At 48.5% G+C, this 124,214-nt stretch overlaps 26 protein-coding genes across 26 annotated transcripts; 12 read left to right on the top strand and 14 right to left on the bottom strand.

Moving 5' to 3' along the window:
- Positions 1-4,476: 4,476 nt before the first annotated feature.
- Positions 4,477-5,912, bottom strand: FPOAC1_013155 (uncharacterized protein; the record flags this gene model as incomplete). Its single annotated transcript, XM_044857497.1, has 2 exons — positions 4,477-4,719; positions 4,770-5,912. 2 exons carry the CDS (start codon positions 5,910-5,912, stop codon positions 4,477-4,479), a joined length of 1,386 nt encoding a protein of 461 aa, XP_044701680.1.
- Positions 5,913-13,926: 8,014 nt separating this feature from the next.
- FPOAC1_013154 (uncharacterized protein) lies at positions 13,927-15,386 on the bottom strand (the record flags this gene model as incomplete). Its single annotated transcript, XM_044857496.1, has 3 exons — positions 13,927-14,117; positions 14,183-15,231; positions 15,283-15,386. 3 exons carry the CDS (start codon positions 15,384-15,386, stop codon positions 13,927-13,929), a joined length of 1,344 nt encoding a protein of 447 aa, XP_044701679.1.
- Positions 15,387-17,489: 2,103 nt separating this feature from the next.
- On the top strand, positions 17,490-19,877 carry FPOAC1_013153 (uncharacterized protein; the record flags this gene model as incomplete). Its single annotated transcript, XM_044857495.1, has 1 exon — positions 17,490-19,877. One exon carries the CDS (start codon positions 17,490-17,492, stop codon positions 19,875-19,877), a length of 2,388 nt encoding a protein of 795 aa, XP_044701678.1.
- Positions 19,878-22,273: 2,396 nt separating this feature from the next.
- FPOAC1_013152 (uncharacterized protein) lies at positions 22,274-24,598 on the bottom strand (the record flags this gene model as incomplete). The annotated part of the gene is made up of 5 exons (XM_044857494.1): positions 22,274-22,861; positions 22,924-23,629; positions 23,699-24,062; positions 24,123-24,283; positions 24,339-24,598. 5 exons carry the CDS (start codon positions 24,596-24,598, stop codon positions 22,274-22,276), a joined length of 2,079 nt encoding a protein of 692 aa, XP_044701677.1.
- A 111-nt stretch (positions 24,599-24,709) lies between these two features.
- On the top strand, positions 24,710-25,030 carry FPOAC1_013151 (uncharacterized protein; the record flags this gene model as incomplete). The annotated part of the gene is made up of 1 exon (XM_044857493.1): positions 24,710-25,030. One exon carries the CDS (start codon positions 24,710-24,712, stop codon positions 25,028-25,030), a length of 321 nt encoding a protein of 106 aa, XP_044701676.1.
- Positions 25,031-26,127: 1,097 nt separating this feature from the next.
- Positions 26,128-26,526, top strand: FPOAC1_013150 (uncharacterized protein; the record flags this gene model as incomplete). The annotated part of the gene is made up of 1 exon (XM_044857492.1): positions 26,128-26,526. The coding sequence occupies one exon, from the start codon at positions 26,128-26,130 to the stop codon at positions 26,524-26,526; it is 399 nt and encodes a 132-aa protein (XP_044701675.1).
- A 306-nt stretch (positions 26,527-26,832) lies between these two features.
- On the bottom strand, positions 26,833-27,851 carry FPOAC1_013149 (uncharacterized protein; the record flags this gene model as incomplete). The annotated part of the gene is made up of 4 exons (XM_044857491.1): positions 26,833-27,523; positions 27,575-27,654; positions 27,709-27,761; positions 27,809-27,851. 4 exons carry the CDS (start codon positions 27,849-27,851, stop codon positions 26,833-26,835), a joined length of 867 nt encoding a protein of 288 aa, XP_044701674.1.
- A 5,605-nt stretch (positions 27,852-33,456) lies between these two features.
- On the top strand, positions 33,457-33,972 carry FPOAC1_013148 (uncharacterized protein; the record flags this gene model as incomplete). The annotated part of the gene is made up of 1 exon (XM_044857490.1): positions 33,457-33,972. One exon carries the CDS (start codon positions 33,457-33,459, stop codon positions 33,970-33,972), a length of 516 nt encoding a protein of 171 aa, XP_044701673.1.
- A 512-nt stretch (positions 33,973-34,484) lies between these two features.
- FPOAC1_013147 (uncharacterized protein) lies at positions 34,485-34,891 on the bottom strand (the record flags this gene model as incomplete). The annotated part of the gene is made up of 2 exons (XM_044857489.1): positions 34,485-34,632; positions 34,686-34,891. The coding sequence occupies 2 exons, from the start codon at positions 34,889-34,891 to the stop codon at positions 34,485-34,487; spliced, it is 354 nt and encodes a 117-aa protein (XP_044701672.1).
- Positions 34,892-40,021: 5,130 nt separating this feature from the next.
- Positions 40,022-40,463, top strand: FPOAC1_013146 (uncharacterized protein; the record flags this gene model as incomplete). The annotated part of the gene is made up of 3 exons (XM_044857488.1): positions 40,022-40,202; positions 40,266-40,351; positions 40,422-40,463. The coding sequence occupies 3 exons, from the start codon at positions 40,022-40,024 to the stop codon at positions 40,461-40,463; spliced, it is 309 nt and encodes a 102-aa protein (XP_044701671.1).
- Positions 40,464-43,684: 3,221 nt separating this feature from the next.
- On the bottom strand, positions 43,685-45,188 carry FPOAC1_013145 (uncharacterized protein; the record flags this gene model as incomplete). The annotated part of the gene is made up of 3 exons (XM_044857487.1): positions 43,685-44,426; positions 44,588-45,030; positions 45,078-45,188. 3 exons carry the CDS (start codon positions 45,186-45,188, stop codon positions 43,685-43,687), a joined length of 1,296 nt encoding a protein of 431 aa, XP_044701670.1.
- Positions 45,189-53,545: 8,357 nt separating this feature from the next.
- FPOAC1_013144 (uncharacterized protein) lies at positions 53,546-54,992 on the bottom strand (the record flags this gene model as incomplete). Its single annotated transcript, XM_044857486.1, has 4 exons — positions 53,546-54,127; positions 54,180-54,310; positions 54,374-54,661; positions 54,713-54,992. The coding sequence occupies 4 exons, from the start codon at positions 54,990-54,992 to the stop codon at positions 53,546-53,548; spliced, it is 1,281 nt and encodes a 426-aa protein (XP_044701669.1).
- Positions 54,993-61,542: 6,550 nt separating this feature from the next.
- On the top strand, positions 61,543-62,742 carry FPOAC1_013143 (uncharacterized protein; the record flags this gene model as incomplete). Its single annotated transcript, XM_044857485.1, has 3 exons — positions 61,543-61,560; positions 61,726-62,029; positions 62,090-62,742. The coding sequence occupies 3 exons, from the start codon at positions 61,543-61,545 to the stop codon at positions 62,740-62,742; spliced, it is 975 nt and encodes a 324-aa protein (XP_044701668.1).
- Positions 62,743-66,844: 4,102 nt separating this feature from the next.
- FPOAC1_013142 (uncharacterized protein) lies at positions 66,845-68,178 on the bottom strand (the record flags this gene model as incomplete). The annotated part of the gene is made up of 2 exons (XM_044857484.1): positions 66,845-67,155; positions 67,791-68,178. 2 exons carry the CDS (start codon positions 68,176-68,178, stop codon positions 66,845-66,847), a joined length of 699 nt encoding a protein of 232 aa, XP_044701667.1.
- An 88-nt stretch (positions 68,179-68,266) lies between these two features.
- On the bottom strand, positions 68,267-68,879 carry FPOAC1_013141 (uncharacterized protein; the record flags this gene model as incomplete). Its single annotated transcript, XM_044857483.1, has 2 exons — positions 68,267-68,598; positions 68,654-68,879. 2 exons carry the CDS (start codon positions 68,877-68,879, stop codon positions 68,267-68,269), a joined length of 558 nt encoding a protein of 185 aa, XP_044701666.1.
- A 3,759-nt stretch (positions 68,880-72,638) lies between these two features.
- Positions 72,639-73,649, top strand: FPOAC1_013140 (uncharacterized protein; the record flags this gene model as incomplete). Its single annotated transcript, XM_044857482.1, has 1 exon — positions 72,639-73,649. The coding sequence occupies one exon, from the start codon at positions 72,639-72,641 to the stop codon at positions 73,647-73,649; it is 1,011 nt and encodes a 336-aa protein (XP_044701665.1).
- Positions 73,650-81,946: 8,297 nt separating this feature from the next.
- Positions 81,947-83,456, top strand: FPOAC1_013139 (uncharacterized protein; the record flags this gene model as incomplete). The annotated part of the gene is made up of 3 exons (XM_044857481.1): positions 81,947-82,664; positions 82,700-83,253; positions 83,301-83,456. 3 exons carry the CDS (start codon positions 81,947-81,949, stop codon positions 83,454-83,456), a joined length of 1,428 nt encoding a protein of 475 aa, XP_044701664.1.
- A 602-nt stretch (positions 83,457-84,058) lies between these two features.
- Positions 84,059-84,620, bottom strand: FPOAC1_013138 (uncharacterized protein; the record flags this gene model as incomplete). The annotated part of the gene is made up of 2 exons (XM_044857480.1): positions 84,059-84,488; positions 84,541-84,620. 2 exons carry the CDS (start codon positions 84,618-84,620, stop codon positions 84,059-84,061), a joined length of 510 nt encoding a protein of 169 aa, XP_044701663.1.
- A 5,321-nt stretch (positions 84,621-89,941) lies between these two features.
- On the bottom strand, positions 89,942-90,667 carry FPOAC1_013137 (uncharacterized protein; the record flags this gene model as incomplete). The annotated part of the gene is made up of 1 exon (XM_044857479.1): positions 89,942-90,667. The coding sequence occupies one exon, from the start codon at positions 90,665-90,667 to the stop codon at positions 89,942-89,944; it is 726 nt and encodes a 241-aa protein (XP_044701662.1).
- Positions 90,668-95,736: 5,069 nt separating this feature from the next.
- On the top strand, positions 95,737-96,819 carry FPOAC1_013136 (uncharacterized protein; the record flags this gene model as incomplete). Its single annotated transcript, XM_044857478.1, has 1 exon — positions 95,737-96,819. The coding sequence occupies one exon, from the start codon at positions 95,737-95,739 to the stop codon at positions 96,817-96,819; it is 1,083 nt and encodes a 360-aa protein (XP_044701661.1).
- A 234-nt stretch (positions 96,820-97,053) lies between these two features.
- FPOAC1_013135 (uncharacterized protein) lies at positions 97,054-98,404 on the top strand (the record flags this gene model as incomplete). Its single annotated transcript, XM_044857477.1, has 5 exons — positions 97,054-97,059; positions 97,272-97,582; positions 97,646-97,673; positions 97,724-98,144; positions 98,199-98,404. The coding sequence occupies 5 exons, from the start codon at positions 97,054-97,056 to the stop codon at positions 98,402-98,404; spliced, it is 972 nt and encodes a 323-aa protein (XP_044701660.1).
- A 655-nt stretch (positions 98,405-99,059) lies between these two features.
- On the bottom strand, positions 99,060-99,728 carry FPOAC1_013134 (uncharacterized protein; the record flags this gene model as incomplete). The annotated part of the gene is made up of 1 exon (XM_044857476.1): positions 99,060-99,728. One exon carries the CDS (start codon positions 99,726-99,728, stop codon positions 99,060-99,062), a length of 669 nt encoding a protein of 222 aa, XP_044701659.1.
- Positions 99,729-102,620: 2,892 nt separating this feature from the next.
- FPOAC1_013133 (uncharacterized protein) lies at positions 102,621-103,085 on the top strand (the record flags this gene model as incomplete). The annotated part of the gene is made up of 1 exon (XM_044857475.1): positions 102,621-103,085. One exon carries the CDS (start codon positions 102,621-102,623, stop codon positions 103,083-103,085), a length of 465 nt encoding a protein of 154 aa, XP_044701658.1.
- An 803-nt stretch (positions 103,086-103,888) lies between these two features.
- Positions 103,889-106,299, top strand: FPOAC1_013132 (uncharacterized protein; the record flags this gene model as incomplete). The annotated part of the gene is made up of 5 exons (XM_044857474.1): positions 103,889-103,923; positions 103,981-104,014; positions 104,068-104,219; positions 104,268-105,191; positions 105,252-106,299. 5 exons carry the CDS (start codon positions 103,889-103,891, stop codon positions 106,297-106,299), a joined length of 2,193 nt encoding a protein of 730 aa, XP_044701657.1.
- Positions 106,300-111,842: 5,543 nt separating this feature from the next.
- Positions 111,843-115,975, bottom strand: FPOAC1_013131 (uncharacterized protein; the record flags this gene model as incomplete). The annotated part of the gene is made up of 6 exons (XM_044857473.1): positions 111,843-112,167; positions 113,038-113,334; positions 113,386-114,117; positions 114,262-115,569; positions 115,625-115,734; positions 115,784-115,975. The coding sequence occupies 6 exons, from the start codon at positions 115,973-115,975 to the stop codon at positions 111,843-111,845; spliced, it is 2,964 nt and encodes a 987-aa protein (XP_044701656.1).
- Positions 115,976-122,453: 6,478 nt separating this feature from the next.
- Positions 122,454-123,206, bottom strand: FPOAC1_013130 (uncharacterized protein; the record flags this gene model as incomplete). The annotated part of the gene is made up of 4 exons (XM_044857472.1): positions 122,454-122,560; positions 122,724-122,936; positions 122,988-123,120; positions 123,174-123,206. The coding sequence occupies 4 exons, from the start codon at positions 123,204-123,206 to the stop codon at positions 122,454-122,456; spliced, it is 486 nt and encodes a 161-aa protein (XP_044701655.1).
- Between the last annotated feature and the right edge of the window lie 1,008 nt (positions 123,207-124,214).

Below are 124,214 nucleotides of genomic sequence, written 5' to 3'. Positions count from 1 at the left end.
TGTTGATCTTGTATGTACCAATGCCCTTGGGCATGACTTTTGTGTCTGCGATGCCATTGATTGGATTGCCATAATAAGGTTTAAGCTGGCTGAACTTTGTAGGCTGGCAGAAGGTGTGTGATGAAGCGCCACTATCGAGGATGTGGATCTTTTGTAGTGTCTGTGCAGTCTCAGACAATCCGGCTGATGGTGTCATGTCGTTGAATGCCATGAACCCCATTCCTTGCTCAAAGATCTTATCGGTTGCAACCATGGTTGTGTGGTTTCTTTCGGAGTGATCTTGATCTTCAGTCCTTCGGCGTTTGGCCCTTTTAGAGTAGAATTCTCTCTTCAAGTGTGGGTGTGTCTTCCAACATCCGTCTGCGTCGTGTCCTGTCCTGTTGCATGTTGTACAAGGTGGTCTCTCCTTGGAATTAGTCTTGAATCTGTCTCTTGAATTTGTATTATTCCTTGCGACCAGGGCAGTCTGTTGATTCTCTCGTTGTTTCATGGCTTGTTCCTCTTGTTCAGCCCTCATAACTGTCTCAGTAAAGGACACAGGTTGTCTGATAATTTTTTTCACTGGCGTCTCTTTCTGGTAGAATATTGTAATTTTGACAGAATGAGGTTAGGAAGACTGAGTAGGTTGGGCCTAGTCCAGTGAGGAACTTATTAATAAACTGTGGGTGTCCAATGGCGCAGCTTTCATCCAGTTCAAGTAGTGCTGTCCTAGCCTTTTGAAGTTCATCTGCGAAGTGCATGATGCTTGTACAATTCTCAAGACACAGGTCGTGGTATTTCTGATCAAGCTGTTGAAAATGTGCGCTTCCTTTTGGTCGAAAATGATTCCAAGCGGACGTGATGACATTGTCAACAGTCTCATCGTCTTTGACGCTTTTCTCGACCATGTTTCTGCAATTGTAACCCAGTCGGTTTTTGATGGCTGCGACTGCTTTCTCTTGTCTGCTCTTCCATATCTCGTCTTGAACGCTTAAGGTTTCCTGGTCCAGGTTTGTGACCCCAACCCTCAATGATGGCTGAACCTTGTTGCGAGTCAGGAGGTCTCCGTACCCCGCCATGGCCAGATGGTCCTTGATTTCCCTCACCCACTCGATGGCATATTCTGGTGATTCCAGCTTGTTGATTGAGGTGAGATGAATCATTATCTGCCTTGACCATCAAGCCTTTGAGAGTGTCGTCGACAAACCATACTCCCAATTCGGCCATGATTGATTGGTCGACCTTGCCACTCGTGATGGATAGGAAAAGCTCCCTACGCTGAGGATTTCTTCTGATCCAGTAGACCAGATTATGGAGTTTTCCAATAGGGCCTCTTTTTCTCCATTCACGGAGTAATTCGCGTTCTTTCTTCTGGTCTTTCTCCGCAATGTGACTGTCGAATATGTCACTAGAATCGCCCTCTAAGAAGGCCTTTGCCGATAGGTTGAGGATATGGCCAACACAGCGGATTCGCCGCTCGCCTTCCAAGCCCTCAAGCCCAGTAGGGCTTGCCCGGGGATTGAACATCTTAAGCAAAGCCCGGACACAAGTATCGCAAGGGTCAGCGTTATCTGCTGTGAAGAACCCGATCTTCTTTTCCAAGCCGTATTTCCGGATGACCTTAGCCATCAAGATGGCCTGATTTTCGCCACCGTGACTGCCAGAGAGCTTCTCTAGGCTGATAAGGCGGACTTGTGGTGTCCCGGCTATGTCAACATAGTACGCTATCACCGAAAGGATAGCAATACCATTAGGCGAAGTCCACATGTCAAAGGAAGTATGAACCTTTGATAAGGCTTTATTCATCTCATCCTTTAACATCCTCGTGTGTTCTTCGAATTCTTGTAAGATCCACCTTCTTACGGTGTTTCCCGACGTCGGCAGAACTTCGATAACAAACTCGTCATCTAGGAAGGCAAGAAGCTGTCGAAATAACTTGTGTTCAACACCGTGAAGAGGGATATTGGCATCCGTAATCCAGCCGAGAAGAAGTCGCTTGAAGATGTCTGCTCTACTCTCAACGATCAGCGGCCTTCTTTTGGCGGCCCGCTTTTGCATATCAAGGACCGATACAGAGGATGACGGAGCCGGAGATGTTCTATTCGACGGTTCGGGCTCTGAATCAGGACCGTTGTCGTGTGCAGTAGATGGCTTATATATATGGTCGTTGTTCAAGTGGTAGATCGGGGAGGTAGTTGCCTTAGCCTCCAATATCTTAACCTGGTTCCGTGCGTCACATAGACCACAAACCCAGTATCGGCCACCTGCTGTACCGTCGTCGCTAAGCCTGATGACGTATTTGCCGTACCGAAGGATCCATGAAAGGCTTCTCCTTCGCTTTTTGTGTATCCAGTCCTCTAGGACATATCGGAGACCGTCGATATATAGCGAAGGGAGTGAAGAAGGTTGAGCGACGTCGAGATGCTCAGGCCGAACGGTCGCCAGTTGGCTTGCTACGCTTCTCGTGCGCCGAAGGTTCGAAAGGGCACTATTGCCAGCCACGGACTGGGTCGTCTCGAAGGAGGAGGAAGAGGAAGTTCCCGCAATGGATTCTTTGTCAGGCATCTCGAAAATAGAGCGAAATACGGTATCCAGGTTCGGGGATATCAGCTGCGTCAATGCACTGTCGCGTTGCTGCAGCAGATTGTTGCGCGATAAGGACCAACTGTGGGAAGGAATCCTGTCAGACAATTGGCTCTACAGGGATCAGAGATGGCACCAGTTAATTGATGAGAAATATCTTGGGAATAAAAGAAATTTGAATAGCCATGTGTTCAGGTATGGCTATTTAAGCTCATGTCGTTAGGATTGGAGCACTTGATGCGACAAACCGGATGTGAAACCGGATACATGACCCCAACGTATGGGCCGCGTTTCACATCCGGTCGCACGGTGCTTGCGGTTTTGCCCCACTTACTTAGATCTTACTTACTTACTTGCTTCTTAGAGGTTTTACTTACTTACTTCGCTGCCGGGCTTACTTACTTACTTACTTGGTTACTTACTTGCAATTACTTTACTTATGTCGAACGCTGCACGGTTCAGGATCTATCTAGTCGGTGAACTAATGTCTCAGCGATAACGTATCGCCACGTGATCTGACCCACTTGTAGCTCTAGGGTAGGCAGGTCCGGTTGTTGGAAACCGCCTGCTTGTAGCAAGCAAGTTTGTCTAAACAAGGGACAATCGTGAAGACAAACGGAAGATGCCTGGATAGGCAGAATTGAGGTGAATTGAGCCCTTTTGGCTATATAGATCGATGAAATTCCTCCTGTAGAAGCTTTCTTCTTGTTCTGTAGATCTTCTAGTTATCCTGTCAATGTCATATTTTGCCCCGATTTTGTCCGTGTTGATGACGCATGTTTTAGAACCTTGCAATACCGGTCTTGGGCTGTGACTGTCACAGTGACACCCTATGAGGCAAAAAACTTTTCACAACAGCGAGAACGAATTTTTGAAACAACAGCTACATATTGAGCACAACACTCCCGCCCGTGGCCGTAATGGCTTTGACCGGTCATTTTATCTTCCCCGAGGTGTCTTGATGGCCGCAGAGGTCGGGTTACGGTCGCGGGCGAGAAAAGAGCGCGAAACAATCAGAGCATGTCACGAAAACCACGTGTCCGCGAACGGCGACGACCTTAGCTGAGCTACGACGTATTCCATGCAGTGCGACGACGAAGCCCAAACATTTCCACCAGCAGCTTCGAAATAAAACATACAGCTACATATGGGTTTTTGTCGGTCGGCCCATCTCCTAGCCAAGGTTTGCGACGTCCCACTACGACGAGATGACGGACAGAACGGTATCACCTCCCGCGTGGTAGAGCACCAGATACCCGGCATGCTACGAATGATACCGCACAATACTACAGATTACAGACAGACTTGCCCACTGTCGCCCCCACAAAATACCGTATCGAGGGATTGGTCCCCTTTCGTTACCTGATAACGTCTGAGGAAGCCGCGCGGGAGCTCTCATACTCAGTAATCCGACATCTCGAACCGAGCGGAGCATCGCACTACATGGGATAGTCGACGCCTACTATTGTCACCATCGCCGGTAGCGATACACACACAGATAACGAATACATGGCCACATAGGAACCCAGCAGGAGGCAACAAAAGCAGAAAGACATGGAACATGGCGTACAGAAAGAGCCCCGGGGTTTAACGAGGGAGGTTATCTTACATACAAAGCCGATAGCTGGGGGCTCATCCCCGACGAATACCAATGCACACCAGACCGTGTGTGCGTATATCATTCCACTGACGCCGTTTCGTAGTCACCAAATAGTACTTGGAAGCACGTGATAAATGACGCGTCATAAACCTGGGGTTTATGACCGTCATTTACCTAGAGGTTTTGGTAATTTACCTCGATGCATCCCTATTACACAGGGGACTTTACTAGTTAAACTATTACCCACAATCTATCAATATCATCCAGCAGAAAATATGCTCCTTTAAACCATGCAACGTAGCTGCCTGTTGTACTTAGGCTGTGAAATATAGCCTACCCGGAGATGAACTTTGAACATCGTTACAGAAGGCCAAAAGACTGTTTTTGTTAAGGCAGAAGCAAAAGCTGAAACCAAGCTCGTCAAAACACTTAAGGAGGTTGATAATGCACCCGCAGGACTTGCGGCTTTCTCCAAAGATATGATTAACCTTTGATCGCTGGCCAGGGCGAATAGTACGAAGGGAAATCTGGCATTTGATATAGTAGAAAATGATAGACTAGACTGAGTCAATATCAAAGTCGGAAAGAATTGAATTAGTTAACGTACCATGAGATATGGGTGACTGCATATGATATATTTAAGAGGTTTCCCCACCACAGCCTCAAGCGATAAGTGATATGGCAGCTGGGCATACCATACGTCGAGTTTGTTTTGGAGAGGCTCCGTTTGCTGATCTCGCAATTGGGGAAGAGCAAACGTGGTACACGTCAGGTCAAGGAGTTCGCCGAGTACACGAGCTGCCTTGAACAAGGCCAGCGCCCGAGACATTCGAGTGTTTGGGTCATGAGGCCTAGGCGAAACCCCATTCTCAATGATATATTCGTCGTCAATATCGGAAGGATAGCTGGCAGTAACATCCGTAGTCTTCAGCATCGTTGGCAAGCTAAACGTAGCCGCGCAAAAGCAGTCTAGCGTGTAGAGGGTCCAGAAGACCCTCTTGTTCATCTCAAGAGTAAGAGTTGAGAGTGGTCCATTAAGGTCGTGGGCACAGTCTCGGTGAAGTTCCAAGAGGTTGGAAAGACAAATGGCCCTGTTTCTGTAGTGTATAGCTCCATCACGCTCTGCACGTATGATGCAACAAAGAGTTGCAAGAGTCAAGGATTGGAGAGCATGAATGCTCTTGTGAGGAAAACTTGAGCTGAGTGCGTCTCTCCATATTTGTGTGACCATAGGGAATTGTTCGGGGTCCGCGACATTGGATGATAGACCGGTAATGTCGATAACAAGGTAGATCTGAGCGAGCTCGTCGCAAAGATAATCTATCTCGGGGCCGGAGATAGAGTTGCCAAGAAGTTTCCGAAATGTGGGTTCGTGTAACATAGGGAAGAGGGGGGCCCATTCCTGGAAGTACACTTTGGTGCTGTGTTCAAATAAAGAGAAGAAAAGAGCGTTTTGGCAGTGCTCGAGCGGTACAGTGGGTGATCTGTCGCTGAATGGACTGTCGGAGACGTCACCAGATGGTTCGTTGCCTAACGTTGGAGCAGTCGTCTCAACGTCACAGACAACTGCGGAATGGATGTCGCCTTCCATTCCTAGAGACCCTTGATTCGCGCCCAACATCTTCCACCCGTGTGTGCTTTGACTTTCGTGAAGGAACTGCCGCTTCCCAGTCGTTTCCTCACTGCATCTGCTATGCTCTTGTCCGTGAAGAACAGTATGCGAAGGAAGGTCGCGATGTTGGTAACTCATTCTTTCTTGGCGACAACGTAGAGAAGCCCGCACCAATCGGCGATTAGGTCGCCTCCCTGGAGCTGCAATTGAAAGAAAGTCGTGGGTAGGTTATACTTTCTTCAAAATGCGAATGACTTTCCTTGGCCCCAGCTACCTAGCCAAGTCCGGTACTCTCGAAATAATGTTGGAAGTACCAAGGTTTCTCCTCACGTCATGATCAAAGTTAATACCTAATACATAGAAGATTCGAGAACTCAAGGATAACTCAAGTATACAAGACCTTGATGATTCTTGAATAGAAGAACAATAATTAGCAACTGAATTCTTACACACAAGTGCACCCGGCATGACTGCGCATCATAACAACAGGTTATGAGCCCGGAGTACAAGTATTAAACTTCTCTTCTGAATCAGAAAACCAAACTTTAAGGTTTACTCTAAGCCCTTTTTGGCAACTATGTCTCCACAGCGTACCCCGAGTTTCACCATGCCGGCTCGCAACACTATACCCGTTGGCTATTGTTTATATTGCGCAGTAGTGCTGGGTGAAAATGTATTTTATAAAACTTGATTGTTCATTATTGATATGAGAGTTCTTCTCGGGTTTATATCTCTAGATGATTTCATCTAGGACTTTGAACTCTAAATCTAGGACTTTCAGTCTGACAGTCTAAACCCTGAAAGGAAGGGGGATCCCCGGATTTTCCAACACGCCCCCATCCACCTTGTCTTCAGGGTACAGAGTCATCGTGGACTTCAGTACTCCAAATAATACGACCTGCTTCCTCGATCGGACATGCACTGACTCGAATGGCTTCTAGAAAGTGGCCATGACTGACTGCATTCAACGGTTTAGTGAGTCCGTCTGCTACCTGCTCGTGTGTGCTAACGTATTGCACATCAATGTTCCCGGCTTCAACTTCTTCTCGGATATGGTGCTCGGTTAACGGAATGTGCTTTGTCCTTTGGTGGAGCTCAGGGTTTCTGCATAGCTTTAGGGAACCCTGGTTGTCGCCGTTCAGTAGGATGGGCATATGTAGCGGAAGGAGCAGTTCAGAAAAGAGGTTCCTAACCCAGGCCAATTCTCTGGCACACTGGGAGAGTGCTGTATATTCAGCCTCAGTGGTCGATAGTGCTACTGTTTCGTGCCGTTTGGCCCTCCATGAGACTGTAGACCCTTCAAGTTGAACGAGCCACCCGAACGTCGATCTTCCCGTAACGGTGTCGCCTTTCCAATCTGAGTCGGCCCAAGCTGTGATGCTCCAAGCGGATTCAGGATCTTTCTTGACGCCCCCAAGCACTAGGCCGTGGTCTCTTGTCTGCTGTAGATAGCGAAGACTTCTTTTGATCAGTCGTGAATGTGCTGGTGATGGATTCGACATGTATCTCGAGAGTACCGAGAGAAGAAAAGCTAAATCGGGTCTGGTTTGGGTCATTCCATACATCAACGAGCCGGTTTTCGAGCTATAGTCTTCTCGTTCTTCTGGAGAAGCCGAGTCGCCATTGTCTCTTGGTTGCAGTGTCGAGAGTGAATTTCGCTCCATCGGGGTCTTGACCGGTCGGCAATCCTCTAAGCCGAATTTCTTCAGTATTATGGTAAAATATGCATCTCCAAGAAAATGGCTAGCGGGACCAAGATCAGTCATGGTAAAGATCTCTCCCAGGCGGGCTTTGTACCCTTGGATTGCTTCCTTGTTGCTGCCCATGATGAGGAAGTCATCCACATATGTGATGATGATCACTCCCGTTGTGGGATTGTGATATACGGCCGTGTCAGACGTTGCTTGTCTGAAGTCAAGGGATTCCAAGGTCTCCTTCAGCTTCTTTTGCCATTGCCGAGGCGCCTGCTTGAGCCCATAGAGGGATTTGATCAATTTGCAGATCTTCTCAGTTGAAAATCCTGGCGGACGGTCTTCTGGGTGTTGGTCAAAATACTCGACAAGTCCTTCCGGCATTTCGATGAAGACTTCTTCGTCGAGGTCCCCTTCCAAGAACGCCGTCGACACGTCCATCTGCTCAATTTCCCAGTCAAGACAGGCAGCAACGGTGAGGAGGATTCTCCAGGTCGCCGATTTGGCAACAGAGGCAAAGGTCTGGTTGTAGTCAAAGCCGAACTGTTGTTCAAAGCCTCTGACCACCAGCCGCGCCTTGAACTTGTCCAGGTTGCCGTCCTCTTTTTTTCTTGACCTTGAATACCCACTTGACTGTAAGTGGCCTATTGTGAGCTTGGTTGCGGTCCAGCATGCGCCAAGTTCCTTTCGTGAGGAGACTGCGCAGCTCACTGTGTATTGCTCTGAGCCAATGCTCCCTTTGCGGACCTTGAAGCGCTTCAGTCATTGTTTTGGGCTCAGTGATCACCTCTTTTCGGGGATCTGGCAGCTTAGCTGATGTCATGGATGTTGTCGTCTGTCCATGCTGAGGATTATGCACCTCGGCATGCTGAAGATTGTTCACTTCAGACCTTCGTGGGCTCGGAGTTTCTGTCTGCTCCGTGACTGACTGTGGCCGGCTTGAGATGGGAGCTCCGTTCTTGCGGATTTCCGGCTCAACATCATGCTCAGTTTCGGTCAGGAGTTCTTTCTCCCCGACCTTTTCGTAGAATTTCACATTTGCAGAGCGGACGATCTGATGTCCCTTTCTGCGAGAGGGCACCCAGCAGGTGTAGATCTGTGAACCTTCCATGCATAGGTAGATTCCAGCCTCTCCTCTTGGACCAAACTTGTGTGATCTCAATCTTCGTTCTTTTGGTATGTGTATCGTGACTTGTGAGCCACAAATTCGTTCTCCGGATAGATCCGGCTTGTTGTCTTGTCCGGGGAAGGCCTCGTTGAGAAAGCTTTCCATGGGAGTGAGGCCATCAATTGCCCTGGTGGCTGTCACGTTTGTCTTGCGCACCATATCTTCCAGGACCAATGGCCAGAGCTCTATCGGGATTCTTTCCGATTCCATGGTTGCTCTGACTTTGTCAAAGATGATGCGGTTAGAGCGCTCAGCAACTCCGTTAAATTCAGGAGTATATGGTGTCGTCTTGATGATTTTGACGCCGTGGGTGTACTCGAGGTTCTTGAGAGACGCACCATAGAGCTCAGAGCCGCCATCCATCTGGATTGCGTACACTCGGATGCCATACTGAGTTCGTATCTTCGAGATGAGCTGGCCTAGAAGTTCCGAAGCCATTCCCTTCCTCGTGAATGTGTAGGCCCATCTCATTCGATGTTTATCATCTGTGGCAATCATTCCCCATCGTTCGCCTCTAATACCCGGTGGATTGACTTTGAAGGTGTCAACATGGATGAAACCGGCCTTGGAGGCTCGCTTCCGTTTGTTTCGTGGAGTCCATCGTAGGGCCTTTGCGATATCGCAGGCGAGGCAGTAATTGAAAGGCTCATGATTGTGGTGGCTGTCGCAGAACATTCCTCTCGTCATTTTGGCAGTCTGCGATACCTGATATACGTTGACGTGGCCGAGTCTTCGGTGCCAAAGATCGACATCCAGGCATTGCTTTGATGAAACAATGTGGTGATTGCATGGTTCTGGCTGGAGTTCGGAGACGGCCTGGTTTGAAACGGCTGTCTCTCTGACCTCAGTGTTGACGTACAGACCGTCCCTTCCTATACGGAGGAGACCAAAGACGTCTCCTGTTGGGTCGTATATGTCGTTACCGTCAATCCAGCCGCCGTTCTTGTACAGCCTGAGCCCTGACATGACGTTTACCGGAAACTCAGGGATGAATAGCGTGTCTTTGAGGTTGACTGTGACCTGATCGCCCCATTTGTTTATGAAGCAAATTTTGACTGTCCCTCGACCGGATGGGTACACCTTCCCACCGCCCGTAACGAGGACCGTTCGGGTTGCAGGCTGCAGCACTGTGAATAGTCTTTGGTCGTTGCAAATGTGGACTGACGAACCCGTGTCGAACAGCCATTCTGCGGTTGAAGAGATGCTATCAAGGGAGACCTTACACGTTTCTGTATTGTCCATAGGCGGCTCGTCTGAGACGCTGTCTTCAAGAATCAGAAAAGATCGCTCGACTGTCATGTGATTTGATTCCTTGATATGGAGATTCTTGCTGTTGTCGCGTTGACGATCATGCTCCATGAGTTCCTTGGCGAGACGGACTGCCCAGTCGGGCCGCTTACCCTTATGGGCGAACCAACAATCATTTTCGTGATGTCCTCTCTTCTTGCAGTTTGTGCAGGTATAATCCTTGTGCTTGCCGACTCGATGATTGGTCTCCTGGTTAAACTTGTTCGCGGCTCGCTGGTTCTTTGAAGAGCCTCTCCTCCGTCCACTTGCCTCTTGCTTTCTTGTGGTTAGGCCCTTCCTCCCGGTCTTTTTACCGTGGGCCCAGTACGTAGAGGCAGTACCATGACTGTCATCGTCATCTGATGACCTGTTTTCATCAATGAGATCTTGCTGCATTGATCGTAGTGTTGGCGGATGCTCAGAGCGAAGGAGAGCCCGTTGTCTGGCAGTCCAGTCGGGGTACTCGTTCTCACAGGCAGTCAGATAGACCACCTTTTGAGGGTATCTGAGATTGGTTCCTTTTGCTCGAGGAGAAGTTTGACGAGTCGTTCGAAATCGACATTGAATTGTGGAATTGTCTCGTAAGAGCTTGATTTGATCCGGATAAACTGGTAAAGTGTTGTCTGCAGGAGAACTGGGCCTGTGCCAATACAGTAGGCCTGGAGAAGGTTGAACATCTCCTGGGGGTTTTCAATCCCGACCAGTTGACTGAGTGCTTCTCCAGTGCAGTTACCTCGGATGGAGACGGCAGCTTTCGCCGCCCTGATCTTTTGATCCATTGTCTGCTGTTCCTCGGGAGGGTAATCACCAAAGACAGCATCTTCGAGACCATTGATCCGAAGAATGGCCTTCTGAGCTGGGCAATATTGCTCCCAATTGGAGGGGCCGCCTAGCTTGAGCTCTTGCGGAAGGAAAAGAGTATTCTTTTCGGAGATGACCGTGGTACTGTCATAGGTTGAAGATGGTGTGTGGTCTTGACCTGAAGCACCAGATCGCGACGATTCGGATGCAGGCGACACTCTGATGGTGTTGCGAGTTTGCATAGTGAAAGGTGGGGCTCGACGTGAGGCCATTTTGGGATGAGGTTAAAGTTCGGTTCTTTGATTCAGAAGAGAAACCCGGTGTTTGCTAACCCGGGCTCATAACCTAATGTTTATATTGCGCAGTAGTGCTGGGTGAAAATGTATTTTATAAAACTTGATTGTTCATTATTGATATGAGAGTTCTTCTCGGGTTTATATCTCTAGATGATTTCATCTAGGACTTTGAACTCTAAATCTAGGACTTTCAGTCTGACAGTCTAAACCCTGAAAGGAAGGGGGATCCCCGGATTTTCCAACAAAAACTGCTGGAAGAGTTCAAGACGCCGAGCCCTCCTCAACTGCACTCAGATGATACGCCGAAAACGAGCCGGCAAGTGAGGGAAATGGCCAAACACCGCAGTCGTCCGACCAGGCGGAAGTATAGTAAGATCGCAAAGGGGTTAGAAGCTTTAGAGATGAAGGTGGCCGTTCAGAATGCGCGGATTACTGGCCTCGAGGAGCAGATGGCCCAGCTGCGGCGAGGGAAGAAAAGAAAGGCGGTACCGAACCCGAACCGACGATTCATGACTCTGGCGGAGACTCTAGCGGCTGGAGAGGCTCTTCCTGACTCAAAGGATGCAGAAATAGAGGTGGTTGTGGATGAGGAGGTCGAGTCGGTGATTGAGGTGGGTGTCAGGTCAGAGGACGAAAGTGAGGACTTTATGGTCGTAACAAAGCACTGCCAGCGCACACGGAGCGGTCGGGAGGTCAAAAAACCACGCAGACAGTAAAAATTGACCAATTTTCTAGATACTATCTCCAAAGTCTCATTTATTAATTGAGAATCGGGCCTGTTTTTGTGGACATAAAAATTTGGATTTTGTATGAGAGGAGCGAAATTTTGGTTATGCATTAGGTGGTCCTGGATGGTACATCCTAGACTAACTCACCGCCACCCCCCGACCCCGCACACCTCACAACATCCACTCGTCATTGAAGTCTACACTTTGATATTACTCTGTAATTATCAAATTAAATCCGTATTTTATTTTATTTTAACGGAAATGAATTCGCAAGAGTCAGATTATGAATACAGGATGTTTCTGGCGGTCAATGATGCCAAAAATATAGGTTTGCGCGCTTCGGCGCGAAAACACGGCATGAAGCTCTCGACATTGAAGGATCGTTGCGCCGGCGGCCACGACATCAACACATCACATCAGAGAGAACTGTCGTTAACGCCAGAGCGAGAGGGAGACCTTGTGACATATATTGTCGAACGAGAGAAGGCTTTTCAGCCTTTAACAAGGACTGAGATACGCCTCTTTGCAGAGCAATTGTCAGAGGTCAACGGGCAGATACGATATATCGGCAAAAACTGGGTAGACCGGTTCTTCACACGACATCCGGCCATAGAAAAGAAGCCTACGAAGGTCTTTGAGTCATCAAGGAAACGTGCCGTCACAAGAAAGTCACTTTCTGACTACTTTACCGGTCTTCAATGGGTCATTAACGAGAAAAACGTCAAACGAGAGAATACATATAACGTCGATGAGAACGGCGTTCAACTTGGAGAGACCCGGGCCGGTATAGTAGCTGGGACATCTATGACAGCAAGATCTGAAGTTATCAAGTCAGACAATTCAACTTGGGCTTCAATTATCGAGTGTATATCAGCAGGAGGTATCCGGCTTACTCCCTGTGTCGTATTTAGTGGAAAAAACCTCCAAGGACAGTGGTTTCCACGCGTTTTTCCCAGTTGGAAGTACGCCGCAAGTCCCTCGGGTTGGTCCAACTCAGATATCTTCATCCGGTGGTTCATGGATACATTTATCCCTGAGACTACGCCGTCAGATCCCTCTCAATGGAGACTATTAGTATTAGACCGGCACAAATCACATATCACACCCGAATTGATGAAGAAGGCTTGGATGCACCGTATTTGGCTATCTTGGTTACCCTCACATTTATCACACATTACTCAGCCGCTTGATGTTGCGGTATTTGGGCCGTTGAAAACGTACTATCACCAGTTGACCCGCGCTTGGGCTAGCTACGAAGCAACGTCACCACACCAACAACAACTCTTCCTAGAAGCATATGAAAGGGCTTCCGAAAAAGCTATGAGCCGTAGGAACATAATGAGTGGTTTCTCGAAGTCTGGGGTATTCCCAATCTGCTTGAGGAAGGCGATAGAGGCGTTAAAGCCCAGGGAGAGGAAACGCAAGACCTTTGAAGGTCCTACAACGCCGAGAAAGCCGCGAGTAACAGATGATCTAGCCTGGAGTACGCCTCAAGGAAGTGCCGATATTCGAAAACAACAGGAAGCTGCTCAAAGTGACGGAATTGTATCGATCCGGGACTTCAATTGTATCATGAAGAAGGCAATGAAATCAATTGACAACAAAAACAGTCAAATTCAACGCCTTGAAGAGGAAAAAGCTGATTTGAAAGCTTCAGCGGCGGCAGAAGAGCCTACTGGCCGAGTCGCAGTTGAATTCAACCCAAATTCAGCTTTCCCTTCAATTAACCAGATCATCACGGCGCGAGATCAAGCAGAGAAGAATACACTGCACAGATTAGAGCAAAAAGCCAAGGAAAAGGCCAAAGAATAAGCTGAGAAAAATCCCTTAGTGAGAATAGATGTTTTCTAAGCAGTATGTAAAATTTTAACTCAATTGAATTAATACATATAATTGTAGAATTATTTGAAACTATCTATATGTTATTGATGTGATGCTCTCACGAGTGTGCGGGGTCGGGGGGTGTACGGGGTGGCGGTGAGTTAGTCTAGTCTTTTGCCGTATAGTGCAGCGGGTAAGGCCCTGGATGCATCCAGGGACCCTGGCCGTGACATGAAGGTTATTCTAACGCTTATGACTTACGTCGGTTGCTATTAGGAATTCCATTCTACAACAGGTAAATTCTCATACCAACATCCCTAGTATTTCCCTTGAGCCCTGAGAAAAGCTGTATGAGGAGACTCATCCTATCAGATCGAAATCATCAGATGCTGAGGATGGAGAAATTCCCATACACTGCCAATCATTGTCATTCGATGAAGGGCTATTCGAGGTTGCATGCTCCGCAAAGCTCTCATTTTTGTTCTTGGTGTGGGGCTGGTCGGGAGCCGGGATGTCCTTGTCAACAGACGGCTTCACTGAGTTGTAGTCATCTGCGATGATATCCACCATTAGCTGTCCGGCTGAGTTTGATGTCGTCAAATACCATGCTACTCACCATCTAGTGTGGGAAATGTAAATGATGGCTCAGACAGATCGACCTTGTCTGCTGCGGGGGCACTTAATGCGTGGGTAGTTTTTGCTTCCGCAATGTCACGAGCAGCTCGAGCTTCAGCTCTCTTTGTTGCATTATGCTCGAGTGCGGAAAGCCTCTCTCGGTCTGATGTGAGAAGCCTGCCTCCTTTGCGTGCCTTCTTTTCTAATAAGAAAGCAATTTCCTCCTCTTCATGGGCTGCTTCAGCTTCAGTCTCCTGAGCCTCAGCAATTCTTTGCGCCACGGCAACAGCGGCAGCTGCAGCCTTTTCCGCTTCTTTAGCAGCTGTATCTGCGGCCCTCTTAGCTGCTTGCTCCTCAGCTTCCCTCATAACTCGATCCACATCCGAAGCCTTGCCTTTTACTACGGGTCCGGTATCGCTGAGACCTCGGAGAATCTCTTTGAGTTCCTCCTTCCGAAGTGAATTATTACATAAAGATACTTTTGAAGTTTGGAGTAGTAGAATAGCCTTCAAAAGTACCATGCTGAGCGTATTGGGAGTTCCAATCTCAGAGAGTACCTTTTCTGAAGTTGGATAGGTAATGTTCTCCGCAAAAGCAAGGATGCGCGACTCAACATACGCGGCTATTCCCGGCAAAGTGTGAAATGACAGACTTGACTCTTCAATGATATTAACCAAGGAAGGTAAGCTCAACCTGTCCCCTAGTGCGATTATCTCCCTTCTTGCCAGATCACGAAGAGAGGTCAATTGAAAGGATTGGGCTGCGGCGTACACGCGGAGTGCAGTTGTAAATTCGGATGCATAGCTTATCATAATGGTCTCTCCCTGTGGCTTCAGGCATTGATACCTGCCGGTGGCCATAAAGTGAATAAGGACATGGCCGGTATTGTAGTCGATATCGTTCAAGTGAAGGTCGCGTGATGACGAAGAGAAACAGCCTGCCGCGACGTTTCGGGAAGCAAGCTCGACACTCTGATGTAGGAGTGCATGAGGGATATGGAGGGGTCCATTTCCTTGGAAGTATACCGCACAGACTTGGCTGGCGTAAGGCCTGTTACATCGTCAGTTGGCGGCCTTTAAAGAGAGAACTCAAATCCCTAACGAGTGTTCTGGCCTGCTGTCCTTATTTATGTCCATGCTGTCTGATTCGCCATCCCGAAAGGGTGCTGCGGCCTCTCTTTGCTTGTTGACCGGGCCGTTAGACATGTTTCTGAGTGTTGGATAAGAACTGAACTATGTTAAATCTAGATAATAAAAGCCCATCGCGCTGTAGGTAGAATGGTGGCAGAAGGGGCACCCCGATATATAGAGGCATTGACAAAGAGACTCGGGGTAGAATGCTAAACGCGGGGTCAACGGCCCACATGAACAAAGGCGCACTTCATTCCAATGACGTAAGTGTGATATAATATAGTTTATTCCTTCTGGGAAGACTACGCTAAACCATGCACCTCGACAAAGCTCTAGTTTTCCCGATTCACACACCCTTGAGGGGTCTGCTTGGAAGCCAATTTCCTGAGGTACTTTGCCAAAAGTATCTCATCCCTAATTTCTCCCTACTCGGCCTAAAACACACAACGTATGTACTTATTTCGGACTGATCTACAGCCGGCGGAAACGCCACATAACCCGCTTGGGTAGCTGGCAGAAGATCGACAATAACAGAGCCTATTTCCAGCCTTTCAGCTCTCCACGAAATTGCCCGCATGCGGTTAAGACACGGCACAACTTCTTGATGTAAGCTGAAAGTGAACTCTCAAAATACAATCATCATTCAGCATACTACCTCTCTAATTATAGATAACTACATGTTAAAGGCATTGGTATATCGGTATGTCTTATTCTGTTTGGCAGCTAAGCCACCGGCTCTAGAAGGGATCTATGAAATCCATGAGTGTGTGTTATGGCCTCATGCGGAAAACCTTTTCCTAGGACGGGCTATGTATAGTTAAGCGTCTTAGCTGCATGACAGTAAAAGTATGACAATCTTCTGTGGCGGACCGGTCTATGCGTCCACCTCCGCGTTCTGGTGGCAGCAGGTAGTGCTAACCTTGGTAGATTGCATGAATGGAATGTTGCGTAACCTTTACAGTATTGTACATGTACACCTTCCTCTTCGCAATAACATTCTCTTTGTAAGTTTTGGAGTAGAGACTTATAGGTACATGTGTCTACTTGATAGGCGGGTAGGAATAGTCAGATTCATATGACGAAGCTTTAATTAGGTCTAAAAGAGGGGAAATGATCAGGCCAGAATAGCCATAAACCGTTACTTTGCATGTGCCCAGTAAACGGTGGGCCTCCTGCAGTATAGTCGTATGATTTTACGACATTCCCCTTCTAGTAAATGCTTACTTCAACATATGACTGGCTAAAAGAAAGGTAATTACTACACCAGCGTGACTCTTACACAGGCGTCATTTCTACGGCTTCTGATTGGTCCATCCCTTTTTGTTAGTGCATTTAGCTTCTGCCAACACTGTGTGTAGTGTTGGAGAAATGGCAGGCAGCCACCTCAAGGAAAGATGTCTCACGATGATACCAGAACTGTCTGAACAGCCTCTCCTCATCAGGTATTAAGAAAAGGAGGGACTTCCTTCGATAGTAGGTAGAGGATAGCGAGATAGATAACTACCTTCTAGGGCATACTTGAATTGGCCTGGTTCTGCAGTGAAAACTAGACCTTGTTGTGATGTTCGCTTTAGAACTGGTTGACCCGATTGGTTCTTTACCAAAAGCAAGGACTTTGTAAGGGGGAGCTGCCTTCACCGCCTTTGCGTGAATGTACCTGTGGGTCGAAGGAAAAAAGAGCGAATCAGAAGTCATAAACGAAACGCCTGTCTGTATAATAGTGACGCCGGTGTAGCCATTCTGTCACGCCGGCGTAGTAATGGCCAAAAGAACATCATTTACTCGTTGGCTAGCCGGGAGGAGTGAGACCAAAAGAACCAGTTGAAGTGGCACCAATCTCTGATGAAGTAGTATACATATCGGAGTGTCTATTCCGCGAACCAGGCCAGTGCTCAACGGGATCGGCTTCAGACAGGGTGCGAGCGGGAGGCCTCACAGGGCGGGGCCAATCGGTTAAACAGCCTTACGGATCAAATCGGGGCGACGATTGCTGACATAATTTGGGCACCTAGCCCATGTATTGGCCGCCCTCGAAATGATTTCCGGCGGGTAACCCTTCGCAACGTAGTGTAGCTCCATTTTAATTAGCTCAAAACATCAAAACACAATACACACGCTTACGACACAAATATCCACCCTTCGAAATCACTCCTCACCACGACATCAATCCTATATATCATGGATGGACCATCGAGTATAGAGGAATTGACAAGACTCCTACGAGAAGCTGAGCAGCGCGCGGAGGAGGAGCGACAACGCGCCGAGAGGGAACAGCAACGCGCCGAGAGGGAACAGCAACGCGCCGAGGAAGCAGAGAGAGAACGACAGGAGGAGCGACAACGCGCCGAGAGGGAACAGCAACGCGCCGAGGAAGCAGAGGAACACACACGACTCACGACGCTTGACGAATACATTGCAGCTTGCCATGATTCCGTCTTCTCTCGCTTCGCCATCGAAACAGATCCAAAACTGACCTCAAAGGGCCCGTTGACCAACCCGCGTAACAAGTGGTGTCCTAAAAACCTCAGGCCATGGCCCAACTTCCTTCATCAACAGAAGGTCACCTTCGGTACACTGCACCATTCATTTCCTACCGAAAGACGCCTTTTCGAGAACCGAAACTTCCTGGCCGGCATGGGGAACCGGGTCTCCCAACGACCGATAGGAGACGAGAAGACGCTCGAATATTTCCTACATAATAGCGTGGAGGATCCGGTTAGGGCCATCGTACAACATCTTAAACAGGTCGAAGAGGTCGGCAGGGATTTTCAGATCGGAGATGGTGTCGTCTTTGAGAACCATCCCCATGCCCTCAGCGATGTTGCCGAAGAAGTGGTTGAGAGGGAGACCCCATCGACGCCGCCGCGGACGCCGGACCACGGAATAGATCTCAACCAGTTGCGGCCGGATCAAATCTGCGTCTATCGATCCGACAACACGCCGTCTTCCCAGCGCACAATGGTTTACGTTTCCGAGTACAAGCCGCCCCACAAGCTGACCGCTCCGCACCTTCGCCTCGGTCTCCGCCCCATGGACATCTACAGGGAAGTTGTGAACCGAAGGACGATTCCAACTTCTATTAACCCTGACGCGCGTTTCCAGTACCACGCGGAGAAGCTGACGGCATCTGCCATCACGCAGACGTATCACTACATGATTGAAAGCGGCCTTGGGTATGGTCTTCTTACTACTGGCGAGGCTATTGTGTTTCTCAACATCGACTGGGACGACGACCCTGAGACTCTGTACTATCATCTAGCAGAGCCTGGTCCGGAGGTGTCGGCACATCCAAACAACCTCCATATATGCACGGCTGTCGGTCAATATCTAGCGTTCACCCTCATGGCTCTCGGTGCGCCTGGAGAGCGACGGGAGATTAGCCAGGAGGAACGTCAAAAAGCTATGAATGGCTTGAAGAGGTGGTCTGAGGACTTCGAATCGACATTCCGTTCTATCCCAGAAAATGAACGATCGGTGTCGTCAGCCTACTCTCCTGGCCATGAACCTACCACCTACAAGGATGTCGATCGGTCGCCGGCCTTGCCGCGCAGAAGGACGCGTCGAACTGCCAAGTGCCAGATTGGCGAGGGGTCGTTGGGGAAGGACGGCAAGCCGGAACCATCTGATGACGAGTCGGCATCCAGGCCACCGGACACGCCTACGCCAACTGGACGAAACACAAGACAAGGAACCAGGCGGAGCCGGCGACTGGCGTTGCGGCCGCCGCGCGGAGACGGCGAGCAGGGCCGGCAGTACTGTACGCAGAAATGTCTTCTCGGGATGGTCAAGGGTGGTTTTCTTGACCCAAAGTGCCCGAACGTGGCGCTTCACTGCGGGAGCTGCGCTACCGCCCGCGCACGTCATCCTGTCGACCACAAGGAGTGGCTTCGCCTACTCCGGAAGCAGCTGGAACAGTCTCTCGACGACGGGATCAGGCCATTGGGGGAAGGTGGTGCGCGGGGTGTGCTTTTCCAAGTGACCCTACTTGCTCATGGTTACACCTTTGTGAGCAAGGGCACGGTGCGGGCTTTCATCAAAGATCTCCAGCACGAGGCTGCTGTCTACGAGCGTCTCAAGCCAGTGCAAGGCGTCCACGTGCCCGTTTTCCTGGGTGCGGTTGACCTTCGATCGATGAACAAGACTTACTACTACGACCACCGGGTCTACGTGGTGCACTTGACATTTTTGTCCTGGGGAGGCTGCAGCGTCGACGGAGCGCAGAGGGCTGGCGACATGGGCAGGTCGCTCGAAGACGAGGCCATTCGGTCCTTGAGAGCCATGCATCGAGAGCGCGTGGTCCACAAAGACGTGAGGCTCGCAAACATGTTATTCAATCCCGAGACCGGCGGGATTATGGTGATCGACTTTGAACGGGCTTTGCTGCTCAACCCGCCTCGACGTCCGCTGGCGCAGCTGGTGCCGAACAAGCGAGCGTGGCAGTCGGAGACGATGGATGGCAAGAAGGTAACTGGTGATTCGAGCAAGCGAAGTCGGTCAAGTCAAAGCTTTTTAGAGGATATCCGGTTAGCAAAGACGGCGTTCTTGGGGTGGAATGCTAAGCCATAGGACACGGATCGCGAGAGCACTTTGCTAGTAAATCTACAGTCAATCACCCTAGGAACTATTAAGAGGCGATTGAACAGTAATCGGCCACCAAAATGGATAATTTCGCTCAAAATTTGGACTTGAATCGAGTGGATTAGGGCCCGGCTGTTTATTGGCTGAAATTAACCCCAACCCCACACTTGGGGTTAGCGCGAAGCAGAGGTCCAGATCTGCCTTGCGGGGTCCGTCGGAATGAGGACATTGATAAAATTGCCAACAGACTCCTAGGCTTTTTCGGAAATGCAGGTGTTTGATGTACTTCGAAGATATTGGGGACAGATAGAGCAGTGGTAAGCCGGGGAGGTCTACCTATATAGTGTGAGATTCCTTTGGGTCTAATCTCGACGGACTGCCAAAATATTGGTAGACAAACGCTCCGGATTCTTTTCGAGACTTCAGTTGCTGATTTAAGATCTCTGATCGAGGTGACCTGAGCTCTGTATCAGTGAGGCCTTACTAGATAACCTTCTGTCCCACTTGTTCCGGTGACAATGCACTAACAAAAGGAGATAAATTGGGGGAGTACCCAACATTTTCCATAATGATTCGTAGAATCTCGTTTGGCAGCTGCGAGATTATGTCTGACATCTTCTCTTTGGTTCAGATAAGGCTCCTCGCGTCTTTTGGCAGCTTAAGAAACGAACAGGAATCAGGCTCTGTGTTGGGCCAGTTTTCAAAGCCAGAATGCGCTGTGTCGATCTAGGGTGGCCGGCGGCGTCGGCATTTATCCATGGCGAGCAATTATGATAGATCTCTGATATTTAGGAAGCGAGTGCCTAATACATAATGAAGATATGTGGGAGGTTGGAGCATAAAAGAAGATGTATAATGAGATTTGAAGATCCGCTATGTAAGTAGGGACAGGGCTAGAATGGCCGTAATAAACGTCTCTGTCAAATGTCGATGCTGGCCAAAAAATGACAATCAAAATGCGTCCAAAATCGACGACAGTAGAAGATGCGGATAAATAAGGCGTAAGGGTAGGCCAAAGCGTGAGGAATCTGCTGATATGCATCAATGCCATTTTAATGCTCGTTTGCGTATTGCATCCTACTTTCTTTAGCATATTTCACAGTCAAATTCCATCCCAGGCTATCCGTTGCGTATGTAGGGATCAATGATGGGTTTAGGTTGTCGGTTTTCGGTTGTGTTTGGAAAGACTCAGCCAACAGGATTGTTAAGGGGGAACTAGTAGGATTTGGTAAGGTCAGGCAGGGGCAGAATTATAGACGTTTTAATGATTCTCTGCTTACTACCACTCAAGTACTGCCTCTCACGACTTGTTCCATACTTCCAAGCCCAAAGGGTAGGTGTCTGTCTGTGCGCCCTTCCATCTTGTTAACGTGTAGCAGTTTATGGCTAGGTTCTCGTCGATCCCTATATACAGCCAGTTCCGTTACCTATGTTGTGGTTATCACACCTACTCTCAGGTTTATATGTCCATGCGCTGCCTACTCCTCCTCTAGTGTATGTACACCTGCTAAGCTTCTAACATCTATCTGGGGTAGTACCCGAGGGGTACTAACTGGCTACCCTGTTTGCTTTCCTTCCTGCTTCTCCGTGAATCCTTTCTTTATATCAAGTTTTGCCACTTAATGTACATGCAGCCTATTATGAAGCGCTATTCATATCAAACTCGCGACATTCCATCAGAAACGCCTTTGAAAAGACGTCGGCATATTCATCATAAAACATCCACAAGCGCCTCGAATCCAGTCTTCAAGCTTTGAAATTGATCGACCAATCGATTCGATTTTAATTTCGATCCATCAACTTGACGAACTGTCAGATATTAAGGTGAAAGTCCTACGATCTAAGCTGAAGACTTCAGACTTTAATCCCGAAGTTGAGGGTGAACCCTCCAATATTCAACAGGTTGGCTTTGATGATGATGAGAACTGATTGGGTTTGGTGGATGAAGGAATAGTCATAATTGAGATATGAACGTTAGTTCAAGTTACTCAAAACTTATTAATGACGTCGAGACTCTAGTGACAGTCTGTTGACCGGAGATGGTGATCTTTATTATTTTGCTTGCAGCCTGAAGTTAGAACTGGTGGCTTGTATCTTCTTTCATAACTAGGTATTGGCTGGAGTCAGTTCGTCGAGAACCATCTCTTAAATACATGACGACCCTAACATAATCTCAGCGTAACAGCACTCAATCCCTTATCCGTTTCATGCAGTTCTTTCAGCCTCTGGGCGATGACACCAAGTCCATGTCATCTCGGTAGGTTTCTTTCAATACGATGCTTGTCCGAATAAGCTAAAGATATCTCCTCCACACCAACGTCACGCTTAGTAAAGCTGATATCCCTATATTACAACTCCAACCACCACTCACAACAATGAAACCCCTATGAAAATGCAAACTGCATAACTTCTTCTCCCAAAGCCTCCTCAACCATAGCCAGTCTAGCTTGCCAGCCGGGTTCTATAAAACGAGATATAAGCATTAATCGTTTCGCCGCCGTATTAATCCCCATCTTCTCTTTCATGACCTCGGCCTTCTCGGCTTCAAGCTGCCCAATCCTCTTGGTAGCCAACGCAATCTTGCTATCGGTTTTGAAAAGCCCAGAAGCACTCTTGTCAAGTTGGATTTTGACCGCGGTATATACCTCTTCATGTTCGCGAACCGTTCGTCTTCGTTTATCCAGGAACGTGCGAAGTTCGTTATCTCCAGGATATTTGTTGTAGAGATCTTCCAGGTCCCTGAGCAACTTGTTCTCGGTGGCCATTGATTTCTCGACATCCTTGAGCGCGTCTTGGGCTTTTTCCTGTTCCGTTGCTTGCTCGTTCTTTGTAGGTCTGAGGCTGCGCTCAAATGCGGTGAGTCGGCAGTGTTCGTCATTGATGGATGTTAAAAGTTCTTCGAAGCTCTTGATATGAGGAAATAAGGCAGCCGAAGCAGCCTTCAAGCTTGCTCTGAATTCGTCTCCGGTGGGCTGAAGGGATGTTAGTTTATGATGACCACATCGGATTGACTGGATTTGCAAATGTTACTTACAAGAAGAGCGTTCCAATCCAATGATCCAGTCACCTGTGAACTTGGACATTGAATGTCAGCAGTCTTTTGTCTTTTGGTTAAAGGGGCTGTGAGTGATTCTGAAATGCTCGCCGCTGTGCGGTTGATGAAGTTGTTGGTGGATGTAAATGTGTTTACTGGCGATGGCGGAGCAGGGCGCTTGTTAGCCCTAGCAGGGGCGATGGGACGAGGTGTCGATGGTTGACTGCCTCCTAGGTGGGAGTGTAGAGATGCTTGAGGAGTCGTATTGATAGACGCCGATGGTCGGTGGTTCGGTTGCTGCTGAAAGCTCTGGGAGGCCTGAGAAGTAGTGCCGGTACAACGAGACAGTGCTGGCTGCGAGCTGGCTTGTGCGCGAGGAGTCGAGGGGCTTTGAGAACTCGTTCCGGACATGGATGGCTGACTACTTGATTGCTGGTCAGGCTGTCGCGCGCTCTGGGGGGTGGGTAGAGATGCTGATGATTGTGCGCGAAGCTGTACAGAGTTCTGAGCCGCGGTTGCTGATCCCTGGCTGCCTTGTTGTTGCGGAGGACGCGTAGTGCCCTGTGGAGTTGTCGCAGGAAAAGACACGGGAGTCTGAGGATGGCCCGGAACAGATGACGCTGTTTGCTTGAGCGGTTGCACACCAGATCGTTGAGCACCCTGGGCGTTCTGAGAAGCAGAGGTGAGAGGCGCCGTCGTTTGGGAGCTTGGTGGTTCGCGTGGCTGCGTCGAGCTTTAAAAAGCCCGTGGAGTTGTAGCAGCAGAAGGCGCGGACGCTTGTTCATCTGGTCCCTCTGGACGGCGAATAGAGCTCCGGGAGGTATCATGAGCCAAGCGAGATGGTGGTTGAAAGTCGCGCCGAGGGCAAGCGCTTGACTCGGCTGCGTTGGAGCCGGAGCTGGAGCCGGAGCTGGAGGCGACAGGACTGCCCCTGGATTGTCCATTGATTATAGCAGGCCCAGACCTAGGATTGGCCGCTATGGTGTCCTCCATAGGCTCATCATCCTGAATATCACCGATGTCTCTGCTTCGCGACCAAAGATTTCGTTTATGAGGGGCGCTCTCTTCGTCTTCGACAGTCAAGTCGGGATCTTCTCCAGTCTCTTCTTCATTTTTGTCTCCGTATTTGCTGAGATCTTCTCAAAAGCCTAGAGCGATAATCTCATCAACCGGTTCAGAGTTTGCCTTGGTTCTGTCACTCTCCGCAGTCCGATCCTCATCATCCGCACGTCCATTCCATCGCCGTGTTTGTTTAGTATCAATACCCATCCCACGTAGCCACTTCCGCACCTTTGCTATATCTAGCTCACGAAGTCGCGGGCGATCTGAGCGCGGATGGCTAGTGGCGAAAACCTTCAATCTATGGCGCACCTGGTCGAGCTCCACGTTCTCAGCAGCCACTACCAGACACCAACGTAGAAAGGCTCTCGATAAGTCGAACACCCCAAGTCTCAGGTACAAAACCTTTGCAGAACTCAGTTGGCCACATGCCACATGCTTGATGAATGCGCTGCGCTGCGTGTAACGATCGCTGGGTTGGATAATCTGGTGATGATGAGGCGCGGTTCATTGAATTGAATTCATTCCGCCCAGGAGGATACGCCTCATAGGGCCAAGAGGCGCGGTTCAGTGACGGCCTACCGCGTTTGCGCGCAGATGGAAGCTTAGGAGTCATGATTAAGTAATAAAACATGAAATTTTACACTTCCTCGCTGTGCATCCTCCCGGGCGGAATAAGTTCATTCCATTCTAACCCGACATAGCCGCTTAAATGACTAGGTACACTATGACCGAGGATGTCCCCGTATATGCCGCGGCCCTCCTTCTCGATCCTTCTAAACGCAAGAGCTATATTGAAGAATGTTGGCCCGAGGAATGGCACGAGGGCGCGTTTGCCGCCGCCCATTGTCTCTGGAAAGAAGAATACAATCACGATGTCGAGATACATCTCTCAGAGCAGTCTTTGGCTGTGCCTGCATTATTAAAGCGAAAGAAGGATACGATGCTCTCAAAGATGCGCTTAGAGGTGCGAAATAAGACGATGGCGAGAGCAGTGTTGGATAGCCACGCTATGAAACTGAAACTGGGGGGAGTTTCAGTTTCATGACACCGGACGTCAGTATAGTTTCAGTTTCATATGAACTGGTTTCAGTTTCATACGAAGCAATATCCAGTTGCAGTCCAATTTTTTGACAAGCTCGGCATCGATATGCACCTTATCTCCAAGTACCCCAAAGATGTTTGGCATTGTCTGCCTACCTACACTACCAATTCCCTAGGCTCGCCATCACTTTCTGCCCCCTTACTCATCTCTATATCTTCTTGGAGTATCCTTACAGCCGCGTCGATATCCTCCGCTTCTCTAAACACCCCTGCAAGGAGCGGCCTGCTCTTTTCCTTTGGAACACTTATCCAACTTTTAATGCACTCACATGCCTCTACCATTTTGGCAGACATCCTACTTCTATCCCATCTAACCTGTCGTTTTGCGCCTGGGAAGATTCGCTCTGCTTCCGTAGACATGGAGGGGATGCAGAATATGTCAATAGCCATACGGTAGAGGGGGAAATTCTCTCGCTGGGTCGGTTAAAGCCACCACTGTAAGGCCGTTTGTTGTCCAATCCCAACCTGTGAGCCCTGCGAATTATTGTCAGAACCAGGCCATTAGAGGACTTCAAATTACTTATATAAATAAAGCAGTCGAATTCATCCTTCACCTCACTCGCTGTGCTGTACACCTTCTGCCTCCAGCGATCTAATATGCGCTTCGCGAGGCTGATGACATGTTGTCGGACAATTAATTCCACAGGGGTCAGTGATGGCACCAGTCAACTGATAAGAATTATCTAAAGAGCAGATGAAATTGAACAGCCGTGTTCAGGCATAGATATTTAAGCTCATGTCGTTAGGATTGGAGTCCTTGATGCGACAAGCCGGATGTGAAACCAGAGACACGACTCTAAAGTACGGGCCGCGTTTTATATCCAGGCGCACGAACCTAGTGGTGTTATGCGACACATATTTACTATTAGCACGTTTCTAACTGCGTTGAAGGCATTTGTTTGCGAAATTTTCTTGGTAAGGTACTACGATATTTGGGACTCATCGGCTGTATATGAAACATATGAAACCGACTGAAACATATGAAACTGGGGGAGTTACTGTTTCATACGAAACCGGGTCCAGGGACTGTTTCAGTTTCATATGAAACAGTATGAAACAACACGCGTGGCTATCCATCACTGGGCGAGAGCACGGGGCAAGGATGATTTCGATAGCTTTATCTCAGAGGCTCCTATCGCACTTGCAGAGGATACTACGCCCCTTCAATGGTGGTGTAGTGAGGACGTTCGTACAGCGTATCCACGGCTTAGCCGCATGGCTATCGATATCTTGTCTGTACCAGCAGAATCAGCAGAGCCAGAGCGGACCTTTTCAGGGGCTAGGCGCACAGCTAGGTGGGATAGGTTACGATTGTTGATTGAGAACATTGAGAAGATTGAGTGTATCGGCAACTGGCTGCGAGAGGGACATATTAGACCGTCAGCTGAGGGTGGGATAGGCCTCCCGTGTGATCCAGAGGCTATAGAGGGTGATATCTAATAGCGAACAGGCCAAACGGGAGCGTTTGAGAAGTTTTCGGGCTATATAACTACACCAATAGATTCCTCTCACTTCACTCAGTAATTAGCTTGGCATCACGTGAACCCTTATATGAATATGCATGAATATGTTATATGAATATGTGTTTTGATAGATAAGTTGAATATAATATGAATATAAGAAAATCGGTGTGAATATTCATATAGCCATGTATGGTGTTATACCCTACAATCCTACCAACATAAACCTAGTACGGACTAGTTTATCCCTTGGGAAACCCAACCGTCACAGAGGATCGTTATGAGACTATTGCTCTTGCTGCGGGTGCGATGATGGTGGACGGTAGTGTTCGGCCGTGGAAAGCAAATGTTGTGGCTGCGATACGAAAGGTTTCTGAGGCTGTGCGATGCGATGCTGAACGGGTTGGTGGTTCTGAACCATGGCTAGCTGAGCTTCCGCTGTTAGGTATGCTGGCTTTGTAGTCGGTTGGTGAGTATAGAAGCCATCCTGGACCATGGGGCTCGGAACTGAAGTAGCAGAGAAGGTGCTATGACTGCTCTGGATCCACGTTGGAATTCCTGAGGCGGAATAAAGCATCTCCATAGTAGGTTGTTCCACTTGTTGTGATAAGTGGTAGTGAGCACGCAAGGAGCTTGTTATTGTAGCAGCGCCAGGGTTCTCTTGCTCGGTTACATAGTATGCCTGGCGCCATATGGCGGCGGCTCGATGAACAATTTTATCGTGAGCCTGTTGACCGGGCACTGTATGTCCGTGATACTCGTAAGGGACAGTGGTGGGAATTCCATGTCTGTGAGCATAATGGGGTGGCGTATGATGACCATGAACCGGAGACTCGAAGTCGGCGTATGAGGATGCATGAGGGAGCGAGCTGTTGTGGACTAATTGGCCCATGGAAACCACGTCGTGAGGCGACGAGGTCATGGAGGAGTGCTGGGGAGTTGAGGGGGACTTGGCCATGGTGGCTTTTCTGCAAAAGCTGAGTTCCACGTTAGCAAGTGGTTCATTTAATGGAACTGACACAACCCACCTTTTGGGGCAACCATCGTGGGCACATTTGTATGGACGCTTGCCAGCGTGTATACGTCGGTGCCGTGCAAGACTCGAAGACTGCGTTAGTTAGTTAGTTAGTTTCTTACCAGTCACTCGACGAATTGCACTTACATCAGAGAACCGTTTGTCACAATCAATGTGTTGACATGAATGGGGTTTCTCCCCTGTATGTGTCCGAATGTGAACAGTCAGCGCGCTTCGCTGAATGAACCTCTTCCCGCATCCAGGAATAGAGCAAGCGTAAGGCCGTTCATTAGTATGTGTGCGATAATGTCTTTGCAAGTCAGATTTTCGATTAAAACTCTGTCAGAGGTCAGCAAGAAAGGTCGGCACGCGGACCCTTGAGCAACAAACCTTTGTGCACGACTGCCAGTCACACTGGAAAGGACGGGTAGTGGGTTCGTTCACGACCAATTCCGTGAGTGCCATGATTATTCTTGCCAAATATTAGTGTTCCTTTGAGGCGTGCGTGCAAAACAGTGCAAAGTGCGAGTAGTATGTAGAAATTAGGCAAATCGCTGTCAAGCTACAGCATAATTCTTTTCAGACATTCGCTTATTGACCGTTGCAGGGCTCAAGATTAGTTAGACGTTAAAGGCACCAGGTTTAGAAAGAAATAAAAAAAAATCATGAGATTGATGCAATGACAAGTAGTGAACTTTGGGTAAGGAAATGTTGAAGATTAATCGAGACAAAAGACAAGTAGTAGCAGTGTTCATTATGCCCGGGAGAACGGATCTCAGAGGGCCTGTGTCTATGCTAAACTGTTTACACTTCCCCGCTATGCATCCTGGCCACCCAACAGAGCCCCACTCTCAATGAATAAGATTAGCGATCTACAGAACACATGGCAGCAAGGCCTCAGCAGCGAGGGGCAGCCCGAGGTTAAGACGACTGCGGAATCGAACCGGCTTGGCAAAGTGGTAATTGAGCTAGACATACTTAGATGGTTCATGCAGAGTCATATAACGTATATGATAAGCGAGTGAGCCACTATTGTTAGATTTTACCAACTAGGGTCGTGTATCCACTTTACGCGCGCCACCCCTTTTCGCGCACCAACCGAGATAACTTCAAAGTAGCGTAAATCCCTCACCTTGCATCATCACTATCAGATGAACTACTTTTCAACCCAAAAACATGCCAGAGGCTAATCAAGAGGGTAGAATCCTTCTTGCGCTTCAGGCCCTTCAAAATGACCCAAAACTAAGTGCCCAACGCGCTGCAAAGATATATGAAGTCAATCCCCGTACATTACAACGGCGCCGACGTGGCATTCGATCACGACGCGATATTATACCAAATTCGCGGAAGCTGTCTGATTTAGAAGAGGTCTTGAGTCGATAAGTGTCAGATATTCAGGTGAATTGTTGTTGTTGCTGCTGCTACTTGAGGTGTAAAGCAAGCTCTACATGTCTTTTCTGTGCTATGTGGAATCAACTAGAAGCTGCTTGCTAAGCCTGTGGCAATAGGTGGCAACTGTCATCTTTGATGACAATAGCCTTTTCAAGCTACTTCCATGAGCTTCCTTTTGACACTATTCAACAATACGTATTATTGAAGAAATGGCCAATCGACTCCTTACTGATCACGATGCATCACCAGTCAGTGATCGGAAATAATTCAGGGATGGACATCTTACGAACGGGAATCGAATCGATAGATTCATTCGATGCCAAGTCTTACGAATATCGAATCGAATTTCTTGGCGTTCGATTCGATGCGAATCGAATGTGGTGTTTCTCATTCGACATACGAATCAAACACGGCACATTTTATTCGCTATCGAATCGAACGGGCCCAAGCGTTCGATCGAAAATCGATCGATTCGGTCGAACGAGTGACGCGGCTCGTTTTAGCGTCACTTCTTGAACCCGTCAACCGGCCCCTGGCGGTACCTGACGCGACCGAGCGTGATTTGTCGTCTTGAAGGCCCAGGGTCCGTGTAGGTGCTAAGATGTGTTAGTGTATACCGGTACATCTAAACCCCCGAGATTTACAGGTCAGAATAGGTATCGTGCAACTGCAGTAATCATGCTTGGCCGCAACCCACAAACGACTACTTTCTAAAATATCAAAAGTAATTTATTGAATGGGACCATTTCCCAATTTCCACGAGGACTATGTCAAGCGTGGGCGAGGTTGAAAAGCGAATCCTCGTGGCCATGAAATGCTGTTTAGGGGTTACTTGCGTAGCTGTGGAAGAATACGTGAGTACCCTGGTATCTTTCTAGCACATTGGTATAGGGTAGGCCCGTCTTGCAATTACTCCCCCATGAACATCCATCTAAACACATGCTGGTTTTCTGTAGATTGGAAGTAATGCAAACAAAAACTGCTCCATTTAGACATCTCCCTCAAGAGCTTTCTATCGGCGTCAGTGTTCTCACGCTCAGAAGACCATTTCGACCTTGAAGTCTCACATGTCTGTTGCACCTTCAACCTGTATTGGTCGACTAACTGTCCAGACCCAACATAGTTATTCCCCGCTTTGGTCACAGGAACTTGCGGCCAAACCCAGCCAGCCCCTAGGTGGATGTACTAGCGACTTCATAATCCTCCCGCAGCTGCGACCACTTACAGCATTAAAATTACGCCCTCACCGCTACACCTCACGTGGCAACACGACGAGCTCCGGCCAGCTCAAACGAGCTCAAGAGCCCATTCAGAGGCGACGCCAGGATGGAACGAGACGGGCCAGCGCGGAAGGAAAGTTCCAGTTGTGTGCCTCGGTGGTCTGTGCACGACGACATGAGCCAATAGGGGCACTTTGAAACCAGATGACCAGGGACCATACCAGACTGGGCTGTCAGAGTCTGCCAACTTGAGTGACAAGACCTTCGATTTCATTGGTTGCTAACGCAGGTGTATATAGCACCTGGAGAACCGTCGAGCACCAGTGATTGAGCCAAGAGGCGTCTTCGCGTGGGTAGTCGGACATGGTGCGCGAGGTCATTATTCTCTCTGTTGTCTTCAACCCGGCGAAGAAGTGGCGCCTTCTCGATCAACTGTGGTCTCGAGTGCCTTTTCGTAAGGCTAAGAGTTGGCGATTAGAGTACGAAGCCAAGCTCAGAGAGATCTGGGAGAGTTACAGGGAACGCGATGTTGACTGCGAAGTCTTCGCTACGTCTGACGAGGCCTCAATGGATTACATTGAGCGGAGACTTGCTAGGAGTGTAGCTGGGCCGCCATGCGCCCAGGGTTCGTCCTTGGCAGCGTCCAGTGGCCGCAAGAGCACCCGGAAGACGAAACACACGACAGCGGGAGCGACTGCTGATGACGAATATGCTCGGTACTGTGCTGAGGATGTTGTCAACAGTCACCACTACAGGAGTAGACCGATTGACTGGTGGAAAATCAACAGGAATCGGTACCCGCGGCTGTCTCTGATGGCGATTGATATGCTCACCATCCCATCGTCGTCTGCGGAGAGCGAGAGGACGTTTAGCAGTGCAGGGCGTATGACGGCACCATTGAGAAGCCGGCTGAGGAGGGAGATAGTAGCGATGGCTCAGTGCATTCGATCGTGGAGTAAAGCTGGAATCTACACGCCTTCACTGCCGCTGGTTAGCCTCAGTGATGATCAATGGGTTGACGCACTTGCGTCGCTGAAGGGGACGAGTGACATTTAATCTGCCTATTACCTGTCTTGCACAATTGAAAATGTTCTGCGACGCCTCATCTACAGCTGTGATGTTCTCTAAAACCCCTCTGCATCTCTTACCCTTCGTACGTCGGGGTATGAAGTCATGAATGCCTGATGATGATGACAACGATCCATTTGGCCCTAGGTCCTATTGGTGTTTCGGTCTCCGCCGGGATTAGGTCTACGTTCGATCGGGTTCGAATCGAATTCGATCGAATCTCGGCATTCGATAGATATCGAATCTGCGGAGGACACATTCGATTCGATGCGAATCTACAGGACAAGAATTTCTTGGCGTTCGATTCGATGCGAATCTACGGGAGGCACATTCGATTCGATTCGAATCAACGGGGGTCACATTCGAATCGAACGCCAAGGCTTGGCGTTCGATTCGATAGATTCGTAAGATGTCCCTGCCTGCACAAAGCTCTCGTTTGCTATCTGCGATACGATTATAAATATCTTGCTGCGTTGCAATAGTGTTCGAATTCTGGCGGATATAAGTCCTGATATCCTTTGGCGCTACTCCTGCATTCGTAAGGCGGCTGACTGTCGACTTGTCTGCATCGGAGAGCTGCCGATGGACTGGATGGGCCGATTTGTGCCAGCTTGGCTCGTGGTTGTGTAAATGAAACCGGCTGTCCGGACGATGCCTTAAAGACCAAGTCGCCTTATCTAGGGATTCCTTTGCGATAATTGAGAACCGGCAATTGGTTCCTCGCGTAGTAGTCTTACGCTGGCGATCTTTTGACACGCTAGGCGGACGACACCATCGATCGCATGCGTAGGTGATAATCTGCCTGCCGCTAGTTGATCGTGAAGATCTTCCAGTTATGAACGCGTATCCTCTCGGTGCTGCCCACTTGTTGATAGCGGCGAGCAGAGCCTCTCGTGAATCGTATGTACCCTCTGGCGGGAGCACATCATCAGGAAACGTCGCTTGGGCCATGATGAAGCCCGCACCTGGGGACTACAGTTGTGACGAGCAAAAGCAGTAATGGGTGCAGCCCGTGAAAACCGCGACAGTGGAGTTTGGGCGAAATTGAGGGCTGACATAATCCGCACGCCTACGCGTTCAGGAGTGGAGGCGCGCCTAGGCGTGTCCCTATGGGGCCCCCCCTGTCAGCAGGCTAGGGGCACAGCCCCCTGACTAAGCATTCATCATTTATGGGATGTTGGGGGAGCGATTTTCAGGGGCTAAGCATCTTTATCTTGACCTCTGTATCATTTTATTAATTAACTTAAATGGATCAATTTCCGGATGACTGCTTACCTCCTGAGCATACATATGCATCTCGAGATGATCTATTCCAAGCGATCAATCGCTGGGCAGCACCACGAGGCTATGCTTTTGTTACCGGAAGGTCCAACAAAGGCAAGTCTGGGAGACTTACAGTTTACTTCACTTGCGATCGTGCCCGTCGGCCTCCAAGCGACTCAAGAAGCCGTATTCGAGCAACCTGCACTCGAAGCACCCTCTGCCCCTTCTCTATCACCGCAAAGGAGTTACCCGATGCATCTGGCTGGGTTGTACGACATCGATCGGATAGTCAATATGCTACACATAACCACACGCCAAGCACCCATCCCACTGCTCATCCTGTTCTTCGAAGGCTCTCGAAGGACGATAAATCAACAATCAGCAATCTTACAAAGGCTGGAATCAGCTCAAAAGAGATTAGAACCTATATTCGACAACATTCAAATTCCATTGCAACTCAGAAGGATATCTCCAACAGCCAAGGTTGGAAATCGATCGACTGATCGACTTGATCGATTCGATTGATCGATTCGATTTCGATTTCGATCAATCGATCCAGCTGGTCAATCGATATCGATCGATTAATTAGAAACCCTAGTCGATCGATATCGTATCGATCAAACCTCTAGTCGATCGTTGAGGAAAACTGCTCGATCGGTGAGGAAAACTGCTCGATCGGTGTCATATCGATCAAACCTCTAATCGATCTATACGATCGCCGATTGCCAACTTATATGTAAAGTGTCCCGGGTAGCTTGCCAACCAGCCGGCGTCATACGCGACAAATCCGCCTCCCGACGCGTCCACCCCGGCAAGCCGTCAGGGGCCCGACCAGCCTTAACCTTACGCGACGCGTGCTAGTCAGGACATAACCAGCGAAAATGAGCGGTTTGAATCCTTCGTCTTCCAATCTAACCTCCTTTACACTATTTGCCAGGCTGCTCCCGCCACCATGGACTCGTTTGATGAGGGCATAGAGACGGCTTCTACTACGCCGCCACCCTCCGAGCCGTCGACTATTTCAGCCTCGATGACATATGCAACCATAAAATTTCCGGACTACGATGTTTGGACGGCTGATAAATTCAGGCGATTCCCTGGGTTTACGATAGGCCACGACCCTTCTCGAGAGCGGACATGGTGGTGGCATTTCGGATTCAGAATGAAGGGTAATAGGCCACGGACTCGCAAGATAGTATGGGTCTGCGAGAGATGCTTCCTCCGGAACAAACCGAGGACCACGGATTATGTATTCATTGCTTCGACAGGCGGAGGTATTGTCCGACATCTGAGAAAGGAGCACGACATCGTGGTTTGTATTATCCCTCCCCATCCCGTGCCCATGTCATTGGACGAAAGGGCTGCTAACATATCAGCCACCCTCACAACACGCAAGACCCGTGGCCGGAAGTGGAGGTACAGATCGGAACATACTCGATATGCTTCGCGCCGATCCAACGAATCCTAGTGATCAGACCCTTCTCGGCAATCTGCATATGATATTCAACCCGAAAATGAATCAACTACTCCTGCTCGACTGGCTCACATACCATAACCTTCCCTTCAATCTCGTGAACTCGGAGCGCTTCAGGCGGCTGCTTCTCTATAACAACCCATCTCTCCAGGAAGGGCAGATACCAACTGGCAAGACGCTTGTAACTCTACTCATGGACGAGTACAGTCGTGCTCTTGGCCCAGTTCACGAGCTGCTTCGAAGAGCGAGAAGTATGATTCATTTTACGTTTGATGGCTGGACTTCCCGACAAAACACATCGTTTCTTGGTATCAACGCCCACTTTATCGACCAGGATTGGAAACAGTGGAAGATTCTTTTGGCTTTGCCAGCCCTCAAAAAGCGTCATACGGGAACAGCGCTTGCAGATGAAGTTGCGGACACAATCTATTCGTTCGATATGCAAGACAAGCAAGTCTTTCGAGTAGTGCTTATTGCTTGAGGTGATAAACTGACGCTGTTAACTACTATTGGGCTTCAGACTCGGTTATTGTACGCTTGATAACGCTGCGAACAACGGCACGGCGATGGAAGCACTTGCCGCAGAGTTCGATTTCGACAGCAATGAGCGTCGCATTCGCTGTGCCCCTCATTTTCTGGACCTGACCACCAAGGCTATGATGTACGGTAGTAAACGAGATGATTTCAACCAGGCAGGGACATCTTACGAATCTATCGAATCGAACGCATCTCCCGCAGATTCGTATCGAATCGAATGTGCCTCCCGTAGATTCGCATCGAATCGAACGCCAAGAAATTCTTGTCCTGTAGATTCGCATCGAATCGAATGTGCAGGCTGGCGATCCATTCCACGTCCACCGTCCACGTATCCACGGCGTGGAAATGGATGGTCCGTGCATCCATTTCCATCCATTCAATGGAGCTGGCCGTTACATAATCCATCCATCCACGCCAGGGTTCCGTGGAATGGATAGGTGGAAATGGAAGCAGGGGGATGGACTGGTAGGGGGTTCCCTAGCCTAGTCCCTAAAATACCCTGTAATTCAGGGTAGACCAACTTGGCCATGGTCGGTAGAGATCTCAAGTACCTATATACCAGGCATTTTCACATACAAATTAAGGTATTTTTAAACAGAACATAACAGCTATTGGGTCGTGGACATTTCACATTTCGCGTCATGGTGCCGCGTTCGAGCATCTCCATGCAAGTGCATTCTTGCAACTGCATTCTGTACCGCGTAGAATGGCTGAGAGCCCAATTATCAGCTCTATGGTGCTCGAGCCGCCAGACCAAGAGGATAAGAAGAACTCGTGGGACCTCTTCCCTTGGAAAGACTTCCCTGGCTACACGCAATCCCAACGCTGTGCGTCTACATCGTCGTGGATATGGCAATTCGGCTACGATATCGAGAAGAGCGATGACGATACAAAGCGGCGATGGGTTTGCAAGGTCTGTGTTGACAGTCGCAGGCCAAACCCTCATTCGGCGGCCTCGAGCGGTACGCAGAACGCGGAGATTCATCTCTGGAATGACCACAAGGTCTGTGACCCTTCCGGAAGACGGAAGCCGCCTAGCAAAGCAAAGGAGAAGACACCATCGAGGAATATCGCCGAGATGATGAAGTTGAATACCCGTGACGCGCGAGAGCAGCAGATCGCAAACCAGATCATTGGCCGTTTTGATCGGCTAGACTTCCAGCGTTTGGTAGTCTCGTGGATCATCAACAGCAACTCTTCTTTCCGACAAAGTGAAGATCCATACCTCCGCGCCGCTTTCGAATATCTTAATCCACTCGTGAAGACAACCGAAGCGCATATTACCCACAATACCGTCCGCAGGCGTATTCTTCAGGTGTACGAGGAAAACAAGGCTGAGATCAAGCGAGTATTAGCGACAGCTCCAGGCTTACTTCATATTGCGTTCGATGGTTGGAGGTCGAATAATCGCCACGCTTTGTATGGAATCTGTTGCTACTTTCTCAATACCCTTGGCCAGCCAGGAAAGCTTGTGCTTGGCCTTCCTGAACTTGTCGATCGCCATTTTGGTGACAATATCGCCACCCACGTGGTCGAGGTCCTTCGAAGCTACGGCATAACCCACAAGGTAGGATATTTCACACTCGATAACGCCAGCAATAACGACACTGCGATGGAAGAAATTGGGAAGGCGCTCGGTTTCGAGGGTAAAACTCGGCGATTGCGCTGCTTTGGCCATATCCTCAATCTCGCCGTTAAAGCACTTCTTTTTGGCCATAATTCCGAGGCCTTCGAGGACGATATCCAAGGGAACGAGGCCCTTGACGCGAAGTCCCACGAGCTATGGAGACGGAAAGGACCAGTTGGGAAACTTCATAACCTCATCTTCTGGATCCACCGCTCGGACTCGCTTACCAATCTCCTCCGGTCTCTTCAGCTTACCGTGTACAGCAAGTCTGACGATCCGGTGGTTCGAGCGAAAAAACCTCTTGATGTTATCATTGATGTGGTTACCCGTTGGCTTTCCACTCTTTATATGATTCGGCGTGCCCTTCTCCTAAAGGACTTCCTCGAGGACCTTTGGTATGAGCAGAAGAGCGAGTGGGAGGGGTTGGTATTGAGGGGAAAGAAGTCAAGCAACGAGATGCCGCTCTGCCTCAGGGACGAGAACAAACTCGAGGAGAAGGACTGGGCTATTATCTCCTTATTTAACGAGGTCCTTCAACACTTCGAGCACGTCTTGATTACTCTCGAAGGCGACGGTCAGCAGCGCAAGCGGAAGGAAGGATACATTGGGGCATATGGGTGCCCGTGGGATACCCTGCTTGGCTATGAATATCTTCTTGGCAAAATGGAGGTATATAAGGCTGCTGCCCATCGATATCCCGATCCCGAGCACTTCAAGGTTAACATTAACCTCTGTTGGAAAAAGCTTGACAAGTACTACTCGCGGCTTGACGAGACGCCAGTTTATTATGCCGCCATTGCACTTCATCCAGCGTATCGTTGGGGATATTTCGAGGACGTGTGGGCAGACCGTCTAGACTGGATCCAAACTGCAAAGTCCCTTGTAGAAGAACTATACCGGTCTCACTACGAGCCGCGAATTATCTCTCGAGATCGAGAACGCGGCGAGCCGGTCACGAAGAAACGGCGCATATATCGGAATCCCTTTGACGAGTATCGTGAAGAATCTCGTCAGGCGCCGACTCTATTACAACCACCTTCATCGATGACTACCTTGTTACAAGCCGAGGACGCGGCTAGCAGTTCTACACATGCTGTTGGCGACGAATACAGCGATTGGTTCCGTGACGTCCACAAGTCCGACCAGAATATCCTAGATCCTATTAGCTATTGGTATGAGAGACGGGAAGAGTATCCACGTCTGTCACAGATGGCTCTCGATGTGCTCTCTGTCCTTCCTATGTCTGCCGATGTTGAGAGGCTCTTCTCAACGTGTGGTCGAATGGTTCGTGACGATCGTGCCAGGCTGGACGCTAGTACGATCGGGATGACACAGACGGTGAGGTCATGGCATTGCGGAGGCTATATTAAGAGCACTGAGAAGCTTCTTGAGGATTTAAAGGTGCCAGGGACTGATGTGTTAGCTGAAATGAGCTTTGCGGAGGCCCGGGAGGCAACAGGTGGGAGGATCACGTGTACTGTCCCTTTATAGCGTCCACGCATTTCCATTTCCACGTCCATCCATTCCACAGGCCCACTCTTAGCGTCCATTTCCATCCATTCCATCTACGGTGGGCCTACATGGACGCCCATCCATTCTACAAGAGGCTGCGTGGATGGAAATGGAATGGACCGCCAGCCTGTTGGTGACGGCGTAGGTGACTGTTGCGGTCACGGTCTTGGTCTTGGGGGGAGGTGGATAGTAGTGGTCGTTGTTGGGGTTGGGGCTGGCGAAGACCAGAGGAATTGAGATGAGAGGAGCGATGTAGGTTGGAAACTTCATATTGGCGGCTGGAGCGAAGGTATGATGAAAATGTGTTGATGTTCTTGATAGAGTGGTCAGGAGAGTTGAGCCAGTGGTTGAGCCTGAGTGAGTCTCGGAATGAGGAGATCACCAGTCTTATTTATACAAATCATCTACATTCAGATCGTCCACTTCTCAACATCCAACCTCAATCCCGCTCGGACGAATATTGAAAGGCGCTCTTGTTGAGTTGCTCAACATTTTCATCGTCACCGGCCAATCACAATAATCATCTTCAGCCATAACTTATAAGCTCGTATCTGCCGGTAAGCTTGTGTTTATGCAGCCATGAACAAGTATTTAATCCATACCACGAAATCAACATATGGATCCATATCCATTCCATATCCACGCCACGGAGCCGGGAACATAAAAAAAGTGTCCAAGCGCACTTGCCACGACCTACTAACCCCACGAGACTTCGCCGAGGAAAAGGACGATGCGATCTAGGACACAGCGATATTTGGATATATCATGGGCTTTTTGCCAAATGAGGATTGACACGAAGGTAGGATAATTATAAGCTAGGGCCCTATGAGGTTCGTTCTCCCGGGCGTAATAAACTCTCTCTCTCTCTCACGGCATATCATGGGCATCCTACAAGGATTGTTTTTCAGCTTGCGCCATGCATATTTCAACGCTGACCTTGACTCAGAAAAGCATGCGACGTCCCTTTTTGTCATCTTCACAAGGAAAAATGCCCCTCAAAGCAGAAAAAAGAGTGGCGGTTACAATTGCCTCCACCATTCCATCATATCTGACCCTCTGAATGTTCCAATTACAATGCTGCCAAGTCACACGGAACTTTCAGCTTTCAACTGTCATGTATGTTTCGGCTTTTCAAGAAGAACTACCTATTGAAAACAGGATGTCCATGCACGTGATGAATGCAACGCTAAGGCCTGGATTCCACGGGCCCACTCTTAGCGTCTATTTCCATCCATTCTACGAGAAGCTGCGTGGATGGAAATGGAATGTGTTGAGACAGTGTGGCTAAGGTGGTCCGATCTGCTGGTGGCTAGGATGTGGATACTATGCAAGGAGCTGTGCTCCTCTCAGACACATGTAACTTAGAACTAACAACAACACAATCAACCCCTTTTTGTTTCACCAGAATGGACCGCCAGCCTGTCCACAACAAACTGTTTTCAGACTGTAGGAATATGTCATAACCCAGAAAACCCCCCAGCTCCGTGACTCTCGATCTTTAGGCATCTAAACTAAAATTGAACTGGAACCCTAGTGGTGAATTGTGCTGCCTTAGTCATTTAGAGATCACCCTATCGGCCCATCACATCCCAACCTTGATGGAAGAGCCAGCTGATGACCCTCGAGAATAAAGTCATCGGGAGACTATCAATTCTCATAATGAGACCTTCGGCTGCATGTGGCCATTGGCTTAGGTACGAAGAGATGAACCAGCATTAACTTAAAATGGCATGCCAGCCTCACCGGTCGAACGGAAGCGTATCCGTGTGCGAGAATGTCTCCTTTCAATTTTCTTGAGAACAGAGCAGCCCCATCATGATTCGTTTAAATATCATTGTTGGTTGCATGGCTGCGCTGGGCATTGATGAAAAGGGAAGCGGCTGCATATTTTCAACCCTTACAGATAACAAAGCAACAGGCCTCAGACATTCCTGAATTGTGATGTGTGAGCCTTGGAAGCCATCAGTTCCGTCTTTGATTGGACGCCACTTGGCTGGCACCTGTCCTGACCGGACGCCAAGAATCAATAGCGGGGAGCTGAACTTATTGCTTTAACAATGCAGGAACCCCGCAGTATTGTCGTATTGAAAGATTTGAGCTAGCCTCAGAAAACTAAGAGCAGCGTGTTCACTGTGTGGTGTTCTCAGACTTTGGATTGTAATTTTAACCACAAGCGCCAATATGCATGACGAGTCACCTCCAGTCACCCTCTGATAGACCTAAGAACATTTATAAATACTGCCTCTACCTCCTCTTTTATCTTTCTGTTCTCTTCATTCTTATTACCTCCTTTCAGTATCTTGCAACCCCTCTAATCTCATTCAATTATATTTTACTATCCCGAAACAGTAAATCTACCTCTCTAAAATGAAGTTCCTCCCAGTTCTCGCTATCTTCTTCGCCAGCGTCCTCGCTACTCCTCCTGGTTATGGTGGTGGCGGCGGCGGCAGCGGCAGCAATTTTGATGCCTGCCCTGGAGCTCTCTATAGCCAGACTCAGTGCTGTAGTGCTGGTGTTGGTGATATTGTTGATGTTGACTGTTCCAACCGTAAGTAATAACTAACAATTATCTTTTATTCGAATATCAGAAAAAGGCTAATTACTGAAACAGCTACTATTACTCCTACAAGCATCAATAGCTTCAAGGCCAATTGTGCCAGTATTGGCAAGCGTGCCCGTTGCTGTACTATCCCTATTGTAAGTTAACCTTTCTCTATAAAAACCTAATGTTAGCAAGGGATAGGTATTTACTAAAATACTCTTAAAGCTTGGACTGGGTGTTCTCTGCCAGAGCCCTGATAGCACTTAAACGCTGGAACAACAAGTTACTCAACCATTATGCCCTGTGGCTTAGTGGTTAGCTGCAACCGTAACATGTTACGACTCCAGTTGTTACGTCACGTGTACCCCACCGTATTTCTCCTTCTTAGAGCTTAATGTTCGAAAACTTCCAATTAGTGCTAAGACCCAGCAACTAACTTAGCACTAATTGCTTGACAACTTCCCTAATCCCATACATTCAAGGATAGGAGACATTTATTAGCATTTTTTTTTTTATAACTTGGCTTCCTAGCTATCAATATACTGTCTTTACTTCAACAAGCCTTACCTGCAGTATTAACTACTAAGAGAGCAGGCTTGCAAACAAATAAATCAAATCCAAATCTATTCAAATCAAATCAAATCAAATGGGCCATAATGTTATCCAAATCAAATCAAATCGCGATGTCCAGATTTATTTGGATATCTGGCTATTTGGATAAGCCCCACTTCTGTGATCTGGCCCAATCACTGCCAGTCATTATGCCCCTGCCCGCGTCGCGTAAGGTTACACAAAATTCTGGTTTCTGTCAGATATTAAGGTGTATTGTTATTTCTTCATCCTCTCGAAATCGAAGGACTATTGAGACCTTATATCTTCGGCTGGTTCCTTCTAGGACTTGAGTCCTAGAAAGTCCTAGATGAAAGTCCTAGATGAAAGTCCTAGATGAAAATCCTATGATCTAAGTTTAGGATTTCAAACTTTAATCCTAAACTTTAATCCTAAAGCTGAGGGTGAACCCTCCAACATTCAACAGTTGTGATGTGGCGTTCGTGCTGTCCGTGAAACTATTCACGACAGTTATCCTTGGCCGTGAAAGAGCTTATCCGAGGAGTAAAGAGAACATAAACTTATATATCTGTCTGCTAACGGTGGGCGTCTAAGAGCCATAAGTGTGCCACGGGTTGTAGCCATCAGTGAGGTCGCTTACTACTCAGCCGGTGGCGGATAGCTTCACGGCGTAACAAGGCCATCGTGACACGTCACTTTTCTGGTGTATACGATAAAACCAATATCTGATTAGCTAACACTACCAACTTGACCAATTATATGAAGCGCTTTATTGTTGTACAACTATACAACAGTTGTACTCATATAACAACACTACAATACGCATGTATGGAGCTGTCACCTGGAGTTCGGGAGACCATCAAGTCTAGCATATTACCGAGTGCCTGCTTCCATCTGAGCCTTCGACCTCTGAGTTTAGGGTGAGATCTAAAATACAGTACCTTCCAGCCATCTGGGACACTTAAATTACCAAACGCGTGCAGTACTTGAGCGGCATCAGGTAGCATTCCACCACGCCCTAGGAGGCGAGGGCGAATATGGATGTCGAAAATGAATAGTCCGTATCGGCGCCTCTGTATTGCAGCATCAATCCTAAAACCAAGCAAGGTTACCTGCCGCCGCTACCTGGATCCAAAAACGTCCGACCATACTAACGAGAAAGCGTCCGAATATAGTCTACCAATTTCGCTGTGTGTTCCAACTGTCCAAGGCGCCCTTATCGCCCGGTAAAGGCTTATATAGCCGATACTGGCTGTATCCTGAATTTTGTTGACATCTGGATACAGTATACTTTCGTCAGTTTTTACGCCATTTCGGCGTTCAAACTCGAGCCCTTAGATTCTCTAAATTCTCTATGGGCATTATGCGCGTTGTATCTGATCAGATCCACAATTCCGGCATTCATTACTAACAAAAAGCGATTCTTTCACTGACACCTTGCTCTGGCCTACGCAGTCTAGGTAAAAGAAGATAAAAAATTATAGAAAACATAAACAAAGAATTGACTGCCTCTCATTCGTCCATACCCTTTTCTTTTTTTATCATGCATCGATGCATACCTCGAAATTGCCGTCATCCCTATCACTATCGCGTGATGGTTGATGGGAGTTCAAATGGGTTCGCTGCTGTATCCGCCGCGCAACTATGGTAGAGAAATGTTACCGTAACGGACACTAATAAAATAGTTGAACGAAAGTAGTCATATACATCTCGTTCGATCTGAGCAACAATCCCTACCATCAGTCGTCAGTACAAGCACGGCGACTTGCCCGGCCACGAAAAATGTCAGATAAAAGAAATGATAGGATTCCATGGCAAGAGCATAGTCGAAGGAGGCGCGGTTCTAACTCCCCTTGTGTAGCTTGTAGCAGTCTTCCGCGGTTGAGAGAAGCATTAGGACAGGTACCCGGAAATAGAGACAAAAGGAGGTAGGTACTCGAGATCAGGTTGCTATGAGTGCAATGTCTCTATGTAACTCGGACAATTGCTGGTACTACTTTCGCACGCAAAATTATCTAGTAAATAGAAGTACCGATAGAATACGATTTCTGATTGGGTCAGTTTTTTCTTACCAACGCACTGATTAGCCGCAGTCCTACATCTCCTTGTACTTAGTGTCAGTCAGCACTCTCCATGGGATAAAAGATATGAGTTGTTAGTTGTGGCCTTGAAATCTTAAGCTGTAATTGTCTACCGGAATTTGATTCGATAGATTCGATACATGTCTATGCCTACCCTGGCGAAGGTTGAAAATCAGAAAATAAACGTTATCGGCAGGATGCTAAGAAGTCCTGGTAATCATCCAGCGCCTGGTCCCGTCGTCCGTCTCGCCCGTCAAGGAACGTGAAGATTCCATCTTCATTTCGACAAATACTGAAGCGGGTGCATTTATCGTCGCATTTGATCGAGAAGTCGCCTACTACGATAGCTCGCAGGGAGGCAATGCCCCCAGCGCCGAATGCCCACTCAACGAAAGCACAGAACCTATCCTGGAGCTCATATCTTGCGCATTTGACAGTCACATGAGGCCACAACGCTCTGAGGTCGGCTCCACTATAACTCCCGCTCCACCTTTTCATCCTGTCCTCCGATTCTACGGAATCTTTCCAGACCCAGTTCCATTCCCAGGAGCTTCTCATACCATCTCCGGTACGGATATGGATGATCCTCAAGCAGTCTTTTTCAGCAAAGGGAAGAAGTGTGCGTCTCTATAGAGTAGTCAGCAAGTAACATCCAGGGCGCAATCACTGACGGCGGTGTCGCAGAAGACCCTCAAGGCTTACAAGACATGTCGGCTCATTAATCAGACCAAGGCATTCAACATCCAACAGGTTCAGGACGTTAGCCCTGGGTTTCATCTCATAATAGTGCAATAACCGCTGTAGGATAATATTCTGTCGTTGCGGGGACGAGGCCTCTTACTGGCGAACCGAACCTTGTTGTTCTCCAAAGGCAGACCTTATTAGTTCTGTTCTATCGCCCCAGAGCGGATCGAGAATGCAACTCTTCAAGGTAGCACGGTGTTTCAGAACGCTTGCCCAGAAATCTCGGGTGGGAATCCATGATGTAAGCCATGGGTGACGAAGAAATATGTGGAGCTTCTCTAATCCGCCGAAAGACCCCAAGAGGTCCGTAATGGCCTTCTGCTCTTCGGATCGGTCGTTGCACTCGTAGACGCAAATTTCGAACGTTTTTAGCTTCAGCGTGATACTTGACTCAGTCAAATTCTCCACAAGTTTGGTCCATCCACTACAATAGTGCAGCTTGAGCGATACCAGTGAACGGATGTCTAGTGCAGAAGCAAATGCGGGTCCAATCGGGGCGTAAGAGATAGACAGTTCCTGCAACTTTAGGAAAATAGGTGATGGAGGATACAGAGGCGTACCCAGAATTTGCGTCAACAATGGACATTCATTCCATTGCTCAGTGGATGGAAACCAGTCACCATGCCGGTCATCCCAAGCTACGAAGTCAAGCTCGAGCTTTATCAGGTTTGTCCGATTGTTCTTAATGGCGCTGGATAGGGTATCGATGTCCTCGCGGCGTGGGCCTCTCCAGCGAAAGGATTTAAGGTTTTTGAAATTATCCAGATGGATGGTAGATCCTTGATTGTAAGGGTGGGGGCACCATGTAATTGTGCTGTCGTCATCGATTAAGCAACTACGATCGGTCGTGAGAGATATGTTCTCGACTGAATCCTGCCGCAAAGTGATGATCCCGCTCGGCCCTAGGATTGTTTCTGGGATGCAGGTCCCTAAGTCCCAACTTAGGGACGTTCGTTAGGATTTCTTTTCGGATTGGTGGGTTTCTGCCGGACGCACCTGAAGCTTCGGAGTTGTCTATGAGAGAGTCCATTGACAACAATCCCGCTGGCAAAACTGAGGTGGTCGAAATCTCGAGAGTGCGTGCCCCAATCTACTCCATCGAGACAGTCTAGTTCGTCATCCTTTGAATCGCCATCATCCAGATCGTATAAGTCATCGTCATCCAAATCGTATACCAGCAGATCTGCCTTGCGGGGTCCGTTGAAATGAGGACATTGATAAACCCCCAAACAGCCTTCTAGATTGTTTCGGAAATGCAGGTGTTTGATGTATTTGGAAGATACCGGGGACAAATTGAGTAGTGGTAAGCCGTGGAGGCCTGTATAGTGTGAGATTTCTTTGGGTCTAATCTCGACGGACTGCCAAAAGATTGGTAGACAAACGCTCCGGATTCTTTTCGAGACTTCAGTCGCTGATTTAAGGTCTCTGATCGAGGTGACCTGGGCTCTGTATTAGTGAGACCTTACTAGATAACCTTCTGTCCCACTCGTTCCGGTGACGATGCATTAACAAAAGGGTAAGAATTGGGGGAGTACCCAACATTTTCCATAATGATTCGTAGAATCTCGTTTGGCAGTTGCGAGATCATGTCTGACATCTTCTTTTCGGTTCAGATAAGGCTCCTCGCGTCTTTTGGCAGCTCAAGCAATGAACAGGAATCTGGCTCTGTGTTGGGCCGGTTTTCAAAGCCAGAATGCGCTGTGTCGATCTAGGGTGGCTGGCGGCGTGGTGATATAATGCAGCTGATATACATACACGACCATTCTCGAAGCGATTGAGGTGATAATGGGGTACGACTTGCTTCATATTTCCATTCACTTGTCTTTTTGTTCCATATTCCGTCCATATTCAGTTGGTTTTTTTGCCGACTAGCCAAGAAATGTCTACAGTATGATCCGTCTGGTGTGAAATCGGTCTATACATCTGCTTCAGGCCTAGGCGTCTGCCATATATGGACGAATGATACCTTGCTTCGACTTCCCTAAGAATGAAGTGCCCCCTTTAAGCAAAACGAGTCAAGTACAGGCCACCTCCCCTAAGACCGATGTTAAGATCTGTGGCCGTGGTACAAGACTGAGCATCTGTACAGTAAAGGGCGAAATCGGTTGTCCCTTTTCCTCTGTCTTTGGTTCATACCCCACCGGGCATTTTAGCCGATGGTGTGTTGATCAAACAGTTACTTTTCAATATTCATACAATATTAAAGTACTTTTCACCTCTCTTATCACATTGATACCCCTAACCATCTCTGGGAAAGATTTCTCTCCGTTGTCCGCTGTTGGCGAAACACTGATCCGACGGACGAAAGTCTGTCCGATGGAGATAAGGGTCACTAGGGAGCTGTGCGTGGTCGTGAGACATTGTGTACCCAGGCAGAACGTAGGCAGCAATATACTAACTTAAGCATAATTCAAACTATTGTATGTAATCTCAGCACAAGAAAGCCCACAACATTGAAGTACCTAAAGGGCCCAACAATTCAACGACAGAAACAACTAACCTCTTCTCATGTTACACTTGCAACATCAATAACACTCCCATATAACATAAGATGGCTCAAGACCAAGACATGTCTGACAGTCCCAAGCTGCCATCGTCGGGAACAAAAACCACCATCAGGTCTACAGAGACCCTCGCAGACAATGCGGACATCCCCAACATCGAGATGGGTAGTTTCGTTACCAGGGACTCAGGATCCAAACAGCGCCCAAACTACGGGTCAACGGCTCATGTTCCTACTAAGGATGGTGGGAAAGCGCATGCCTTAGCTATGATCTGGTCGTTGGTGCACGGTTCGACGAACCATGACATGAATAGGGCGATAAAATAATTTCTCGTGGGTAATGACCGCTTGGTTTTCATTCCTTGTTAGTGCCAGGATCGCTCTTGCCATTCATGTTCACTCAGTTTTGTTCTCCACTTGGACTTCCACAACTTCAGAATAGTGGGAAAGCGTTTGAATATGAGGTTGCCAACTTTGGCCACACCCCACGGCACCGCTCCGTGCCTGCCATGTGCTTATTTATTTTTTTCTACCCATGTTAATTGAGAGGGGGGGCGCATATCCAGGTAAAGAAGTGCCATTAACAGTTGTCGAGTTAAACGTTCTATCTAATGATAAACGAATGTGCATATACATGAAAGATCTTGCCACATATGTCGCTCTTAGGTGAACATATTCACTTGATAGAATATTAACCCATGTCTCCCTGTTGACCATCTAGAGTGGATACCATCTAGACTAGGTAGATTCCGACATCCGCTCTTCGAAAATTCTTCTCTTTAGAAACGTCTTTGACATGCCAACAATCTTCCTATCGTCGTGTTCTGCGCATCTTGTACACCTTGCATGTAGTGGATGGTATCGTGCAATGCATCCAAATCTCTGCCAAGCACCAGTAGCAGTTGGCCCCCGTCCACAGACGCGTCCGAGTTAAGCTGTCTTGCTACGATCGAATGCGCGGCAGCCCGTTCGAGAGGTACGTCTCTGTGGTAAGGGCATGGATCCAAACATGCTCTCGATCCTGAAACAGGCAGGAAAGCTTGTCGTCACATCGTACTTACACTTCCTGTCTCTACCGAGCGTGTACACATGCAGTATTCATTCGAACCACGATTGCTTGCAGGCTGGCGAATCTATCTACCGATGTAGATGAAATGTAGATGTAGATAGATGTAGATCTACATCTATCTATCTACCAGAGGGCATGTGGGTCATCTATCTATCTACCTGGAGGTCCGGTAGATAGACGAAATGTAGATAGATGCCAAGACGGCTGGTGAAAATTGGGTAAGGTAGCTGTACTTTCTCGGTACTAATGGCATCCTCCTACTCCGAAGTATTGATATCTCTGACGATCCCTTCCCCAACCGTCCTCCCATTTCCCGATTTCCCCACGCCCTCCCCCTTTTTCGATTGGGTCTTGGTTTGGCAGATTCTCATTGCCCTTGATGCCACCCAGAACATTGCCCAAATGGCATCTCAAAGCGATTTATTTAGTTACACAACTGATGCTAACATATCGGAAATATCCTATCCAGGAGATCCAACCTTGCCGATGCGCGATTCCTCGTCTCGCAGCAGCTGTTCAATCATCAAAGACTGGGATGCAGTATCGCAGGCTGTCCGCAGCCATTGGGTCCTCTCAGCTCGAACTGGACAAGCTACCGGCTGGTTTTGGGCTCACGGCTATGGCGTTCAAGCTAGGTCCAAAGGCAATGAGTCTGGCCCCCATACGTGGCCAGGGTTCGGATCAATTCAACGAGCATCAACCATCAATCAACGGGCGTCAGAGATGTTTCAATATCTATCAATCAATTTCATTACTCGCCAAGACATATCAATTCAACGAGATGGCATCAACGTTGATGAAGTTGATGTTTGTTGACGGCGGACTGCAGGGTAGGTGGGCGGACCGAGGCAAGATATTTCGCGCGCAACGAGACGCGTCGTTGACGCGTTCGCCAACAGCAACCACCTGACGAAATGCAGAGCTCGGCCACCATTGCTCCATCATCCACACCGTCAACGCCTTTGCGAAGCAAATCAGCCTCCCCTCATCCCCACGCTCATGATGCCAACTTTACAGGTTCTGACCCCCTGGACCTTACTGACGAGGATCATGATTTCGTCTTCGAACGATTCAAAGGCTACACCCTCAGTGAACGCAGGTCATCTACAAGACAATGGGTATGGAAGTTCGGCTTCGATATCTCAAAGGCGGGCAACAGTGCCACATGGGTCTGCGGCTTTTGCGTTAAGAAGCGAGACCTTCGACCCTCACACTACGACGCTCGAAACCTCAGCAACGTTGAGCTACATCTCTCGAGCTTCCACAACGTGCGCAACGCGAGCGCGAAGCGAACCGTACCGAATACTCTGAAACGTCCACATGACATGGCGGATCAGATGTCGGTCGTTTCGTTCTTTGGCCTCGACGTCAACGACGCGAATCAGCAAGCTATGGCGAATCGACTGGTTGCCTCTTTCAACAAGGAGGAGTTCCAACGCAAGATGGTCAAGTGGATGGTCAGCGCCAACCTGCCCTTCCGCACCGCGCAACATCCCTTTCTTCGCGAAGTCCTCGAGTATCTCAGCCCTTCGGTCGGCATCCAACGCGCGCACATCAGCGACAAGAGCGTGCGGGCGATTGCGTTTCGCGAATACGAGAAAAACAAGGGGCTGGTAGCCAAGACGCTTCAGGAGAGCCCTGGTCAAGTTCATCTTGCTTTTGATGGCTGGACTTCAACAAACGGCCTCTCACTCTATGGTGTCAGTGCCGTATATCGCGACCGACAGGCACAACCCCACAAAATTGTGCTTGGTCTGCCTGAAATGGATGGCAGGCATACTGGGAAGAATATCGCCGCTGCGGTTCTCGAAGTCATCAGCTCCTACGATATCGAGAAGAAGATCGGATATTTCACTGTCGACAATGCATCGAACAACGATACGGCTTTGGCGGAAATCGGGGATGCCCTGGGCTTTCATTGGCCAGAGCGCAGAGTTCGCTGCCTGGGTCATGTTATAAATTTGGTTGTAAAGGCCCTTCTTTTCGGCCAAGATTATGAGTCTTTCGAGCGGGATGTTAACGATGGCCTGCTTACTGTGCAGCGCGAACACGAGCAGTGGAGGAAGAGAGGACCCATTGGGAAGCTTCACAACTTCTGTCAAGAAGTCAATCGGTCAGACCTATGGACGAGGAAGCTTATCTCGGCCCAGGAGCACCGCATTCGAGAGGCAGCAGAAGACTCTGGGTTCAAAGCCCATAAACCAGTTAAGGTTGTCACCGACAATGCCACCCGATGGCTTTCGCAATTCTACATGATGCAACGCGCGCTTCGACTAAAGCCTTTTTACGATACCTTCATATTCGAGGCTAGGGCACATTTCAACTCTTAGAACCGAACAAGATGCGGCAACTTGAGGAAGGGCGTCAGAGAACCCTACTTTCTCCAGGAAGGCAATAGGCTGGAAGAGAGTGATTGGGAGGCAATACAAGCTCTCCATGACATCCTTCTCAATTTTGAGCTTGTCATCAAATCCCTGCAGGGCGACTCCCAGTCTCGCGAGAAACAGCGAAGCCTTGGCGAGGAAGCCATTGACCAGATTCATGGCGCAAGTTGGGAAATCCTTGATGCATATGAGTTTCTCCTCGACGGCCTCGAGACTGCGAAGGGCATCGTGGCAGGTCTTCCTGAAGGTGATCATTTGGTCGTGAACGTCAACAATGCGTGGAAGAAGCTCGATTCCTACTACGCGAAGGTGGGTGAATCACCATTGATCTACGCTGCCGCGGTTCTGAATCCTGGGAAACGTTGGGACGCTTTCGACGGGTGGTACGAAGATCACCCCAACTGGATCGACGCAGCGAGGCAACAGGTGCACCGCCTATGGCGTGAACAGTACAAAGATTTGCCGATTGACGCTGAAGACGTCCTCGAGCCGCCTAGGAAAGCCCTTCGTCTTTCGACCAACAAATTCACAAACTTCAAAAAGCAAAGGCGAGACGTCAGCGGGCAAACGTCAGCCTCCTTGTCACCATGTGCGTCGCCAGCGGCAACTGAGCCGGATGAGTTTGAACTATGGGAGCATGATCACGCTGCAGGCGATAAGCATGTGGAGGACCCGCGTCTTTACTGGCACAAGAGAAGGCAAAAATACCCTCGGCTATCACGCATGGCTCTAGATCTACACACTGTACTTCCCATGAGTGCTGAGGTCGAGCGTCTGTTTAGCGTCACCGGTCACATGGTGGTTCCTCTGCGCAACCGACTGCATGCCGATACTCTTTCACTCTGTCAGACCATCCGGAGCTGGTACCACGCTGGTGTGATCCAGGATCTTGATCCAATGTTGAAGTGGACGGGCAACATGATACCAGATGTCGAAGAATCTGAGGATTAACAGCTAGAGGCTTGGCTTGTCAGCAAATATGGGTGCAACACCTATCAACGGATACCAACATCTATCAATCAATGTCGTTTGTTTATCAACTTCTATCAATCAACCCACCTGTCATTACGTAATCATCTATTATCTATCAACGAGGTGTTATATTGATGCTCGTTGAATTGATCCGAACCCTGTGTGCCCGAGGTTTCCGTACGCCACAGTGGATCGAATATTGCAGCTCAAGTCCTTGATATCTTGACAGCCTACCAGATTACCGAGAAAGTAGGATATTTCACGCTTGACAACGCAGAGAATAATGATACAGCGATGGGGGCCATTGGTCGTGAACTAGGCTTCACTGGTGCGTCTCGCCGAGGCCGCTGTTTCGGTCACACGGTCAACTTGTCAGCAAAGGCGTTGCTCTTTGGCGAGAACGCAAGCGCTTTCGAAGAGCAACTCTCCGGCGCGTCGGCCCTGCCGGAAGCAGACTGGGAATCATGGAGGAGCAAGGGCCCTGTTGGGAAGCTTCATAACCTTGTCTATGACATCTTTCGGTCCAGCAGATTGATGTACTTGCTGCGAGATCTTCAACAAGATGCAATCAGCAAAGCCAGTTCGTTAAGGGAACGATCGAGGAAGCCACTTACCGTGGTGCGAGACAATAATACCCGCTGGCTTTCCCAACTGTACATGATCCGTAGGGCACTCAAAATTCGGCCATATCTTATCTTACTGGTGGTAAAGTACAAACAGGAGTGGGAAGATGAGAATAGGTCGAAGAGGACGGGTCAGGTCAGGAAGTCCGCAAAACTGCCACGTATCTGCGAGGAGGAGAACAAGCTAACGGACAGCGACTGGGAAGCCCTCCAGTGCCTGGAGGAGATATTGACGCATTATGAGAATGTAGCGAGGACTTTGGAGGGTGACGGACAAGTTAGAAAGAGAAGGCGAGGGTTTCTGGGCTCATATGGTAACATATGGGATGTGATTCTAGGTTTCGAAGAGCTCCTCTCGAAACTAGAGCAATACAAATTGCTTGCAGCAGGCTTTCCCGACGCCGAACAGTTCAGGATCGGGATTAATCTCGCCTGGGATAAGCTTGAAAAGTATTATTCAGCTCTAGATGAAACACCCATCTACTATGCCGGTCTTGCTCTCCATCCTGCATACAAGTGGGCGTATTTCGAGCACACTTGGGACACCCATCCAGAATGGGTCGACAAGGCTAAGGAGATGGGTTACCGAGTTTGGAGGACCGAGTACGCGAATTCCGATACCCTCTCTCAAGCAGACGAGTCAGACGACCAACGTCCAGCAAAAAGACGCAAGTTCTTCAGCCCATTCGAGGCCAACAGTCGTCATATGCCAGCAAGATACGACTCTTCAGACGATGAAGCAGTCAAAGGTGATGAATACGAGACATGACAAGGTAGCCGCGAAGCGAGTGACAGGAGAGTTCGCGATCCTATTACGTACTGGCATGAAAGGAGGTTGAAATACCCTCGACTTTCGCGGATGGCGTTGGACTTTTTGACCATTCAGCCAATGTCTGCAGAGTGCGAGAGGCTCTTTTCAGCTGCAGGAAGAATGGCGGTGCCGTCGCGAAGCCTTCTGGATGCCCAAATTATCTCCATCTGTCAGGTATCGCGGTCATGGTATAGGGCTGGGATCGTCAAGGAACTGGATCCGATGTTGATCTCGTGGCGCGAGGAAGAGTAGATTTATGAGGGTCTTGGGATGAGTGATGGCGAATTAGCAGAACAAGCAACGGCATGGCTGAGGGCTCAGGGCGACGAGGGAGAGAGTGAGGGTAGTACCATCCATGATCAAGAGCGCAAGTCACGTGAGCGAAGTGTACGACAAACCAACCGTCAACTACATCCACCAAAGGCGCTGGTGTAGCACACTACACCCACTACACCGGACAGTTGCTTACATAATTTACACTTACACTACTCTGGGTCGAAAATTGTAGTTGGTGTAGTTGATCGGAACCTTGGTCAGGTCATTGAAAGCAACCTTTGCATACTGCAAAACATCCAAACTTTGAGAGATGAATTACTTGATCTGTTCATTTCAGCTGTAGAAACAGCTGACCGTTGAACGGACTGTATTAGTGCGTCATTTTGGCACATGGCAGCCATAGCTGGACAGTCGTGAGTTGATATCGGCTATCTCCGAAAGCTGCCTCCTGATTTCCCGTGCTTCTAAGTCTTAGGTAAGTAGGGGTTGCCGACTGGCTTGATAATGAGTACGATACGGCTGTTGCCGCGGCAGTAGCAGGAGACATGCTTGGCAGCTTCCCGAATATCGGCATCGGACTCCTCGTCGATATCGGCGGTGGTGTGCCAAATCCAAAACATGACATACGTCTCTGCGACATTGTGGTCAGCAGCCGTGACAGCGGAAAAGGTGGTGTGTTCCAATTTAATCAGTTTTTCCAAGAGACAGGATTCTTAGACCAACCACCGACGGTATGTACGTACTGTGTAGTTTGACTGCAGATTTGAATTGCAGTCCCATAACTATAAGCAAGAGGATTGGTACGGCATAATGTCAATGTCAATCGTTCACCGGCCCTTACAGGGCACAATACATTTAACCAATGAATAATAACCTTTTATCCTTTACCCTTCAACCATGGCTGCTCATACTCCCCCATCTGACGATCTATCAACCCTGAGCTTTCCACGCCATCCATCTATAGAGGCAAATCCCTTCGCTTTGCAGCTATTACGCGCAGATAGAGTGATAAGACTTGCTAGGTTGGCTCGCCTGGGCCCTTCGGGCCCACATGAGCCAACGGGCAATATAGTTCAGTTTAACTTAATTTATTTTTGGCTACTTAGGGCGATTGGTCTCTGCCTATCGCTGTGCAACCCTTATTGGGTAGGCAACGACGTCGAGATGATAATGTTACAAGCGTGGATTTCCCACGAGCCACGTATGGTGTCAAATGACTAGCCTAAGCAATCTCGAACTTCGCCACCACCAAAACCTCGATAACTCTACTCACATAAGCAAACCCGTTGTAGTCATATAGTCCGTTTCTTAAGTAGTTAGTCGATATTAGCGCCGCATTCCAAACACGAGGCCTTCTCAGTCCAAGTCTTATCACCACCTGTTACGTTTTCACGCAGGTCGCGGATCTCCCACGCTGTGGGCCCGTCTCGCATTTTGAGGTTGGCCTCAAAGAGTCCTTGGTATGGCTTGGAGTCTGCGATCTTCTTCTTGCGGCCTGTCTTGGCCAATCCCTTAACCGATGCGGTGGTGATAGACCTAGAGGGCGTTGGCCCAGCTGCTGGGGTTTCAGTCTCACGAGGCGTTTCGCGAACAGCCTTCTTGACGTGGATATTGACTTGAGTTGTCCCATCCCGGACATCGACCGTAGACTGGGTCTTCTGCTCCTCGGCATCGACGGGCGGTAGAGGATCCGTTGCCTCCTCGAGCTTCTTTTTCTCCACCATCGATCCCTCGGTTCGATGAGGTTTATCGGTTCCCAGTCGTTCGTATACTTGCATGAGAATGTCGTGGGCCATACATTCCTGATGCATCCATTTCCCGCACTCCGAGCTCGTGCATCCTATAAGGGTCTTATCGGGGTTGGCGGGAGTTTGGCATTTGCATATAAGTTCAACCGACTATATGCATATTAGCGCTTGCGGAGTCAAGATGAGGTACCACGCAACATACGGAAAGCTCCGAGGTACGGCAGTCGTATGCTTGACGCCAGTAAAGCTCGTCTGTAATCTCCTCGTCATCGAACTCAATCCATTGATTGACGGTGACGGGTCCTGTAACACTGACAACATTAATAATATCCACTAGAAAAGTCGGTTAGACGCGCTGCAGCACAGCATAATATCGGTCAGTATGCTAGAACATACTGTGGTTGGAGGCGATCAGTTCCTTAGCGCCATGGTACGGCTGGCGACCTTGCACAGTCTTCTTGCCGTCATGGGTTCCGCGAGGCAGCTCATAGGGCCAGTACATCCAGTAGACGCGGGCGTAAACGTGATGCTCATCGGAAGCACGAATCTCGAGGACGCGCGCGACCCAGTCATCATTGTTCTTCTCAAAGCTACCTTTGCCATCACGTTGATACTTTTGTTGCTCAATGGTAAACTCGTTGGCAACCTGAACGAACCCTTCGCTGTAGTACTTGACGTTGTTGACTGTCAAGAATCAGCCATACTGAAGAAGGCGAGATTTCATCGGATACTCACGGACAAAGCTGTTGTAGCGCGTCATATCTTGCCATTGTTTCCTGGGTTCGACCATGTAATGTAGATCCATGGTGTCGTGGGTCTTGAACCTGCCGGTTGGGGAGAAGGGAGAGATTTGAAGTTGAACTCGCTTATCGTCATCTTGGTGTTCGCACTTCTGCTTCTTGTTCTTATGGCGTTCCTGATCGGCGCGCGAAGGACCTGTCGCGTAAGAAATCGTAAAAGGGCAATAAGCGCGGTTCTCCTCCACGACAGATTGCAATCTCTTGCGATTGCCCATTGTGGCGTTTTGACGCGGTCAGGTATGCACGCGTCGAGAGTGAGAGATGGAGGGATTTGCGGATACAAGCAATGAGTCGTGCAATGAAAGGACAAAGAAGAACTATGGCATACGAGGGAAGAATGAAGAGATTGTCGTGATGATCAGTGTAATGAATCTGCGATTTCGCATCAGTTGAGCATAGCCCCAGTTGTCTTTGAGAAATGAGCCGCGGGCGGCCTGTATTGTCATTTCGCACTTATCCTTACGTCATCAAATTGGGATTTTACGATTGGCCGAGAACGGCCCTGGAGTGGAGTTTGCTTGCAGCCAACTGGCTTGATGAGGTGTTGGAAAACTGGGAATCCCCCTTATCTTCAGGATTCAGACTGTTAGTCTGAAAGCCCTAGATATAAAGTTTAAAGTCCCAGATGAAATCAACTAGAGATATAAACCCGAGAAGAACTCTCATCTCAACAATGAAAAACCAAGTTTGATGAAAATATACTGTTCACCCAGTACTACTGCGCAATATAAACAACATAACGTAGTTGATAAGCGAGTGCAACAGACAAGCGAGTGCAACACAACATCCCAACATCTCAGATAGAAATAGCGATAAAAACACAACAGACTATTAATTAAGTAAAATTAATCGCTATATTCTTCTAGAGACATAGCGACAACTATCTGACAGGTCCTTGCATTATGTCCTGTCTTGCCGCACGCTCCACATCGCCTTTCCTTCATTCGCGTAGGCCCTCCTTGACCACCACTTCTCGATGGGCCAGCCACCGCCTGCGCATCAACATCCGTTTGATCAATTACTTGCCTTCTGTTGAACGGATCGCGTGCGCCTTGATGTCCTTAATTGTATGTGTCTTGTTCAACTTTTTTTCCCCCGCCTTCCTTGGAGAGGGGTCTGCTTATTATGCTTTCCTGAATGGGTCTAGGGTCGCCGACAGCTGACCGATAGGTCACACGATACCCCGTGCGGCCATCCTACTGTTCAACAAGTGATGACTCAGAGTCAGGTGCACAGGGCGGCGATGAGGGCATCTCGACTTCGCTGCCATACCTGGGCATTTGAGTTAACTCAAACCTTAACTCATGAGTTAACTCATAACTCAAACTCACAAAACTCATATGAGTTGAGTCTGAGTTATCGCCGCTGACTCATGAGTTAACTCATGAAACTCACGCCGGCATCCCCACTATTTCAACCCTTGATTTAGTCTAAGTTAAGTTAGCTTGTTGCAAATTTACTTTGTTGCAAAGCGGCCAATGGCTCATACTCATCCGTTCGGAAGCTTCAATACAAGTTCCGCAGCTACAATGGCGATGGCCAACAGACTTTCTCTCTCTTGAATTCATTACCTATACCATTAAGCCATCGCTATGGTAACTATCGGAATCATCTTATGTGCCCAGCACACCCTCTTCTAATCCCGACTTCATCGATGCTGAGAGATTTTTCACCAGAGAGAAGGCAAAGCCTCGCGCTTTATATGTTTGCTTGTACTGCAAGGCGAGCCCATGGAAGGATGGCTATAAGGGCAATGCGCGGCGTCACATAAGAAATCACCACCCGTGTCTGATCGGGCTCTCCAGCCGGCAGAATCGATCTCAGCAATCTCTCGACACGTATATCACCTCATCCACCACGCCATCCGCGGCAGCATTACGGAATGCCTTCAATCGGCAGGCCTATATCGACGCTATCATCGGCCTTGTTACGCGTCGCAGGGTGGCCTTTTCGATGGTTGACTGACAGGTTGAGTGGGATGAGCTAAAGGACCTGGCCCTAGCATGCAATCCTGCTATCGAGTATAGCCTAATCACTTCCCGACGTACAGTAATGCGCTATATTTCAGCGAACTATGAGTTATACGCCGATCATTTGGCACAATCCCTTTGGTCTGCCGTTTCGATGATTCACATCTCATCTGACCTCTGGACATCGCCACATCGGCATGGTATGCTAGCAGTATGTGGACAATGGGTCGATAAGGACTACGGGCTCCGAAAGGCGCTCCTAGGGCTGCTAGAATGTCCAAAAGACCACTCGGGTAAGTCTCAGGCCGGTCTGATTGCTGATGTCCTGAAGCGCTTTGGGATTCAACGCGTGGGATATCATACCGGAGATAATGCAACCTCCAACAATACTTGCCTAGAGGCGTTATCAGAAAAGCTTTTTAACGAGCGAGAAGTAAGTGAAAGGCTATGCGGTGACTTTTTTCCTGTCCCAGCTAAGTTCCGCCTAGATTATCTTCGACCCTGTCCGCCGCCGTATCCGCTGTTTCGGCCATATTATTAACCTTTCCCTTCAAGCTTTCCTTCTCGCGCGCTCGAAAGAAGCTCTACAAGCTGCTCTTCATGCCACTGGCGATGTCGCTGGTGCACAATCTGTCGAGACTTTCTCTGCTGCCCTCGGTGAGAGTGCGCCTCCTGCATCAGATATTCCGGTGGATCAAACACTGGAAGAGAACCATGGGAGACAGCAAAGAGACAGAAATGCTCGCAGAGTAGAATTTAGTGGGTGGGAAGGTATTGGTGCTCTCCGGAAGCTCCACCATCTTGCAGTCTGGCTTCGTAACTCCACGATTCACAGCGATGACTGGCGCGAAGCTGTGGATCGCAGTCTCGGCCTCGACAACACAACGCGATGGTCCTCATGGTATAAGACCATCGGTGTTGCCCTCGATAAGAAGGTACAGATCGTCCAGTTTATGGTAGACCATGACAAGGACATTGGCCTCACTAATCTTCTAACGGGCGTTGACTGGGATATACTATCGAAAACCCATGCTTTTCTCCAGCCTTTTACTGAGGCAACGCCGATAACAGAAGGCGATAAAGCGAGAATTTGCAGTACACTGCGGCTGATGGATGGTCTTCTCAGCCACTTCGAGAAAGCGAAGGTACCCGATGTCTACCTCGGTTCAAGATATGATAGTCGCTGATTTGTTAGATACACTACTCGACCCCGGAATTCCATGATAGTCGCATGCTTCATTCTATCGAAATGGGATGGTTTGTACTCAATAAATACTACACCATGTCTGAAGAGGCTCCCGTTTACGTCGCCGCTCTTCTTCTCGATCCACGCTGTCGGAAAGCATACTTGGATAAGAACTGGAAGAGTGCATGGATAAATCCGGCGATTGCGGGTGTCCGACAGGTATGGGAGGAGGAATACAATATCAGCAACAGCGTCAATGATATAGATGGAGACATTGTAACTACTCCAGAAGATACTCCAGTCGCGCCAGGGAAGCCGCCTTCGCAGCTACAGCTTTTGCTGCAGGAGATGGAGGTCGAGACGGCTGTGTCAACAGACAGTGATAACCTAGAGGCATTTATCAATGCTCCAGCTATCAAGATTGATTGCGAACCTCTAGAGTGGTGGTGTCGCACTGAACAACGACGGCAATTTCCACGCCTTAGCCGTATGGCCATCGATATACTCTCGATAAACCCTCAATCAGCAGAGCCTGAAAGGACCTTCTCCGGCGCGCGTAGGACTGCGTCATGGGACCGGCTGTCGATAACGTGCGAGCGAATAGAAGAAGTTGAGTGTCTCGGCAATTGGATACGGAATGGGCATATTGTAGCGAGTCGGGACGGTGGACTAGGACTAGTGTGCGACCCGGACGGTGTTAATGGCAATGTAGATACAGAAATTAGTGATACAGAGTAGTGTGGTGATTTTTGACGGTTCACAATTTTACTCAATAAGTTCATTAGAGTACGTTCTCACGACTAACGATGCATCGAGGAAGTGGGCGGTGTCACATGACGAAATTATATGAGTTGACTCATGAGTCTGAGTTTAACTCATGAGTCTGAGTTTAACTCATGAGTGAGTCATGATCAGATCGAAACTCATATGATTGAGTTAGGGGGGGGTCGAAACTCAGGAGTTAACTCAAATGCCCAGGTATGGCCTTATGGAGTTTCTGAAGTAGCTGCCGTTGCTCCTGCACCTTGCGTAGAGCTTGGTGTGAGACCCAGCCTCGCACCGCCTCGAACAGCACTCCGGGAACGTCCAGCGGCGTCCGCAGTTGTTGGGTGGCCCGGATATGTTTGAGCAGGCTTTCTATCCATACTCCATACTCCATACGGCGCCTTATGGAATATGGAATATGGAATGCAACCCATATGGAACTTAATCCATACATATGGAAACTAAGAAATGACGTCATTTACATTATCAACTAAACCGAATCTGGGTTGGAGCTCTGCCAGCCAGCCGAATCATCTAGCCCCTCTACGTTGTTATCCTCAATACCTTCCGCTTCAAGTAAATCTACCGGGTAACCTTGTGTTATCCCGCTTTTGATCCAACTCTTCATGCATTCACCTCTTTCAATTGTACGACTACCCAATTGGCACCAGTCCCATGAAATTGTGCGTCTCGCCCCGGAGAAGACGCGCTCCGGCTCGGCAGACATGGCTGGTATCGAGAGGATATCAACAGCCATTCGAGAGAGACGAGGGTATGTCTGTTGTTGTTCTTCTCTGAGCCACCAAGGAAGTGGAGAGCAGTCAATGACAATGGGCGGTTGCGTCGTGAAAGCATCGTACTCGTCCAGCTCACTCATAGATGGGCTAACAACGTCAAGCTCCCGAGCGAGTAGGTCATACTCATCAAGGCGCTGTATTTCGTCTCTCAGCTGTGGTGTCGTGGTGGGGAGCGGGAGCTCGTGGTAGTAGTCTTTCCAATGCTTTCGCACGCCGTCAAGAACTGGTTTATGCCAGGACTTTGGCCAGTTCTTCTTTATATGGGCTACACGTCGTGACGGATGAAGTATTATTGCCGCACCGTACGCAGGGCTCTCATCTGTAAGCTGATAATACTTATCGAATACAGCCCAAGAAGCTGCAATGCAGCTCCGTAGTGTGGCGTTGCCAGAGTGTTTCTGGAATGCTTGTGTATAATGTTTGTGAAGAACATCCATTGTAAAAAGTGAACGGTCTAGAGTGGCGTATCGACCCTCTGTAAGCTGAGTGATCTTCCAGAACGGTTGAAGGAATGCACGCGTCTCCCCTAGAGCACTCCACTCATCAGGCGTGAGGTAATCGTCTCGCAAATCCTGGTAATACTTCTTCTGGTACCACTCAACATAGCTCTGAAGATTGAGAGTGGTGTCCAGCAGGAGAAAACCATGAGTTCCACCGTGTATCGTTGTCGAGCCCCAGCGATCTTCCAGCGCGCTTCTTGAATTCATTCCATCGATAGTCGTTTTCGCGCATGTGAATCGATATGTTGTGCACTTTTCCAAGAGGCCCAAGCCGCCGCCATCCTTGCGCCCTTTGTGGTTTGATCCTTTCAGAAAAATCAGTGCCAAAAGCCGATTCATCGGTGTCTTCGATATGCTCCAAAGCCGCTCGAGCAGCCTCTTCTGAGTCTATGAAAAGGAAAGCCTGAACTGCCAGGTTCACTATATGGCCGTGGCATCGGATTCTACGGGTCTTGGCTTCCCAGTCGACGCCCTTCTCCTGGAGATAATTGGCGAGTAAGTGGCATAATTTGTCGTTTGATCCATGGTTATCACCAGTGTAGAATACCACCTTATTCCAGATATTATAATCCTCGAGCACGTGCTGAAGAAGCTTCCATTGTTCGGCACCACCGTGACTACCCGGCCCGTCAAGACCTGGCAACTCCGACAAAGCTAATAGTGCCTGCAGCGCTTCCTTTGCATCCGGATCTACAAATTTGACGCATATCCCAAGGAAAGCTTTGTGATTTGGAGCAGACCGCACGTCAGCAGAGAGATGAAGTTTCCATGGTGTAGACTGCAATTTTCTTCGCAACATGTCTTTGTGTACACGAAAGGAATTGGAGACAAGCTTCTGTATGGAGCCGTGAGAAAGGCTGATGAGGTCATCTGCCGCAGGATTGACTGCAGAAATGAGCGCATGAAGCTCTGGCCAAGAACTGCAGTTGTAAGAGAGATTACGGACAGTCACGAGCTGAATAAGTGCCTCCAACGCTGCTTTGTGATTGATGGCATGTCTCAGAGTTTCTTCTCGTTTTGCCAGTTGCTTTGCAGCATGCATATCGCCGGCCTTGGCGAAAGCATCCTGAATCAGACGGTCACGCCGTTTTTTAATCGGATGTTCATGGGCTTCCAGCTCAATGCCGTGTATCTTGAGCAGATGATTCCGAAAGGTCGTTGAAACGGTCGTGGAGTAAGTCGGACTTACACAATGCATGCAGTAGTAAATCTTCTCATTTTTGCGACCGCAACGAGATGGCTCCGAATTGAGGGGCTCACGGGCGTGAGCCCAAGTATTTGCGGTCGTTTTACGCTTTCGAGCCATGCGCTCTTGGACATCGCCGCTTGAGAATCGAGGGTTCGTGCTGAAGATTGAGGAAGAGCACAATTCGCTTGTGGACACTGGAATCCCCGCAGGGTCAGTGGAAGTGGATGTCATCAGCGAGGACATACGCAGCGTCCTTACACAGTGGTGTTGGAATTAAAGAAAGAGTGGAGAGTTGGAAAATCGCCCCTGAACGGGATTACTACAGGGATCAAATTTTTTCCGCCGTATTGCCATACTTATGGAATACGACATCCCCGTATGGAATATGGATTAACGCGTATGGATTATTCCATATGGATTAATTAATCCATACGCGTATGGATAGAAAGCCTGCCTGGATATACACGACACGGATATATTCCGTTCCGTGATTAAGAGGTTGTGGATGAGAGGACAATTTGGCTCTAATTACACTGCACAGAGCCTGGATTGTGATATTCCAGAGCACGATGCCAAAGAAAAGCCAATTGGCGAGAAGCCTGCAGAAGATACACCGGAAAGGTTAGACTGGGAGCTATTGGTACCAGCAGACGCGCCCGCAGAAGCTTCGGCTTATGATCCAGAAGAAGAAGCTCCTGTAGAAGCAGCGCCTGCCGAAGAGGCGCCTACAGAAGAAGCGCCTGCTGCATACGACGGCTCACCGGAAGAGGAACTACCCACTGCAGAAGCATGTCCGGTGGAAGTGTACAATGAAGATGCACCGGCTGAGGCAAAACCCACAGAAGGTACGTCGCCCAGATCCATACTCGTCAGTGTATTCATATACTCACCCGTGCCATACACAGTAGAGGAAACATGCGAAGATGATTACGTACCGAAAGAGCAGGACGCAACATACCTACCTTTCAGTAGTCAACACAAGTTGATAACCTTTCTACAGGAGGTCCTTGAGGGAGCATGTTTTGCTTATGGACGGAGAGAGCTGTCGAAATTATTAAACGAGCGTGGCTGGAATTGCGTCGAAGCAGTACCGCTCCGTATCTGGATGGACCAACTCGCTAATAGACGACACATCCTCGACACAATACCCAGTGAACGTCTCTTGGAATCGGTGGCTGGTACCCAAGACATCGCTGTTAACCGCACGCCTATTGATTCGTCTAGGATGAAGAAGTTCCTAGAGGATGCGGCCGAGCTTACCGATATCTTGAAGATGAAAGACTACGGCGACATCATTAGAAAGGTTCGAGTAGATATCAATAAGACAACCGAAGGTTTAAGCCGTGAGGAGCAGGAGGCAAAGGACCGGCAAGAGAAGAATCTGAAGCGAATTGCCGAGGAACGAAAAATACTAGATGAGCGGGAGGCGGATGTTCGAAAGGAGCGGGGAAAAAACAAGAGGGAGCGCCAGATATCGGCTGGGCTGGAGGTCAAAGGGTTGTTGGATGAAGCAAAGAAGTCGTTTGGGATAACAGTCTTTTTCGACGAATTGGCATAGTAGTGTCACGGCCAGGGTCCCTGGATGCATTCAGGGTCTTACCGCTGCACTAAATGGCAAAAGACTAGGATGTAAGGTCCCTGACCTTACACTGCATTCTCATATATATAGCTATAGCGCCCTCAGATCAGGATCAGTTCAGGCTTTAGGCTTCAGGCTGTGACAAGTAGACGTGGGAGAAAGCTTGTTGATAAAGTTAAGCAGTAGTATTTTTACCAGCCAACCAGTAAATTAAGGGACTACATAAAGATGAGAATATGCTAAGAAAAAAGCCCTTTCTTCGTGAAATTCAAACTAGAATTAAAGTTACTTATCGTCCTATATTGTAGTTAAAGTTCTAAGGCAGACGATAGGGTAAGCGATGGTAGTACGGGGGCTAGACCTCCCTAAGATTTAAAGTTCAGGCCGGGGTTATAAGGAGGGAGGGGCTAAAAGGACACCACTGTGAACAGGGGTCAGCAGAGGTCTACAAAACTGGAGCAGTCCCCCATAATCGTGGGCAGGCAATTTCTCCACTCTCAACCGCATACGACAATTTTCCATCATAATTAATCGCAACGACAATGCGCGACATAAAACGATTTAATGCGACAAAGGCAGCTAATCTGATGATGAACAACACAACGAAGACGAAATGGATAATACGACCCGTATGTAACGGTTGCACCTAACCGTTAGGCCACAGGGCAAAAGATTGGGCTATAATCACTATGTGAGCGATTGCAGTGGTGCTTACAGCTGCCTATAGAAGCCTTACAGCGCTGTTACGGGACCAATCGTAACACCAGGGGGAGTCGGTTACATGGGTGCTTGACTTAAGTTCTTCCTTGCTTAGTTCTTTTAAATCATCTTTGAGATGCTGGACATCCCCAGAGAACGTCTCCTTTTCATTAAATATCACGTCTTTAGTGGAGATGACCTTGTTGGTCAAAGGATTCCAGACCCTGTAGATGTTTGTCAAGCTATACCCAACCAGGTATCCTATCCACCCTCGGGGATTGAGTCGTTGTCGTCGATTCTTCTTTTTCAAGGCATCGGTCGTCATCGCGAAGGTTTTACAGCCGTATACTCGAAGGTGTGTCTGATCGGGCTTACGCTCCGTGACTACCACTCCGTCCCTAATGGCAAAGTAAGTGTAGAAACGCTCATACGGCGTTTTCCAATTGTAGATGTACTTCGGTGTCCTGTTGTATAGGTATACAGCAGCACGCCAGATCTCAACCCAAAGGAACGAAGGTAGCTTTGCTCCGATTCTCATTGCGCGAGCTTTCTCCTTGATCACACCCCCGAGCGCTCTGCGCCGCCGTTTTGACTTTGGGCATATGGCGCGGAGGGCTCTAGGCGCATCCCGTTTTTGATACTGAGGAAGTCACTTACCTGGCGACTATCCGGGATTTCGTTATCGCACTCAATGACCTCGGGCCTGCACTGGAGTTGTCGCTCTAGTGTTCTGAGTAGATGCTCCAGTGCATAGATAAGCGTTGGTGCAGTTCGATCGGGAAGATAATAGTCCCAAATATAGCCAGAGTAACTTTCAGTGACCAGCATAGCTGAAGTACAGCCAGAATCTCCACTGATGTCGTGGAAATCGATGGCGAGTCGGATGCCGGCCTTCTCGGGCGGAACTCGTCTTTGTCGATGGACTTGGCGTTTCATCTTCGCCGTTCCACAAGCATCACACTCGACCGTGGAGATCCCCTTGATCTTCACCCCCCGAGATTGGCCCACGAGGTGCTTGAGTGCTTCAGGTCCTGGGTGTCCAAGTCGAAGGTGCCAAAAGGTTTCGTTTCCACTACAAGGAGAACGCTTACTCCACGAGTCATACTGTTTCCGTCTGGCCAGGAACGCTGCTGCTGCTGTCGATTTGTCGATGTACTCCAATACATACTGGTCGAAATGGTCCGTCAATATGCAGGGGACTGAATCATCTTTTCTGCGAATTTGGTTGTTATTTCCTCTCGTGTCCCAGTAGTAGCCCCTTTTTCGTAACTGCCGGTATGAGACAATATTGCAGGCAAAGTTTGTGCAATGAGCTACGTCATGTAATCTGAGCAGAGAAGGCCCTTGGGGCCCCCTGAACGCGAATGTCCACGTTCCCTGTTGGAGATCACAAATGTGAAACGACCAAGTCGGTGGCAAGGTGTGAAACAAGGTGGAACATTCCACGGAGGTGGTGCCTGTACATAAATAGTAGTTCTCCTACTGCATCTTTTGAAAGAATTAAGAAACCTAAACTCTTCCCATTTTAACACGACTCCCGTGCGAACAAGATATTGCGAACACTCTGGCCAAGGGTTTCGACCGCAAGCATTTCCAGCGCCTCCTACTCGAATGGATCATCGAGGAAAACCACGCATTTAGCGTCTGTGAGCAAGGAAGACTACGCCAGATATTCGAATACCTTAACCCACTTATCAAGATCACGGATGCCAATATTACCAGGACAACCATCCGCCGCAAAGTTTTCTCGGCCTACGAAATGCACAAGGATAAGGTCGTCGCAGCGCTGAAGAAGTCATGGCATGACTGTCATGCGGCCTGATTCACGTCTCCTTTGACGGATGGAAATCAGGCAACAGGCACAGCTTGTACGGGATTGCTTGTTTCTTTCGGGATGAGAATAGCCAGCCACGCAAGCTGGCGCTTGGTGTACCGGAATTGAGAACTCGCCATTTTGGACACAACATTGCGGCCGAAATACTGGACGTCCTTGACGCCTATGGTATCCAGGATAATATTGGGTACTTCACACTGGACAACGCGGAAAGCAACGACAAGGCCATGGAGGTAATTGGTGGTGAGCCCGGGTTCATCGGGTCGAGGATGCGTGGGCGCTGCTTCGGCCATACGCTAAATCTCTCGGCCAAAGCACTGCTGTTTGGTCACAACGTCGAGGCTTTTGAAGAGCAGTTGTCAGGGGAAGCTGCTCTGTCTGAGGCGGAGCACACACTTTGGCGGCGTAAAGGACCTGTCGGAAAGCTGCACAACCTGGTGGTTGGCGTCCGAAGGTCGGACCAGCTTACTTATTTGCTGCGGAGTATACAACGATCCGAATTCGATCTATCCTCGGACCCCAGGATTAGAGCGAGGCAGCCGGTCGATTTGATCATTGACAACGATACCCGGTGGCTTTCTCAACTATACATGATTAGACGCGCCATCATTCTTCGACCATTCATCGAACAACTCGTCTTGAAGCATCGTCAACAGTGGGAGCAGGACAACAGATCAAAGAGGACAGGGAATCTCAGAAAGTCTGCAAGGGAGCCCCGGATTTGCTTGGAGGAAAACCAGCTTACGGTCAATGACTGGGTAGTCCTGGAACACCTAGCTAAGCTTCTTGGATTCTACGAGGACTCCGTGAAGACTCTGGAAGGCGATGGCCAACAACGCAAGCGGAAAGGAGGGTGGGTTGGCTCGTACGGGAATGTATGGGAGGTTATCCAGGGATTCGAGTTCTTGTTGGAAGTACTCGAGGACTATAAGCAGCTTGCTTCTGAGATACCCGCCGCGGAGCACTTCCGAATCAATATTAATCTGGGTTGGGAAAAACTCAACAAGTACTACAGCAGGCTGGATGAGACACCAATCTATTACACGGCCTTAGCGCTGCACCCGGCTTTCCGGTGGGGGTATTTCGAGAATGAGTGGAAGGATAACACGAAATGGGTGATGAAGGCGAAGCAGATGGTCCGAGAAGTGTGGGAATCGGACTATCGTCACCTGCAGGTGGTCCGGAGTCCCGTGGATGACGAACCAGTTGCGAAGCGGCAGCGAAAGTACTACAATCCATTTCAAGCGTACTGTGAGCGCACGCGGCTGGTTCTCGGATACGGTTTGGTGAAAGAGGAAGCGACTTTGTCTGACGATATCAATGAAGAAATTAACGAGCTCGGATTATGGTAGTCGTCATGGGAGGCTGGAGATAACGATGTTAGAGATCCAATATCATACTGGCACGAGCGCAAACGTCGGTATCCTCGTCTTTCACGAATGGCGCTGGACTTCCTTACGATCCAGCCAATGTCAGCAGAGTGTGAGAGGATGTTCGCGGCGGCAGGGCGGATGGTGACGCCGCTACGAAATCGGCTGGACGCGGACATTATAGGAATGTGTCAAGTGCTGCAATCGTGGTTACGGGCTGGGGTGATTTACGACCTGGACGTGTCACATCAGGATCACGGCGGCGGCGCAGAGTGAGTGCTGCATCCTCTATTTCCCACTTCGCGGCAGGCAGGCCTGACTTCTGCATCCAGATGATATAAGATACGATAGCTTCTTCTTCTTCCTCCGTGAGCTGCTGCGGGCGCCCTATCTTAGCATCAGCAACATCCTCATAAGCAACGGTATTTGCAGCCTCAAGCCTCTTGACGATACGGTCGATGGATGCACGAGCAGAGCCGGCATATCGAGCTTCAGCATCACGAAGAGTCAGTGCCTTTTTGGGCGGCCGGCAGCGTCACGATTGAGGCCGTGGCGAAGTCTCTGGCGTGAGAGAACAACAGCCTGAGCAGCTCTGAGATTTGATTGTGAGGGCATAATTTCTATAGACGTGATATATGAATTTTCTACTGATTGATGTCCTAGAAATCATTGGTTTTGGCGGGCAAAAGTCATGATTCTACGACGGCAGCCTGTGCGGGGTTGTCTCACACTTTTGTGCCCAACTAAGCTTGCTTAGTTGGCCCCCCCTCCCGGCTAGCCAACGAGTATAATTGACCAGCTTACGACGCCCTTCCGTACTGCCTTGATCAGATTTCAATTCTAATATCTAATCGGATTGAGACGTAGTGTCTTGACAAAGATATGCTTTATTGGGAGGCCAGATGTACCTATGTTTCAAGAAAATAGCGCCGGGAACATATCCTTGTTGCTGTCGGTTTGGTCACCCTGTTACCAAGAACCAGAATGTTGAATGCTGGTTCAGTATAGTGATCTGACACCAGAATTGGCAGACCAGCCACTCATTCAGCAATTCAAGACGACGGCTGTGCCGCAAAAGCTTGTCAGCGACAAAGTCCTCAAAATCAAATACGCACCCCACTCACCTTTGGCGAAGTAACTGTACGAGTTGGTGTGTCTAAGGTTCTGAGCTGCTGAAAGAGCCCGGGTTTGTTCGTAGCTGTAAGCCCTATTGATATCCTTGAGGCCGAACAGATGGCCCGTCTCGTGGAGCGTGACGAAGGCCTGGTCCCTATAATGGCATTGGTTGTTTTGAAGCTGCTTTTGGTAGTACCCAGGGCAGGTGCCTATGATTCCCAGCTTGGGCACGGCGTAGGCTACCGCATTGCGTCTAGCGCAGACGCCCCTCGGGTCGCCACAGTAGTAGTGGGCACCCCCTGAGTTGATGCTGCTGCAAGCCACCGCGATGCGGTCAAAGATACCAGCGACGTGGTTGCGAGTCACAGGAGCGGCCGACTTGAAGTACTCCCTCATCCTGGCGGCAGGTCCGGAGCGAGCGGCGGCGGCGGCTCGACGCGCGCGATTTCGACATATTCCGATGGCCTGGCTCACCGCCGCGCGCTTAGCCCCCCTGGCAGCCGGGCACCAGGATGTGACGTGCGCGAAGGGCGAAACCCTGATGGATGGAGGAGGCAGCGGCACCGTCCACGTGCGTGTTGATGGTGTTGCTGGTAAACTGGATCACGCCTGCGATCTCGTTGGACCCGGGCAGAGCGTACAAGAAGGATCCAGTAGAGATCAGAGAGAAGTTGCCGCCGGCGCCAAGGTTGTGGGTTTCACCGACATCGAAAGTGGTCTCAAGGGTCTGCCCAACGCGAAGAGCTTCAAAGTCGGTGTCGTCCACGTCCTCCATAGAGATTTCGACATAAACGCCTTCAAAGTCAATGCTCTCGCCTAGTGTTTATTTAGGTTAGCCATGCGCTCTGGCAGAGCTTGCATCTACACTCACCATTCTGGAAGATCTCAGCCTTCTCGGTTTGGATATCAGGATCAATCAGTGAACCGGTCTTGAACAGCTTCAGATCAGATCCGCCATTGTTGGTGATCGTCGCCTTAACAAGCGTGTTGCCAATCATCTCCAGGTTCACTGCTAAGGAGGATGCATCTCTCTCGTCGAATGGCATAGAGTTGGCAACAGAGGCTAGGAGCATAATGGAAGACGAGAATAACTTCATCTTGTCTGGTAACTACGGATTGTAGTGTGATGGGCGAAACTCAAGAAAAGACAGAGATGCTGGGACCAAGATCAGACTCATAGAACGTCAGGGAACCACCATTATATAGTAAAAAGAAGACCATTGGGTCTCTCCCTGATCGCACTCAGCGACTACCTTGCCATGTCTGCTGGCATCGCAGTACATGACCTTCCTCTACTGCGACACCGCTCCCGTATGCTGGAGCTAGTAGATGGAAACGCAGCTGAAAGATGCTTTCACTCCCAGCCGAGCTTCGGCATGATGTCCAGATTGCAACATGGTAGATGGAAGCAGAGTTGAAAGATGCTTTCGCCCTTGACCGATATGGTATCCAAATTACAACATAGTAGATGCAAACACAGCTGAAAGATAAAAAAGCATGATCACAACGATTCTTGGCATGCCCCGCTGCGCCCACCCCAACTCCCAACACGACGACACAACACCCAATACAGCAGATGCGCCGTTGAGTGATCAAATGCCTCGCTGGATTGAAAGGCTCTCACATAGGTTCGTGAATATTAGTATGGTGCATCTCCGAGGAACCGCGGTCCATCGCTGATGCAGAACACAACGCGATTCTTTGGTGCCAAGATTGCCGCGGCGGGCCGGCACATGGAGCCGAAGCGGGAGAGGCCAGTGTGGATGGTGGATGAGATGGGGGCTGAGCATTACCAAGCCAACCTTCCGTTTTTACCGTCAAAGTTGCATCGAGCTGACAGGATCACCGAGGATCTCTCACAGACATCACTTCACTCTCACTTGCCAAATGCATGGGAAGAGAGTCGCTGTCCATGTGGGCGCGACGGCCTTGGTCCTACATGTTGTGATCTAGATAGGGTAATCGCGGACACGCTGGTCTTATTTTTCTGAGACTAGCTCAAATCGGGTCCCCGCAAATCGGTTTCAATACGACAATACTGCGGGATTCCTGCATTGTTAAAGCCGTGATCAGCAATCAGTTCGATTTATTGGCGGCGGCAGCAACCAAGCTCTTTCACTGGCTGTTAGAAGATATACACCGGGGTAGGCCGTTCTAGACTTGGGGGATTTAACACGCGGTGCGGGACGGGACCTTTCAGCTCCCCGCTATTGACTCTTGGCGTCCGGTCAGGACCAAGTGGCGTCCAATCAAAGACGGAACTGATAGCTTCCAAGGCTCACACAGCACAATTCAGGGATGGCTGAGGCCTGTTGCTTTGTTATCTGCAAGGGTTGAAAATATGCAGCCGCTTCCCTTTTCATCAATGCCCAGCGCGGCCATGCAACTAACAATGATATTTAAACGAATCATGATGTAGCTGCTCTGTTCTCGAGAAAATGGAAAGGAGACTTTCTCGCACACGGATACTGTTGGATGTTGAGGGTTCACCCTCACGTGGAGGATGAGGGAGGCCGCATGAGCAGCCGAGCGGCTCGTCAGCGTCCAGGCCTTAGCGTTGCATTCATCACGTACATGGACATCCTCTTTTCAACAGTTCTTCTTGAAAAGCCGAAACATACATGACAGTTGAAAGCTGAAAGTTCCGTGTGACTTGGCATCATTGTAATTGGAACATTCAGAGGGTCAGATATGATGAAATGGTGAGGCGATTGCAACCGCCACTATTGTGCTGATTTTTTCTGCTTTGAGGGGCATTTTCCCTTGTGAAGATGACTAAAAGGGACGTCGCATGCTTTTCTGAGTCAAGGTCAGCGTTGAAATACGCATGGCGCAAGCTGAAAAACAACCCTTGTAGGATGCCAATGATATGCCGTGAGAGAGAGAGAGTTTATTACGCCCGGGAGAACGAATCTCATAGGGCCAGTAGGTACCCTAAGCTATTCACGATTCCACCGCATTGGTCCGGTCTACACAAACTCTGCTTGACAGGCCTGCTTGAAGACCGACTTCTCCAAGTGTTCAGCATCCTATCTTCAGCAGCTGAAGCATGGTCTGTCAACTTGAGGCTGTTCAATGTTAGTAGTCAACTGCGATGTTAATGTTTAGTATGTTGAGTTTTCCCTTTCAACTCAGTCTTCCCGTAGCCATCGCAAACTTGGTTGCCGCTCTCACATGTCCGATTCTTCGGCTCCTATCTTGCTGAGGTAGCTGTTGATCCTGGCCATTCCTGTGCGAAGCTGGGAAAGCACGTCGGCCTCTCGTCTCTTTAGACTGTCGTATAGCATTTCCGTGTGCTTGCCTGGTAGAGCTCGGTCGATGCGCTTAGAGTAGCCGCCTACTCTGTCACGGGCACCTACGGGGGGCCCGAGCGTGTAAGCTTGGACCGTGGATGGGGACTTTGATGATGTGATGTGTGCGCTAGCCGATGCTGACTGTCGGATCAGGTAGTCTAAGGTACCTAATTCAGTAATAGATTGTCAAGATGATGTTAGATTAGTGGCTGGGGATGGGGTAAAACCCGTCTCGGACAGATTGAAGAAGGATCAAGTCAACAATCAATAACATCATAACATTTTTAAATCCACATCTGATATTCGTAATTGCGCGCATCCAACAGATGACCGTGCATATGCGCAAAGAAAGAGTAAGAAAAAGAAGGCCCTGACAAAAAACCATACTCGTATAACGTATCCGGTGGGGAAAGGTAACAAGGCGACAGAGCTTCGGCATTGGACGATGTCTCACAACGCCATGACTCTCTTTCAGGCCAATACAACGGCCATGGAAGTTTAAATGTTTCTCGCGTTCTTTTACTTCGACGAGAGGATCTCTTTCTCCGACGGATGGGTTGATTGCAGATTAATATATTACTCAACTAATTGGTGGATAAAGCTCAGTTTCATTAGCGATATACATGTGCAGCGCCTGATATGTGAGTAAATAGTATAGATGAATAGATAAGCGTCATGACTGAGCCCAAAGTCATAGTAAAAGCCTCTATCAGGTCACATATCTCTAATATAAAATGATGTGATACGGTGATGTGCTGTGCTCAACGTGAATCTTTCTGTCCTGAGACCTACAGCTGCATCTGCATGCAGAATCCTCTTTTCGTATGGGAGACTCCTGTGTTGGAGAGAAGAAATGAGGATCCTGGACGAAGATCGGCCGCCGCCCTTTTTAGCAAAGGTCTGACACGTCAGAACATTCTATTCTTGACAAAATAGTGTGGTGGTGGTGGTGTCATGAACCTGATGTAGTCGAACACGGAGGGAGTGTGTAACTCTCTTTTAGAGAAACACGCATTGGTCTCAGCATTAGCCAACATTTTGAGCTTCTCCACAAGTTTATTTATTCATCTTTACAAGGAACGTTCAGGGATGTCCCCAGCGGGAATACGACTGGAAGGCTCGGGCCTCTTCCGCCTGAACCCGCACCCCAACCTTGTGTTCGTCTCACCTCGGGATGAAGCGAGATACAAGTCGGTCACCACAACGCACATCAGGCATATTTCTGTATTGAGAACCTTTAACAGCCTCAGATGTACACAAATCTCAGAAGGGGTCGTTTTAGTAAGGGGTCATTCAGCTCGGGAAGGTCAATGGATTACGCATCGGTCATCTGCCTTGAGGTGTGGACGGCAGAACAGCGTGCAGCGACTGTACGACAACCAGATGACCATGGACGATCAAGTCCCAAAAGAAAACTATAAAAGGAGGAAGATTCAACCAGAGGACACACAGTCAAACATCAACAGATTAGCACACAGCATCAAAATCAATCATACTCTTCTTCTTTGATAACCAAACCTTTTACATCGTTTTCAAACTGCCTCTCTCACCGCCTTGTGCAAGATGGCAGCTCACTCTTTGATCAAGGGCCTCATCGTCGGGTCAGGTCTCCTCGCGGCCGCCGTGCAGGCTTCCTCGGGAGATCATCGCCTGAATGCTCGAGACAATGGCGGCTACAGGCCTGAGCCCCAGGGACATTTTGTCTGCGTCGAGCAGCACAAGATCGTCAAGGTGACCGTCGGTGAACCCGGGGGCGAGTGCACCATGACGACCGCGTACCCCGGGACCTCTGTTGGATATCCCCCGGGGACTACCCTTACCCCGACGCCAACCTCAACGCCGCCGCCGGCCTTCTCATGCGATGAGGGTGGCTACCTCGTCCAGGGGACAGTTCTGTACCGACTCAACTTGGAGACTGGCGACAATCCGGCTGTCAACGAGAACGTCGGGCCTGGCGGTAACATCAATGCCATCGGTTATAATATCCTTGACAATTACCTCTATGGCTTTGTGGCCGTGAGTGGCGGCCGGTGGCAGCTGATCCAGATTGACGCCGAGGGTGGTCACCAACTGCTTCCCCTCACGGTTGACCGTTTCTACAGCACGGGAGATATTGACGCCAACGGTCAGCTGTGGATTGGGGCATCTGGGACTACGGCTTGGGCACAGATCGACCTGGACCCTGATTCGGCGAGGTACGGACAGCTCGTAGATTCGGGTACTATGAAAGTCCCAGGAAACTTCGTTGCTGACTGGGTGTTCCTTGAGAACGGCGGCCCATACCTCTACTCGATTGCCTGGTCGACCACAGCTCGCCTTGTTCGCTGGTCCATCGAGAGAAAGGAGTGGACGGAGGTCCGTGACTACGGCAACGTCACGCCCGCGGCGCCTCAGTTCGGCGCCCTGTACGCTGTTGGCGATGAGATGTGGGGAAGCGACAACGCCTCTGGCAAAATCATCGCGTTCCCTGTCCTGGACGATAATGCGCCGGCGAGGGATATCAGCGCAGGGCCGCCATCGAACAGCAACGATGGTGCGCGTTGCTTCGCTGCCCCAGCACCTTCGAACCGCTAAGGGCAAAGACGGTGCCGGAGGGGTGAGAGGGCATCATTCTCGTAGGAACACGGACTTTCTGTTGGTTCTTTTTTGTGGCTGAAGCAAGCTGACTTGGGCCAGAGTATACGGTGGTCTGGGGAAGAGCTTTGTCAAGTATTTGTTAGTCACAGAGAGAATCGATGTGTGCCCAACCTGGATCGCCAGACCAGTTGTGTTGCGCTTGGCCATGTCTAGGAAACGTAATCAGTCCCGGTAGCGGATGTGCCCAGACCGTCCATCTGTGTTCTATCCGTATTTCAGACTAACTCAGTGATACGTGTGCATCACAACAGATCGCTTTTTGACCAATGAAGCCATACGTGACCCGTCGTGTGGGATGCTGCTGAAAAGGAAGAAGGAAACCAATGTGGGAGCGAAGGACCAAAGAGTGCGGCTAGGGTGCCTATATCTCGAACATAATAGAACTAACAGGTATTGTAAACATTGTTCTCTGCAGGAAGCTGTTCTTCTCGCGGGAAATTAGATGACTTACTCGCTCTTATACTGATCACTTAATCTTCTGTTGAATCTCAAGTCATAACCCTTTATTACTCTATCTGAGAAGTATGCCTAAGTGAGTCGTCCTGTTTACTACTGCTTAATCATAGTACGTCCAAAAAGAGGAAATAATATAAAGGTGCCGGGGATAGTTATATTAGAGCTTAATTTGTTAAAACGAGTACCCGTGGGTCTGAGTAATCAACGCCGACCCACCCTCCTCTGGAGGGTGGGTGAGATAACCCGTAACTGCGTACAAACCGTAACCACATAACTATGCCGCCGTGATCAACAGAACCTTCAATTCGACATCAAATAAATCCAGATTTTCACAAATAGCTTCATTTCAATCTAAATTCGCTATGAAACCAATTTCAAAAGAATCCCGGGTTAATGCGGCGGCTGCAGCCCGCGCTTGGCTATCCGGGGAGTCGATATCACGTACAACGCGTCAGCGCCCCGCACCACCAAAAAAGCTATCACAAAGCGATGTTGCAGCTCAACACAAGGCTCCATTGTCTCTCACGAAGAAATATATCTATCTTTTGAAGGATGGAAAGCCTCTTCCAATGATGAAGAAGTCTATGACTATGGGAGGTCGCCCAATGGCATTGACTATACCAGAAGAAAGAGCTCTCATCGAGTATCTCAGCAATGTTGAGAACAGCGCTTTTGCAGTTACTGAATCTGTCATTCGTAACTATGCAAGTTATATAAGTTCCATACGCATCAAAGGCCCAAAAACGAAGCTATCACAAGCTTGGGTACGGGGCTTCAAAAGCGGCACCCTGAGTTACAATGTAACATCCCCAAGACCAAGGAAATTCAACGGGCCAGCGCAGAAACAGATATTAAACGACTAGATGGATGGTTTGATAAATATGAAGCTATTCTCAAGAGCTACAATATTATTCAAAGGAATAACTGGAATTTCGACGAGTCTCCCTTGCAAATTGGCTGGGTTTCCGGCAATGTGAGGCTATTCTCGATCCGCAAGAAGCATAACACACGGGCTATAGCTTTTCAGCCGGGCAACAAGGAGTCATTGACTTCAATTGACAGTATCAACGCCGCTGGTCAATCAATTCCTTCATTTCTGATATTTTCTTTGGAAGTCATTGCTAGAAGAATATACTCGAGCAGAAATTGACGAAGAAGTCGTCCTTACACATACAGAAACCGGCTTCAATAACGCCCAACGCGGCGTTCAGTGGCTTCAACACTTCAATCGGCATTCCTTCGCAAAAAGCAGCGATTTTGACGGCTTCACGATAAAGGAATGGTTCGGGTACCCCCCTGAAATCAGCCTCGCGACTTGGAGCCAAAAGTACGCATATTTGGCATCCAAAAAATCCCGGACAAATTCCCCTGTCACTCGTCTACTAGTAATGGATGGATTTTCTGCTCATGAGGATATTCAGTTCATTTGGTATTGTATCATGTTCGATATCGTGCCTTTCCTTCTTCCGAGTCATACTAGTCACATTCTTCAGCCCCTTGATGTGGGGGTTTATCTACACCTCAAAAGGGCACAACGAGATAGCCTCAATGACTTCGTTGCCGGCGGCGGTCTTCAAATCACAAGATTTCACTTTCTCAATATGTGGAATACACTATACAATGCTGCTTTTAGAGCCTGTTATATATACGTTGGCTGGGAAAAGTCGGGACTTTGGCCCGTTAACAGAGAAATCCCCCTTCAACCACTACGACTTGCAGCCAAGCAGAAAACCGAGCCTCTCTTCCCCAAGCTTCTACATCCTATTACACCAAGAAAGTCGAAAAAACAGCTCAATGATATACGTGAAAAGCTTCAGATACTAAGCAGCCCAACGAGAGAAATACTGAGGAATGTAGAGGCATCTCTTGACTATGCAATCATCGCAAAGTCGGCACAGCTTGAGATCGTTAAACTGCAACGCGAGCGGCTCGCGATGGAGGCACGCCGGACCGGCTCACGGCGGCGAATCCGCAACGAAGATGGAGGTGCCTATACAATAAAGAGCCTGCGCAAGCAGGGTGTCACAGCGTCAACATGAAGAATTGCTTGTTACTAACAAAAAGCAGGCAAAAGAGCAAGAATCCTGGTTGAAGGAGCTACGGCAGAAGGCACAGCCCCCTGTTGATGCAAGCGGCCCGAAGTTGCGAGGCAGGGCCGCGGCCAAAGCAAAGGCAGAAAAGGAAGCTCGTGATACAGCCAAGTGGGAAGAGATCAAGAAGTCATTTATAAATGATTGGGAAATTGAGAATCAACAACGGATTGCAAAGAAGTGGAATGAAGTTGATGATGAAGAGAAGAAGCTGATGATTTCAACGGTACCCAAATCACTCCTTGACGGCATCCCTGACCTTGACAAATGGCAAGAAGATCACCCCTTTACCTTCATTGAAGATGATGAGGATGTCAATCCATCGCCAAATGCCGAAGATTTCATCTCGGTAGCTTCATCGCTTGAGCTCCCGCAACTTCCTCGATCTGTTACTTCGGATAGTGATGATGTTAGTATCATTGTATCCTCCCAGGCGAGAGCTTCTCAAAAAGCCCCAGCAAACTATACAATGGCTCCCTTTGGCGTGGAAATCAACAGGGAGGAAATCGAAGAGATACCTAGAGAGAATTGGGGGGGTTGGGGCTACGATCGGAGGCCAAATAATTACTCATCGCGAGAGGGAAGTGGTGTTGAGAGTGATTCCGGGCCAGTAGCCGGCCCTGCACCGAAGTCGCCGTGATAACCCGGACTAGGCAAGCAAATAATACAACAACAACATAAATACATATTCAATGATGCTAAAAATAATATTGAAGATACTATCGATTGAGCGCTTTTAAATGATATAATTATTAATTTTTTCTGATGTTATTTGATAGCTGTAGCTTACACGGCGGCATAGTTATGTGGTTACGGTTTATACGCAGTTACGGGTTATCTCACCCCCTTTTTTCTCCAGAGGAGAGGGGGTCGTCACGTTAGTCCCGACCGGCGGGTAACGTGCTTGATAAGCGAGTTAACCAAAAATCCCTCAACTTTCATCATTACCATTTGATTAAGTACTTCTCAACAACCTAATATGACACAGCCTTCAAATGAAGCTAGAATCCTTCTTGCCCTTCAGGCCCTTCAAAATAACCCAAAACTAAGCATCCGACGCGCTTCAAGTATGTATAAGGTTAGATACGGTACCCTCCGTAACCGAAAGAATGGCATGCAATCGCGGTGCGATTCTATCCCAAAATCACGGAGACTATCTGATCTAGAAGAGAGGATAATAATCCAATTCATTCTTGACCTAGATTCGCGAGGATTTCCCTCGCGACTGCGTTTTGTGGAAGAAATGGCCAATTCTCTGCTTGCTGACCGTGACGCATCACCTGTTGGCAAGCGCTGGGCTCATAACTTCATCAAGCGACAACCAGAGCTAAAGACGCGTTTATTTCGGAGATATGACTACCAGAGAGCCAAATGCGAAGATCCGACTATTATTTGTGGCTGGTTTAGGCTTGTACAGAACACAATTGCAAAGTATGGTATCCGATCAGATGATATCTGGAACTTTGATGAGACTGGCTTTATGATGGGCGTCATTATGGCCGGAATGGTTGTCACAGGTTCAGAAAGGCAAGAAAGGCTAAAATCAGTGCAGCCTGGAAATCGTGAATGGATTACTGTAATCCAGGCGATTAATGCGGAAGGTCAATCAATCGCGCCGTTTATCATTGGTGCAGGCCAATACCATCCACAACCCCTCTTTCGCCACCACCCCTCTTTCGCCAGGCAAAATAAAAAAAGCTCCACCAAAACTCACCAACTTCACTTACACAGAATTTGACCAAATTGACAGAAATGCGTAAAATCATTCATTTAATGAGTCATAAGTAGATCAATCTATTGTACTCTGGTTTTTTTCACTATCCGCTGCGACCGCCTGGTTGGTTGGTGGGGTATGTTTTCCTCTCTGACTTCTATGACCGAGCCAGCCTCCGATGCTGACTCTTGCTCGCTTGAAGAGATAAATTCCACCCCGATAGGCGTATAACGAGTCGCCCCTTCTGGTATGGACTCTTTACCAGCTAGAGTCTCTCCAAGAGTCATGAAACGTTTGTTAGGATTCGGCACCGCCTTCCTCTTCTTTCCTCTTTTCAGCCGAGCCAATTCTTCCTCTAGGCTGGCAATCCTCTGCGTATGCGCCGCTACTGTCTGCTGGTGAGCTTCAAAGCCCTTGGCTATCACGTTGTATCGTCTCCGCGTCTTTGGTGTCTTGTTCAACCCAAGATCACGAATTTGACGGCTCGTCTGTGGCGTATCGTCCGAGCCAAGATACGGCCTGGGTTCAGGAGTCACTCTTGGGCTGCCGTTTGGCCTATCTTGTTGGATTTCAGGGTGCCGCAACGCTTTCGCACGTGAAATTGGCCAGTTTCCAGTGACCCTCCAGCCTGACAGTATGTTCTTCTTAGTCATTCCAACTCGGCGAGCTTTGGCGTAGGCCCTGATGAAATTGACCTTGTCCATCGGAGCGGAATCAGTCAACGAAGCGAACCTTTCCAACTCTCGTCGATATGCAGCCTTCAATGCGTTGAATACTCCATTGTCCAGTGTCTGGAGTCCATGAGAGCAGTGTGCTGGTAGATAGCAGCAATAAACGTTGTTCAAAAAGCACGTAGCCATCCATTCATCCTTCCATCACTCAGCACTAATCTTGAGGTGGGGAAAATGGAGAACATACTGTTGCATGGCTTCCATGACCATCTAAAATGATCAGCCTAGCGTCTGACTCGTCAGCAGGTGTAGTCTGGGGTAGATAAACTCTTTCAAGCCATTCAATGCCTATGTGGTCATCAGTCCACCCGTTGGGCGATGTTATGTAATACCAGTCTGCTATCTGCTTGAACTCCTCAAGAAACCATTGTTTCTGCAGTTCTTTTCCCTTGAAGATTATGCCAGGAACTAAAGCGCGGCCGTCAGCAGTGACAGCTTCGATGAATGAAGTCCAATTTCGAGTTTGTGGTCCTTTGAGAAACGCCTTGCGCTTCGGGTCCGCGCTTCCAACAACTAAGCTATCTAGGCCTGAATGAAGAGAATTAGTCAGTCAAAATGCAAGCACAGACAAGTAGTAGAGGTGAATACTTGCCGAAACCAGTCATAATACCCCCTTCATCAACGTTGACGGTGTTTTCAGGCTTGATCCAGCCATACTGGCCATCCCGGATATCAAAGTACCAATGAACCGCTTTAGGGGTAAAAGAGTCGAACCTTTTAGCTTCTTGACGTCTACCCATCTTGGTCTTTAGATCTGCGCGGCGATTGATAAACTTGATCACCCAGTTGCGTCCCAAGTTGGGATGTTCGCCCTGCTGTCTCAACAAGCCCATGACACAAGCGCGGATTTGACTATGGGACGGAGCATAGCCCAAGGACTCCTGGCGGAGAATCCAGAAAGCCAGCCTATCCTCTTGTCTCTTGGACAACCGTCGATGAGGGTGGATCTGCTCTTTCACGGCCCCGCGGCCGTGAAGTCTGTCGATTAGAGTCCTTCGGGGCACTCCCCGTCTATGAGCGGCTTGAGGGGGTGAAAAGCCATTGTCAGTAACGTCCAATATGGCCTCTGCCACGTCGTCCTCTGTGCATTTCCATCGAAGTCTTGACCTAAGCATTTTCATGTCGTTGTCAAAGACAAAGACCAAAAAACAAGGCAAAGAGCGGTGAGGAATTTGGCGATCAAACTAACGACATTTCCATAGCACAGCACGCATAGATCACGTACCCTGCACAGCCTTATAAGGTCAGAATCATCACATCCAATCATTTTTATGATCAATAGAGGTAATTTCTCTTGAGTAGCTATATATTTAGGCTGACTTTCGTGTAAGTGAAGTTGATGAGTTTTGGTGGAACTTTTTTTATTTTGCCTGGCGAAAGAGGGGTGGTGGCGAAAGAGGGGTTGTGGATGGTATCATCTTGCGAATTGGTACCGAGAATGCGACCTCCCAGGTAATTGGGTTATTGCAACAAGCCAAAATGGATGGACAAATAACGAGCTGGGTCTTGAGTGGCTAAAGCACTTTGATCGATCTACAACCAACCGATCAACTGGTCCCTACCGTCTTCTGATCCTTGATGGTCACGAAAGCCACCACTCTACCGATTTCGAGAGATATTGCCAGGATCACAAGATCATCACGCTCTGTATGCCTGCCCATGCATCTCATCTACTCCAGCCTCTTGATGTTGGGTGCTTTGGGCCGCTGAAACAGGCTTATGGTCGAGAAATAGAGCATCTGATCAGATGCTCTGTAACCCATATTTCCAAGACTGGGTTCTTTTCTGCCTTTTATGCCGCATTTAAAGCCACCTTTACTGAAAGCAATATTCGGGGAGGTTTTAGAGGAGCTGGGCTTGCTCCTTTTAACCCGGAAAATGTAATCTCAAAGCTTGATGTGCAGTTGCGGACCCCAACGCCTTCCGAGGAGGCTGCTAAACCATCGACCACTTGGACTTCAAAGACCCCAACAACAGCAATTGAGGCCCAATCTCAGTCTGAATACCTTGAAAGGCGAATCAGAAGGCATAAGAGTAGCTCACCAGAGTCAATAATTGAAGCTATAAGGTCTAGTACTAAAGCAACAAAGGCAGCTTTACATCGGCTAGGCTCTAGCCTTAGTAGAGGCTAGGTTAAAGGATCTTGAACAAGAAAATAAGATACTAAGCCGGCGCCGAAGGTCAAAAAGGACCAGACTACAGAAAGGAGGGGCAATGACTGTACAGGACGCATCGTAAGTAATTGATCAGATGGATGTTGATGCGCAGGTAGTGGTTGAATCATCTAGAAATGGTGCTCGAGGAAGGTCGGAGCGACCGGGTGGTCGGCGTTGTGGTGTATGTGGCAAGGCCGGGCATAATGCAAGGACCTGTCAGGTAGTAATTGAGATATCTGGGGAAGAGTATAGTAAGTGATTTTAATTAATTAGATAGTTTGTGGTGGTTTTATGGCGATTTTTATTTAGATAGTTAAGATTTTTGGTCAACTCGCTTGTCTGGGAGGCTCGCGAATTGGTATGACTACGAATTGAAAAATTAAAATTAGCAATCCTCATAATCAGGCCTTCTATGCTGAAGTTGTTGGCCCAATACAGAAAGATCAGTTGACATCAATCTAGACCGGCACGTCAGCCTCACCGGACGAACGGAAGCATATCTGTTAGAATTTTACCAACTACACCACACGCCACCAAAATGGGAATCCCCACTTAGAGCAATGCATGAGTGGTTTTTACATCTGACAATATCCGATTGCGAAAAAAGTAAGACGTAAGAAGAGACAACAGGTGGGGGGCATGGCGAACAGCGCATATACCAAAACATCAAACATGACGAATGGTAGTCCGTCTGGTGGTAATTTCTTTCGCGGGGTAGATGTGCTATCCATGTTGGGTTGCGTGGCCGCATTGGGTCTAGGTGAAAAAGAAATCGGCTATATATTTTCAACTCCCATGGATAATAAAATTATGCTCCAAAAGTCTGTAAACACCCCACCCTGTAGCAACTCAACTACTTCAGCCGCGATAACTTCACTTATACACAATTAATTCAATTAAATTCCAATAATAATTAAGTCCGAAGGACTTCTATTACGACGATAACTTGAACTTTCAAATCTCCACTCCCATTGGCCAAGAGTGTCTCCACTAGGCACCGATTGGCCAGATGTGTGTCTCCACTCAACGATTGGATGACAGTGACGCCCTCATCCTTTCCATCCCCTCCAATCCAACACAGTCAGTCATGGCTGATTCTATCCCTTCGATGAACGTTTACAGGAAATGCAAGCAGGAGAAGCCAGTAGATCAATTCATTTCGAAGACAAAGTCGTCACTCGCATGTGGAAGACCTACGACCGACTGTCTAGACTGCAGGAATCGACGAGCCTTAGGCGCCTCTAAGCGTACGGCAGAACAAGCTGAGTTATCCCCAGTATTTCGAGAAGGATTGCCATTGATAGACTTGCAACTGGGCACACCAATCACCACGTCAACACGAACGGACGCGCCGATTACTCTCCGACCAGGTCCGTCGGCTGCTTCTCAAGAAGGCGTACGACTCGGGACGCCCATCGAATCTCCGGTATCGAGTCTTTCTATTTACCCGAGGCCAACTCGAGGGGGAAGAAATCCCCGTCCGCCCGCACAGCTGCAGCAGCCGGCCATCGAACGCCCAGAACATCGAGATTTTGAACTTCCTGACCCGGACTGGGCGCGTGATCTGTCGCATTGCCCGTTGTCTGATAAAGATAAGGACCTCCGGGAGGCGTTCTGGACGGAGCTGGAAAACGACCGGATGGAACACTGCGCCCGTTATCAGGAGACATGGTTTGACATGGGCTTGAAAGACGGCGTTTGCAAGCGTTGCATGGCCAAGGACAAGAACAAAAAGGAGGATGAACCACTGTTTTTTCAGCCGAAAATCAATTGGATTTTGGCTCAGTCCCCGCATTCCTCCCCCAGTTGACAAGAATAGAAGAGATGCTAATCGCTCGAGTTCACCCTCTCTACTTTGATGGGCCACTCCAAGACCTGCATGAGGTCTCTGGCCAGACAGCATATCTGGCGTTCAACCACACTGTCTCCTTGAAGAATGTCCAGCGGCAACAGGGCGACGATCAGGCTAGCTTTCGTCTTGCGCTTGAAGAATTACGTGGTCTGAAGTTATCCATCGAATCATGGAAACTTCTGAGTCAGCGTGTGCAGGTCAAACTAAGCCAGCGCGAGGTATATACGTTTGATGCTGCTCTTCGTATCTATCGCAAGAAAGCTCGTGTCAATGAGTACAACTACGACCACCTAGTCCGTCTGAAGCACCCAGCAATCCAAGTCATGGCCAAGAATATTGGCAGCGGTGCTGACAAGGCAACATCTGAACAGTCCGGCAACCTGGCTGGCCAGTTTCCGGTATGTATCGGTGCTCGCCTCATGATCACCCAGAACATCTGGCAGCCAGCAGGTCTGGTTAATGGGGCCCAGGGGATAGTGTATGACATCGACTGGGCACCTGGCGCTGATACACGTCGTGACTCGCCGTGTGTCATTATGATGGTGATAGACAAGTAAACCGGGCCATCTTATCTAACCACTGATAATAGGCGCAAGGTAGTGCCCATACTCCCCATGAAGCGAGACTTCTTTCTTGGAACGTCCGCGTGTACACGGAAGCAGTTCCCACTTACAGTGTCGCACGCCATTACGGTTCACAAGTCACAGAGCATCACGGTGAACAAGATGGTGACGGATCTGTCTGAACGGGACTTTCAGACAGGGCTTAGCTATGTTGCAGTGTCGAGGGTCAAGATGCTAGAGGGGGTTAATGATCGATGCCCCATTTGAACGGGCATCTCTCTACTATGACAAGCTACCTGATGGCAAGAATAGTTCCACGTGAGGCTCTATAAGTCCTAACTGATTAGTAGGTGTTCTGATGAAGGTCCGCGACCAGGACTGGCGGAGGCAACAGCAACTTGATCAGCCCCTTTTCCATCCTCTTTTTTCTTAAAATCTTAACGACATCCACAGTTAGCAATATAAGCAATACAATATGAAATTTCATCTCAGACAATCCTCCACAGCATAGAGATATATCCTTCGGACTTTATTACGCCCTCCCCCACCTCCGGTGAGGGTGTCACTATATTTTAGTACTTATTTTGGTATATAATTGCCATTGATGGATTTCTTACGCCTTTACCATATGATCTAGAAATGGAAAAGATACGTCGGCAATACTTTGGCGAGTTCTAGCCGAATACTCTCTGTGCAACATTTCTGCAACCTATTCTAATAAAAGGGCCTGCTGTTTCGGGCAGGCCTTAAGGTACCAACTCCTTTCCCTCAAGCAGATCATACGTCACACTATGCTGGTATCGAACTGTCCTGGGGCAGCCTGACCGTCAAATCGATGCTTCATACCCTTCTCTTGAACGTACGACATGGCTGTGTCACGGAGAGTTGCCCAATCAAGCACTGAAGTCCCCAAAGCCTTGCTATCATTCTTCAGCGTGGCTAATGCTTCTCTGACCCACTCGAAACAGTTCCATCCCTCTTGCTCCCCCCTAACTGGTACACTCCTCAATATAATCTCAAGTCTCTCCATACTCTTAACCTTTGCCACCTGAATACGTACCAAGATCATTAGGGTAGATGCTGTGCCCGTCTCCTGCTCACTGAACTCCCAGACTGACTGCATACCACTGTAGATTCGTTCTTTGGCATGGAACCGCTTGCCACGTGTCTCATTGTTTTCGACCTTGGGGCCAACTAGCAAAGCCCAATGATACCTGGCACTGTTTGTCAGCTGCAGCACACGCCTCAGGAATTAAGAAGCCTGACTTGTCTTCGCCACCTGGCATCTTCGCTGTACCTCCTCGAGCGTACAATCCAACGTACAGACGCTCTTTATTGGATGGCATGGTGTATATTTGGGGGTTATTTCGTCGATATCTCAATCTCAAAGATGCTGTGCGGCTGTGAATGGAAAACGTTTCCTTACAGTAAGAGATAGCACAATAGTGAAAAGTCTGCACTATGTTGCAGATTTGTTGCTCAGCGAAAAGATCGCCCTTATATAGAGATAATACGAAATACTTTTGACGAATGGATGATAAGGCAACGTGTTGTCGCCTTCTTGAGACCTAGCCGCTGTGGGCCGACATAAGGTTGGCATTGCCGCCGAGTTTCATTAGCCGCCAATTTTTTTCATTCGTCACATCCCTACTCAAGCATGTAGAGTAGAAGTGCGCCGCATTTCCACTCCTGCACCAATCAAAATTTCCATTTTCTTACCTCGAATTTCCCCTCTGGAAATGCGCCGCGTTTTTTTCACGAAGGTCCGTGCTAACCATATTGGAGACCTCGATCTGCGGCATCGAAGTGTATAGCAATTTGCGCTTTGTGAATTACGAAGGACTAGCAATGAAGATTTTCTTTTCTTTTCGGGTAAACATGTCTAAATAAAAATTTTCCTGTCCTCACGGCGCCTTCATAACTTCATCAATATGTCAGATCTAGCAACACCCAAGTAGGCCATCGTATTGCGGCCAAGTCAGCTTTGGAAGCTCGACAACCACGCCGAGTAGTCAATGCCAACATTAAGTGTAGTGTTGACAGGGGTGAAGGTGATTTTTTATTTGGGCCACGCCAACGCCAACACGCGTGACACAGGTAAACTGTATCTGCCCTTGACCTCATTCGTTGCAAACTTATCACTCCCCCTTTCCTTACCCATTCTCATCAGCTCAACAGCAGTAGGTATGTTGAGGAAAATATACGCCTATTAATGGCCCTCATGATGATATGCACTCACGGAGCAAATCTTAAGTATATCCATCAAGACTTACGTCATCCCAATGAGAAAGCATGGGACATTCGAATAATGTTTCCTATATTGTATGTATTCCAAAATTGCGCTGTTCAGAAGTTTCATGGTGTTTTTGACATAGGGTAGCAATATTGCAAAAATTATGGGGCACATCAGCCTCTGTTAGAGGCATTCTGCCAAATACATGGGCGCCCTTAACTACCCCACTTCTAATCCACCATGTGGATTGGGTGGAGTGGCTTTCAACCCTGTCGGGCACACCCAGCACAATCTTACGGGGCTTGTTGTGCTCATCTCTGAAGAAGCAAGCGATTCCGTACAAGGTATGCCGGTTTCCCGACGTCCAGCCATCGAAAGAGATGTGAATCAGGCCGGGAGATTGTCGAAGGACGTCGATAACGGTGTGGCGGTGTCGCTGATACTCAGTGATAATCCTGGTCCTGAGGGTATCTGCAGATAAGTGGCCACCACGTATTGACACTGATGGACTAAGATAATCGAATATGGCTCGGAGATCCTCGTCTTCGACCGTGAGAAAGGAAAGATTACTCTTAACGATCCATTGCATCACCATCCGTTGAAAATGGTCCCTGTCAAAGTTCTTGACGAAGGAGTTCGCCATGGCCTGCTCCCGCGGCTTTTCCGGATCGAGCGTCAAGGTATCAGCTATTGAGCGGTGCTGCTTCTCGACGCTTTCCGCTTTCAACTGCGTCGAAGACTTCGTCTTGCCCTCTGGCGCCCGAATATGATGTTCTTTGAACAGATGTTTGCTGGTATTTTGAAGACCAGTATGTGTGAAGTTCTTCGGCTGGGGGACTCGTTGGTGAATGCAGAGTTTGCATACCCATCTTCGCTCATGAGCCCGCTGGATATCATACCCGTAGTCCCAAGTCCAGGAGGAGGTGTCCTTTGCGCGCTCGGAGAAGAGCCAGCCGCGGAAATGACGAAACAGACGTTCTTCCTGTAGCTGTTGGGCATCAGCTAGTAACGTTGATGGTGAAAGAATTGGTGGAGAGGTCTCAACGACTTTGTCTTCTAAAGGATCGGCCATTACGGGAGGTGTGAATGCGTCAAACAGATCGATGAAAATTTGGACCTGTACGGGAAATTACCCCAGGATATCCTCTATAACTACTGGGGGCCCGAAAATAAGTTAGGAAATACTAAAGTCTGTGTGGCCCTGCCCTCACAAAAGACAGTACCTCCTAACAGGGTGGATCCAGATGTCCAAAACTGGATACCTTGTCCCACTAAAAGTCCACCGCTGCAAAAATCCACTACACCTACATCAACCAGGGTCGCCGATGTAGGGTAGTTGATCACGTCGAGGGTTCAGGTTGATTGATGTAAGTGTATGAGTAATACACCAATCGATCAACCGGTGGGTTTCGGTGTAGTTGATCGGAACCTTGACGGAAAGCGCTCATACATGCCGAAATCCAACCAGACAAGAAGGAAACGACGCCTGGATCAGACGGCCACAGAGACGGGCAAGTCGACTCTGATAATACGCCAAAGACCAGCCGTCACATCAGAGACCTGGGGAAGAACAAGAGCCCCTCTACCAGAAGGCGGTATTCTGTGATATCAAAGGGTTTGAAGCCCAAGAGTCCAAGATCGCCTCTTTGAGCACCAGAATAGCCAGCCTGGAGGAGGAAGTTGGCCGGTTGAGTAGAGGTAAGAAGAGAAAGGCGGTACCGAACCCCAATAAGAAATTTATGACGCTGGCAGAGGCTTTAGCGGCTGGTGACACAATTTCAGAGCCAAACGAAGCAATTGAAGGGGCGGGTGTTGTTGAGGATGTGATCGAGGTGGGAGGGATGGAAGAGGATGAGAGGTCATATTCAGGGAGGGAAGAATTAGGTGTCGTACGCACCCGCACAGGGCGTGAGGTTAAGAGACCTAGAGAATACTAAAATAGATCCAATTTTGATCTGAACTCCAGTGATTAACTTATTTTTACTATTTTTATTAAAATTTTCCCATGAGGTTACAAACGCGCATTATGTATGGGGGATTTTTTTTTTCGCTGACCGGTAGGTGGGTATGACCGGCAGGTGGGTACTGCATGGTAACGACGAACCTGAGTCGAGCCCGCAAGCACCTGCAGGACTTTCATGGCATACGGGTGATAGAGCATGTGGAAAGGTCGGATCTGAAGAAGCAGCAACATGGCACCATTACGGACTTGTTCGGAAGGCAGGAGGAACGCCAAGCCAATCGAGACCTTAACGAGGAAAAATATTTGGCAAACGCTATTAATATTCCTGCATTCGAGGAAGCACTCGCCAGGCTTCTTGCGGTTCGCAATATCGCCCACACATTCATCGAGTCCCCCGAGTTTCATGCTGTTATACTCTCCTGCAACTATATGGCCCGGGACGTCCTCCTACGCAGCCGCAGAGCGGTGCCGAAGCTTCTCAAAAAGACTTTCGCTCAACACAAACAAGGGCTCGTCAAGAAGCTTCATAATTCTCTCTCATCTATGGTCCACTTTACCATTGATATGTGGACCTCATCGGAACAGAAGGCGGCATACCAGGCAATCGTGGTCCATTTTGTAGATGCGGAGACGAGAGGAGTCGCTCAAGCGTTATTGTCACTGCGCGAGTTCAAAGGAAGCCACAACGGGAAATTGCAAGCCAAGGCCTTCCTGGAGGTTGTCGAAGAGTACGATCTCAGAGGAAAGGTTGGCTACTTTACAATGGATAACCATGACGCTAACGACACTATGCTTGGCGATATCGCAAAAGAGATTGATGGTTTAGATCCGGTTGCCAGGCGACTACGCTGCAGTGGCCACATCATGAACCTCATCGTTCAAGCCTTCCTCTTTCGGAGTAAAGCAAAGAAGATTCAGGAGGATGAGAGAGAGGGGATTGATGAGGCGTATGAGCGGCTGTGCAGGCTATCCGAGAGAGAAGAAGGGGGTATTATTACGAAGGCACAAGCTACCGAGGAATGGCGGGAGTTTAGTGTTCTGGGGAAACTCCACAACTTGTGCATATATTCAAGGAGCTCTACCAGCATTTATAACGACTTCAAGGCCGAGATTGGCAGGGCCTTGCCGAGGGACAATGACACACGTTGGAATTCATGGTTTCGCCTCATTGACGTGGCAATTGAGAATCGGGCAAAGTTCATGGATTGGATTCAAGAAAATCATGCCAAAATCGAGAAAGATGCACTGGACCACAACGACTGGAACGAACTAGGAGATATCCATGCGTTCTTACAAGTATTCCACCAGATCTCGGTGCGCCAAGGCCGGGAGAATACACTCGATGAAGTTCTCTCCCATATGGATTTCCTCCATCATCACTTCACGCGGACTAAAAACCGGGCTTTCAGTGGCCCACGCTTCTACGCGCGCTTTCACGTGGCTTGGCTAAAGTTCGAGAAGTATTACCAGCTTACCGAACAAGCCCCGGTGTACGTGGCCGGTATTCTCCTCCACCCAGCACTCCGAAAGAGCTATCCGAGTGAGCAGTGGAAGAGAAACCCAGCCTGGGTCAGCAATGCCGTGAAGGCTGTAAGGAAGATCTGGTCCACAGACTACAAGAGCTACCAGCTCCCAGATGAACAGCAGGAGAAAGAGCAAGAACTCGATGAGTTTGATCGCTGGAGGCAGAAGGTGTACAGCACAGCGAGTGAGGTGAAGGATGAATTCGACCGCTTTATTTATGTAAGTAATTTGAAGCCTTCTAATGGCCTGGTTTTGATGATACTTCGCAGGGCTCACAGGTTGGGATTGGACAACAAACGGCCTTACAGTGGTGGCTGGAACCGACCCAGCGAGAGAATTTCCCCCTCCTCTGCCGTATGGCTATTGACATATTCTGCATCCCCCCATGTCTACGGAAGCAGAGCGAATCTTCTCAGGCGCAAGACGGCAGGTTAGATGGGATAGAAGTAGGATGTCTGCCAAAATGGTAGAGGCATGTGAGTGCATTAAAAGTTGGATAAGTGTTCCAAAGGGAAAGAGCAGGCCGCTCCTTGCAGGGGTGTTTAGAGAAGCGGAGGATATCGACGCGGCTGTAAGGATACTCCAAGAAGATATAGAGATGAGTAAGGGGGCAGAAAGTGATGGCGAGCCTAGGGAATTGGTAGTGTAGGTAGGCAGACAATGCCAAACATCTTTGGGGTACTTGGAGATAAGGTGCATATCGATGCCGAGCTTGTCAAAAATTGGACTGCAACTGGATATTGCTTCGTATGAAACTGAAACTATACTGACGTCCGGTGTCATGAAACTGAAACTCCCCCAGTTTCAGTTTCATAGCGTGGCTATCCAACACTGCTCAACAGGACCGGCGAGCTGTAGCCACCGGTCGAGCTCGTCACCCTCATTGCCCTCCAACCGCGCTGTGGTCGTTGACTTGAAACTGTCCAGGTACGAAGAGAACGAATCTTCTACTTCCTTGGCCCTCTTGATTGGACGTAGCTGGTCATAGTTGCCTCGTTCAAATTGGACCGGCAATTGCTTGTACTCCTGCCAGAGGCCGTCAATGAGTTGCTGAGCTTTTCCGATCCAATCCGGCCTCTCTCGTAAGCCCTATGAAGGAAGTCCCACCGAATCGCCGGGTGGAGGACAGTTGCGGCATAGTAGACAGGAGACTGGTCAATGGCGCTGTAGTATTTGTTCAACTTGACCCATGCGAAGTTGATATTTGTCCGACACTGAGCAGGCTCCGGCGTCCGATCCGCGCGGCTCTTCGCTTCTTCCAAATGGCCCATCAACCACTCATATGCTGGACAGATATCTTGCACGAGCCCATAGGCAGCTTCTTTCCCTCCCTTGCGAATCCGCTGCTTTCCGTCTCCCTCTAATTTCTTAACGCAGGTTTCGAAATGCCGGAGAAGGTCATGGTAGAAGCCGATGGTCTTCCAGTCTTCCTCCGTGAGCAGACTTTCATCGTCGAGGCACCGTGGCAATGGCCGTTGCCTACCTCCCTTCCTCTTAGACTTCGATGCCTCGTGGCGTACGTCCGCAATAACGGTGTCGATGTATGGGCGCACCTTCAGCGCACGGCTCATCATGTAGAATTGGGAGAGCCAACGAGTATTGTTGCCGATGATGACATCAAGTGAACCCGGCCAGCTCTTCTCCGTGTCCTGCCGCTGAGCTTCCCGAAGCATCTCTGTAACTCTATTGGAGCGGTTGATCCAGACCATCGTATTATGCAACTTCCCAATCGGTCCCCGCTTCAGCCATACATCATACGCTTCAGCGTCGATGTCATCCTCAAGTACGGCGTTCGCATCATCTTTGCCGAAGAGCATCGCCCTAGCAACCAAATGGACAACATGTCCAAAGCAGCGGACCCTGCGGGCTCTAGAATTGTCCCACTGGAACCTTTGAGCTAAGTGCTCCATCGCGGTCTCATTGCTGGAAGCGTTGTCAAGGGTAAAATAGCCGATCTTGTCCCGGCCTAGATCGAAAGCCTCAAGAATATTCTGGACTCCTTCCGCAATATTTTCGCCTGTGTGACGATCCGTCAGATTGGGTAAACCAAGCACGATCTTCTGTGGCCGGAACTCGTGATCAAGGAAGAAGGCAACGATGCCAAACAAAAGATGTCGGTTCCGGGAAGTCCAGCCATCAAAGGCGATATGGACGTGGCTGGGGCTTTGCTGTAGGGTCTTGATAATATGGCTTCGAAAGAAGTAATACTCGTCTGTTATTCGCCGTCGAATTGAATCGTGGGAAAGGTGGGCATCGGTTGCGCTGATGATTGGATTGAGTTAGTTGAAAATATCGCGGAGACTCTCGCTTTCAGCGACCCTGAACGGTTGGTTGGTCTTCACAATCCACCTGACAAGCTTTCGCTGAAACGCATCCTTGGTAAACCGTTTCTTCAGGTGGTTGATGAACTGATCGTCTGCGACTGCCGTCTCGCTGGTCTTTTGGGAAAACATCTGCTCAATGGTTCTTTTCTTCGCCTGTCTTAGTTGGGACTTTCCGCCGTATATGTGATGTTGGTTGCCAAGGTGAGCTTCGATGTTGGTAGTCGCTGATGCAAGATGGGCAGTTATCCTCGGATCCTTCTTCCGGACACACTCGTGGCAAACCCATCTATAGCGACTCTGGTCTTTGACCTCTTGAAGATCATAGCCACGCTGCCAAATCCAAGACTTGGGGCGCCCGCGCCTCTCAGATATTGTTAGATTGGGGAAGGTGTGCCAAGGGAAGATGTTCCAATCATCAGCGGGTCGTGGTTGACTTAATTGAATGGAAAGGTTCGAGGGCGCTAGTGATGAGGCACTGGAAGGCGTTCTGGGCTCAGAAAACGGATCTTCGAAAGGGCCGCTGGTAATTCGGGTCTCCGGAATCTGGGCCATGGCCGTCAGTCGTTCAGCCATCTTTGGGAACAGCTCCAGTGAAGTGTGAAGAGCGAAGGTTGTCGAAAGAAAAGGGGCTGAATGAAAGACGAATGTTACTCGTAAGTATAGGAACCTTCTCCTTGGCTAATTCTGCTAGCACCCACAGGTACCAGTACTCAAGCACGTTACGCAGGGGGTCCCCTGTCTTTCATTTCATTATTATCATTTCATTGCCGTCTCTCCAATGCAATGATCATTATTTCGGGCATGGCGTCAATGAAATGATTGATAGTGATCATTAATCATTCAGCACTAACTCAATCACTATTAATGAATGATGCGCCAGCCTGGTCCGAGTGCCTGCTCGGCCGATCGTTGCTTCCTTCCGCCGAAATGATTCGTGGGTAAGAGCCCGAACGTCTCTACCGCATACGAGATCCTGTCCGCGATGTTTTAGTCAAACCCACGAGTAAGCCTGTGTCTTCTGTTATCGCATTACAGGATGGGGCCCCATAGGGACACGCCTAGGCGCGCCTCCACTCCTGAACGCGTAGGCGTGCGGATTATGTCAGCCCTCAATTTCGCCCAAACTCCACTGTCGCGGTTTTCACGGGCTGCACCCATTACTGCTTTTGCTCGTCACAACTGTAGTCCCCAGGTGCGGGCTTCATCATGGCCCAAGCGACGTTTCCTGATGATGTGCTCCCGCCAGAGGGTACATACGATTCACGAGAGGCTCTGCTCGCCGCTATCAACAAGTGGGCAGCACCGAGAGGATACGCGTTCATAACTGGAAGATCTTCACGATCAACTAGCGGCAGGCAGATTATCACCTACGCATGCGATCGATGGTGTCGTCCGCCTAGCGTGTCAAAAGATCGCCAGCGTAAGACCACTACGCGAGGAACCAATTGCCGGTTCTCAATTATCGCAAAGGAATCCCTAGATAAGGCGACTTGGTCTTTAAGGCATCGTCCGGACAGCCGGTTTCATTTACACAACCACGAGCCAAGCTGGCACAAATCGGCCCATCCAGTCCATCGGCAGCTCTCCGATGCAGACAAGTCGACAGTCAGCCGCCTTACGAATGCAGGAGTAGCGCCAAAGGATATCAGGACTTATATCCGCCAGAATTCGAACACTATTGCAACGCAGCAAGATATTTATAATCGTATCGCAGATAGCAAACGAGAGCTTTGTGAGGGTCAGAGCACTATACACGCCTTTGCTAACCAACTGGATAAGGAAGGGTTCTGGAACCGAATGCGGCTTGATTCGGATGACCGAATCACAGCGGTGTTATTCGCCCATCCAGAGTCATTGGCGTACCTTCAGGCCTACCCAGACCTGCTTTTCCTCGACTGTACATATAAGACAAACAAATACGGGATGCCACTGCTTGATATGATTGGCGTCGACGCCTGCCAGCGATCGTTCTGTATAGCCTTTGCATTCCTCAGCGGCGAGACTGAGCAGGACTACATATGGGCCTTGGACCGGCTCAGGTCCCTGTATGAACTCTGCCATACAAGGCTTCCATCGGTTATCCTAACAGACCGCGATAAGGCTTGTATGAACGCCGCAGAAATCTGCTTTCCATCCTCAATTTCACTCTTGTGCCTATGGCATGCGAATAAGGCAGTCCTCCGTTATTGCCAGCCGACATTCGTGCGCCACCAACAAGGATCAGAGGCCTACCAGCAAGGTCTGGCCGATTGGAATGAGTTTTTCAATCACTGGCATTCGATCATGAAGTCACCGGATGAAAAGGCATTTAATCAGCGCGTGCAAGAGCTTGAAAGGCGCTACTTACCACAATACATTAAAGAGGTTAACTATATCAAGGCCAATTGGCTCGATCCGTACAAGGAAAGGGTAGTGAGGGCTTGGGTTGATCAACATCCTCATTTTGGTAATGTAGTCACCTCGCGGGTTGAGGGTATCCATGGGCTCCTTAAGAGCCACCTCAAGAAATCCACGCTAGATCTCTTCGAGGCTTGGAGGGCTATGAAGCATGCGCTTCTCAATCAATTAGCCGAACTGCAATCCAACCAAGCCAGCCAGCAAATGAGAATACCAATCGAGCTCTCTGGATCACTATACAGTGCCATACGTGGCTGGGTATCTCACGAGGCTTTACGCAAGGTGGAAGAACAGCGGAAGCTGCTCCTAAAAGAACACCTGCCCATTTGCACCGGTGCATTCTCCAGATCTCACGGCCTCCCTTGCGCCCATACTCTCAAGGCTCTACAAGAACAAAATCAGCCCCTTCGCCTGGAGCATTTTCACACACATTGGCACCTCAATCGCCATGGTGTTCACCGGTTACTACTGGAGCCTCAGCATCGACCCGATCGGATAGCCACCGGTTCGAGTACTAGTAGAACACAATCAAGCACCCAGAGAGAACCAAGTGCATTCGAGGCAGTTCAGGCAACAGCACGGCCAAAGGCACAACCTAAATGCAGCAGATGCCACCAGATAGGTCATACAATGACTTCAAAGACATGCCCTCAACGATACGAGGAGCTTTTGAAGCCACCAGCACCGTCGGCGCAGGCAAGACCATTGTCGACGACATCTTCATCAGTATCATCCTTGCACGCAGGAGAAGCTCCAAGACCAACGTCTTCAGGATCATCAGAGCAGGCAGAGTCAGTGATAGATAGTGCCAGTTGCATTATCGTCAGTCTCGACGGCGCGGACAATATGGTGCCGGCAGCATCATCAGCAGCACCACCGGCACAGACAAGGATAATGCCGACATCAAGGTATGATGATCCTCGGGCTATCTATCAGAGATATGTTGCTGCTCGAGATGCTTGGTACAAGGTGCAGCCTCGTGGCAGTATTAAAACTAACCAGCAGTATCGGAGGGCGCTAGGTCTACCTCTGCGGTACGACAAATCTAGCTATCAATGGTGTCTCGATTGGAAGCAGATGGGTAAGCGCTGCGATACTCCAAACGGCTCCAGAGATTGGACTAAAGAGGAGATGATGGCCTATCTAGATTGGAGCAAAGCGGAAGATGACCGTGTCGAGGCTCAAGTAGCTGCGGAGATGGAACGCAGCCCTTTTTCCAGTAGAAGAGGTATGCATGATATCTGGGAGGCGGCAGCAGTAGATAGTGAGGCCCAGCAGGTCATCCATTCCGGTAGATAATTAAGAATTCATAACCGTTTAGGATCATAGTATTCTAAAAAGTAAAAACTGCATCAGAACTCGGAATTTCGACAGTGGAGTTTGGGCCAAATTGAGGGCTGACATAATCCGCACGCCTACGCGTTCAGGAGTGGAGGCGCGCCTAGGCGTGTCCCTATGGGGCCCCTTACAGGATAATGGCGTTAGTCAGCACCCAGTGGGTCGAAATCCAGCGCGTAGAACCGAGGCTGCCAAGTCCATTTTGACAACGCCGGACTAACCTTCTACCGACTCCACGTTCTCCACTTTCTGAACAATTCACGCGTCACATTCAGCTTCACACAATCACTTCTTTCAACCTCTTCATAATGAGAACACTACACCACGGCCATCCTCTAGCGCCTCTTCTCGACCCGATCCGACCGAACTCAATAATGCTTCTCAAGGGAAACCGATGCTTCGCGCTACAGCCACTCTAAAAATCCGGATTATACCCACCAAGAGCGAGCACAACCTCCTTTTTCTGGAATAACCGGGGCGTGTAGTAGGGACCTGACTCGGAATCTCGCAGTTCTACTGGAGTTTTGGGGCGACCTGGCAGTTCTACTGGAGGTCACAGGCACCCGCCAGTGAAGCCGGCAACTCTTGCAGTTGCATCATTTGACATTCCGCGGTCATTCAAGGCAAGTCACGATTTATGATACTGACAATTCCGTGTCCTAGTTCCCATACCAGCATGGACTATGGCAACTTCACCATGCATCGACATCGATCAAACAACAGCTATCGTTGAATGGCAGTGGGAAGGTTCTACGCGTACATTGGCGACCGGCGATCCCGATCACGATGCGATACATTTCACGCTGCGACTCGATTTGACCGAGGTCGACGGCAAATCCTGCGCGCATTTCGAGATTAGCATTCCCTTTCGATTTAAGGATAAACCATCAGGTGCAGGCGTATGCATCCGCATCAACCCGTTCTTCGTTAAATCCTTCAACCATTCCATCTTATTGAATCCGCCCGACGCTGTCAAACAGATATTCGACTCGACTACATATCTCGACTTCGAACTGTACAACAAAGTCACTGTTCTCATTCCTAGCGACGTCAAAGAGCCGGTTGTGGCAGCCCGGGCGCGCTCTGGCAAGGTTCTCGACTCCCTCTACGAGCTATCTCATGTCACATCTCTACGAATTTACATCAAAGAAGCTCTGCTATCGCTTGATAAGTTCCACGCTATCTGTGAAGCTGTGAAGCGACGTCAAATTAGGCCTTCCACTGATCCCAATCATGATATCTCACGTATGTTCAGTGACAATGGAGGCAAGATTGCAACTATCAGTCCGCCCAAGCCTCCATCCTATGATAAAGCAACAAAGCTCCCACCCAACACGAAAGTAACAGAGCCACCAGACGGGAAAGCAATACAGCCGCTACCCAGCGTCCCACCGTATACCCGCAAAAGGTCTCGACAAGACAGCCAGGCAGATGTATTTCGTCAGTTCTTTGACAAGCTGAATAGGCTGGAGTCCAAAGTTCAAGAACAGGAAGCCGACATTGTCCAGCTCAGAGCCCAGAACGCTCAACTGAAAGATAAGGTTGCGTGTTTGGAGAAGCGCTACGAGGGCTTGGAGACACAAATATCGCTGTCACAAGCCCATGGAAATGACTCAGAGGAGGCTGCCATGATAGAAATACGAGATGACATTGACTCGCTCAATGGCAGAGTAACTACTATCGAGAGTGTGAGAGATGAAGAATTCAGTGAGCAGATTAAGGAGGAGATCTTTGATGAACTAGCCAAGCGTCTTTTAGGTGGATGATATCGTATGTTTCCGACCCAGAGTATGAAGGTGCTTTACTGACGGATGTAGATTTATGTGATCCTCTACCAGCCAGTTCTACAGTCAGCGTAGCTCGCGAATGCAGCAATCTACAACACTGTTATCACTGGATGAATCCGAACACCCTGGCCGAGCCAGACCGCACGTGAACCGTCCAGCGCCTCCATGATCAGTACACCCATTATCCTGCAACATTCTTGCTAAAATTATACAATGCATGTGAGAGTTCCCCTCAGTAGATCATGGATTAGTATTTGCACATGAACCTCGGTAGAGGCAAATCAAGATTGAACCCCTCATTAGAAGAGTATCCTTGATATATTTTGGAGGGCTACCTTTGTACACTGCTTCACTCGTCTATCTACCAACACCAAGTATATGGGCACAGTTGTAAGTTGAACCAGCGCAACATACTCCTCGACAATACCCAGCCAGAAGGCGAAAACCCCATCGGTAATTTTACAGTTGAACTCCTCGGCACCCAATCATCCAGTAACAGCGCCAGTCGTCGCGATCTAGGCTTCACAGGCCAACTCGGCGGAAAATGGTATGCTGTATATGGCGATGTACTGTGGTGCGCCTCTGGCGTTACTCACCCATCAGAAGATACTGAGGGTTTCCACGGAATGGTCAGAAATGCCGTATCTGCTTTGACTGATGACCCGTTGGTTGTGGAAGACTTGCATCTCAACGATGACGAGCCTGTCCCACACCAAAAGCAATTCATGCCATTCAATGAAGAGTAGGGAGAAACCAACACTTTTGGTTTTGGAGGTACGGGAATTGCCGAGACAGATCCCGATAGTGCAACTGGTGTTCTTTACTACCTTGTTGTGAGTATAATTATTCATCTGGCTAGACTTGATACTCACTAATTTGGCAGAACGATAACGAGCACTACAAAGGCGCTGGTGTAGCCAAGATCGAACTAGTAGATGATGCTCCTACAGTTACAGATCGATATGGCGATCACGATATCTGGTGGAACGGAGATGAACTCCCCAAGTACGGCGACGTAGCAGCCTATCGGGATGTCAGCAGCGAATACATCTACATCCTTGGTAATCCACCCAACAACATTGCCGAGTTCCCGGATAACAAGTACGTCTACATGGCTCGCGTACGCGCCTGCGATGCTTTTGACCTTGACATGTATGAGTATTGGTGTGGAAGGGAACAAGGATGGAAGAGTGAGCCACTCACAGAATGTAACTGCGAAACAGCTGTCATGTGGGGTGTTGGGCAAGGACAGATTGTTTACAACAAGTATTTTGAAACGTACTTTTACGTTCATCTTGATCTTGGTAAGTTTCGCCAATCTTGTCCCCAATAACGTGGAGTTTTACTGATGAAACTAGGTGGAACGGTATTTCTAAAGACTGCTCCCAGCCCTGAAGGTCCGTGGGCGGAAGGAAAAGAGATCTTCAAGGACGAGCCCATTGATGGTGGACTGGTTTATGCTGGAGTAGCATATCCCCACCTGGATGAGCCGGGCGAGACTTTGACAATCGGTTTCACAAACAATAACTGGATCCGCGTTATCAAGGTTAATTTTACCGAGTAGATAGACAATTGGTACTCGCTTCACTCTATTACTTCTACAATTTGCTATTATACAATAAACATTACCACATTACAGCTCATTCTCCTTCTCATTCTCACAAACACCATCGAAATCTCTATACTTTTCCATTCCAGCACTAACAATCTTCTTAAACTCCTTGAACGGACAACTGGTCACGAAGCGTTCCAGGGACGACGTTATCCTGATGTCGGTCGTCCCATTGCGTAGTGTAATGTGACTGGTTCGGTGGTTTTGTGAAAAATGGGGTACACGTGATGTAGGCGCTGAGGTGGTAACAGGAGGGCATTATGCGCGATACTGGAACGTTCGAGATGACAGCGACAGCAACGGCCCGTTCGATACAGCTGATGCAGCTGATGCTGTTGAGGTTGAAGATTGAACATGATGGATGGCTCATAGATAGTCCGATCCGTCTGTCATATAGGCTTGAGAGGACATGTCCTGTCCAGAAGTTACCATCCACAACCCCTCTTTCGCCAGGCAAAATAAAAAAAGTTCCACCAAAACTCATCAACTTCACTTACACGAAAGTCAGCCTAAATATATAGCTACTCAAGAGAAATTACCTCTATTGATCATAAAAATGATTGGATGTGATGATTCTGACCTTATAAGGCTGTGCGGGGTACGTGATCTATGCGTGCTGTGCTATGGAAATGTCGTTAGTTTGATGATTTCGCGACGATGAATCATCGTCGCGAATACGCGATGAGCGTTGTACATTTATTTTATTCTTTCGCCTGCCCTTCACCGCTTTCAACTTCTCAACAATGTACTTCTCGCGGGCCCTTTTTCCCCATTGCTCCAACTCGTGAGGGTAACATAGGCACCATAACGCAACCTCTCGTGCCGCCATCGAATCTTCCAATGCCTCATGCGTGTTGGAGTTCTGTCGGATTCGCAGTTTTAGCAGATCCGCACATAGCGACTGGAGACTCCATCGACGGCCAAAACCAGCGTCTGTCCCAAATACCATTTCTGCTGTAAGAATAGCAGTATCGAAGATTTTTCCATGTGATATTCGCAGGCGTTTTAAGTCTTGATTGAGAGATTGTCCGACTAGTACCGTGTCTGTGTTGATATGCTTGAAAAGCTCTTGTCGTGTTGCTTCCCAACCGCGAAGAGCTTGTCCTTGAGATACAGCCATTGACAATGTTGCCGGCCGTATGCCATGGATGTTGGTTCGCCATTCAATGATGGGCTCGTGAGGTTTAACAAGGGAATTGGTTAAAACTTGGCCAGAGAAGAAGTCGATAACGCAGACGGATATAATCTCACTATCACCGTTTCTGACACCTGCCATTTCGCAATCCAATGCAACAGCCTTTCTTTTGGGTTCACGAGAGCTAGGGTAAGGAGCCGTACGATTCTCGCAATTCTCCTGTCTCGGCTCGCTTGGTAAGATGTAGCCCTCTTTTCTAAGGCGATCGAAAGAATGACATTTGAGAATGAGACGGTCGTGAATGACTGTCAAGTCGAGCAAAGGGAAATACTTGTAGCTCTCGTCTTTAAAGCGAAATTGTAACAGAGGTACAGGCGTTGAGACGTTGGGCCTTAAGCTTTGAGATATCACAGTCTCCGGTAACTTCTCATGCTTTGCTTCGTTATGCTGGGCCAAGGCTTGTTGGGTAGGAAACCATCTGATACAGTGTTGACAACACTGATTTCTTTGATGCTCTGCATCCAAACAATGTTTCGCCAGTTTAGAATGGGTCTCGAAAGAGACGGAGCATATTTTACAGCGCCGCCTACTATTTCGTTCGACTTTTTTCATTGCTGAAATGCTTCAAATGTAGAGGCGAAGGAAGTGAAAGATGAAAAGTCGGTAATGTGATAGGCTATTTCTTTTATGAGCCCTATGATGTTGGGCATCAGTACATGGACGATTACCCCGCTTACCCGTGGATCAGTAATCAGTTGGAAGAAGTACGTGCAGATTGGTGTCAAGGTGAGAGATAAATCAATAGCTCATAACATGAACAAGACGAATAAGGCCGATTAAATGAAGCTTTATTACAAGGTATTCAATTTTGTTCCATGATGCTTCCAAACTAAATGGATAACTATCAGAACATAATTACACTGGCAAGCCACTAAAGCATCTCGGTCGGCATACTATCAAGCCTCCAGCAGCAGCAGTTTATTTTACAGTAGATTTGTATTTATAGGGTACTCCATATTTTGGTGTTCAATGCAAATGGCCGTTTCCAGGTCACTGTTGGAAGTCAAAAAAAGAAAAAAGGACCGGGCCCTGTTTCTGTATCTAACAATTGAGCTGAATGAACTAAATTGTAATATATTCCTCAAGTTCAAAACAAGAGTACAACTTCTAACCAAATGTGATGCGCTTACTTTGAGGCCATAAATATTGATCACAGTGGTTCAGCCAAGGTACAGTATCAGGGGTAAATCCCTTTCCTGTAAATACCGTTTCCGCAACTTGAAAACTTTTGCTTATAATTCTCCAACCTTATGTCATAGTCCTCCCATCTTACTATCTCTGTGACGGCGCAGTAGTGAAGTATTCTCGTTGGCTAAGGAACTATGTGTTGAACGTGGAGGACATTGGTACGATCACGTGATCGCATCATACATACATGTACATCTCTTTCCTGTCTGCAGTCCTTTAACCTAGATCTTCAATCAATCAATTCAATCATCACTCTCATATTACAATACTATGGCCTTTCCATTAGGAACCTTGTCTGTTCTGTAGCGTTTTATTCTCGACTGATACCAACTCCTGGTAACAGAGGTGATGACTTACACCATGACGAATACGGACCCACCCAAAGTGTTTCGCGGATGTGTGATTAAACACAGTGGTTGAAGGCGTCTTGGACTGGTTGTTCAGCAGTCTAGTCCTGACCCACGCTGTCAGATAATCATAACACAGATGTTGAAGGACAACAAATTGCTCACTGCTGAAGCTTAGCTTGTTCAATGGTGCGCTAGGCTTTATATGAGTTGGGTGCTAACTACCTCATCTTCAATTTTCTCCCACACTTCGGCCGCAGCTTGTGTCAACCGATCTTTCGTCTCTACAGTATGTGGGAAGGCAGATAACTCGGGATATTCCTTACATATCCGTTTTTTTCAGGATTTTCCAGATATTCTCGATATGATTGAGGTCAGGACTGTATGGAGGCCAGTCTGTGAGAATCACTCCTTCTTCTGACGCCCATTGTGTCAGCCAATCTTGGACCGAGCCGGCTGTAAAGGTACGGCCATTGTCGTGTTGAAAAGTCTCCCCTTCTGATAGGAATCTTGGGAGGTGGGACTGCAAGCAAGCCTTGATACGCCGGCCGGTTACGTCGCCGCGCTTGGCTTCAGGATCCCCCTCAAGAGGGACAATCTCAGACGGTTTTTCATAGTGAATAGCTACAAAGAACATCTGTGGATGTCCGGTCTTCCGTTTCCTCGGCTGTACCTTATCTCGGCGAAGTCTCTCGCCCTGTGGTGTGGTCAGAATAGCTTTCTATATAAGGAGGGTTCAAACTGACCACGCGATAAAAACACCACTTAGTATAGTTGCCGTCCTCAACATCAACAGAGACCTCGTCAGAAAACCACCAGCTATACCAAAAAGACTAGTCTTCATGGCGGTACTTGTCGCACCAAGCTTTTCGAATTCCAGCCGTTTTTTCGGTCAGAAACGGGCGTCGAAGAGCGTGCTTGTGTTGGATGCCATCTGCAATAAGCCAGCGATAAATTGTAGTTCTATGACAACTTAGGTGACTTCGTTCTTCGATTTATTTATACGAGATAAAAGGGTTTCTTTCAATCAGCATTTTGATATGCGTTTTATCCCGATCGGGCAACACTGTCGGTCTTCCGGACCGCGGGTTGTCTTGACCCTCGTTTTGATGACGGCAACGCTTCAAGACGCCCTTGACTGCATCTGGAGTCATCTCCATTGTGAACGCGATATCCTTGACAGAATTTCCTAATTCGCGCATCATATGAATCCTTATTCGATTCTGAATCGAATGATATATACCTCGATGTTGTCTGGGCATTTTAATGTAGTCAATTGACGCGTTGAAGATAATATGTTCAATGTTGTTGAGAAGAGGAAGCGGGGTTAGGTCCGGAACGGGTCGGGACTTTTGCACGCAACTGTACTGTGCCCAACATCACATCTGTCATCAAGAGTATTAACGAGGGACCTTTGGCTGGTATTATCCCTCCCGGCATGATCGGACTCTCTAAGCAATACCCGCTCCTCAAATTGGGACTTGATGCTGCTGTTAAGCCAGAGTACAAGGCTAAGTTCGACGCTGTTGGAAAGCAATGCTTTGTGGCCGATATTCTTTCGTTCTTGGGACAGGACGTGGTTGGAATGCTCAAAGACCCTGCCATCTTGACACAAGAACCCGCCAAGAGCATTTTAGACGAGAATGCTCTCGGTAAACACAGCCCCAGCATCCCTCTGTTCATTTACAAGTCCATCCAGGATGAAGTCAGCCCCATCAAGGATACTGACGATCTTGTCAAGCTCTACTGCTCGGGCGGTACCAAGGTTCAATACGATAGAGACTTGCTCTCAGAGCACGGTTCGCTCGCCATCATTGGAGCTGGAAAGGCTCTGGCGTGGTTAAAAGATACCATGAATGGCAGGAAAGGGCCAAGCCAGTGCTACAATACGCAGAATAAATAGTAGCGTCTGATAATTCTTGCAATTAATGCTCTCCACCTTCTATCCAGATATCACTATTGATTGAATGGGGTCACCTATGAGATCCTGGCAGGCCGGCGGCAGTGAGGCAGCCAAGCGCATCATAATAAAAGACAATAATTATGCAAGGGCTGGCCGTACATGGTGTACAGTAAATTCTCACGAAATCTATCACGGCTAGCTTGGGGATAATGCAGGAGAATACGGCACCCTTTATTGAGTCGAAGGAGTTGGGTGCTGTAGTCACGGAGTTTGTTAATTCAGAAGATGTTATCCTTGCATAGCTGAGGCCTTGCCGTTTAGCTGAAGTTTATTGCTGGCTAGCGTTTTTAGGAGGAAAAAAATGACATCACTTCCCCCGTTACGGGATCCAAATCGACGAAGAAGTGAGTCTTGTTGCTATGTACATCCCTGGCCCAAAAGTCGGTCATACCCAACCCCCCTCAGGCACGTACCGTTGACCATTCTAGCCATTCTCAGCCAACCCCGCCTAATCATTCCCTCCTCCCGAAGCGCCCCCAGAAGCTAGTGGCTACAGTACTTCGTAGTGCTGTACGGTTACATCTAACAGTGCGGGGTACAGTAGTGCAAAGGCTATTACCGCGCTAGAACAGGCTGTTGGTGCCTTTTCGACGATCTTTAGCTGATGGTCATTCTCCAACATATAATGCAGCTAGTGTGCAGCTTGGGAATGATGGAGGGCTCTACATATTAAACTCATAACTACAAACAATTTGGCAAGGAATATTGATCATCGTTTATTTTCATTTCTTCGGATACCAATCATGGCTACATCAGTTCAAAAACCGCGACAAAGGAGGTATGCACCACATACATTCCCGTGTCCTTATAGGAGTGGTGGAATTAACAAATGCAGACAACTCAGAGTTCGATCGTTTCGAGCCTGCGTGGTATGTTGGCTGGTGTGCCACTCATCTTATCCTGGATCTCACATATTCTTCAGACATGTCATTCGAGAAAGGTTCGATGTGATGCTCTGAGCAAAGGGATTCCTTGCACCAACTGCGCTGCATTTAATATCAGGTGTCAAGTTCCAGGCATAGAGGAACCTCTGGTGAGCACTCTGACCAGCCGCGGAAAAGGGGGGCAGAAGATGTATGAGTCCCAATTATCCGTTGCATAATACGTGCTGACAAGGACTAGCGCACAGAGAGATTCCTCAAGCACCCTCACCAGTACGCCAGCCTCAAGTACTCAGGCGTATCAAACAAGTCCCCGGCAAGATGGAGTTGCGTCACTAACCAAATTCAATGTTCTGCCTATCACATCGGCAGGCCATGTTCTTTACATTGGCGAGTCTGCAGGCTTTGACCTCCTTCTTCGTGGAACCCAAAGCCCCGTACATTTCCCCATGCCTCAGGATACACATGTGCTGTCAATTCCTGCTGGACTGGACCCTCTCGAGATACAGATCCTGAAGCGAAGAGGGGCCTTTGTACTACCTCCGAAAGCGCTTTGTGACGACTTGATAAAGACCTACTTTTCTTGGGTTCACCCGATTGTACCTGTTATTAACCGTACAAAATTCATGTCACAATATCGAGATGCCAGGAATCCTCCCTCGATGCTCCTTCTTCAGTGTATCTTACTGGCCGGTGCCCGAATTAGCACAAACTCGCAGTTGAAAGTTGACGGATCAACTTCAACTGCCGTTGCAACATTTTATCGACGCGCAAAAGCCCTTTATGATGCCGACTATGAGCGCGATCGAATAATCTTGGTTCAATCAATGCTCTTGATGGGGTGGTACTGGGTTGGCCCTGATGACATATCCAAGAACATGTTTTATTGGAGTCAATCCGCAATCACTGTTGCTCAGAATTTCGGTCTCCATCGCAGCATGGAAGACTCGAGACTGTCAATAAGTGACAAGAGGCTGCGTAGGCGGATTTGGTGGACGCTATTCACTCGAGATCGCGCTTTAGCTGTTGGCCTGGGACAATCAGTATCCATCAATCTCGATGATTGCGATGTCGACCTGATAGTCGACGATGACTTCATCGAGCATGATGGGAATGATATCGACGAATACCCGCCCGATCCTATTCATGTGGAATTTTTCGTCCAGTACGTGAAGCTGTGTAAGCTGATAGGGCTTGTCGCATCGAAATATTCCAAGTTATCCAGACATGGTCAAGACTGCAACGACATCAACTCGATTAGTGCAGCCTTTTCCAAATGGAACCAGGAGTGCCCTATTACCATGCGCTGGGAGAGATCGAAGCACCATTTTTGGTCTGGAATACTGTACCTGCACTACTTTAGCGCTCGTTGTCTGCTGCATCGCGCAAGCTCCCCTCGCAACAGAAAGACTTTGCAAGACACAAAACAATCTTATGGATCACCAGATGGGGCTGTTCGCGCAGCAAATATGATTACCTCGATTATTGAAGCCCTCAGCGACAGACAACAGCTACGTCGCTGTCCTCCATTCATCGTCCACAGCCTCTTTTCAGCAATTCTCATACATTTACACGTGTCAAACACGCCGTCTCCGTCTATCAGTAGACTCGCCCACCGACGACTCAGCACCTGCTTAGAAGCCATCAAAGATTTGGCACAAGTGTGGGTGGTGGGAAGAACAGTGCTGACAATGATTGAAAAGATTTCAGGTCTCAGCACTGAGGAGAAGCCGTCGCGATCTAACCATGGCTCCCGCTCCCCTCTGAAGGGCGAAGTCTTTGTCGACCTTGGATGTGCTGATACTTCAGATCCGGCTTGCAGCCTCAATAATGGAAGGCTGCCTACAGAGGTTAAAGATAGCACTCAAAGACCCCAAGATTTTCCAAATTGTGACGAAACACTGCCTTATTGCGACGAATATACCCCAGTAGTCATAGGCTTCAGTGAAGCGAATCCCACCATTCACGACTATCCTCTACACTCCAACCTCGGTGACCCTCACCCGCAAATTGGCTATAGTAGCCTACTCCCCGATGCAACTGTGCTCTCGGGATCCATGCCTGACACATTCTATGTTGAGGACACAGCCCGAATCTGCAACCCAATGGCAGACATAACAGCCTTTACATGGGATCAGTTTCAGATAGGTTGGCAACAAGACTACAGTATTTCAGTGCCTTGGAGTCTGGAGCTTGATCTTCAAAGCCTAACAGCACCAACAATAGATACGGTTTATCCAGAGTCGGGATCTTTTATAGAAACTGGTAATTAAAAAAGGTAGTTTTTATAATAATGAGAACAGATAATTCCTACTGATAAATCTACAAGCAAGGTACCTAGTAGCTAAGAACGATGTTGCGAATCTGACAAACCATAGCTGTCGCCTCTTCCGCCATTTTAAGGACCACCACGACGCTCGTTCCCGTCCCACCAACTATCGCCCTTGGCTTTACAATCGGTACCGACCATGCAATAGTAATCACCGCCCTTATTGTTCTTGTTGGGAGAAGAAATATCATATATGCTCGTCTTTTTCTTATACTCGCCTGGCACCCGTGTAGTGTCTTTTACGGTATCTAATACTCGTCAGTCTCGTCTCAGGTGCGTGTTCCATGATAGGCAACTCACAAGTCGTGTGGGTAGTATTGTACCAAATACAGACACTTTCGTTTTGACCGCCATTGCAGGTGTAGGAATTGCCAGTCGTCCAGGCTTTAGTGACGGAGAAGCCCATAGATGACCAGTATTTATCTTGGCTAACGCTGAAAGTGGCACCAACAGTGAATGACTCCGAATCTGTCTTGCCGACGCTACAGCCCTGGCTCTTGCGGCAGTCAATGGTTTCCTGGACTTTGTTAGTACTCACACGCAGTAGGGTCTAAGACACAGGGGGTCTTGCTGCACAGTGTGTCCAACAACCAAGTCAAATAACTTGGTTGTTGGCAGCGCTGCCCTCAAATCAAACAAATCAAATCCGGGGTCATATTTGAGATATTTGATAACTCTCAAGACTGGATTTGTTGTTTGAAATATTTATTCAAATATTTCAAATATTTCAAATCTGACTCTCTATGCTTCCATGCTAACATCTCCAATCTCCTATTGGACTTCGCCCTTCCCCCACCTATTGTCGCACCTAGCTTCACCGCACCATGTCTGACCCAGTTCTTAAGGCATTGTAACTTCTCCAGCGTTTCCGTCGTCATCGAAAGCCTCTGCGTCGTCAGCGTTAACTTGGCTAGGCTGAACCAGTGAAGTAAATAGTGCAAAATACCGTATACGATATTTTTTCAGCGCCACACTGCACTGGATTGTTTAGGAATTCGGTGCACTGCACGGCATACGGTATTCCACTATATTTAAGTAATATCGTATCGTAATATCATATCGCACGGCGTGCGAAGAGCCACATGGCCTAAGCATGAAACTAACCAAATCGAGTAAGGCTGAGCTTCAAGATCGTCCCGCGGACCGTAACAAGATGAAGCTATTCAGAGCCAACATATAAGATTATACTATTGCCAGATAACGAGAACGATCGGGAAAACGTTTTCCTAGATCCCGCTCGCGTATTTTAAGGGTTTGCTTAAGCTACATAGTTGACCAATTTAACGTCACTCCTATTGCTTAGGTGTGAGAATGAAGTAGATCTAGAGGTCAAAAGAAAACTCCACAGATCCAAGCATTGTGAGTTTGAATTGCTTGCATACTATCTATTGCTCGTAATATCAGGTATAATGTTAGAAGTCCCCTTCTGTTCACCTTCTCCAATGATAGCTGTATCTAAGACAAGCTCAGCATCGTCAACCCAAGCCAAGTTGTGAGTCTTCGACCAGGACTTTATGCATTCAATTGCCTCAATTATATCAATCCCTAACCTGTTCCTGCGATCTTGGAGGGTGATTTTTGTATCGGAGAAGAGACGTTCTGGCTCAGCAGACATCGCAGGAATTGACAAAAGATCCAGCGCCATTTTGGAAAGGTTTGGATAGAGCGTTTGTTGTGTATCCTCAAGCCACCACCTTCGTACATCCTTGACTTTGATTCTTGGGGCTGATATATAGTTCTGATACTCGTCGAATAGGGTAGGAAGCTCGGAATCCTCATGTTCGTCTTCCCATGCCAGAAACGAGTTCTTCGCTAGTGGCTTTTCAACCAAGGACTGGGCTGACGACTCCGCTGACTTGGCGACTGGTGCGTAACGAGACTTCCAGAGATCTTCTACGGCAGTCTTATTGCTCTCAATCCACTCAGGATGTTCTTCCCAGGCGGTGTCAAAGTAGTGCCACTTACGATGAGGGCTGAGGACAATAGCTCCAACATAAGCAGATGACCGCTCTGTAAGAGTGTAATATGCGTCGAGTTTCGCCCATCCAGCATCAATACAAGGCGCCATAAAAGCGTCATCTGCGTACTCGATTTGTGCAGCATCAAATTTGCTAAACAGGAAGTCCATTATGGGTAGCGTTCGATCGATTGCATGCGCGTGACCTTCTGCAGCCTTGGTGGCATCGGTGAATGATTTGAGGAAGTTGCAAATTTTTCCAGCTCAGCCCAGTCTTGTTCGGAAACTAGAGACTATTAGTGTTGTCCTCTCAATTGGGTATATAACATACGCGAATCAAGCTTAAGGTCCTTCTCCTTTGAGCAATAGTAATCAATTTGATCAGCGAGCTCAATGGCTCTCTCAATCATGTAGTACTTTGAGTTCCATCTTGTATCGTTGTCACGAAGAAGACCCTTTTTCTCACTGATCTCTTTAAACCTCTGTATCCGTTGTGGACTACATCGGATAAAGACAACGATGTTGTGGAGCTTGCCAAGAGGACCAGCCTTCCTCCACTTCAATATATCAGCGTCTGAAGGCTTGATATATTCGTTCGTAGTATCCTTTTTAACCTGATTTTTCGTAGGGGCTTCGCCGGGTGCGGTTTTTGGGAACATGAACGCATGCGCTGCTAGATTAATGGTATGACCGTTACAACGAAGGCGGTGATGTTTCGCGTCGTATATGATATTGTGCCTCTCATTCAACACTATTAATCCTTAGTATTGTTCTCTCAATAAATGGATAGAGACGTACATTTCTGTAGAGAGTTCATCAACGTATCATTCGAGTCTGCATTGTCTGGAAACAAAGTATCCAATCTGGGTGACAATTCCGTAGTCCTCGACGACATTCATCACAATATGGGCCTGATTCTCTCCTGAATGCCTGCCATGTACCTCTCGTAAAGCAACACAATATGAAACCAGCTCGCCATTACTATCAATGAAGTGTGCAACAATACCAAGGATACCAAGCTTATTTGGAGAGGACCATATATCGATGGTGAAGTGTATTCTTGAGATAGCTGATTGGAGAACTTGTCGTATACGTCGTTTTTGCGTCCCAAACGTTCGCACCACCCACTCGCGAATCGTTTGATGTGATGTAGGTAAAATCGAGAGAACTCCAGGATTGAGGAATTTGAGCAAGCTAAAAGGGCATAAGATTAGTATATGAACCATTAATATTAAGTATGTTAGAGCACTTACGCTCGAAAGCTTTCTCTTGTTGGCATACGAAGTGCAATCCCGCAGTCTGCAATCCACTCTACATACAGTTGCTCAAATTTATCAGCGTCAAGATCTGTCGTTTCGTCATCGTGTCGACGGCGTTTGAGGGGATTCGTGTTCTGAGACATCCGTGAGAAGGCTTCCTCAAGGTGATTCCGTGTTTTAGCAGCCCTTTCTTCATTAGGCGTTAATATATCGAGAGTAGTGTGAGATTTAAGGTGCTTGTAGATGTGTGCCGTGCCTCCATTTTCGAGATATTCGGCAGGCTTCCCTTTACAGTACTTGCAACGCCATATAATCTGACCTTCCGTATTACGGACGATCTGATTCCTTCCAAAGGGCGTATGATCCCATATCTTCGACGTACGCTTCTTCTTCTTAAATTGAGAGGCTAACAACGGTGAAATAGATGTCTCTCCGACATCAGAATCTCCGTTGTCGCTGATAACTCGACGAATCAGGGGCTAGGGAAGTCTGGGATGATGTAGCCGTGAAGGAAACGCTAATGCCTGGGCGCTGAGAAGTCATTATTTCGTAGAATAAGACTTGTTGATGAAGTAGGGAAAGATTCAGGAGCTGACACGCTTCGTGTAAGGGGCAAAGGCCTTATTCGTTCAGAAGTGTTCTTGGGAACCAACAAATTGATTATATTAAAGAAAAGAAGAACTGAAAGCTCTCAGAGAGCTGTCGAGCTTGTTACATACTCAAACACTTAGGAGTTTGTAGCGAGGCCATTATTTGGTGGTGTTATTACTATCGGCATCAGCCGAGTGCAGATCAACGTCCTAACCAGGTTACACTTCATTAGTAAAAAGTTCTGTAAATTGGGATCTTCATACTGCTTCATATATGGGGAGAGACCTCATATTGATCTAATTACATAGTATTTGTACTATATTTGATATCATATTTATACGATATTTGAACGACCATGCACTGTACTACACGGTTTCCGGTGTTGCTTGCACTGCACGGTATAAAAATACCGTGCAGGCAATACGATATTGAATATGATATCGTCTTATTTACGGCCACACTATTTACTTCACTGCATCCGGAGTCATTGGCATACTTGAAGGCTTACCCAGATCTACTTTTCTTGGACTGCACATACAAAACGAACAAATACGGAATGCCGCTGCTTGATATGATTGGTGTTGATGCCTGTCAGCGATCCTTCTGTATCGCCTTCGCATTCCTTAATGGCGAGGCTGAGCAGGACTTCATATGGGCCTTGGACCGGCTCAGGTCCCTGTATGAACTCTGCAACACAAGGTTTCCATCTGTTATTCTGACTGACCGTGATAAGGCCTGTATGAACGCTGTAGAGAGCTGCTTTCCGTCTTCGATCTCTCTGCTATGCCTGTGGCATGCGAATAAGGCGGTCCTCCGCTATTGCCAGCCAACATTCGTACACCATAAGCAAGGGTCTGAGGCCTATCAGCAAGGTCTGAGCGATTGGAATGACTTTTTCAACCACTGGCATTCGATTATGAGGTCATCAGATGAACAGGCATTTGACCAGCGCGTACAAGAGCTTGAAAAGCGCTATCTGCCTCAATATCTCGAAGAGGTTGGTTACATCAAGTCCAACTGGCTCGATCCGTACAAGAAAAAGCTCGTTAAGGCCTGGGTCGACCAGCACCCTCACTTTGGTAATGTGGTCACCTCACGGGTTGAGGGTATCCATGGGCTCCTTAAGAGCCACCTCAAGAAATCTACGCTAGATCTCTTCGAGGCGTGGAGAGCTATGAAACATGCGCTTCTTAATCAATTATCTGAGCTGCGATCCAACCAAGTCAGGCAGCAAATGCGAATACCAATTGAGCTCTCTGGATCACTATATAGTGCCATACGTGGCTGGATATCTCACGAGGCTTTACGCAAAGTTGAAGAACAGCGGAAGCGGCTTATGAAAGAAGACTTGCCTAGTTGTACCGGTACGTTCTCTCGATCCCACGGCCTCCCTTGCGCCCATATTCTCAAGGCTCTACAAGAGCAAGGCCAAACCCTTCGCTTAGAGCATTTTCACTCGCATTGGCATTTAATTCGTCATGGTGTTCATCAGGTGCTATTGGAGCCTCGACACCGATCTGATCGAATAGCTGCCGATTCTACCACAAGTAAATCGCAATCGATCACTCAGAGAGAGCCAAGTGCATTCGAGGCAGTCCAGGCAGCAGCGCAGCCAAAAGCACGACCTACATGCAGTAGATGCCACAAATTAGGACACAAGATGACGTCAAAGGCATGCCCTCAACGGTACGGGATTTTGTATTTGCCATCATCGTCAGCACAGGTAGAAGAAGCAACGCCAGTGGCACTCTCGCCAGCATTATCCGGGGAAGCACGACCAGCAGCAGCAGTATCTGCATCTGTATCATCTTTGCAGGAAGGGGAACCACTGAAAAACCCGTCATCAGGATTATCCGGACACGCTGGGTCTGGCAGGGATGACACTAGCTGCATTGTCGTTAGTATAGAGACAGCAGCATCATCGGCAGTGTCATCAGCAAAACCATCGACACAGGGAGGGACGTCTCCAGTAGCATCATCTTCAACAGCATCAGTGGCGCCGACACTAAGATATGATGACCCACAAGCTATCTATCGAAGATATGTTGCTGCTCGAGATGATTGGTATAAGGCGCAGCCTCGTGGGAGCGTCAAAACTAACCAGCAGTATCGGAGGGCGTTAGGTCTACCTTTGCGGTAGGTATGACAAAGCAAGCTACCAGTGGTGTCTTGATTGGAAGCAGATGGGCAAACTCTGTACGACACCGACCGGATCTAGAGATTGGAGTAAGGAAGAGATGATGGCGTACCTGGATTGGAGTAAAGCAGAAGATGATCGGGTGGAGGCTCAGGTAGCGGCAGAGATGGAAAGCAATCCTTTTTCTAGCAGAAGAGGCATGCGCGACATCTGGGAGGCGGCTGAGAATGATGGAAAAGAGCAGCAGGAATTGTATTCAGCTTAATAATTAGGAATTCATTGCCGTTCTGAATCTCGGGATTCTGAAACCCGCCAGCCTCAAAAGTCGAAATGCAGTTGTGGAGTTGTGCCAAATTGGGGGCTGACATAATCCGCACGCCTACGCGGCAGAAGTGGAGAGGCGCCTAGGCGTGTCCCTATGGGGCCCCTATTTGCACATCGGGATGTGCGCAAAGTCACGTGATGTTAAACGCACAGCCGGATGTGCGTGTATGAGACCCCCGCCCAGATGTTGGGCTTACATAACTCCCTTACAGACGCACCGGGTGCGCACCTATTGGCGCCCCAGCGCGGTGCATCTCATCTCATCGTGGGAGAAACGTGGAGCCATTGAGATATCCAAATAGATCCAAATAAATCCAAATGTGCCCAAATGAAGTCTAATCAAATTCAAATCGAGTCGCCCGTATCCAAATCAAATCCAAGTAGGGTTAATTTGATTTGGATTTATTTATTGACAAGCCTGTCCGAGGCTGCGCAGCCATGGGAACAGGCCTTGGAGTATGGCAGCCAGGTGCGCTTGTGCCGCTTGAGAAGCTCGAGTTGGTCCGAGAATCATGATCATAGCCGAAAAGATCTCTCTGCAGGCCTTCAAGGATATGCATGTCCGTTCGAAGTGCGCTCGTCGCTGTTGCCGACTGTCGCAAAAACTGGATCGTCTTGTGGAACAGTGTTCGGAGGAGTTCCTCATCCATATGAGTGTGAAGAATTGGGTCACGGAATGCAGCTGATAGGATTAACAGGTTGCCCCATTGCCTATAATGTGGTCAGTCGAGGTGGAGGTAGTTGGTGGGGAAAAGGACTTACGCGTGAGCTGTGCCGAAAACATTGGTGATAATCGGCCTCTTGTCTCCGAGACCATGGAAGGCACGGGTACTCTCGATAAGCGCCTTGATGCCCTTTTTGGCCAACTCGGCAACTTGAGGATCGATATCGCCATGCGTTCTGGCTTTGGGGTGCATGGCAGGTGCAGTGATATCCTGTCGAAACTCGGAGCCGACGCTGGGAAAGTTGGGGCTCGATGCATGGTTCTTGATGGAGTGCGAGAACTGCAGAATTTGTTGGATGAATGGGCGATAAGTAATCACCTGGGCTCCCCAGTACTTTGCTCGCAACCTTGCTGCCAGAATATTATCTGCTGGTGGATTATCCTCTCTGAATACGAAACTGGGAGCGACCCAATGCATGCCTGAGACAGCATCAGAAACAACGCCAACATTTCCAAACTTATCCCTGCCTGGTTTGGCCGGATCCTCGGGAGCGTAGAACATGCGGTGGATGCTGTTGAGATGAGTTCGTAGATATAGCTGGCCTGGGTAGCTGTCCAGGATACGCTGGTCGAACCCTTCCAAGAGACTCATGTTGGGGTGCGGCATATCATCTTCGTGCGAGAGCAGGCCTGATGGAGGGAGTTGCATCTCTGCAATGATATCACTTTCTAACTGCAGGCAGGTCCAGAATGCGAGAGAAAATTGGTTGTACTTGGTTTCCTGAATGAACTCATTGTTGCGCTTGATTCGTCTCATTTTGTCCAAGCTCCTGGCATCTTGTTAGTCACATCATCACCTGTGTTTTATTGAAGATCCTAATACCCACGGTCGCATAATGACCTGCAGCTTGTGGCTGGCCGTGTGAATGAAAGCAAAACTCTCCATTGGTCTACCCAGCTGGCCATGATATAACCCAGCAAAGATGTTGGCGTACACATTCTTCATGCTGTACGCGCCAGTGTGGTTGCCAAGGATATCCGTAGCATATGCAAAGTATTCTAGGCCAGGAATCACCTCGTAGTTTTTCGTGGGGCTGCTACCAGCGCCGGAAGCACCCACGCCACGGAATAATGGACCGTTGTCAAGTTTCTTATCCCCTTCCTCCTTCGGTGAGGGTAGACCCGTCGACGAGTGCGATTGGGACGAACATCGCCGGCGAGAGCGTCGATCGGACGGCGGCGGGATGACTCTATTGCTAAGGACAGCATCAGGGACATTATTGCGGTGAAGGCAAACTTTACCCAGAGCCAGAACCGTGAGGACTAGAGCGGTGTGGATGGACCGATCTGGTCGACCAGTGCGAGATGGCGCGGGTGGTGGTGGCTCGGAGCCATCCGGCCCCGGCGGTCGTTTTCTCTTTGAGCCTGCCACTTCTTCCGTCTGCGAGCCTCCTCCAACGGCAAAGGTGGGCTTTGATGTTTGTGGTTTTGCTGGACGTGGCTGTGATGCTCGGAGGTTATCCAGAAAGTGCCTGACCCAATTGTCTAAAAGCTTGGGCTCAATGATAGGGTGCATGTTGAGAATGTTTTTCTTGAAACTTTCCACATACGCCCACGCTTTCGGCTCAGAGAAATCGGGATTGCCATCAACCAAAACGCCTCCCTTGTATTCCACTTGATCAGGAGGGCTGAGTCCACCAAGCTGGCCCCAATCAGCCGCTGGTGAAGGAGATGTGGTATCGGATGAATCGTCCGCCATGTCCAAGTTACCATGGTCGGTCGGTTCTGGAACTTGTCGCGATGGGTGAGTATCTTCACCTTGCCCATAAACCATCAGAACACCTCTGTTTTGTTCTTGGCTGATAGGGTATTCGCTGATGTATCGGACACCTTCGCGCTCAACGTGGTGTTTTGTAAGCTCCCGAATGGAAGGCCATTCCAACAGCAGTCCGGCCAACGTCGTGTGATTAATAGGGATAGCAGGCTCTCCGGGAGGCACAGGTGGACCGGGCTCAACCTCCATTTCATCTTCAGCCATCATACGAAGTGGCATAGATTTCCATGAGGTGTGATCGCGGTAAGGATCGGCGTAGTAATGGTCGGCAGAAGCGCCGTTAGCCACGTAAGGCGATGCTGGCGCGCACTTGTACTCGTCGTCCGCTGATGGTTCTGTCGTTGGAGTTAATGTCGCAATATGCTGGTGCAAGAGGGATTCCATATTGGCCAATCTCTGGTCGAGTCGCTTGAGACCATCCAGGATATCGGCCTGAGTCTTGTCCGTGCTATTTGAACCGTTTAGTGTCCGCATGGTTCAGATAAAGATTTTACCCAACTTACGGCTTAAGGACTGGGTCACGGTATTTGCATTCCACGCCCTTTTCCTTGCAAGTTTGACATGGTTTCGTCCCGTCACACTTGGTCTTCCGCTGGCGGCAGCAGTCACACACCTATGTCCTGTCAGTATTTGTGGACTTCCAAATCACAGAAGATTCATACATTGGAAGCTCGCGTGTTCTTCCTGGAAGGGACATACGACGAATAGACCCTGGAGAATGGCTCCTGGCCTGAGGGGTAGCCTCCATGCTGCTCGTATGAATTCTGATGAGGTACGGGAGTGGGCGGTAGGAAGTTAGGCGCATGGTAGCCGCCCGGTGTTGGGGGCATAGAAGGCGCGCCTTCGTAATTCATATGTCGCGGTGGATTTTCGGTGTATGCGTCAGGGAGTGGAGGTGGTGGTGGGAGAGACGTCGGTGGGAGATGTGGTGACGACGTTCCTCCGAGCACATGACCCATCGAACTAAGTCGACGTTGATCCTCATGATCCCGTTTTATGAGAGTATCCCTTCGGCCGTACGGCGGGTATGGGCGATGCGCTGGATGCGCCGGCAACGGAAGGGGAGGTGGATGTTGCTGTTGCTGTCAGTGATACTCTGGAATAGGAGGATAGCGTTATGGTTCATGATGGCGACGATCGGGGTCCTGATGCGGTCATGCAGGTGCGGCATGAGAAGGCGTTGCCAGTGCTAAAGAAGGTTTGCCTTGATGAAGGAGACCGCCGAGCGGAGGTGAAGGAGATGATGATGAAACTTGAGGATGTGGTTAGGATGTACTCACGCTGGGCATTTCAAAATCAGATTAGCAAATTCAGGATCCTCGGAAAATGACGAGGCATTAAGGCGAACCACTGTCAATGAGGTCTACCAGTGATTGCCTTGTCGGGTTGCACATTCTTTTAAGGGTCGAGATTGACCCTCCCTTGCAGAAATTGCGTACACCTTGGCTACTAAAACAGTATGTCGGTGTAGTGACGAATGTTCAATTTTTTTTGGCTGCGTCAATGAAATACAGCACAATCACGTTCTGTTAGTTTCCCCAACGACATGCAATCCGTGCACTTCTGCCTCATAAGGCAAGGTGACGTCTCAGGACCCACTTGGCGTCAGATGTGCAGCTAGTACGGAGGTCGATCCAGAAAGTTTTGTCCTCGCCTAAAACCTTAAACCCACCCCTACTCGTGACAGGGGTCCCTAGGAAGGTCAGAAAAGGCAAGAAATGCGGTGAGGAAGCAGGGATGCTTAAGATTAGAGTGGACTAAAAGCGGGGATACGTGGATGGTTTAGCGTAGCTATAGGCCCTATGAGATCCGTTCTCCCGGGCGTAATGAACACTACTACTAAGATTAGGTAGCGATCGACGTTTGCTGAACTATGAGGCGTAGAAGATCACCAGCCAACAAATGTACTATGTAACCTCCCTTCACTGTCTCAAATGGTTTGTGGCAATGTCCCTGCTAAACCCTGGCACGCTCAACTGGACAAGGTATCTCCTTGACTGCGCGGGGGCTACCATCGCGTACCGGACCCACCTTTTCTCACGTAATGACGAGGGTACAAGCGGGGTACGGAAAGGTTTGAGAAAGGAATTACTGCCAAAACACTAACGTACATGATAAGCGGGTGCAACACAACATCCCAACATCTCAGATAGAAATAGCGATAAAAACACAACAGACTAACTATATTAAGTAAAATTAATCGCTATATTCTTCCATACACATAGCGACAACTATCTGACAGGTCCTTGCATTATGTCCTGTCTTGCCGCACGCTCCACAGCGCCTTTCCTTCATTCGCGTAGGCCCTCCTTGACCACCACTTGCGCATCAACATCCGTTTGATCAATTACTTGCCTTCCTTCCTCTACTGTCATCACCCCTCCTTTCTGTAGCCGGGTTCTTTTTGCCCTCCGCCGCCGGCTTAGTATCTTATTTGCCTGTTCAAGATCTTGGACCCTGGCCTCTAATAAGGCAACCTTATGCATAACTATCTTTGTTCCCTTGGAAGAAGACCTCAATGCTTCTAGAATCGACTCTGGAGAGCTACTTTTATGCCTTTTGATTCTCCTTTCAAGATATTCAAGCTGAGAGTCGGCTTCAAGGATAGTCTTTGGGGTCTTTGAGACCCAAGGGGTCGAGGGGCTAACTACCTCCTCCACAGGCGTTGGAGTCCGCAGCTGCACATCGAGCTTCGAGATTACACTTTCTGGGTCGAGAGGAGCAAGCCCGGCTCCTCTAAAGGCTGCTTTAATATTTTTCTCTGTCATTGTGGCCTGGTAGGCGGTGTAAAAAGCCGGCAAGAACTCGGTTTTGGAAATGTGGGTTACAGAGCATCTGATCAAATGCTCGATTTCTCGCCCATAAGCCTTCTTAAGCAGACCAAAGGACCCGACATCAAGAGGCTGCAGCAGATGAGACGAATGAGGCGGCATATAAAGCGTGATGATTTTATTTGCCTTGCAATATCTCTCAAAGTCGACCGAGTGGTGACTTTGGTGTCCGTCGAGGATCAGGAGACGATAGCGATTCTTTGATTGCTTGGTAGTACACCGGTCGAAGTGCTTTAGCCACTCGAGGCCTATCTCGTTATCTGTCCAGCCATTAGGACTCGTCGCAATAGCCCAATCGCCCGGGAGGTTGCTTTCTCGGTACCAGTGGGCGAGGTGATATTGGCCCGCACCTATGATGAACGGCGGGATCGCTTGTGTTGAATGTTGGAGGGTTCACCCTCAGCTTTAGGATTAAGGTTTAGGATTAAAGTTTGAAATCCTAAACTTAGATCATAGGACTTTCATCTAGGACTTTCATCTAGGACTCAAGTCCTAGAAGGAACCAGCCGAAGATATAAGGTCTCAATAGTCCTTCGATTTCGAGAGGATGAAGCAATACACACGATTCACCTTAATATCTGACAGCTTGGCCCTCGGCATTGATCACCTGAATGACTGTAATCCATTCCCGGTTTCCAGGCTGCACTGATTTTGGTCTTCCACGCCTTTCAGCACCTGTGACGACCATTCCGCTCGCAATAACGCTCATCATAAAGCCAGTCTCGTCAAAGTTGTAGATTTCATCAGGTCGGATGCCATACTTCGCAATTACATTTGCTACGAGCCTAAACCAGTTGCGAATAATGGTCGGATCTTCACATTTGGCTCTCCGGTAGTCATATTTACGGGGAAAATGCGTCTTGAGGTCTTTGTGTCGCTTGACGAAGTTAGAGGCCCAGCGCTTGCCGACAGGCGGCGTCTCGCGGTCGGCGAGCAATCGGTTAGCCATCTCCTCAACACAACGCAGTCGCGGGGGAAACCCTCGCGAATCCAGATCGAGAATGAACTGAACTATGATCTGTTCTTCTAGATCAGATAGTTTGCGTGATTTTGGGATAGAATCACGCGTAGAAAGGATACCCTTCTGTCGGCGATATAAAGTCTAATAACGGACCTGGTGGATGCCTGCGGCGCGTCGGAGACTTAATTTTGGGTCATTTTGAAGGGCACGAAGTGCAAGAAGAATCCTAGCCTCAATATTTGGGTCTGACATATTTGGTGGTTGAAAATTAATTGATTAAGTTGAGAAGATGTAAATTGCGGGATTTTTTGTTGCACTCGCTTGTCTGTTGCACTCGCTTGTCTGTTGCACCCGCTTATCATGTACGTTATAGAAATCATTTTGAAGAGACCTATGACTTCTCAATCAATTCCCGGCGAGGCGCTTAACGCTTCTGATCCAAGTAGCTATACCACAGAGAAAAACAGCCGCCGTGAGCAGCCTAACGATGTTACGTGCCGACCGGTCTTCAACCCGGCCACAAGGTGCGGCGCCTACTTCCTCCCTATGGAGATGCCCTCTCGCGAGCTTTTCCAGATTTTCCTACCCTATTCCTTAGTTAAAACATGGGTTCAATATGTTACGACCCAACTAATCTCCACCCACGTGAGATAACATACCCCACGTTTTCCACCACTTAGAATAGACCTACCCTATACAAGTCGAACGGACCCCATTCGACTTGCATGACGAACAGAGTCGAACCGACCTCGTTCGCCTTGCATGCCTGTCGAACAGAGTCGAACCGACCTCGTTCGACCTGCATAACCTCATGTATATATACATTCGCTTAGCACTAGATAGTACGATGGCCTACCAGCTATCAACAAAACTTCTTTACCTGAATACGCCTGACCCGCTCTATTCACTATTAAGAGACGTGACACTTGCCAACATAAACCAGTACTGTGACGGGTGAAGGTTCCCAAGGGATAAACTAGTCCGTACTGGTTTATGTTGGCAGAGTCGTAGGGCGTTGTCACTGAGCGTTGCGAAGTGTCACGTCTCTTAATAGTGAATAGAGCGGGTCAGGCGTATTCAGGTAAAGAAGTTTTGTTGATAGCTGGTAGGCCATCGTACTATCTAGCGCTAAGCGAATGTATATATACTACTGGTGTTGTGGTGGGAGCGACGATGTTTGAGGTCGTCGTCGGTCCTGGAGCGACGCGGTCCTGGAGCGCCGTCGGTCCTGCAAGTGTCGGTCCTTTATTGATTGGATATGGTGATGGGGAAATTGTGGGGTAGTGGGAAGTGAGTGTGGGGTACACGTGACGTAGCCGCTCAGATCGTAACAAGTACGGACTAGTTTATCCCTTGGGAACCTTCACCCGTCACAGGCGAGAGATGACAAATGCGATGGCGGTATTTCTTATAATACTTAATTGGAGGCAAGATTATATTAAAGGCAAATAAGATTTAAAAGTAGAAGTAGAGAGAAAAAAAAGATAGTCTAGAGATAGACTTAGAGGAAATATAATGATTAATAATTGTCTAGGTTAAGAGGGGAGGGGAATATATAAAGTACTACTTTTACCTATATCTTTAAACCTAACCTTGGAGTAAAAACCTAGAATTAGGGAAAGTAGGAAACTGATAGCCTCTTTTTTAAAATATTAAATAAAGAATAAAATTAAGGAAAAGAAAAACTAAGAGATAGAGAAAAACAAGAATAAAAACAAGAATAAAAACAAGAATAAAAACAAGAATAAAAACAAGAATAAAAACAAGAATAAAAACAAGAATAAAAATAAGTAGATAAGTGAGATATAAAGGTCTAAGTATAAAAGATCTATAAAAAATAAATTCAGAAAAATAGAAAGACTAGTGTGACGGTGGCAGTGCCCCCTCTGGTGCACAGGGCACTTACAGAGGCTTTAGGCCTGTCACGCGATAAAATTGCCCCTATAAATAGCTAGCTATAGTGGATAGAGACCTGAAATTCATGCCTTTTCCTCCTTACACATACAGGGGTGCCTTGTGGTTATTGTGTGTTATTATTCCTTCAAACTAGATATACCAAGGTCTAGGTTAAGAGATTTTATTAAGAGAAATATTAATTTAATATATAAAAGATAAAATAAATAATTGATAGAATATTAAAAGAGGAAAATGTCACAGACCAAGACCGGACCTGCCTACCCTAGAGCTACAAGTGGGTTAGATCACGTGGCGATACGTTATCGCTGAGACTTTAGTTCACCGACTAGATAGATCCTGAACGTAGCTCCTCGAGCTACGTCTTGTCAATAGTCTGATCCGCCTGCAGTGCCTATCCGTAGCAATAGATCCCGTTCCGCCTGAAGCGTTCCCCGTTCACCTGTATTCCCGAGACCAGCCCGTGACAGAAAATTGGAAATTTTTGCTTATTTATATGTTTCTTGTCCTGGGCGAAAACCTAGAAACTCCTAAAATCAGCTGAGGCAACAGGGTAGTTAGGTTATCTTAGTTAGTCCCTATCTGTTGAATAGTGTCAAAAGGAAGCTCATGGAAGTAGCTTCAAAAAGGCTATTGTCATCAAAGATGACAGTTGCCACCTATTGCCACAGGCTTAGCAAGCAGCTTCTAGTTGATTCCACATAGCACAGAAAAGACATATAGAGCCTGCTTTACACCTCAAGTAGAAAAGGAAGAACAACATAATTCACCTCAATATCTGACACTATCGTGTGATGTGGAGGTTGCGAAAAGATTTAAAGTTTTGGCAGGGTTGTAGTGATAACATGGGCAGTACGAGGGGCCGGGGGCCGGAAGGGGCGGTACAGACAGGGGATCATCAGGGGCCATAAAACCAGAAGGGCACCCCGCAATCTTAGGGCCAGCGATTTCCCTACTGTCAACCACATACTGTGATAGAATGGGCATGCGACAACAGGCGACGACAATGCACGGCATGCATGAATTATATCCGACGAAGACAAAAGAGATAATAAATAATTATACGACTTAGGGCGATCAAACGATAGTTCCACCGGGGCGCATAGAACGCTACGATATTGACTGCAGTGGCTGGTATTGGTATCGGTCTACTGAGTAACGGTAATAAATCATCGTCTTATGGTTTCTATCTAGGTCGGTACTTGCTATTTGTAGCCAGAATCTTAGTTACGTCGGGTATATACCATGAATGCTCCTTCTTTTTGGTATCTGCCATGACCCTAGCAGAGGGTTCTAAGGATACCGCTGGCGCTATAAGGATACCAGAACTGTCTGAACAGCCTCTCCTCATCAGGTATTAAGAAAAGGAGGGACTTCCTTCGATAGTAGGTAGAGGATAGCGAGATAGATAACTACCCTCTAGGGCATACTTGAATTGGCCTGGTTCTGCAGTGAAAACTAGACCTTGTTGTGATGTTCGCTTTAGAACTGGTTGACCCGATTGGTTCTTTACCAAAAGCGAGGACTTTTTAAGGGGGAGCTGGATGTACCTGTGGGTCAAAAGAAAAAAGAGCGAATCAGAACGCCGGCGTAGTAATGGCCAAAAGAAAATCATTTACTCGTTGGCTAGCCGGGAGGAACGGATTTGAGAGTGAGACCAAAAGAACCATTTGAAGTGGCACCAATCTCTGATGAAGTAGCCGTGTATACAGTGTTGAACACTTCCACCTTCTCTTTTTAAAATTCAGAGTGAAGACACTTGGGTATACAATTCTACCTCATAAGCAGATGTGTTGTCTTGGTAGGCCTAAACAGATTACGGAGATCGACGTGGCAAGAAGAAAGTCAAGAGGAACTATGGTCATCGTCAAAGATTGCTCATGTCTTTCAAGTTACTGCTACCATCTGAGGACTTCTTTTCGTCACACTTCGTATCCCCTTTTGTTCCAGAGTAAGCTGTTCCAGCGCCCATCACTGCACCAGCAGCCTGGACGATACCGTGAACGACAGGAACTCCATACCCAGCCATCCCATAGCTTTGTAGTATTGCAAAACTGCTTTGTGCCGCGACATTGCCGATTCCGGCGTGCACGCCTGCAGCCACAGATCCTTTACCCCAGTTAGAAAATACACGAGAATCAGGGCATAGTACTATCTGACCTGCAGCTATTCCGTTCGCCCCAAAGCCAGCAATCGCAGCAGCTGGCGCGGCTACCATGATACCGGCTGCTCCCATAGCTGCCGCAGCTCCAGGGTTCTCTTTCGCGTACTGGAAAGTACTGTTCGCAGCCTTCTTCTCTAGTCAGCAGTTGGTACTCAGCAACGGGCAACTTGAGTGCAACTCACCTGGAAGAAGTAGGATTTTGCGGATCCCAACATGGTTGTCGTCGATAGTCAAGTCAATCTACTTGTGTATCTCAGACACAGAAACTGAGTCTCAAGGTGTATGTAAACGATGGTGAGGGCGGTAGTAATCCTGTTGAGGGGAGAAGAAGATGATCCCCCAGGATATAGGACTGCCGGCAATAAATCTACAGGCTGTCAAGGACGTGTCAGATATTAAGTTGTATCGTGTGTATTGCTTCATGCTTTCGCAATCGAAGGGCGATTGAGACCTTATATCTTCGACTGGTTCATCCTAGGAATTTAGTCCTAGAAAGTCCTCAATGAAAGTCCTACGATCTAAGTTTAGGACTTCAAACTTTAATCCTGATGTTGAGGGTGAACCCTCCAACATTCAACAAGACGGCGCCTATTCATTCAGACAGTGCGAGCTGGAAGTACTCTCAGATATACATATGCTTGAGATGTGGGGCTACCCTTCATTAACGGCGATTATTGTAGGAGAGTTTCTATTCCGCCCCTTAAAGGACCAGGTCAGTGCTCAACGAGTACAAGTCTATTACGCCCGGTAGGCCAACGCCCAATGGGCTCTGAAGCTAAAGGTACATACACTTCGCTAGTTGTTGCCTTATTCTCGTCAAGCCCATGAGAATCTAGCCTTGTTCTTTCTAATCTAGTCACCGCTCTTCTCCTTGACCCTCCTAGATGTTAGTAGTAGCAAGCCAACTTGAAGCCCATTTCCTTCAAGTGTTCAGTTTCCTATCTTCGGCGGCTGAAGCGATGCCTGCTGTTGACCATTTGAGGGCGTTCGGGGGTTATCGGTTAGTGTTGATAAAATGCTGCTATTTTAGGGGCTGTACACTCACCATTAATCCTGTGCTCGGACCAACATGTGTCGGAGCCTGCCTTGTTTACCCTAGCGAAAGGGCTTTGTGGCTGCAGCCGGTCAAGCTGGCCACTTTCAAGCCTTCGACAGGGTTTGCAACGAACCTAAAGCCTGCAGCGTTCTACATAAGTAAAGTAAGTAAATTTTTCAGGCTTACT

This window comes from Fusarium poae (genome assembly GCF_019609905.1).
Source record: "Fusarium poae strain DAOMC 252244 chromosome Unknown contig_1, whole genome shotgun sequence".
NCBI lineage: Eukaryota > Fungi > Ascomycota > Sordariomycetes > Hypocreales > Nectriaceae > Fusarium > Fusarium poae.
Note: the sequence above shows the minus strand (reverse complement) of the source record. Positions and strands in the feature narration are given on the sequence as shown.